This window comes from Mauremys mutica, chromosome 17, assembly GCF_020497125.1.
Source record: "Mauremys mutica isolate MM-2020 ecotype Southern chromosome 17, ASM2049712v1, whole genome shotgun sequence".
NCBI lineage: Eukaryota > Metazoa > Chordata > Testudines > Geoemydidae > Mauremys > Mauremys mutica.
Genome location: NC_059088.1, coordinates 11,913,969 through 12,053,598, shown reverse-complemented (window position 1 = coordinate 12,053,598; position 139,630 = coordinate 11,913,969). Strand labels below are relative to the sequence as shown.

At 55.3% G+C, this 139,630-nt stretch overlaps 3 protein-coding genes, 1 long non-coding RNA gene, 1 pseudogene and 3 gene segments (V, D, J or C); 3 read left to right on the top strand and 5 right to left on the bottom strand.

The window, feature by feature from the left end:
- Positions 1-31,943: 31,943 nt before the first annotated feature.
- On the bottom strand, positions 31,944-34,456 carry LOC123351447 (sulfotransferase 2B1-like). 3 transcript variants are annotated; one of them, XM_044990793.1, is made up of 5 exons: positions 34,321-34,456; positions 33,701-33,909; positions 33,318-33,444; positions 32,741-32,835; positions 31,944-32,293 (listed from the first exon to the last, which is right to left on the bottom strand). In XM_044990793.1, the coding sequence occupies exons 1-5, from the start codon at positions 34,454-34,456 to the stop codon at positions 31,979-31,981; spliced, it is 882 nt and encodes a 293-aa protein (XP_044846728.1). In that variant the 3' UTR covers positions 31,944-31,978. The 3 variants fall into 3 exon arrangements, with proteins under 3 accessions (XP_044846728.1, XP_044846729.1, XP_044846730.1); XM_044990794.1 differs by having other exon boundaries at positions 31,944-32,257; XM_044990795.1 differs by having other exon boundaries at positions 32,061-32,273.
- Positions 34,457-34,542: 86 nt separating this feature from the next.
- Positions 34,543-118,238, top strand: LOC123351453. Its single transcript, XR_006574029.1, has 3 exons — positions 34,543-34,570; positions 44,552-44,554; positions 118,087-118,238. It is a non-coding gene; the product is annotated as an uncharacterized LOC123351453 (long non-coding RNA).
- On the top strand, positions 60,448-65,544 carry LOC123351449 (sulfotransferase 2B1-like). The gene is made up of 7 exons (XM_044990797.1): positions 60,448-60,537; positions 62,830-62,972; positions 63,607-63,815; positions 64,080-64,206; positions 64,528-64,622; positions 64,810-64,990; positions 65,195-65,544. Exons 2-7 carry the CDS (start codon positions 62,837-62,839, stop codon positions 65,302-65,304), a joined length of 858 nt encoding a protein of 285 aa, XP_044846732.1. The 5' UTR covers positions 60,448-60,537; positions 62,830-62,836; the 3' UTR covers positions 65,305-65,544.
- Positions 72,295-76,499, bottom strand: LOC123351448 (annotated as a pseudogene).
- On the bottom strand, positions 80,005-118,083 carry LOC123351450 (sulfotransferase 2B1-like). Of its 3 annotated transcripts, none has more exons than XM_044990800.1 (5): positions 117,844-118,083; positions 117,016-117,224; positions 116,623-116,749; positions 116,108-116,202; positions 80,005-80,088 (listed from the first exon to the last, which is right to left on the bottom strand). In XM_044990800.1, the coding sequence occupies exons 1-5, from the start codon at positions 117,977-117,979 to the stop codon at positions 80,020-80,022; spliced, it is 636 nt and encodes a 211-aa protein (XP_044846735.1). In that variant the 5' UTR covers positions 117,980-118,083; the 3' UTR covers positions 80,005-80,019. The 3 variants fall into 3 exon arrangements, with proteins under 3 accessions (XP_044846735.1, XP_044846733.1, XP_044846734.1); XM_044990798.1 differs by lacking the exon at positions 80,005-80,088 and adding an exon at positions 115,309-115,597; XM_044990799.1 differs by lacking the exon at positions 80,005-80,088 and adding an exon at positions 115,408-115,613.
- On the bottom strand, positions 82,157-83,061 carry LOC123351451. The segment is given in 2 exon segments: positions 82,157-82,847; positions 82,942-83,061. Coding segments are annotated over 2 exon segments (423 nt in total).
- Positions 107,006-107,834, top strand: LOC123351452. The segment is given in 2 exon segments: positions 107,006-107,073; positions 107,167-107,834. Coding segments are annotated over 2 exon segments (423 nt in total).
- A 6,919-nt stretch (positions 118,239-125,157) lies between the features above and the next one.
- Positions 125,158-128,659, bottom strand: LOC123351994. The segment is given in 3 exon segments: positions 125,158-125,503; positions 125,598-125,620; positions 128,469-128,659. Coding segments are annotated over 3 exon segments (495 nt in total).
- Between the last annotated feature and the right edge of the window lie 10,971 nt (positions 128,660-139,630).

Here is a 139,630-nt window from a genome sequence, read left to right as displayed (position 1 = left end):
TAGGTCCTTCTCCTCCTCCGTTACTTCCAACTGGTGCGTCCCCAGCTTATAACTAAAATTCTTGTTAGTCATCCCTAAATGCATAACCTTACACTTCTCAGTATTGAATTTCATCCTGTTACTAATACTCCAGTTTACAAAGTCATCCAAATCTCCCTGGAGGATATCCCGTTCCTTTTCCGAATTGGCAATACCTCCCAACTTGGTGTCATCCGCAAACTTTATCAGCCCACTCCTACTTTTGGTTCCGAGGTCAGCGATAAATAGATTGAATAAAATCGGACCCAAAACCGAACCTTGAGGAACTCCACTGGTAACCCCCCTCCAACCCGACAGATCACCCTTCAATACGACCCTCTGCAGTCTCCCCTTTAACCAGCTCCTTATCCACTTCTGGATTTTCATTTCGATCCCATCTTTTTCAATTTAACCAGTAATTCCTCATGTGGTACCGTATCAAACGCCTTACTGAAATCAAGATATATTAGATCCACCGCATTTCTCTTGTCTAAAAAATCTGTTACTTTCTCATAACAATAAGGATTCTTTAAAATACAGCCAGCTGTCCTCGACTCCTTTCCCCGTCATGTTATTCTCCCAGGGGACCTTGCCCATCAGTTCCCTGAGGGAGTCCAAGTCTGCTTTTCTGAAGTCCAGGGTCTCTGTTCTACTGCTCTCCTTTCTTCCTTGTGTCAGGATCCTGAACTCGACCATCTCATGGTCACTGCCTCCCAGGTTCCCATCCACTATTGCTTCCTCTACTATTTCTTCCCTGTTTGTGAGCAGCAGGTCAAGAAGAGCTTTTCCCCTAGTTGGTTCCTCCAGCACTTGCACCAGGAAATTGTCCCCTACACTTTCCAGAAACTTCCTGGATTGTCTGTGCACTGCTGTATTGCTCTCCCAGCAGATATCGGGGTGATTAAAGTCACCCATTAGAACCAGGGCCTGTGATCTAGCAACTTCTGTTAGTTGCTGGAAGAAAGCCTCGTCCACCTCATCCCCCTGGTCCGGTGGTCTGTAGCAGACTCCCACCACGACATTACCCTTGTTGTTCATACTTCTAAATTTAATCCAGAGACTCTCAGGTTTTTCTGCAGTTTCATACTGGAGCTCTGAGCAGTCATACTGCTCTCTTACATACAATGCAACTCCCCCACCTTTTCTGCCCTGCCTATCCTTCCTGAACAGTTTATATCCATCCATGACAATACTCCAGTCATGTGAGTTATCCCACCAAGTCTCTGTTATTCCAATTACATCATAATTCCTTGACTGTGCCAGGACTGATCGTCCTGGTGTCCCAGTATGGGGCAGGAGCCCTCCCCTCTTGCACTCACCTACTTGTGCTTTCTCCCGATATCCCACTTCCCCACTTACCTCGGGGCTTTGGTCTCCTTCCCCCGGTGAACCTAGTTTAAAGCCCTCCTCACTAGGTTAGCCAGCCTGCTTGCAAAGATGCTCTTCCCTCTCTTCGTGAGGTGGAGCCCGTCTCTGCCTAGCAATCCTTCTTCTTGGAAGACCATCCCATGGTCAAAGAATCCAAACCCTTCTCTCCGACACCATCTGCGTAGCCATTCGTTGATTTCCACGATTCAACGGTCTCTACCCTGGCCTTTTCCTGCCACAGGGAGGATAGACGAGAACACCACTTGCTCCTCAAACTCCTTTATCCTTCTTCCCAGAGCCACGTAGTCTGCAGTGATCCGCTCAAGGTCATTCTTGGCAGTATCATTGGTGCCCACGTGGAGAAGCAGGAAGGGGTAGCGATCCGAGGGCTTGATGAGTCTCGGCAGTCTCTCCGTCACATCGTGAATCCTAGCCCCTGGCAAGCAGCACACCTCTCGGTTTTCCCGGTCAGGGCGGCAGATAGATGACTCAGTCCCCCTGAGGAGAGAGTCCCCGACCACCACCACCCTCCTCCTCCTCCTCCTCTTGGGACTGGTGGTCGTGGAACCCCCATCCCTAGGGGGCCTGCCCCGAGGGGAAGGGGAACCTGGCAGCACAGGGCCAGGCGGGGCACTGTGCATCTGGCTCATGCCCGTTGGTAAACAGTGCTCCTGCCATGCCAGGCCCCATTGCCTCTGGCTGGCCCCTCGCTCTGGGGACCGACCCCCCACGCCAGGCTCCATTGCCTCCATGGGGGCCCATAAATATGTTTGGCGCCAGGCCCACAAAACATCAATCCAGCCTGTGGTGCGGTGGTTCCCCGCTCCTGCCCCGAGGGGGTTAAAAAGCAGCCCTGGAGGGGGCTGCGGCTCTAAAAGTTGGGCTGATTGGGGAAGCAGCCGCAGCTGGGCCAGGCATCGATCAGGCCCCAGCTGGCCTGGATAAAAAGGCTGAGAGCCAGGAGCCCAAACAGTCTCCCTCTGCCTGTACAGGGAGCAGGGCCTGGCTGCAGGGAACTGGACACAGGGTACCTGACGGGAGCGGGGCTGGGGAAAGGCAGAGGAGCTGGGGAGCTCCAGCCTGCAAAGCCCCAGGCTGCGGCCTAGCATAAGGCCAACGGGCACTGGGGGTTGCAGAGGGCAGCCCAGGGGCAGGCCAAGGCAGCAGATCCAAACCCTCCTTGCCAGTGCTGAGTAGGCTGATACCCAGGGCGTGGGGGCTAGACAATGACTGGCAATGGCCCTATACTGAGCTGAGGTGGGGATAGTGGGTGGGGGTTTCCTGGGGAGGGGAGACCCTGAGAGAAAGGGGTTACAGCCAGGGGGCAGCACCCCAGCTAACAGGCCAACGGAGTCCACAGAGGGACATGGGGTCCAAGCAATAGTGGATCACCAGCCTGCAGAGGGCGCTCCAGGTTGGAAATTGAGCTAATTCCCTGAGAGACCAGCAGAAGGCGCCACAAGGGTGAGTCTGCACCCAGACCCAGCCCCGTTAGTCACGCGACTGCCCCCAATGCCCTGAGTGCCAACCCTGGGCTGAGTGATGTCATCGAGGGCTGAGGGGCGGGTGGGGACTCCATGACATCCTGGAACTTTATTGTGGGTTGGGACGTCTCAGCTCCACCCATTGACACCAGCGCAGAGCCCGGGCAGGGATTTCCCAGTGGCGGGTGGGTGGAAACAATCCACGAGCCGCTTTGGAAAGTCCCAGCGGTGCCACGTTCCCAGGCTCAGCGGCGTGGGGTTTATTCAGACGCTGGGTGAGCTCTGCCCCACAGCCCCGCCCGGACTCGGGATGGCTCCTTTCCATACCCCAGCCTCCATCTCTCTGCCTCAGTCCCGCCTCTTTGAACCAGGGGCTGTGATAGTTCCCCGGCCTCACCGTGGTGGGGTTGTGGGGATAGAGGCAATAACCGCTTGTGAAGGGGGGAGACGCCACGGCGAGGGACCCCACATCGGTTATAATGAAGTAATCACCTTCCGCTGCATTATTGCAATAAAGGTCCCGGTTTGCTGAAAGGCCCAGAGCCGCCCTGGTGTCAGTCAGGAGTAACTCGCAGACACTGAAAGCAGTTGCAGTGACTTTACACTAGCGGAGGGTTTGACCCCATGAGGAATTTGTTCCATCCACTGGGTGTGAGGCAAACCCCAATGAGGGCAGGGATGAACCCTATTGACTCTGACGGGCACTGGAGCAGTCCCGCAATGCGCTTGTCTCCTGTACACTGGCGAGGGCTGTCCTGTGAGTCTGACACCGCGACGGGCCCCTTACTGACATTCAGTGGGGTGTTCTGCTTGCCCAGCTCCCAGCACTAAAAGAGTGGGGAGAGGCCAATGCTCTGGGTCAGCCTCAGTCAGCCTCTGAGCGGGATGGACAGGGCGGGCAGGCTAATCAGGGAGTCAGGAGGCCGGGGGGGTCCCGTCCTCCCTGTGAGCTGGAGTTGCCTGGGTCAGACAGAGTGGGGTCGAGCTAAGGAGGGAGCAGGGTCCGAGCTGAGCTGGGGAGCAGAGCCGGGCTGGCCAGAGGGGCCAGGGAAGCCGCCCAGGGGAGCTGGAGGCAGAGCAGCAGCATCAGTGCTGAGGCCGAGTGGAGCTGGAGCTAGAACAGTGGAGCTGGGGCTGGAGCTGGAGCAGTCTGGAGCCGGGTGCGGTGAGCAACTGGGGCCAGCCAAGGGGGGACCCTGGGCAAAGGGCCCAGCGCAGAAAGACACCCGCCGCCAAGGGTCCTTGCAGGCCAGACTGGGAGGGGGTCTTACCGGGAAGAAGGGTCCCACCACCCAAAGCCCAGAGGTGTGTGGCCACCACCAGAGCAAGTGTCCCACCTGCAGCATCCCTGCAGCACAGCCAGGGCCTGAGAAGGAGGCCTGGGACCTACAAGGAACAGACTGTGAACTGCCCTGACGTTCCAGAGACACTGTTTGTGATGGTCCCTGCCACAGAGCGGGGTGACGTGTTTCCTTTAACCTTTCCCATTTCTCCTTATTCCTTTTTAAATTAATTGCTGATTAAATAACTTGTATTTGCTTTAAATTCTATGTAATGATCAGTGGGTCAGGGAGGTGCCCAGTGCAGAGAGAGCCCCCCGGAGTGGGGACACCCAGGCCCCTGTCCTAGGGGACCACAGCAGGGTTGAGGTTCGAGCCCCCAGGAATCCTGGGCCCAACCTTGTCGGGGTTACAAGGACTCTGCCAGACAGGAGATTATTATTGACGATTGATATTCACACTCCCATTCCCACTCATGCTCCACACCCTAATCATTTTGTTGCCCTTTTCTGATCCTTTCCAAATTCCAAGATATCTTTTTAGAGATGGGGCAGCCACATCTGTACACAATGTTCTAGATATGGGCGTCCCATGGATTTATATCGAGGCAACATGATATTTCTGTCTTATTATCTACCCCTTTCTTAATGATTCCCAACATCCTGTTCGCTTTTTTGATGCTGCTGCACGTTGAGTGGATGTTTTCAGAGAACTCTCCACAATGACTCCAAGATCTCTTTCCAGAGCGGTAACAACTAATTTAGACCCCATCATTTTCTATGTATAGTTGGGATTAGGTTTTCCAATGTGCATTTACCAGTGTCGAATTTCAGCTGACACTGCCTTGCCCAGTCTCCCAGTTTCGTGAGATCCCTTTGTAGCTTTTCCCGTCTGCCCGTTTTGCCACCTCACTGTTTCCCTCTTTTTTTGTGAACTCTTTGCTCTTCAGTGAAATCAAGGAAGAGGAATAATAATGAGAAGAAAAAGGGATTGTTGGTGCTAGACCCCTTCCCATAACTGATCTCATTTTCTCGTATAGACCTTTCACTTGTGAGCTCCCAGCGCGCGGACTGTCTGCATCAAACCGGCTGGCACTTTTGCCGGTAACCGCAACGGGAGGTTTTCGTCTCAACTCAGACCGGCTTCCCCACACTGTGAATCCCGCACAGTGTCCTCCGGCCTCAGGCCGGTCATTTGCAGATACAGCAGGGTTGTTGAGATTGTCTCTGGAGATGGTGAATCGCCCTCTGACTGCATCAGCATAGTGCGTACTACTCCCACTGCCACTGCTGATACGGGCGACCCACTCCAGTCCCTTCCCGGCGGCCTGACGGACCCAAACCATCCAGAAGTGACATGCCCAAGGTCGCCTAGTAATTCTCTGGCAGAGGTGATAGTAGAACCCAGTCCCCATGAGCCCAGTGGTTAACCACTACGGGAAAGCTTTCTGCAGCCAACTGCAGATGTCATTCATTCATTCATTCATGCCCGTCACCCCAATCGGGGTATGGGCCGCCAACCACAGATCTCCAGAGTCCTTTATCCTGGGCCATTCGCTCTAGCTGGTTCCAAGTATAGCCCATTTTTTTGCTATCAACCTGAAGGTCACGTCGCCAGGTGTTTCTTGGACGGCCTCTTTTCCGCTTGCCTTGGGGGTTCCACCACAGTGCCTGTCTGGTGATGTTAGTTGGCTGCTTGCGTAGTGTATGTCCTATCCAGGCCCACCTTCTCCTTCTGATTTCTTCTTCTGCTGGGAGTTGACGGGTCCTCTCCAAGAGGTGGATGTTGCTGATGGTGTCTGGCCAGCGGATCTGAAGAATCCTTCTGAGGCAGCTATTAATGAAGGTCTGGATCTTCCTGATGGTTGTTTTGGTTGTCCTCCAGGTTTCAGCTCCATACAGTAGGACTGATTTCACGTTGGAGTTGAACAGTCGAATTTTTATTGCCAAAGACAGCTCTCTGGAGCTCCAGATGTTCTTAAGCTGTAAGAAGGCTGCTCTTGCCTTACCAATCCTTACTTTGATGTCTGCGTCTGTGCCACCCTGCTGGTCAATGACGCTACCTAGGTAGGTGAAGGACTGCACTTCTCCCAGGGGGCTTCCATTCAGTGTGACTGGGTCATTGCTGATGGAGTTAATCCTAAGGATCTTGGTCTTGTCCTTGTGGATGTTGAGGCCAACCTGTGATGACGTGGCTGCCACTACGTTGGTCTTCTCTTGCATCTGCTGTTTACTGTGCGAAAGGAGTGCAAGGTCGTCGGCAAAGTCCAGGTCATCAAGCTGGGTCCACAACGTCCACTGGATTCCATTCCTATGCTCGTAAGTGGATGTCTTCATAATCCAATCGATGACGAGGAGAAAGAGAAATGGTGACAACAAACATCCTTGTCTGACTCCAGTTCGCACCTGGAAGCTGTTTGTGAGCTGCCCTCCATGGATCACTCTACAGTGTATACCGTCGTATGAGTTCTTGATCAGGTTGACCACCTTTGCTGGGATGCCATAGTGCCGAAGGAGCTTCCAGAGGGTCTCTCGATCTACGCTATCGAACGCTTTCTCATAGTCAACAAAGTTGATGTACAACGAGGAGTTCCACTCCATAGACTGCTCGACTATGATGCGGAGCATTGCTATCTGGTCCGTGCATGATCTGTTCTGCCTGAAACCTGCCTGTTCATCTCGTAGCTGTGGATCGACGGCATCTTTCATTCTCTCTAAGAGGACTCGGTTAAAGACCTTCCCTGGCACCGACAGGAGTGTGATTCCTCTATAGTTGGCACAGTTGCTGAGGTCTCCTTTCTTGGGGATTTTGATGAGGTATCCCTCTTTCCAGTCTGCCGGAATCACTTCTTCTTCCCATATCTTCTCAAAGAGGGGGTACAGCATTTCCACTGAAGCATCCAGGTCTGCTTTCAGGGCCTCTGCTGGGATGTCGTCAGGTCCAGCCGCCTTCCAGTTCTTCATCATGGTGATGGCTTTTCTGATCTCATCTCTGGTTGGTTTATCGCAATTGATTGGGAGGTCCTCGTTGGCTGGGTCGATGTCTGGTGGATTTGGTGGTGCTGGTCTGTTCAGGAGTTCCTCAAAGTGTCCGCCCATCTGTTCATCTGTTGTTCTATTCCTATTATAGACTTTCCCTGCTTGTCTTTAACGGGACGTTCTGGCTTGCTGAACTTTCCAGACAGTCGCTTGGTAGTATCATACAGCTGTTTCATGTTGCCGCTGTATGCTGCCTGCTCCGCTTCTGCTGCCAGTCCATCCACATAATCTCTCTTATCCTTCCTAAAATTCCTCTTCACTGCTCTGTGGGCTTCAGCGTACTCTTTTGAGCTTTGGCCTTTGCTGCTCTAGTCCTGCTGTTGTTGACTGCTGCCTTCTTCTTCTTTCTGTCTTCTATCTTAGTCAAGGTCTCTGCTGTGATCCACTCTTTCTGCTGGTGTTTCTTAATTCCAAGCACTTCCTGGCATACTGACCTAAGTGTCTCTCTCACTTTCTGCCATCTGTTGAGTACGCTGTCTTCCTCTTCCTCAGACCGATCCTGTAGTACTGAAAACTTATTCTTCAGTGTCAGTCCAAAACCTTCCTTGGTCATATGGTCCTTCAGAAGGCTGACGTTGTACTTCACTCTTCTGTCTGACGCATCTATCCAGTTCTTCTTCAGCTTCAGCTTCAATCTGGTCACCACTAAGTGATGGTCGGACGCCACGTCTGCTCCTCTTCTAACTCTAACGTCCTGCAAGGATCTTCTGAACTTCTTGCTAATGCAGACATGGTCGATCTGGTTTTCTGTCGTGCCTGCTGGCGATACCCAGGTACTCTTGTGGATCCGCTTGTGAGGAAAGATGCTACCTCCTGTGACCAGGTTGTTAAGTGCACACAGATCCACAAATCTCTCTCCATTCTCACTCATCTCTCCCAGAGCGTGGGTCCCCATGACTTGTTCGTATCCTGTGTTGTCAGGTCCAATTTTGGCATTAAAGTCTCCCATAAGTATGGTGATGTCTTTGTCTGGGAGAATCTCTAATATTTTCTGGAGTCTGTTGTAAAAGTAGTCTTTGTCCTCCTCTTCACTGTCATTAGTTGGAGCGTAGCACTGAACAACATTCATCTTAATCCTCTTCATTTTAGTTCTGAAGGATGCTGTGATGATCCTGGGACCATGTGCCTCCCAACCAATCAGTGCTCTCTGTGCCTGCTTGGACAACATGAAGCCTACTCCCTGTGTGTGGGGTGCGTCGCTCTCTTCATGTCCTGAATACAGCAACAGCTCTCCTGTCAACAGTCGTCTCTGTCCAGCTTGCGTCCATCTTGTCTCGCTAATGCCTAGTAGGGTCAAGTTGTTGCTCCTCATCTCTGCTGCAACCTGCGCCGTCTTTCCTGACTCGTACATGGTCCTCACGTTCCATGTGCCGATGGTAATCCTCCTGGTTGCAAGAAGGGTAATCGGCTTAGTGGCTTCCTCGCGGCTTTCACCACCCAGCGTCATGCGTCTTTGAGTTGAAGACCCTTCTTTTTCCAGGCTAAAAGTCTCTGTTATCTCTATTGTTGGCGTTTCTGTAGCAAGTTGATTTTTTACGGGGTGGAGTTGCTAGCCCCACGCCCAACCCTCCTCCTTTACCCTGACTTGGGACAGGCAGATGGCCCCAAAGGACCTCTCTGGTGGAGTTAACTGCAGATGTGGGACGCATTTAAAGTGTCGATAAAGGCAGGGGACCATCTCTCTACCCTGAATTCATTTTTCACTCCGTGCTGGGTAAAGTTCTGTTCTTGGTCACTCAGCAAAAATTGAGAATCATTATATTTTACTGCAGGAAGTGACTACATATTGACAGTAATGTTACTGGACGGAGAATTTGGCCCCTTTCTCTAGGTTCGATGCGTACAGTATAACGCACCATAAACCAGATTTGAATGGAAAGAAGAGCCTCCACGCAGGAGTTTTCATGGTTGAACTAACTCAGATTAAAATGCCCCCACTGGTCAAATAATGTATCTTTCTTGTATAGACAAGGCCTGAGAATCTGGGCCTCTGTTTTCTCTCTCTCCGCCCACAACCAGGACCCAATCCTAGTACAACAAATTACTACTGAGGCCCCTCTTTGCCTCACTGAACACCCCACCTTTCACCTGTCACCGGCGGCATTGCTATGTTGGCACAATTCTTTCATGCGAGAGCTCTTCTGAAAACACACCCACACCTGACACTTGTTCTCCCTGTCTGTCCTTGTTCATCTCTGGCAGGCACCGATCTCACGCTGATAAGAGCCACGGATTCTGCTTCCTCCTCTTAATGACTGACTGTTCCTAGTCTTAAAAACCCAATGAACTGTCAGTGGACAAACAATAGGAGCCTCTTTAGAGTCTGACCGGGCATCACCTCGGAACAGGGGCTTAGCTGTTTGCTGTTCAGAGACGGTGATATAACAAGGATATTCCACGTCAGCCAGAAAGGACATTTCTTCGCATGGGTCACTCACCCTAAAATACCTTGCTGTAGGAGGTTCTCAGGATCACTCCTCCTGAGTCCCCACTGTTCAGGGAGACGTCTCTCCAGATTCTAGCAGGCTGTGCAGCTCCTGGTACTCTAAGGCTTGAGGTACATGACTGAACCCCAAGTACCTGCCTTTTCAGTACTTACCGGTTATTCCCTGTGGATCTGTGTGGCACAGAGCTGGGTGGTGTCACCAAGTAGCCCAGAAAACCATGTAGGAATTCCCATACCGGATCGGATTATGATTATTATTTAACATCTGTATGATGGTAGTGACTAGGAGGCAGATGAGAACAGGACCCTGTTGTGTCAGGTGATACACACACAAATGGTGAGAGACAGTCCCAACTCCAGGTGTGATCATGGCCCTGTGGTGCCGCGTGCTGGTGGGGATGTTAGTGGAGGTACAACCACAAGTGGTTTGTAGCACGAGGACACGCTCTGGTGACATTAACATGGGCACAGAGAGATATTCCTTGGGAGGCGGAAGGATGAAGTAGGGGCCCTGGTACGGGAGGGGATAGATGTAGAGGGGCCTAATGAGGGAGCTGAGAGGAATCTGTTAGCTCCACTCCGAATGCCGCCTGGAGTCTCAAAACCCCTTTACAGGTCTCATGAAACAATTGAGCCTGGAATGATCTGGGCTAAATTGCTCTTTATTCCTCAAAGAGCAGAGTCACTTTGTGATGTTGCTTAGAGCCAACCATAATTGACTAAAGCAGTTTTGTGTGTGGACGGAAAGTGCGTTTCAAACGCTACTGTAGAGGGTTAAATGTTAGAGTGTAGAGCAGGAGTCGATCTGGAGAGACCCCTAAAGTAGTTCCGGTAGCATCTCACCTGAGATAACCTCATTGTTTCATTCGTATTTAACATCTGTATGTAAGCAGAGTCAGGATGAGCTCTACCCTGACATCTGGTGGTGAAGTATGGGGAGTGTGGAAAGGAATTTCAGGTGTTTGCATTGGCACACCCACCCCACCTATCATGGTGCACGGCAGCCTGGGATGGTTATTTTGACAGCTCTGGGATCCAGAATTTCTTTGTTATTGGGGGAGGAGCAATAAAGTGTTGTCACCCTGATTATGTGAATGAGGAACTATGAGACTGCATTAGGACAAAGATGTCTCACTATCCATTAAGTAGCACTTGCTAGACAAGGGACATGGGTGCCAGAACCCAGTGAATTGAGAGAGGTTGGGGACTGGTGTGTGTAATTGATGTTATGGGCCCCTTTTGAGGGCCTGGAACATCAATTGCACATCCTCCTCTCTCCACTGTTGAAGAGCAGAGCTAATTTTGAATCCTTTAGGAGTCCATCTAGAGGCTTGACCTGAATTCACGTTGGGCCAATGGTGCACCAGCACTGGGGCTCCCCTACTGTGAGCTGAAATCACTAAAGAGCTGGAATTGTTGAGCTGAGAGCACTGAGTACTGTGCTATCTAGTGGGGGAGCCTCAAGCTGTACTGCGGAGCAGAGCAGCTGGCAGAGCGGAGCGGAGCAGTTTGTGGAGCCACGGAGTGAGTGGAGCCGAGCAGTTTGTGGGGATGGCTGGAGCGGATAACGGGACGGCTGGTGGAGCAGAGCAGCTGGCGGAGCGGAGCGGAGCAGTTTGTGAGAATGGCTGGAGGAGCGGAGGCGGACTTGCTGGTGCAGAACCCCACGGACAGGCAGGGCAGTTGGCCCCAGACCACGTAAGGTGCCCCTTTCTACCCAGGCTGGGGGTGGGGACAGGGACCTCTGCAGATAGACTCTCGAACTCTGGGGCTGCACTGACCCGGGACAGAGACTTTTGGATTGTGGAACTTTTGGGACTGTGGGTGATCTTTGGGTTGCTGGACTCTAGGGACATTTGGGGTATTGGATATTGGAGTCTTGGGGTGATTTGGGGGTTGCTGGACTCAAGAGCCCAGGGAAAAGGAAACGGCCCAATTTCCTGGGGTGGGTCTTTGCTCACGGTTTGGTCTATGAACTCTAGTTGAGGTGTTTTCCCAATTTAATGCTTATTGTTTATCTCATGTAATTAAACCTTTTCTGCTACACCGAGACTCTGTGCTTGCGAGTGGGGAAGTATTGCCTCCTAGAGGCGCCTGGGGGTGGGGTGGTATGTAATTGTCCCAGGTCCCAGGGGGCTCGAGCTGGTTTTGCATTGTGTTATTGAAACGGAACCCCTGGATACCGAACCCGGCCCTTTTGCTGCCAACTCAGAGGGGCAGAAGGGTTACATTTTTGGGGGCTCGTCCGGGATCCCTGGGTCAGTACCCCTCGCAAGCACCTGTTAAGTGTTCCACTGTATTGGGAAACAATTGTGTTTATATTTTAAGGAAATTACTGTTTGTCTAATGGCTAATATGTTGGGTTTGTTGGGCCCCAGTCCTGCAGCCCCTAGCTCAGGGGCGGCAGCCTCAGCCAATGATTGGGCAAAAGCACTGGGGCATATATTGGAAAAGATTGTGTTGGCCTATGCTACGTCAAACTTTTGTCGTAAGTTAAGGTTATTTGCTGGGGAAGAGGAGTTTGAACCCTGGTTGCAGCATACCACTGAAATGCTGCGGGAGTGGGCCGTACCCGATGTAGAAAAGCAAAGATGTCTAATAGAGAGCCTTAGTGGCCCAGCATTAGATGTAATTCGCACCCTGAAGCTCATTGACCCTGGAGTCAGTGTGAAGGACTGCCTAGAGGCCCTTGATAATATCTTTGGGAGCGTAGAGGGCCCTGAAGACAGTTACTGTAAGTTCCTTAATTCCTGACAGCAAAGGGGTGAGAAAATTTCAGCCTATACACAGAGGCTGGAGAGACTGCTTCAGAGAGCTGTTATGAGGGGAGCAGTGACTGCTGAGCAGATGGATCAGACCAGACTGGCTCAAGTTGTAAGAGGGACTCAGTATCAGAACCCAATTCTACTTCATCTCCAACTAAGAGAATGGCAGGAACATCCCCCAAGTTACTCCCAGCTGATAAAGGAGGTCAAGGAAGAGGAAGAAAGACAGGCTGCCAGTGAGTGTTGGGAAGCCCAAACATTGGAACCAGCCAGCACAACACCACTGTAAATGGCCAGCATACTGATGGTGAGCACCACAGAGGAACTTGCCCAACAAATGCAGGTCCTGACCGAACGGATAGCTGAGCTGCAAAGCACCATTGACGGAGCTAAGGTTTCCAGGAATAAGGAGCCTCAGACTATGGCGATGGAGAAGTCAGTATCTAGAGCCACCGTCCCACCCCGGCGAAGGGGGAAAGGACAATTCTTTTGCTACCGGTGTGGTCGGGATGGGCACATTGCTGCTAACTGTCATAAGGAAGAGAACCCCTCCTTAGTGTATGGAAAGCTGAGGAGCAGTTGGGAGAGACCAGTAGCTGCCAGAAGGTCTGGGGACGGGGACCACCTAGGCCTCCAGGATTTGAAGATTCCCTCAGAAAAGACTGACCAGCTGGGATCCCCGCAGGACTGATAGGGCCGCGAGCAGAGGTCATGGTGAGGATTGAAGGGGCGGAGTGTAAAGCCATGCTTGACACTGGATCTCAAGTGACTATTATATTTCAGTCATTCTACCAACAGATGCTTAGGCACCTGCCTATACAGCCACTGACTGGCATTGGTCTGTGTTGCCTCAGCATGGATGAATACCCCTACCAAGGGTATGTCATAGTGCACCTGGAATTCCCAGAGGAGGTTGCTGGGGTAAGGGAAGAGGTAGACACAGCTGCCTTAATATGCCCTGACCCGAGAGGGACCTCAGATGTGTCTGTGCTGATAGGGACCAACTCCAGTCTCTTCAAGGTGCTTGCGGATTACTGCAGACGACGGGCTGGGGACCAGTACCTGAGTACCCTGTTGATCCATACGCTTTGTGCTGAAGCCTATAGGAAGATTTTGAGCGCTAAAAAAGAGACATCTGAGCTACCGATTGGGGCACTGAAGTACATGGGCACAACCCCCTTTGTAGTGCCTGCAAGGATGGAGCAGGAAGTGCTTGTCATGAGTACCAGGCTAAAAGGCAGTAAAGGGGCATTAGCAATGATAGAGCAGCCAGTTGAAGGAGAGCTCCCGGAAGGAGTGCTGGTCCCCAGTGGAGTCATAACCCTACCTGCTGAAGCCCAGGAAAAGGTGACTACTGATTGCTAATGAAACAAGTTGAGATGTTGTTGTGAAGCAAGGACAAAAGATAGCAGACCTCTTCGAGCCTGAATCAATTGTAAACCCCAGTGCGAGACTCAAGTTCCGACAATAGACCCAGCAAAGTTTGACTTTGGAGATTCACCCTTGTCCGAAGAGTGGAAAGATCACCTGAGGAGGAAACTTTGTGAAAGATCTAAGGTGTTCTCATTGCCTGAGTGGGATGTGGGATGTGCAAAGGAGTAGAGCACAACATCAGACTACATGACTCTCGACCTTTCCGAGAGAGATCTAGGAGGCTTGCTCTCTCCGAGATGAAAGATGTGCGACAACATCTTCAAGAGCTGGCTGCAAATGGCATCATTACAGAGTCCCACAGTTCATACGCCTCACCTATTTGTGGTCGTTCATAAGAAGAGTGGAAAAATCCGGATGTGTAGTGACTACCGCACCCTAAACAGGCGCACTACAGTTGATCAATACACCATGCCTCGAGTACAAGATGCCTTGGGCTGTTTGCTGGGTAGCCAGTGGTTCTCTGTGTTGGATCTTCGGAGTGGATACTAACCAGATCCCTCTGGGGGAAGAGGATACGGAGAAAACAGCCTTCATCTGCCCGTTAGGGTTCTACCAGTTCGAACGCATGCCGCAAGGATTTCTGGGGCCCTGCCACATTTCAACGATTTATGGAAAAAGTCGTGGGAAACAATGAGTTCCACAGACTAGTTGTTCCACAATTCACTAGGAAAGTCTCCATAGAGTAGCTCAGCTTAGGACAGGTCAAAGAACCAGGAGATGTGCCCCCAGAAGCCCTAGCGTCACACAGGGGTGAGTGCAGCATCAGTGTGGATATGACAGCGGGAAGGTGACTTTGCAGCGTGGCTGCTCTCACTGGAGAGGTGTAACTTGAATGACAATAACTCAAGTTAACCCTGCAGTGAAAATGCACCTCAAGGTCCCTCTAAGCCTAATAGCAAACATAAAAGTGCCTTAAACTCACAACCATTTTAAGGTTTTAGACAGGAAGCCTGGTCCAGTGGTCAGGGCCCTAACCCAGGAGGAGTTAAATTATTGCTCTGCTACGGAGCTCTTGTGTGACATTGGGCAAATCACAGAGACCCTCTGTTTGCCAGCTGCAAAATGAGGGTAGCAGCACTTCCCTACCTCCTGGGAAGGTCTTCAGGAGAAATACATTAATGCTTGTGACTTTCCCAGCTATTAGGGTAGCAGGGGCCACGTAAGTATTGAAGAAAGACAGAGCAGCGTAAAGTGAGTCGCTGAGCCAGTGCTACAGACTGTTGGGTGGATAATTGTTTCGCTTTAGCAGTGGTGGGTTTTAGTTCAGCTGAAACCGATTCCTGGTCAGTTTAGGATGGAGGTCCCCAATTTGTGGGACACGCCCACTGCTGGGGCACAAGCCAGCCCCCATGTGGGGTGGGGATATAGCGCCACTCAGCTCTGCTCCTAGTCCCGCCCTGACTACCAGCCATGCTCTCAGGGATCTGCTACTGGCCGCCGGGCCCACACCCGGGGTCCTGGCTGGCGGCTCCATGCCAGGGCCTCTGCTCTAAGTCCTGCATCTGGGGATCCACCCCTGCCCCCAGCTGTGACCCCAGCCTCGGCCACCTTACCCCATCCCCGTCCCCCTCCCCAAGCTGCGACCCCGCTCCCAGCTGGTGGGGGGGCATAGACAGGAGTAAGGAGGGTGCGAAGTAAAAAGTTTGGGGACCACTGATTTAGGATAACGCAACATAAACCTGATTTGAATGGAAAGAAGAGCCTCCACCCAGGGGTTTTCATGGTTGAATTAACTCAGATTAAAATCCCACCACTGGTCAAATAATGTATCTTTCTTGTATAGACAAGGCCTGAGAATCTGGGCCTCTGTTTTCTGTCTCTCCACCCACAACCAGGACCCAATGCTAGTAGAACAAAGAGCTACTGAGGCTCCTCTTTGCCTCACTGGACACCCCACCTTTCACCTGTCGCCGGCAGCATTGCTATGTTGGCACAACTCTCATGCAAGAGCTCTTCTGAAAACACATCCACACCTGACACCTGTTCACCCTGTGTGCCCTTGTTCATCTCTGTCAGTCACCGATCTCACGTTGATAAAAGCCATGGGTTCTGCTTCCTCCTCTTAATGACTGACTGTTCCCAGTCTTAAAAACCCAATGAACTGTCAGTGGACAAACAATAGGAGCCTCTTTAGAGTCTGACCTGGCGTCACCTCGGAACAAGGGCTTAGCTGTTTGCCGTTCAGAGACGGTGATATAACAAGGATATTCCACATCAGCCAGAAAGGACATTTCTTCACATAGGTCACTCACCCTAAAATACCTTGGTGTAGGAGGTTCTCAGGATCACTCCTGCTGAGTCCCCACTGTTCAGGGAGACGTCTCTCCAGAGTCTAGCAGGCTGTTCAGCTCCTGGTAATCTAGGGTTTGAGGTACACGACTGAACCCCAAGTACCTGCCTTTTCAGTACTTACCCTGTGGATCTGTGTGGCACAGAGCTGGGTGGTGTCACCAAGTAGCCCAGGAAACCATGTAGGAATTCCCATACCGGATCAGATTATGATTATTATTTAACATCTGTATGATGGTAGCGACTAGGAGGCAGATGAGATCAGGACCCTGTTGTGTCAGGTGATACACACACAAATGGTGAGAGACCGTCCCAGCCCCAGGTGTGATCACGGGCCTGTGGTGCCGCGTGCTGGTGGGGATGTTAGCGGAGGTACAACCACAAGTGGTTTGTAGCACAAGGACAAACGCTCTGGTGACATTAACATGGGCACAGAGAGATATTCCTTGGGAGCGGAAGGATGAAGTAGGGGCCCCTGGTTAACGGGAGGGGTATAGATGTAGAGGGGCTAGACGAGGGAGCTGAGAGGAGTCGTCTAGCTTCCCACTCCGAAATGCCGCCTGGAGTCCTCAAGGCCCCTTTTCACAGGTCTCATGATAACAGTTGGAGGCCTGGAATGATCTGGGCTAAATTGTTCTTTATTCTTCAAAGAGCAGAGTCACTTTGTGATGTTGCTTAGAGCCAACCATAACCGACTAAAGCAGTTTTGTGTGTGGACGGAAAGTGTGTTTCAAATGCTACTGTAGAGGTTTAAATGTTAGAGTGTAGAGCAGGAGTCGATCTGGAGAGACCCCAAAAGTCGTTCCGGTAGCATCTCACCTGAGATAACCTCATTGTTTCATTCGTCTTTAACATGTGTATAGTGATAGGTCGATGCCTTCTCTGTGCTAGGACCCTGTTGTGCCGGGTGCTCCCCAGAACACACAGTGAGAGAACAGTCCCTGCCCTACTGAAATTTGGGCCTTGTTGTGCCGAGCGCTGCCCAGACACACAGCGAGAGACAGTCCCTGCCCTACTGAGATTTGGGCCATGTTGTGCCGGGTGATCCCCAGACACACAGGGAGAGACAGTCCCTGCCCTACTGAGATTTGGGCCTTGTTGTGCCGGGCGCTGCCAGCACACACAGCGAGAGACAGTCCCTGCCCTACTGAGATTTGGGCCGTGTTGTGCCGGGAGCTGCCCAGACACACAGAGAGAGACGGTCCCTGCCCTACTGAGATTTGGGCCTTGTTGTGCCGGGTGTTGCCCAGACACACAGCGAGAGACAGTCCCTGCCCTACTGAGATTTGGGCCCTGTGGTGCCGGGTGCTCCCCAGACACACAGCGAGAGACAGTCCCTGCCCTACTGAGATTTGGGCCTTGTTGTGCCGGGTGTTGCCCAGACACACAGTGGAGAGACAGTCCCTGCCCTACTGAGATTTGGGCCTTGCTGTGGCTGGGCATTGTACAAACATAGGGGAACAGAGAGTCCCAAGGAGTTGACAGCTAGAAAACAAGACACACCAAAGTCGTATTTCCAGTACCTGCTACCTGGCTTTAACCCCTGCAGTTCTGGGCAAGAGCAGCCCCATCAGCCTGGGGTGCCCCAGTGCCGGCAGCTCAGCCCTGTGGTTGGCGGGATTAGATCCTGACCCACAGCCTAGGAGGAATCCCAATACAACAGCCCTGGGGGCTGCTGGACACCTGGGGCCAGAGCTGATGCCCCAAACCAGGACAGAGCTTCCCCCTGCCCCGGCAGGGCCCCACAGGGAGGGGCTGCTCACCCCTGTCGGGCTGCCCCCTTCCCAGGGGCGCACACACCTCCAGGGCTGGGAGCCTCCCTCCCAGCACCGGGTCCAGGGTTGCCAACAGCAAATCCCCCCCACCCCATAGCGCCCCCATGGGCATTACTGCTCCCAACCTCCTGTGATCGGACCCACAAGGACCGTGGGAGCCCAGACTGTCTGTGCTCTTTACTGCGGATGGGACCCAGGAGTCCTGACTCTCAGACCCCCACCCTCCTGACTCTAAACGAGGAGACACAACTTCCCTCCCAGACCTGGAAATACAACTTTGGTGTGTCTTGTTTTTCAGCTGTGAACTCCTTGGGACTCTCTGTTCCCCTGTGTTTGTACAACGCCCAGCACAGCAAAGCCCAAATCTCAGTAGGGCAGGGACTGTCTCTCACTGTATCTGGGCAACACCCGGCACAACAAGGCCCAAATCTCAGTAGGGCAGGGACTGTCCTCTCGCTGTATCTGGGCAGCGCCCGGCACAACAGGGTCCTAGCACAGACAAGGCATCGACCTATCACTGTACAGACGTTAAAGACGAATGAAACAATGAGGTTATCTCAGGTGAGCTGCCACCAGAACTACTTTTGGGGTCTCTCCAGATCGACTCCTGCTCTACACTGTAACATTTAACCCTCTACAGTAGCATTTGAAACGCACTTTTGTCCACACACAAAACTGCTTTAGTCCAATTGTGGTTGGCTCTAAGCAACATCACAAAGTGACTCTGCTCTTTGAAGAATAAAGAACAATTTAGCCCAGATCATTCCAGGCTCAATTGTTTCATAAGACCTGTAAAGGGGCCTTGAGACTCCAGGCGGCATTCGGAGTGGAGCTAACGACTTCCCTCTCAGCTCCCTCGTTAGCCCCTCTACATCTATCCCCTCCCGTACCAGGGCTTCTACTTCATCCTTCCGCCACCCAAGGAATATCTCTCTGTGCCCATGTTAATGTAACCAGACCATGTCCCTCATGCTACAAACCACTTGTGGTTGTACCTCCGCTAACATCCCCACCAGCACGCGGCACCACAGGCCCGTGATCACACCTGGGGCTGGGACTGTCTCTCACCATTTGTGTGTGTATCACCTGACACAACAGGGTCCTGATCTCATCTGCCTCCTAGTCGCTACCATCATACAGATGTTAAATAATAATCATAATCCGATCCAGTATGGGAATTCCTACATGGTTTCCTGGGCTACTTGGTGACACCACCCAGCTCTGTGCCACACAGATCCAGAGGGATTAACCAGGTAAGTACTGAAAAGGCAGGTACTTGGGGTTCAGTCGTGTACCTCAAGCCCGAGAGTATCAGCGTGAGATCGGGGCCTGCCAGAGATGAACGAGGGGCAGAGAGGGAGAACAGGTGTGGTGTGTGTTTTCAGAAGAGCTCTTGCATGGAAGAGTTTGTGCCAGTTTCCCATCGGTAAGAGAGGGGTAAGAGCCCTGCCCTTCCTTGCAGGGGCTCTGGAGGTTAAGGATATGAACGACTGGCAGATACTTCAGCTATGGGGGCCCATATTTTCACCTCTGGTAGCCACATCTCCAGTGGCGGGGAGGGGAGGAGAAGAAATGTTCATAACTTCAATGAGACAATAAAGTGGCAGGAGTTTGCAGGCTACAAAGTCTGGGCAATAATGGGAGGGTAAAGACAGACTTGTTGGTTCTAGTGGACAGAGCCAGTGGTACAAGATGCTGGGCCTGAGAGAGCAGGGTAAGATCAGACTCAGAGTCCCTTCAAGGGAACAGCCCGTGGGGCCTGGGAGAAATTGAGAGGCTGCAGGGCGAGGGATGGGATATTTGAATAGTTAGCAGAAACTCTGGCATGGGGATTGGGGAAGCATCATAAACATACAGCTCAGGGGAGCATGAAATCCCTCCTTTACTTGTAAAGGGTTAAGAAGCTCAAATAAACCTGGTTGGCACCTGTCCAAAAGCAGGGCCGGCTTCAGGCCAGTTCAACCGATTCCCCTGAATTGGGGCCCTGCACCTCAGGAGGGCCCCGCGCCCAAGCCCCAGTACGGCGTACGGGCAAGAGCCAGTGCACTGTACAGGGGTGGCCTGGCTTCCCCGGGGGCAATTTAAAGGGTCTGGGGTTCCCAGCAGGGGCTGGAGCCCCAGACCCTTTAAATTGTCACCAGATCCCCACTGCCGGAGCCCTGGGGTAGGGCTGCGGGGCTCAGGGGGCTATGCCCCGCCGCTTCCCCAGGGCTCCCGCGGCTATTTAAAGGGCCGGGGTGGTAGGAGCAGGGAAGCCCCAGGCCCTTTTAAATAGCCCCCAGAGCCCTGTGATAGTGGGAGGCTTCAGGGGCTATTTAAAGGGCTTGGGGCTCCAGCTGCCTTTGCTGCACCCATTTCCCGCACCAGCCTTGCACCCCCTGCCCTGCCCTGCCCACAGCCAGCCCCTGTCCTCCAGCAAGCCCTGCACCCCTGCCCGCAGCCAGCCCCTGCTGCACCCCGTGCCCTGCTTCCAGCCCCGCACAGCCTGCCCGCACCAGCCCTGCACCCCCTGCCCTGCCCACAGCCAGCCCCTGTCTCCAGCCAGCCCGGCACCCCCTGCCCACAGCCAGCCCCTGCTGCACCCCATGCCCTGCTTCCAGCCCCGCACTGCCAGCCTGCACCAGCCCTGCACCCCCTGCCCTCCCTGCAGCCAGCCCCTGACGCACCCCCTGCCCTGTCTCCAGCCAACCCCTGCCGCACCCCCCACGGCCCTGCCCGAAGCCAGCCAGCCCCAACACACCTCTGCGCGCACCAGCCCTGCACCCCCTGCCCTGCCCGCAGCCAGCTCGTCTCCAGCCAGCCCCACACCCCCCTGCCCGCAGCCAGCCCCTGCTGCACCCCCTGCCCACACCAGCCCCTGCCTGCAGCCAGCCCTGCACCTCCTGCCCGCAGCCAGCCTGTCACACCCCCTGCCCCTGCCCACACCAGCCCTGCACTCTTCTGTCTCCAGCCCTGCCAACCCCTGCTGCATCCCCCGCGGCCCTGCCTGAAGCCAGCCAGCCCACCCCACACACCCCTGTCTCCAGCCAGCCCCGCACCCTTGCCCTGCCTGCAGCCAGACCCTACCTCCAGCCAGCCCCTGCCCTGCCTCCAGCCAGCCCCATGTCCACTGGTGCCTGCAGTTCTCAGGGCAGTAACCCTGCACACCTGCTTCAATGAGGGGGGCAGGGAGCAGCTGGGACCCACCCATGTGCACACTCCAAGTGGTTCTTTTCCTTGAATCTTTGTCTAACTCACTTGGTGGTGGCAGCAGTACCCACCCAAGGATAAGGAAGGATTTGTGCCTTGGGGAAGTTTTTAACCTAAGCTGGTAGAAATAAGCTTAGGGGGTCTTTCAAGTACCCCAGAGTGGGGAGGGAACCCTGACATGGTGGCTGGGTCTCTGTGACTCTGCTCCCCAGCTCTGCTGCTTCTGCTTCCCTGGCCCCTCTGGCCGGCCCGGCTCTGCTCCCCAGCTCAGCTCGGGCCGCTGCTCCCTCCTTAGCTCGACCCCACTCTGTCTGACCCAGGCAACTCCAGCTCACAGGGAGGACGGGACCCCCCGGCCTCCTGACTCCCTGATCAGCCTGCCCGCCCTGCCCATCCCGCTCAGAGCTGACTGAGGCTGACCTGGAGCATTGGCCTCTCCCCATTATTTTAGTGCTGGGAGACGGGCAAGCAAAACACCCACTGAATGTCAGTAAGGGGACAACAGCCCCTCCCACTGGGGCGAGTCAATCAGATCCGGGCAGGAGGAGAGTGCGTCTCGTACAAGGCGGGGGCATGCAAATGAGGGAGACGGTGTCCTGTTTAAATCTTGTGCCTCTCTCTGCATCCAGAGACACGTTCGCAGCCTCCTGGGTCTGAGCAGTTACCAGCCAGTCGCCTGAGAACTTTCCACTCCAGCACCAGGAAAAATGAGATTTTTGCTCCTTTTAAGTTTCGTGGCAGCAGCTTTAGAAGGTATGTTCCTCCCTCTGGATAACTGAGAGTTAGAGGAATATTGCGTTATCGCTATTTCTATACTGATAGTAATGGCCTGTCTTTATTCTCAGGTGTCTGGTCCCATTTCAAGCTGGTGGAGTCCGGAGGGGGGTGAAAAGCCCCGGAGAGTCTCTTTTCCTCTCCTGCAAACCTCCGGGTTCCCCTTCCGCGATTCCTACATGAGCTGGCTCCGACAGGCTCCAGGAAAGGGACTAGAATGGGTCAGTTCTATAAACCCCGATGGGAGCGAAACACGCTACCATGATTCAGTGAAAGGCCGATTCACCATCTCCAGGGATAATTCCAAGAATGAGCTGTATCTGCGACTGTCCCACCTGGAACCCGAGAACTCCGCCGACTATTACTGTGAGAAAGGCAAAGTGACAGTCCATTTTTCCAGCAGCCACGTGGGGGCAGCTGTGACAGTCACCCCACTTCGGGCTTAGACAGGTGACCTGGCAACTGGGTGAATGTAACACAAACCTACCGTTTTGTGTTACATTCACCCTACGGTTACTCACATCTTCTTGTCAACTATTTGAAATGGCCATCCTGATGATCACTACAAAAGTTTTTTTTTTCTCCTTCTGATAATAGCTCACCCTGAATTGATTTATCTCATTAGAGTTGGTAAGGCAACCTCCATCTTTATATATCTCTCGCTACTGTATTTTCCACTGCTTGCATCTGATGAAGTGGGTTTCAGCCCACGATAGCTTATGCCCCATTGAATGTGTTTAGTCTCTAAGGTGCCACAAGGACTCCTCATTCTTTCTACCGTCAATGTCTCCCTTTCCTTCCCAGAGCCCCCCTGAGCCTGCGGTGTGCAAGTCCCTCCCTTTATGGGGGAACCCCAATCCGGAGTGAGTCCGGTTTTGCGTCACTCTCCCCCGCCTAGACCCGGCACGTTGGCTCTCCCGGGAGCCCGTCTCAGTGTCAGACTCACAGGACAGCCCCCACCAGTGTACAGGAGACAAGCCCATTGCGGACTGCTCCAGCGCCCGTCAGAGTCAATAGGGTTTATCCCCCTGCCCTCATTGGGGTTTGCCTCACACCCAATGGATGGAGCAAATTCCTCATGGCGCCAAACCCTCCGCTAGTGTAAAGTCACTGCAACTGCTTTCAGTGTCCGTGAGTTACTCCTGATTGACACCAGGGGGGCTCTGGGCCTTTCAGCAAACCGGGACCTTTATTGCAATAACGCAGCGGAAGGTGATTAGTTCATTATAACCGATGTGGGGCCCCTCGCCGTGGCGTCGCCCCCCTTCACAAGCGGTTATTGCCTCTATCCCCACAACCCCACCACGGTGAGGCCGGGGAACTATCACAGCCCCTGGTTCAAAGAGGCGGGACTGAGGCAGAGAGGTGGACCTGGGGTATGGAAAGGAGCCATTCCGAGTCCGGGCGGGGCTGTGGGGCAGAGCTCACCCAGCGCCCGAATAAACCCCACGCCGCTGAGCCTGGGAACGTGGCACCGCTGGGACTTTCCAAAGCGGCTCGTGGATTGTTTCCACCCACCCGCCATTGGGAAATCCCTGCCCGGGCTCTGCGCTGGTGTCAGTGGGTGGAGCTGAGACGTCCCAACCCACAATAAAGTTCCACGATGTCATGGAGTCCCCATGGAGATAAAAGTCTTCACTCAGCCCAGGGCTGGTACTCAAGGCATTGGGGGCAGTTGCGTGACTAACGGGGCTGGATGAACGTTTTGTTGCCCGGCGCAAACATCTTTGTGGGCCCCCATGGAGGCAATGGAGCCTGGCGTGCGGGGTCGGTCCCCAGAGCGAGGGGCCAGCCAGAGGCAATGGGGCCTGGCATGGCAGGGGCACTGTTTACAAACCAGCAGTTGCCAGACACACAATGCCCTGACTGGCCCTGTGCTGCCATGGTGCCCCTTCCCCTCGGGGGCAGGCCCATGCTGAGCCACAAACCCCTCCCCCGGCCAACACCGGAACACCCCCCTCCCCCGATTCCCTATGGCCAGAGCCCCCCTGGACCTGCTATGCCCAACACCTCCCCTCACCCACCCTACAAATGCACAGCACCCTGCACAACACCCCCCTCGCCCAGCACCCCCTGCCCACAGCCCCACCACCAGGGCCGTCCTTAGGCTTTGTGGGGCCCTACACAGTATTATTAAACTGGGGCCCCTATGTCTGAGTTGGGGCACAAGCCACCACCCCCTCCCGCGACACCCAACGCTGACACACACTGAGCTTCGTACGCAGCAGACGCTGCACCAGCCGGGGCTCGCAGCCCGGGCGGGAGGGACGAGGCACCAAAGGACACCGAGCCGCCCGGCCCGTCTCACGGCGGCTGAGAGTCACCACAGAGCCCCGTGTACCCTCTCCCTCATGCACAATGTGCCCGCCGGGCATTTCGGCTCTGGGAATACGGCTCCTGCCTACGAGATTGCAGCGCGCGCTGGGTGTGCGGGCGACAACCCGCCCTGACCTGCTGTCCCGGTGGTGGCCCAAATTTTCCAGTGCCCTAAGGACGGCCCTGCCCACTGCAACTGCCCAGCACCCCGCCCAGGAGCTCCATTCCCTAGTGCCCAACACACACAGATCTTCCCCGTCACCTCACAGCCCAGCACCCCCACAGATCCACTCCCCACCCCGGCCTCCTGGCCACACTCACCGGCCCTGCTGGGAGGTGACTGTCTGACGGGCTGAGCCGGCAGCGCAGCCAGGGCTAGTCCCGGGGCGGGGAATCGCTCCGGCCCCTCGGGAGTGTCGCGATCAGCCAGGCCAGGGCCTGCTCCGCCCGGGCTCCCTCAGGCCCTCTTCCCTGGAGGGGCCCAGCCAAGCCCCCCCACTGTCACCCCCCCACACACACCTGGCTGAGACTGGCCAGGCTTCTGCACCAGTCCCAGGCAGCTCAGCTCCGGGGGACAGGGACCATACCCGGAGCTGGAGGGGCTCTGGGGTCCAGCCAGGGGCAGAGAGGAGCAGGGGTGGGGCCAGGGGGTGGAGAGGAGCCCTCGGCCTGAGGAGGAAGTGGTGGGTGGGGGAGCCAGCGGGTCTTGGGCAGGGCAAGTGGAGCAGGCTGGGGCCACTTCTGAGCATGGGCCCGGCTCCATGGAGCCACTGTTGCCATTGTAAACCTGACCTGCCATCACCCTTGGGGGACCACTGCTGCACACAGGTGAGCCGCATAGGGGCCGGGGGGGGGAGCCGCAGGCTGAGAGAAAACCCTCCCTTGATTCCCTGCTCACCCTCAGCACGAGATCTCTTCCATAACGAACAGCCTGTGGAAAGTGTGGGGACAGGAATGACTCTCAGCCCCCCTACGGTGCTGGCTCTACCAAGAGCCCCGTGCCCAGTGTACAGCAGGGTCCAGGAAGAGTGATAATCCCCGTCCCTGCCCCTGTGGCTATTCACCATTTTGGGGTCTTGTGGCTCGTGTGCCGGGGGTCAGGCAGGCAGTGACAGGCGTGTGCGTCCTGGCTGTGTTTTTAAGCACTGAAACAGTGTTGTCTGCATTGCAAACAACGCTGCTTCTGTGAAATGTTGTGTTTAAGCCTCACAGAGATGACCTGGGGAGGCCAGATTCCTTATTGCAGCAGAACGGCTGCATTGAATTAGAAAGCAGGGAGGGATAGCTCAGTGGTTTGAGCATTGGCCTGCTAAACCCAGGGTTGTGAGTTCAATCCTTGGGGGGGGGCATCTGGGGATTGGTCTGGCTTTGAGCAGGGGATTGGACTAGATGATCTCCTGAGGTCCCTCCAACTCTAAAAATCTATGATGCTAAAGCAGCCAAGGACTTTCGCTGTGAGGTTATGATGCCCTCCGCCACTGAGATGATGGAGTGGTGGGACCACAAGAACAAGGATCTCAAACTGGGGTTGGGAACCCCTCAGGGGGTGGTGAGGTTATGTGGGGGGTCGTGAGCTGTCCGCCTCAACCTCAAACCTCGCTTTGCCTCCAGCATTTTATAATGGTGTTCAATATATTTAAAGGTGTTTTTCATTGCTAAGGGGGGTCACACTCAGGGGATTGCTGTGTGAACGGGGTCACCACTGAGAACGTTTGAGACCCACTGGAGAAGAGGGACTGAGAGGAGAACGCAGCACGCCAGGAAGAAGCCAGGGAGCGGCTCGTAACGGTGATGGGGCGCCAAGCGGACACGCTGCAATGATCCTCGCTCTTTCCAACCGAGCAGCTCCGCGCCCACCCTCCCCTGCAGCCGCTGTCGCAAATCTCTTTCCCATGCGCCCCTCTCACCCCCCGGCCAATACACTGTTATCGACCTCCTGGCTCCAGTCTCTACCCGCGGCATCCCACTCCTCCCCACTCACGGTCCAGCACTGGGGACTCTCACCCAGGCGCCAACGTCTTCCAGCGCCGGGGTGCTCGAACCCCCCGGCCCCACCCCGACTCCACCCCCATTCCAACCCCCTTCCCCAAATCCCTGCCCCAACTCTGCCCCCTCCCTGCCCCTATTGGGACGTCTCCCCAAATCCCTGCCCCGACCCTGCCTCTTCCCCCCGCCGCCCTCCCGGAGCTCGCTACAGCTGTTTGGCGACAGCACGCGCTGGGAGGCAGGCGGCGGAGCGGGGACACAGCGCTCGCAGGGGAGGAGGCAGAGGCGGAGGTGAGGCAGGGCGGGGAGCTTGGCTGCCGGTGGGTGCAGAGCACCCACTAATTTTTCCCCATGGGTTGCTCCAGCCCGGGAGCACCCACGGCGTCGGCGCCTGTGACTGCCACTACCCAGCGCACTCAAACACCCAGCCCAGCCTGCGGATTGCACCCGCTGCATCGTTCTCCAAAGGAGAAGGCTGGGTGCGATCCCGGGACATACACAAATCTGTAGCCGTCCCGGGACCCCTCCTCCTCTTGAGACCTTCCCTTCCCCAGTCCCCCTCCCTGCTGATGATTTCTTTCTTTTGACTCTCTCCTCCAGCTGTTGTCTTTTAATAACAGAACTGTGTTGGTCTGAAAGCAATCTTTATCCTATTAAGTGAAAGCAACCAGGGCCGCCGGGGGGGGGCAAGTGGGGCAATTTGCCCCGGGTCCTGCAGGGGCCCCCAGGAGAATGTCAGAGGCTCCCCCCCCGCCATCACCTTCCCCCCACCCCCCAGCTTCTCAGCGCCGGGCACCCCACGACCTCATCCCCCACCGCCCTGACCCCCAGCTCTGAGCCCAGCCCCTCTGGGTCGCGCACCCCCCCCGACCCCATCCCCCCCCTCCTAAAAATGAATATTTCCAGGGATTTTCTCCTTTCCCCGAGTAGAAATTATAAAAGCCGTGATCTTGGAAATATGACATTTGTTTTTTATGATAAATAATAATAGTGTGTAATAAGCATGTCAAAAAAACAAATGTTTAGGAGGGGTTCGCGAGACTTGACGTTTTAGTGAAAGGGGTTCACAGGTTGTTAATGTTTGGGACCCGCGGGTGTCCGCCGATGCCTTCTGCTGGGTGGAACACGTCAGCTCGGCTTCGTGCGTGTGTGTTCACTCGCACACTCAGCATTCAGAGTCCAGTGATCCGCGCACACGGACAGAAAGCTCAGCTGCCAATTTGGTTTCTTCACAGCTATTGCCTTGTGCCAGACGCATGCAGCCACCTCTGGCCAGGAACAGCCGCTTAGCAGCTGCACAGGGCTGATTCAGCCAATGCAGAAATACAGCCACTGCTCGGGGGGGGAGGACACCAGGTGTTGAACAGCTGCACATCACTGGCACACAGGGCTCGGTCACCAGTACTGGGGCGGAATGCAGTTGTCTCTGTGGTGGGACACGGATACCATGTCACAGCTGCAGAGCAAAGTTTACCCCGGTGCTTACCAAAATGCCCTGAGATTTTCCATGGGAACATAGAACAGAGAACTGGGTGGCTTTTTAAGGCCCCACGTGGTACTCGGTCAAGTATGTCCCCATTAAATCATTTGATCTGTTGTTTTTTTTTAATTCTCTCTTCGACAATTTCTGTTGCATTTTTCCTATTTTGAATCATTTTGTTCCTTCTCTTTAAGCAAAGAGAATAATTCCAAGGATTATTTTTGTATTAAAATAGCAACAGAGTCTGGGGCGGGGGGGCAAGGCGCCTGCCCGGACACAGCAAGAGACAATCCCTGCGCTAGGGGGCCCCACTGTGCTGGGTGCTGCACAACCAGGGTCAGTCTGGGTCCCGTGTTAAAGATGGGAAACTGAGGCACAGAGTGATGCAGGGGCTTGCTGAGGGCAACACAGCGGTTCTGTGGCACAGGCATGACTTGAACTCAGCTCTTCCGAGTCCTAGTTTAACCACAGGCCCAGCCTTGCTCGCTAGGGGACTGACTGGAACATGGATCTCCCCCGGGCCCTGCCCCAGTCTCCCCCGAACAGCTCTCTCTGGAGGCCCCCCCCCTGTGCTGGCCCCAGGGCAACCCTCACTGGGCCGCTTTTTAATTTTTTACACTCAGCTGCCTCGCCACCTACTGGCAAAAGATAGAAAAAGCGAGATTGTTTCTAAAACAAACGGAGTCTCTTCTTTCTTTCAACTGCAATAGCGAGACGAGGCTCGGAAGCCAGCGCCCCACTATGGGAGGAGACTGGGGACCAGGGATTAGAGCACGAGAGGCTGCAGGTCAGGACGCCTGGGTTCTCTTCCCAGCTCTGAGAGGGGAGTAGGATCCAGTGGCTGAGGTTGGGAGTCAGGATGCCTGGGTTCTCTTCCCCAGCTGTGGGAGGGGAGTAGGATCCAGTGGCTGAGGGTTGGGAGTCAGGACGCCTGGGTTCTCTTCCCAGCTGTGGGAGGGGAGTAGGATCCAGTGGCAGAGGGTTGGGAGTCAGGACGCCTGGGTTCTCTTCCCAGCTGTGGGAGGGGAGTAGGATCCAGTGGCTGAGGGTTAGGAGTCAGGACGCCTGGGTTCTCTTCCCAGCTGTGGGAGGGGAGTAGGATCCAGTGGCTGAGGGTTAGGAGTCAGGACGCCTGGGTTCTCTTCCCAGCTCTGAGAGGGGAGTAGGATCCAGTGGCTGAGGGTTGGGAGTCAGGACGCCTGGGTTCTCTTCCCAGCTGTGGGAGGGGCCGGGGAGTGGGATCCAGTGGCCGAGGGTTGGGAGTCAGGACGCCTGGGTTCTCTTCCCAGCTGTGGGAGGGGAGTAGGATCCAGTGGCTGAGGGTTGGGAGTCAGGACGCCTGGGTTCTCTTCCCAGCTGTGGGAGGGGCCGGGGAGTGGGATCCAGTGACTGAGGGTTGGGAGTCAGGACACCTGGGTTCTCTTCCCAGCTGTGGGAGGGGAGTAGGATCCAGTGGCTGAGGGTTAGGAGTCAGGACGCCTGGGTTCTCTTCCCAGCTGTGGGAGGGGAGTAGGATCCAGTGGCTGAGGGTTGGGAGTCAGGACGCCTGGGTTCTCTTCCCAGCTGTGGGAGGGGAGTAGGATCCAGTGGCTGAGGGTTGGGAGTCAGGACGCCTGGGTTCTCTTCCCAGCTGTGGGAGGGGAGTAGGATCCAGTGGCTGAGGGTTGGGAGTCAGGACGCCTGGGTTCTCTTCCCAGCTGTGGGAGGGGAGTAGGATCCAGTGGCTGAGGGTTGGGAGTCAGGACGCCTGGGTTCTCTTCCCAGCTGTGGGAGGGGAGCAGAGTCGAGGGGGTTAGCGCAGCAACTCGATGTTACTGAGCCCCAAGATTCCTGGGTTCTCGGCGCCTCGGCGTGTCCTTTGGCTTCTGCCGTCCCTCCAAGGCTGATGCTCAGGGGCCAGTCAGGCAAGCCCCGGCAGGAGGCAAATTCCATCCCTCGCTAATGCCACAAACCAGCAAATAATCCAGAGGGATTTAGACAGATTAACGAACCTCTACTGCTGAGGCTGGAGGAGAGCAGATGGCTTGACAGCTCCACGAGGAGGGGAGGCTCCACACCAGCACCCACCCCCACCATCAAACAACTGTCCTTTGCCATGATGCCTTCAGAAACCTTGCCAATGCGTGGGCAGCTGAGACCCTGCTCACCACGCCCATGTGCTCCCAGCGGTGGTCCTGGCCTGGAAGCTTTCGAGGGCAGGGGCTGCCTTTTGGGTGGTTATGCAGCATCTATGCAATAGGGCTCATGTGGGTAGGAGGCTCTAGTGGTTCAAGCAGTGGGGGCCTCGGCATCAGGATTCCTGGTTTTCTAGCCCCACATGAGGCTAGTATCTAGCGGATAACCTTGGGGGCTGGGAATCAGGACACCTGGGTTCTGTTCCGCAGCAGAGGGAGCGCTAGTGGTTACAATGGCAAGGCTGGGACGGAGCGGCACCGTTTGGGCTTTTTGAGTCAGTGGGTGCCCCCAGTGCTCCCCAGCACAGGAGCATGGCGCATAAGCTGAGCCGTTGGTCCGATCCAGGCTGGCAGGGAGGATACCAGGGCAGATGGGCCCATGGCTCTGAGCGGATGCATGGCCCACTCTTCTGCCTGGGTAGGTGGATGGGGAGACACCCCAATGCATGCTGACCCCCACAGCGCCCTCTGCAGGGGGAGCTGTGCCACTGATCCCTCACTTCAAAGGGCCGTGAAACTTTGACCTGAAGGGCTGAGGCCCAAATCCCCAGCGCCTTAACCGCCTGCCCCAGACCCGGCAGAGTTGTTGAAAAGCACATTTAGCACAGTGACCACCGACCCGCAGCTCGTCAGGTATAAATAGCCACGTTCATCACCCTGGGCGAACAGGAAACAATTGCTCCACAGAGATATCTGATTTCTTCTGTTTTCTTTTAAATGAGCAAACGTAGCGGCTGTTGGAAAGTATTAATATCGCATATTGCAAACAGGGAACCGTACTAGTTGATCAGAAGTACTGGGCTTAAGAGCCCAGGACAGAATCTTTAACACAGGGCCAGCATAGGGCAAAACTGTTACTGTTTATATATTGCTGGAAACCCCAGCTGAGATCAGGGCCCCGTTGTGCCAGGCGCTGCCCAGAGACAGGCCCTGCCCCAGCTGAGATCAGAGCCTCGTTGTGCCAGGCGCTGCCCAGACACACAGTGAGAGACCCTCTCCAAAGAGCTTACAATCTGTCTAGACAAAGGCAAAATTATTCTCATTTTAGAGAGGGGGAAACTAAGGCACAAATGAGGTGACTTGCCAACGTTTCTAGCAGAGCTGGGACTCAGACCCAGGCACAAGGCAATCTTCCTCTTGCCTCATACCTCATCTGGGATGAGACAGATCATCAGTCTCATTGGCCTCTCAGCTGAGAGCGACCACAAGGGGTCACTGGAGACAGCTGGCCTGGTGGCAAAGTGGGGATCAATTCCTGGCTCTACGACTCCCTGTGTGAGCCTGGCAAAACACAGCATCTCTTTTGGCCTCAATTTCCCCACCTAGAAAAGTGGGCTAGTATTGCCCCACCTCACAGGAGCCAGGATAAATTCAGGAAATGTTTTGATGATGCAGCCACAAAAATTGTAAATCATCTGCATGTTCAAAATTCAGCTTCAGACCGTCCAACCGCAGAAGGGACCATTCCATCATTTAGTCTGACCTCCTTGTAACCCAGACCAGTGAGTTCACCCTGGTCCCCCTGCACCGACTCCAATAACATCTCAAAAGGCATCCTGGCTTGATTGGAAGCCAGGGAGAGGAGCAACCAACACTTCCCCAGGCAGTTTGTCTCAATGGTTAATCACCCTCAGTGCCTTATTTCCAGCTGGAATTTGTCTGGCTTTAACGTCCAGCCACTGGTTCTTGTTATGCTGGGGGGTTTGCAGCCATATAAGTTGTTAGATCATCTTTGTTTCCAAAGGGATCTGAAAAGCAGGATGGGAACGAGAATCTGTTGGGAGCTGGTTTGGAAATCTGGCCTGGAAGATTTGAGCTGGGTGATTTGCTTGGAAAGGTAGCGAGGGCTGGGAGCTCTCCAGGGTAAATCTGTAACGGAGTTTGTACAGATGATTTTAACCCAGCAAAGGGAAAGAGACCCAGCCATTTAGGACAGGAAGTGAAGACAGCTTGATCCAGGAGGCACAGGGCCGGTGTATTGCGGGTACAGATGTGGCGGGCGCGAGGCCGTCAGTCCCAGGGGAAGGTCATGCCCAGACCCTGCATCCGCTCCCGGTAAATGGTGTCTAATCGCTGGCTCTGTGCCTCCGAGAGATGGTTCCTCCAGTCACCGCAGATCCCTGCAAACCGCAGGGAACATAGTCTAGGGTGCCCTTCACTCCCTACCCACAGCCCCTGCCCCCCAGCCCTGCCCCCGCAGCTCTGCTGGTGCCCCTCAGTCCCAGCTCGCAGCCCCCTGCTAGCCCAGGCCTGGACTCAGCTTTCCTCAGGAGCTCCCCATCCTGGTGGTCCATGTACTCGTCCCTCAGCTGGGAGAAGTTGGACATTTTGTTCCCCTTCATGCTCTGGAAGGAGGCGTTCTCCACCACCGCGGCCACTTGCTCCTCACTCAGCTCCTTCCCCAGGAAGTGGCAGATTCTCTGCACGCTGCCCCACGGGTCCTGGGGGAGACACCCGCTGCCATGAAGAGGGTGATTCTAGGGTGACAATTTTTATGGCCCACGTGTGCCTCGGTTCCCTCCCCCAGCAGGGTCCTGCTCCCCGCTGGGCGCTGAGGCAGAGACGTCTTCAAGGGCAGAGGGCCTTGGCCATGAGCCACGTTGGCCACCTGAGGTCAGACCCTGTTCCAGGCCAGGGGCAGAGGAATGCAAATGCCAGGAGGAGCCAACACCCGGGGCATGGACGCCGAGGCCTGGGGAGCTGGGGCTGGCAACACCCTAGAACACCACCTGGCTGGGGGCCTGGGGCGGGGCTACGTGTGGGGTGGCTCGGGGGCGGGGTTACGTGTGGGGCTGGCTCAGGGGGGCTACATGTGGGGTGGCTGGAGGGGCTCTGTGTGGGTGTCACCAGGGGGTGGGGTTATGTGTGGGCGTGACCCCAGGGGTGGAGTTATGTGGGTGTGGCCCAAGGGGGGGGCTCTCTACCTGCTGCAGCTCCTCGTAGGTGATGGAGAAGAAGTTCTCGTTGCCCTTCAGCCCCATCCAGCCGGTGACGTGGTCGAACCAGGAGCCGTAGGCCACTGTGCAGGGGAGAGCGGCACGGTGACCCCAGAGCTGGCACCACCCGGCCCCTCCACTCACTGTTTAATTTATAATTAAAGTGGTGCCGGGGATCAAACAATTTTTTTACATTCGTAACTGATGCAGCCAGCCCGGAGGTGCCGGGGCCCTGAACTGCCAGGCCCACCGGTGCCGGGGCTCTGAACTGCCAGGCCTGGAGGTGCCGGGGCTCTGAACTGCCAGGCCAGGAGGTGCCAGGGCCCTGGCACAACTTAAGCACTACCTCCACCTAAGTTCCCTCCATGGTGCGCAGCCGGAGGGCCGTGCAGCAGCCTATTAAGCTGTGCTGGGCCCTGGGCAAAGGGCAGCTCAGAGCTGGCTGGGGATGCACAAACTGGATCCCATCAGTGAGTGGCTGGGAGCCCAGGCATTGGGTGGGAGGAGGCTGCCTGCGTATCCCTAGCTGCAGCAGGGCCCCCAAGGACCCCGGGGTGCTGCTCACCGTTCCCGCTCAGGAAGTCCTCGAGGAAGGAGTCCAGTGAGCCAGGGTCCCTGAAGACGTGCAGCAGCTTGGAGAAGTGGTACAGCGAGACCAGGACGTCCTTGGGGCAGCGCAGGGTGTAGATGATCTGGCGGGAGTGGGGGGGGTCACTACCAATCAGGGGAGGGGGATGCCAAGTGAACCCAGCAATTAGCCACCCACTCCGGGCCATCACCCTCTCTGGAGGGAGAAGGATTCGCCGCACCCCGCTGCCTGCTCCTTCGCACGCCCACATTGCTGTAACTCACACCCAGCAGCAGCCCTGGATTCACCCCCTTCCCGACACACAGCCCTGTCGGTGCCCCTCAATCACGACCCGCAGCCCCTGCTCTCCCGCCTCTCACCTTGGCCTTGGAGCGCTGCAGGGACTTGGGGAAGAGCTGGACGGGGAGGTGGGAGCAGAGCAGCCGGGGCGGGGGGTATTTCAGGGCAGCCTCCAGCCCCACCTTGCTCTCCACCCAGGGCGCCCGCTCCCAGTTCAGCACGCTGCGCACCCAGCCGGGGTCCCCGCCACAACGGATCAGACTCAGAATCTCCAGCATCCAGTTAGTGCCTGGGGATGAAAGGGTTAATGGGCCTGAAACAACCCCTCAACCTGCTAGGTCCCCCTCTGCTCCCAGAGCCAGAGAGAGAACCCAGGAGTCCTGGCTTCCAGCCCCCATCAGCTGAGGTGCATTGACAGCACTAAAATCAGAAGCTCTCACTTTGCTGTGCCAGGGGTCTCCCGGCCCTGCCGGTGGCTCTGGAGAAAGCCTGTGATCAGAGTGTGTCTGCAGAGAGCCAGCCCAGCACCAGGTGGGCGAGTTGGGCCCCAGGGAGCAGCCTGCTTTGTCTCACTCTGGGCCGGAGGTGGGGTACCCAGAGTCTGGCGTCTAGGAAATCAGGTCATGTGACGGGTTTGGTGTTTCCATCTAATGTCCCTACACACACACACACACACACACACACACACACTCTCCCCTACTTGACTTGGGGTAGGTGATGTTGAAGACGTCGTCGTCCCGCACCTGGAATTCGTTCTCCACATAGCTCAACTTCTCAGGGGAATAATCCAGGCATTGGAACAGCACTCCCTTGTGGGTGAAGTATTCACGCGCCATGGCAGGGCTGGGACAGAGACAGACTCCCGGCGTCAGTGTTGGGTCCCTATGTGCTGCTCGGGGAGCTGTGCTGCAGGGAGCGGTGTGGGGGGTCCTCTCTCCTGAAAGTCAGGGGTCTTTTTTCCAGTCATCTGGGACCTCCCCCGATCGCCATGATTTTTCAAAGATAATGGCCAATGGCTCTGCAATCTCATCGGCCAACTCCTTTAGCACCCTCGGATGCAGCGCATCCGGCCCCATGGACTTGTGCTCGTCCAGCTTTTCTAAATAGTCCCGAACTACTTCTTTCTCCACAGAGAGCTGGTCACCTCCTCCCCATACCGTGCTGCAGAGTGCAGCTGTCTGGGAGCCAGGGCCGGCTCCAGACCCCAGCGCGCCAAGCACACGCTTGGGGCGGCGTCCCGCGGGGAGGGCGGCAGGCGGCTCCGGTGGACCTCCCGCAGATGTGCCTGCAGAGGGGCCGCTGGTCCCGCGACTTCGGTGGAGCATCCGCAGGCATGCCTGCGGGAGGTCCACCGGAGCCACGGGACTGGCGACCGGCAGAGCGCCCCCCGCAGCGCGCCGCCCTCCTTGGGGCGACAAAATTACTAGAGCCGCCCCTGCTGGGAGCTGACCTTGTCTGTGAAGACAGAGGCAAAAAAAGCATTGAGTACACTAGCTTTCTCCACATCCTCTGTCACTAGGTTCCCTCCCTCATTCAGCAAGGGACCCACACTTTCCTTGACTTTCTTCTTGTTGCTAACATACCTGAAGAAACCCTTCTTGTTACTCCTAACATCTCCGGCTAGCTGCAACTCCAAGTGTGATTTGGCCTTCCTAATTTCACTCCTGCATGCCTGAGCAATACTTTTATACTCCTCTCTGGTTATTTGTCCAATCTTCCACTTCTTGTAAGCTGTTTTTTTTGTGTTTAAGACGAGCAAGGATTTCACTGTTAAGCCAAGCTGGTCGCCTGCCATATTTACTTTTCTTCCTACACATCGGGATGGTTTGTTCCTGCAACCTCAATAGAATCATAGAATCATAGAATCATAGAATTCAAGATCAGAAGGGACCATTATGATCATCTAGTCTGACCTCCTGCAAGATGCAGGCCACATAAGCCGATCCACCCACTCCTGAAATAATTCTCTCCCTTGACTCTGCTGTTGAATGCTCCAAATCATGATTTAAAGACTTCAAGTAGCAGATAATCCACCAGCAAGCGACCCCTGCCCCATGCTTCGGAGGAAGGCGAAAAACCTCCAGGGCCACTGCCAATCTACCCTGGAGGAAAATTCCTTCCTGACCCCAAATATGGCGATCAGCTGAACCCCGAGCATGCGGGCAAGACTCTCCAGCCAGACCCTCTGGAAAAAGGCTAACAATATCCCAACATTGACCCTTTGTACTAATTACCAGTGTGGCACGTTATTGACCTATTGACTAAACTCGTTATCCTATCATCCCATCCCCTCCATAAACTTATCCAGCTTAATCTTAAAGTCATGGAGGTCCTTCGCCCCCACTGTTTCACTTGGTAGGCTGTTCCAGAATTGCACTCCTCTGATGGTTAGAAACCTTTGTCTAATTTCAAGCCTAAATTTCCTGACTGACAATTTATATCCGTTTGTCCTCGTGTCCACATTAGCCCTGAGCTGAAATAATTCCTCTTCTTCCCTGGTATTTATCCCTCTGATATATTTAAAGAGTGCAATCATATCTCCTCTTATCCTTCTTTTGGTTAAGGAAAACAAACCGAGCTCCTCAAGTCTCCTTTCATACGACAGGCTTTCCATTCCTCGGATCATTCTAGTGGCCCTTCTTTGTACCCGTTCCAGTTTGAATTCATCCTTCTTAAACATGGGAGACCAAAACTGCACACAATACTCCAAATGAGGTCTCACCAACGCCTTATATAATGGGACTAGCACCTCCTTATCTCTACTAGAAATACCTCGCCTAATGCATCCCAAGACCGCATTAGCTTTTTTAACAGCCACATCACATTGCCTACTCATAGTCATCCTACGATCAACCAGGACTCCTAGGTCCTTCTCCTCCTCCGTTACTTCCAACTGGTGCGTCCCCAGCTTATAACTAAAATTCTTGTTAGTCATCCCTAAATGCATAACCTTACACTTCTCAGTATTGAATTTCATCCTGTTACTAATACTCCAGTTTACAAAGTCATCCAAATCTCCCTGGAGGATATCCCGTTCCTTTTCCGAATTGGCAATACCTCCCAACTTGGTGTCATCCGCAAACTTTATCAGCCCACTCCTACTTTTGGTTCCGAGGTCAGCGATAAATAGATTGAATAAAATCGGACCCAAAACCGAACCTTGAGGAACTCCACTGGTAACCCCCCTCCAACCCGACAGATCACCCTTCAATACGACCCTCTGCAGTCTCCCCTTTAACCAGCTCCTTATCCACTTCTGGATTTTCATTTCGATCCCCATCTTTTTCAATTTAACCAGTAATTCCTCATGTGGTACCGTATCAAACGCCTTACTGAAATCAAGATATATTAGATCCACCGCATTTCTCTTGTCTAAAAAATCTGTTACTTTCTCATAACAATAAGGATTCTTTAAAATACAGCCAGCTGTCCTCGACTCCTTTCCCCGTCATGTTATTCTCCCAGGGGACCTTGCCCATCAGTTCCCTGAGGGAGTCCAAGTCTGCTTTTCTGAAGTCCAGGGTCTCTGTTCTACTGCTCTCCTTTCTTCCTTGTGTCAGGATCCTGAACTCGACCATCTCATGGTCACTGCCTCCCAGGTTCCCATCCACTATTGCTTCCTCTACTATTTCTTCCCTGTTTGTGAGCAGCAGGTCAAGAAGAGCTTTTCCCCTAGTTGGTTCCTCCAGCACTTGCACCAGGAAATTGTCCCCTACACTTTCCAGAAACTTCCTGGATTGTCTGTGCACTGCTGTATTGCTCTCCCAGCAGATATCGGGGTGATTAAAGTCACCCATTAGAACCAGGGCCTGTGATCTAGCAACTTCTGTTAGTTGCTGGAAGAAAGCCTCGTCCACCTCATCCCCCTGGTCCGGTGGTCTGTAGCAGACTCCCACCACGACATTACCCTTGTTGTTCATACTTCTAAATTTAATCCAGAGACTCTCAGGTTTTTCTGCAGTTTCATACTGGAGCTCTGAGCAGTCATACTGCTCTCTTACATACAATGCAACTCCCCCACCTTTTCTGCCCTGCCTATCCTTCCTGAACAGTTTATATCCATCCATGACAATACTCCAGTCATGTGAGTTATCCCACCAAGTCTCTGTTATTCCAATTACATCATAATTCCTTGACTGTGCCAGGACTGATCGTCCTGGTGTCCCAGTATGGGGCAGGAGCCCTCCCCTCTTGCACTCACCTACTTGTGCTTTCTCCCGATATCCCACTTCCCCACTTACCTCGGGGCTTTGGTCTCCTTCCCCCGGTGAACCTAGTTTAAAGCCCTCCTCACTAGGTTAGCCAGCCTGCTTGCAAAGATGCTCTTCCCTCTCTTCGTGAGGTGGAGCCCGTCTCTGCCTAGCAATCCTTCTTCTTGGAAGACCATCCCATGGTCAAAGAATCCAAACCCTTCTCTCCGACACCATCTGCGTAGCCATTCGTTGATTTCCACGATTCAACGGTCTCTACCCTGGCCTTTTCCTGCCACAGGGAGGATAGACGAGAACACCACTTGCTCCTCAAACTCCTTTATCCTTCTTCCCAGAGCCACGTAGTCTGCAGTGATCCGCTCAAGGTCATTCTTGGCAGTATCATTGGTGCCCACGTGGAGAAGCAGGAAGGGGTAGCGATCCGAGGGCTTGATGAGTCTCGGCAGTCTCTCCGTCACATCGTGAATCCTAGCCCCTGGCAAGCAGCACACCTCTCGGTTTTCCCGGTCAGGGCGGCAGATAGATGACTCAGTCCCCCTGAGGAGAGAGTCCCCGACCACCACCACCCTCCTCCTCCTCCTCTTGGGACTGGTGGTCGTGGAACCCCCATCCCTAGGGGGCCTGCCCCGAGGGGAAGGGGAACCTGGCAGCACAGGGCCAGGCGGGGCACTGTGCATCTGGCTCATGCCCGTTGGTAAACAGTGCTCCTGCCATGCCAGGCCCCATTGCCTCTGGCTGGCCCCTCGCTCTGGGGACCGACCCCCCACGCCAGGCTCCATTGCCTCCATGGGGGCCCATAAATATGTTTGGCGCCAGGCCCACAAAACATCAATCCAGCCTGTGGTGCGGTGGTTCCCCGCTCCTGCCCCGAGGGGGTTAAAAAGCAGCCCTGGAGGGGGCTGCGGCTCTAAAAGTTGGGCTGATTGGGGAAGCAGCCGCAGCTGGGCCAGGCATCGATCAGGCCCCAGCTGGCCTGGATAAAAAGGCTGAGAGCCAGGAGCCCAAACAGTCTCCCTCTGCCTGTACAGGGAGCAGGGCCTGGCTGCAGGGAACTGGACACAGGGTACCTGACGGGAGCGGGGCTGGGGAAAGGCAGAGGAGCTGGGGAGCTCCAGCCTGCAAAGCCCCAGGCTGCGGCCTAGCATAAGGCCAACGGGCACTGGGGGTTGCAGAGGGCAGCCCAGGGGCAGGCCAAGGCAGCAGATCCAAACCCTCCTTGCCAGTGCTGAGTAGGCTGATACCCAGGGCGTGGGGGCTAGACAATGACTGGCAATGGCCCTATACTGAGCTGAGGTGGGGATAGTGGGTGGGGGTTTCCTGGGGAGGGGAGACCCTGAGAGAAAGGGGTTACAGCCAGGGGGCAGCACCCCAGCTAACAGGCCAACGGAGTCCACAGAGGGACATGGGGTCCAAGCAATAGTGGATCACCAGCCTGCAGAGGGCGCTCCAGGTTGGAAATTGAGCTAATTCCCTGAGAGACCAGCAGAAGGCGCCACAAGGGTGAGTCTGCACCCAGACCCAGCCCCGTTAGTCACGCGACTGCCCCCAATGCCCTGAGTGCCAACCCTGGGCTGAGTGATGTCATCGAGGGCTGAGGGGCGGGTGGGGACTCCATGACATCCTGGAACTTTATTGTGGGTTGGGACGTCTCAGCTCCACCCATTGACACCAGCGCAGAGCCCGGGCAGGGATTTCCCAGTGGCGGGTGGGTGGAAACAATCCACGAGCCGCTTTGGAAAGTCCCAGCGGTGCCACGTTCCCAGGCTCAGCGGCGTGGGGTTTATTCAGACGCTGGGTGAGCTCTGCCCCACAGCCCCGCCCGGACTCGGGATGGCTCCTTTCCATACCCCAGCCTCCATCTCTCTGCCTCAGTCCCGCCTCTTTGAACCAGGGGCTGTGATAGTTCCCCGGCCTCACCGTGGTGGGGTTGTGGGGATAGAGGCAATAACCGCTTGTGAAGGGGGGAGACGCCACGGCGAGGGACCCCACATCGGTTATAATGAAGTAATCACCTTCCGCTGCATTATTGCAATAAAGGTCCCGGTTTGCTGAAAGGCCCAGAGCCGCCCTGGTGTCAGTCAGGAGTAACTCGCAGACACTGAAAGCAGTTGCAGTGACTTTACACTAGCGGAGGGTTTGACCCCATGAGGAATTTGTTCCATCCACTGGGTGTGAGGCAAACCCCAATGAGGGCAGGGGATGAACCCTATTGACTCTGACGGGCACTGGAGCAGTCCCGCAATGCGCTTGTCTCCTGTACACTGGCGAGGGCTGTCCTGTGAGTCTGACACCGCGACGGGCCCCTTACTGACATTCAGTGGGGTGTTCTGCTTGCCCAGCTCCCAGCACTAAAAGAGTGGGGAGAGGCCAATGCTCTGGGTCAGCCTCAGTCAGCCTCTGAGCGGGATGGACAGGGCGGGCAGGCTAATCAGGGAGTCAGGAGGCCGGGGGGGTCCCGTCCTCCCTGTGAGCTGGAGTTGCCTGGGTCAGACAGAGTGGGGTCGAGCTAAGGAGGGAGCAGGGTCCGAGCTGAGCTGGGGAGCAGAGCCGGGCTGGCCAGAGGGGCCAGGGAAGCCGCCCAGGGGAGCTGGAGGCAGAGCAGCAGCATCAGTGCTGAGGCCGAGTGGAGCTGGAGCTAGAACAGTGGAGCTGGGGCTGGAGCTGGAGCAGTCTGGAGCCGGGTGCGGTGAGCAACTGGGGCCAGCCAAGGGGGGACCCTGGGCAAAGGGCCCAGCGCAGAAAGACACCCGCCGCCAAGGGTCCTTGCAGGCCAGACTGGGAGGGGGTCTTACCGGGAAGAAGGGTCCCACCACCCAAAGCCCAGAGGTGTGTGGCCACCACCAGAGCAAGTGTCCCACCTGCAGCATCCCTGCAGCACAGCCAGGGCCTGAGAAGGAGGCCTGGGACCTACAAGGAACAGACTGTGAACTGCCCTGACGTTCCAGAGACACTGTTTGTGATGGTCCCTGCCACAGAGCGGGGTGACGTGTTTCCTTTAACCTTTCCCATTTCTCCTTATTCCTTTTTAAATTAATTGCTGATTAAATAACTTGTATTTGCTTTAAATTCTATGTAATGATCAGTGGGTCAGGGAGGTGCCCAGTGCAGAGAGAGCCCCCCGGAGTGGGGACACCCAGGCCCCTGTCCTAGGGGACCACAGCAGGGTTGAGGTTCGAGCCCCCAGGAATCCTGGGCCCAACCTTGTCGGGGTTACAAGGACTCTGCCAGACAGGAGATTATTATTGACGATTGATATTCACACTCCCATTCCCACTCATGCTCCACACCCTAATCATTTTGTTGCCCTTTTCTGATCCTTTCCAAATTCCAAGATATCTTTTTAGAGATGGGGCAGCCACATCTGTACACAATGTTCTAGATATGGGCGTCCCATGGATTTATATCGAGGCAACATGATATTTCTGTCTTATTATCTACCCCTTTCTTAATGATTCCCAACATCCTGTTCGCTTTTTTGATGCTGCTGCACGTTGAGTGGATGTTTTCAGAGAACTCTCCACAATGACTCCAAGATCTCTTTCCAGAGCGGTAACAACTAATTTAGACCCCATCATTTTCTATGTATAGTTGGGATTAGGTTTTCCAATGTGCATTTACCAGTGTCGAATTTCAGCTGACACTGCCTTGCCCAGTCTCCCAGTTTCGTGAGATCCCTTTGTAGCTTTTCCCGTCTGCCCGTTTTGCCACCTCACTGTTTCCCTCTTTTTTTGTGAACTCTTTGCTCTTCAGTGAAATCAAGGAAGAGGAATAATAATGAGAAGAAAAAGGGATTGTTGGTGCTAGACCCCTTCCCATAACTGATCTCATTTTCTCGTATAGACCTTTCACTTGTGAGCTCCCAGCGCGCGGACTGTCTGCATCAAACCGGCTGGCACTTTTGCCGGTAACCGCAACGGGAGGTTTTCGTCTCAACTCAGACCGGCTTCCCCACACTGTGAATCCCGCACAGTGTCCTCCGGCCTCAGGCCGGTCATTTGCAGATACAGCAGGGTTGTTGAGATTGTCTCTGGAGATGGTGAATCGCCCTCTGACTGCATCAGCATAGTGCGTACTACTCCCACTGCCACTGCTGATACGGGCGACCCACTCCAGTCCCTTCCCGGCGGCCTGACGGACCCAAACCATCCAGAAGTGACATGCCCAAGGTCGCCTAGTAATTCTCTGGCAGAGGTGATAGTAGAACCCAGTCCCCATGAGCCCAGTGGTTAACCACTACGGGAAAGCTTTCTGCAGCCAACTGCAGATGTCATTCATTCATTCATTCATGCCCGTCACCCCAATCGGGGTATGGGCCGCCAACCACAGATCTCCAGAGTCCTTTATCCTGGGCCATTCGCTCTAGCTGGTTCCAAGTATAGCCCATTTTTTTGCTATCAACCTGAAGGTCACGTCGCCAGGTGTTTCTTGGACGGCCTCTTTTCCGCTTGCCTTGGGGGTTCCACCACAGTGCCTGTCTGGTGATGTTAGTTGGCTGCTTGCGTAGTGTATGTCCTATCCAGGCCCACCTTCTCCTTCTGATTTCTTCTTCTGCTGGGAGTTGACGGGTCCTCTCCAAGAGGTGGATGTTGCTGATGGTGTCTGGCCAGCGGATCTGAAGAATCCTTCTGAGGCAGCTATTAATGAAGGTCTGGATCTTCCTGATGGTTGTTTTGGTTGTCCTCCAGGTTTCAGCTCCATACAGTAGGACTGATTTCACGTTGGAGTTGAACAGTCGAATTTTTATTGCCAAAGACAGCTCTCTGGAGCTCCAGATGTTCTTAAGCTGTAAGAAGGCTGCTCTTGCCTTACCAATCCTTACTTTGATGTCTGCGTCTGTGCCACCCTGCTGGTCAATGACGCTACCTAGGTAGGTGAAGGACTGCACTTCTCCCAGGGGGCTTCCATTCAGTGTGACTGGGTCATTGCTGATGGAGTTAATCCTAAGGATCTTGGTCTTGTCCTTGTGGATGTTGAGGCCAACCTGTGATGACGTGGCTGCCACTACGTTGGTCTTCTCTTGCATCTGCTGTTTACTGTGCGAAAGGAGTGCAAGGTCGTCGGCAAAGTCCAGGTCATCAAGCTGGGTCCACAACGTCCACTGGATTCCATTCCTATGCTCGTAAGTGGATGTCTTCATAATCCAATCGATGACGAGGAGAAAGAGAAATGGTGACAACAAACATCCTTGTCTGACTCCAGTTCGCACCTGGAAGCTGTTTGTGAGCTGCCCTCCATGGATCACTCTACAGTGTATACCGTCGTATGAGTTCTTGATCAGGTTGACCACCTTTGCTGGGATGCCATAGTGCCGAAGGAGCTTCCAGAGGGTCTCTCGATCTACGCTATCGAACGCTTTCTCATAGTCAACAAAGTTGATGTACAACGAGGAGTTCCACTCCATAGACTGCTCGACTATGATGCGGAGCATTGCTATCTGGTCCGTGCATGATCTGTTCTGCCTGAAACCTGCCTGTTCATCTCGTAGCTGTGGATCGACGGCATCTTTCATTCTCTCTAAGAGGACTCGGTTAAAGACCTTCCCTGGCACCGACAGGAGTGTGATTCCTCTATAGTTGGCACAGTTGCTGAGGTCTCCTTTCTTGGGGATTTTGATGAGGTATCCCTCTTTCCAGTCTGCCGGAATCACTTCTTCTTCCCATATCTTCTCAAAGAGGGGGTACAGCATTTCCACTGAAGCATCCAGGTCTGCTTTCAGGGCCTCTGCTGGGATGTCGTCAGGTCCAGCCGCCTTCCAGTTCTTCATCATGGTGATGGCTTTTCTGATCTCATCTCTGGTTGGTTTATCGCAATTGATTGGGAGGTCCTCGTTGGCTGGGTCGATGTCTGGTGGATTTGGTGGTGCTGGTCTGTTCAGGAGTTCCTCAAAGTGTCCGCCCATCTGTTCATCTGTTGTTCTATTCCTATTATAGACTTTCCCTGCTTGTCTTTAACGGGACGTTCTGGCTTGCTGAACTTTCCAGACAGTCGCTTGGTAGTATCATACAGCTGTTTCATGTTGCCGCTGTATGCTGCCTGCTCCGCTTCTGCTGCCAGTCCATCCACATAATCTCTCTTATCCTTCCTAAAATTCCTCTTCACTGCTCTGTGGGCTTCAGCGTACTCTTTTTGAGCTTTGGCCTTTGCTGCTCTAGTCCTGCTGTTGTTGACTGCTGCCTTCTTCTTCTTTCTGTCTTCTATCTTAGTCAAGGTCTCTGCTGTGATCCACTCTTTCTGCTGGTGTTTCTTAATTCCAAGCACTTCCTGGCATACTGACCTAAGTGTCTCTCTCACTTTCTGCCATCTGTTGAGTACGCTGTCTTCCTCTTCCTCAGACCGATCCTGTAGTACTGAAAACTTATTCTTCAGTGTCAGTCCAAAACCTTCCTTGGTCATATGGTCCTTCAGAAGGCTGACGTTGTACTTCACTCTTCTGTCTGACGCATCTATCCAGTTCTTCTTCAGCTTCAGCTTCAATCTGGTCACCACTAAGTGATGGTCGGACGCCACGTCTGCTCCTCTTCTAACTCTAACGTCCTGCAAGGATCTTCTGAACTTCTTGCTAATGCAGACATGGTCGATCTGGTTTTCTGTCGTGCCTGCTGGCGATACCCAGGTACTCTTGTGGATCCGCTTGTGAGGAAAGATGCTACCTCCTGTGACCAGGTTGTTAAGTGCACACAGATCCACAAATCTCTCTCCATTCTCACTCATCTCTCCCAGAGCGTGGGTCCCCATGACTTGTTCGTATCCTGTGTTGTCAGGTCCAATTTTGGCATTAAAGTCTCCCATAAGTATGGTGATGTCTTTGTCTGGGAGAATCTCTAATATTTTCTGGAGTCTGTTGTAAAAGTAGTCTTTGTCCTCCTCTTCACTGTCATTAGTTGGAGCGTAGCACTGAACAACATTCATCTTAATCCTCTTCATTTTAGTTCTGAAGGATGCTGTGATGATCCTGGGACCATGTGCCTCCCAACCAATCAGTGCTCTCTGTGCCTGCTTGGACAACATGAAGCCTACTCCCTGTGTGTGGGGTGCGTCGCTCTCTTCATGTCCTGAATACAGCAACAGCTCTCCTGTCAACAGTCGTCTCTGTCCAGCTTGCGTCCATCTTGTCTCGCTAATGCCTAGTAGGGTCAGGTTGTTGCTCCTCATCTCTGCTGCAACCTGCACCGTCTTTCCTGACTCGTACATGGTCCTCACGTTCCATGTGCCGATGGTAATCCTCCTGGTTGCAAGAAGGGTAATCGGCTTAGTGGCTTCCTCGCGGCTTTCACCACCCAGCGTCATGCGTCTTCGAGTTGAAGACCCTTCTTTTTCCAGGCTAAAAGTCTCTGTTATCTCTATTGTTGGCGTTTCTGTAGCAAGTTGATTTTTTACGGGGTGGAGTTGCTAGCCCCACGCCCAACCCTCCTCCTTTACCCTGACTTGGGACAGGCAGATGGCCCCAAAGGACCTCTCTGGTGGAGTTAACTGCAGATGTGGGACGCATTTAAAGTGTCGATAAAGGCAGGGGACCATCTCTCTACCCTGAATTCATTTTTCACTCCGTGCTGGGTAAAGTTCTGTTCTTGGTCACTCAGCAAAAATTGAGAATCATTATATTTTACTGCAGGAAGTGACTACATATTGACAGTAATGTTACTGGACGGAGAATTTGGCCCCTTTCTCTAGGTTCGATGCGTACAGTATAACGCACCATAAACCAGATTTGAATGGAAAGAAGAGCCTCCACGCAGGAGTTTTCATGGTTGAACTAACTCAGATTAAAATGCCCCCACTGGTCAAATAATGTATCTTTCTTGTATAGACAAGGCCTGAGAATCTGGGCCTCTGTTTTCTCTCTCTCCGCCCACAACCAGGACCCAATCCTAGTACAACAAATTACTACTGAGGCCCCTCTTTGCCTCACTGAACACCCCACCTTTCACCTGTCACCGGCGGCATTGCTATGTTGGCACAATTCTTTCATGCGAGAGCTCTTCTGAAAACACACCCACACCTGACACTTGTTCTCCCTGTCTGTCCTTGTTCATCTCTGGCAGGCACCGATCTCACGCTGATAAGAGCCACGGATTCTGCTTCCTCCTCTTAATGACTGACTGTTCCTAGTCTTAAAAACCCAATGAACTGTCAGTGGACAAACAATAGGAGCCTCTTTAGAGTCTGACCGGGCATCACCTCGGAACAGGGGCTTAGCTGTTTGCTGTTCAGAGACGGTGATATAACAAGGATATTCCACGTCAGCCAGAAAGGACATTTCTTCGCATGGGTCACTCACCCTAAAATACCTTGCTGTAGGAGGTTCTCAGGATCACTCCTCCTGAGTCCCCACTGTTCAGGGAGACGTCTCTCCAGATTCTAGCAGGCTGTGCAGCTCCTGGTACTCTAAGGCTTGAGGTACATGACTGAACCCCAAGTACCTGCCTTTTCAGTACTTACCGGTTATTCCCTGTGGATCTGTGTGGCACAGAGCTGGGTGGTGTCACCAAGTAGCCCAGAAAACCATGTAGGAATTCCCATACCGGATCGGATTATGATTATTATTTAACATCTGTATGATGGTAGTGACTAGGAGGCAGATGAGAACAGGACCCTGTTGTGTCAGGTGATACACACACAAATGGTGAGAGACAGTCCCAACTCCAGGTGTGATCATGGCCCTGTGGTGCCGCGTGCTGGTGGGGATGTTAGTGGAGGTACAACCACAAGTGGTTTGTAGCACGAGGACACGCTCTGGTGACATTAACATGGGCACAGAGAGATATTCCTTGGGAGGCGGAAGGATGAAGTAGGGGCCCTGGTACGGGAGGGGATAGATGTAGAGGGGCCTAATGAGGGAGCTGAGAGGAATCTGTTAGCTCCACTCCGAATGCCGCCTGGAGTCTCAAAACCCCTTTACAGGTCTCATGAAACAATTGAGCCTGGAATGATCTGGGCTAAATTGCTCTTTATTCCTCAAAGAGCAGAGTCACTTTGTGATGTTGCTTAGAGCCAACCATAATTGACTAAAGCAGTTTTGTGTGTGGACGGAAAGTGCGTTTCAAACGCTACTGTAGAGGGTTAAATGTTAGAGTGTAGAGCAGGAGTCGATCTGGAGAGACCCCTAAAGTAGTTCCGGTAGCATCTCACCTGAGATAACCTCATTGTTTCATTCGTATTTAACATCTGTATGTAAGCAGAGTCAGGATGAGCTCTACCCTGACATCTGGTGGTGAAGTATGGGGAGTGTGGAAAGGAATTTCAGGTGTTTGCATTGGCACACCCACCCCACCTATCATGGTGCACGGCAGCCTGGGATGGTTATTTTGACAGCTCTGGGATCCAGAATTTCTTTGTTATTGGGGGAGGAGCAATAAAGTGTTGTCACCCTGATTATGTGAATGAGGAACTATGAGACTGCATTAGGACAAAGATGTCTCACTATCCATTAAGTAGCACTTGCTAGACAAGGGACATGGGTGCCAGAACCCAGTGAATTGAGAGAGGTTGGGGACTGGTGTGTGTAATTGATGTTATGGGCCCCTTTTGAGGGCCTGGAACATCAATTGCACATCCTCCTCTCTCCACTGTTGAAGAGCAGAGCTAATTTTGAATCCTTTAGGAGTCCATCTAGAGGCTGCTGACCTGAATTCACGTTGGGCCAATGGTGCACCAGCACTGGGGCTCCCCTACTGTGAGCTGAAATCACTAAAGAGCTGGAATTGTTGAGCTGAGAGCACTGAGTACTGTGCTATCTAGTGGGGGAGCCTCAAGCTGTACTGCGGAGCAGAGCAGCTGGCAGAGCGGAGCGGAGCAGTTTGTGGAGCCACGGAGTGAGTGGAGCCGAGCAGTTTGTGGGGATGGCTGGAGCGGATAACGGGACGGCTGGTGGAGCAGAGCAGCTGGCGGAGAGGAGCGGAGCGGAGCAGTTTGTGAGAATGGCTGGAGGAGCGGAGCGGACTTGCTGGTGCAGAACCCCACGGACAGGCAGGGCAGTTGGCCCCAGACCACGTAAGGTGCCCCTTTCTACCCAGGCTGGGGGTGGGGACAGGGACCTCTGCAGATAGACTCTCGAACTCTGGGGCTGCACTGACCCGGGACAGAGACTTTTGGATTGTGGAACTTTTGGGACTGTGGGTGATCTTTGGGTTGCTGGACTCTAGGGACATTTGGGGTATTGGATATTGGAGTCTTGGGTGATTTGGGGGTTGCTGGACTCAAGAGCCCAGGGAAAAGGAAACGGCCCAATTTCCTGGGGTGGGTCTTTGCTCACGGTTTGGTCTATGAACTCTAGTTGAGGTGTTTTCCCAATTTAATGCTTATTGTTTATCTCATGTAATTAAACCTTTTCTGCTACACCGAGACTCTGTGCTTGCGAGTGGGGAAGTATTGCCTCCTAGAGGCGCCTGGGGGTGGGGTGGTATGTAATTGTCCCAGGTCCCAGGGGGCTCGAGCTGGTTTTGCATTGTGTTATTGAAACGGAACCCCTGGATACCGAACCCGGCCCTTTTGCTGCCAACTCAGAGGGGCAGAAGGGTTACATTTTTGGGGGCTCGTCCGGGATCCCTGGGTCAGTACCCCTCGCAAGCACCTGTTAAGTGTTCCACTGTATTGGGAAACAATTGTGTTTATATTTTAAGGAAATTACTGTTTGTCTAATGGCTAATATGTTGGGTTTGTTGGGCCCCAGTCCTGCAGCCCCTAGCTCAGGGGCGGCAGACTCAGCCAATGATTGGGCAAAAGCACTGGGGCATATATTGGAAAAGATTGTGTTGGCCTATGCTACGTCAAACTTTTGTCGTAAGTTAAGGTTATTTGCTGGGGAAGAGGAGTTTGAACCCTGGTTGCAGCATACCACTGAAATGCTGCGGGAGTGGGCCGTACCTGATGTAGAAAAGCAAAGATGTCTAATAGAGAGCCTTAGTGGCCCAGCATTAGATGTAATTCGCACCCTGAAGCTCATTGACCCTGGAGTCAGTGTGAAGGACTGCCTAGAGGCCCTTGATAATATCTTTGGGAGCGTAGAGGGCCCTGAAGACAGTTACTGTAAGTTCCTTAATTCCTGACAGCAAAGGGGTGAGAAAATTTCAGCCTATACACAGAGGCTGGAGAGACTGCTTCAGAGAGCTGTTATGAGGGGAGCAGTGACTGCTGAGCAGATGGATCAGACCAGACTGGCTCAAGTTGTAAGAGGGACTCAGTATCAGAACCCAATTCTACTTCATCTCCAACTAAGAGAATGGCAGGAACATCCCCCAAGTTACTCCCAGCTGATAAAGGAGGTCAAGGAAGAGGAAGAAAGACAGGCTGCCAGTGAGTGTTGGGAAGCCCAAACATTGGAACCAGCCAGCACAACACCACTGTAAATGGCCAGCATACTGATGGTGAGCACCACAGAGGAACTTGCCCAACAAATGCAGGTCCTGACCGAACGGATAGCTGAGCTGCAAAGCACCATTGACGGAGCTAAGGTTTCCAGGAATAAGGAGCCTCAGACTATGGCGATGGAGAAGTCAGTATCTAGAGCCACCGTCCCACCCCGGCGAAGGGGGAAAGGACAATTCTTTTGCTACCGGTGTGGTCGGGATGGGCACATTGCTGCTAACTGTCATAAGGAAGAGAACCCCTCCTTAGTGTATGGAAAGCTGAGGAGCAGTTGGGAGAGACCCAGTAGCTGCCAGAAGGTCTGGGGACGGGGACCACCTAGGCCTCCAGGATTTGAAGATTCCCTCAGAAAAGACTGACCAGCTGGGATCCCCGCAGGACTGATAGGGCCGCGAGCAGAGGTCATGGTGAGGATTGAAGGGGCGGAGTGTAAAGCCATGCTTGACACTGGATCTCAAGTGACTATTATATTTCAGTCATTCTACCAACAGATGCTTAGGCACCTGCCTATACAGCCACTGACTGGCATTGGTCTGTGTTGCCTCAGCATGGATGAATACCCCTACCAAGGGTATGTCATAGTGCACCTGGAATTCCCAGAGGAGGTTGCTGGGGTAAGGGAAGAGGTAGACACAGCTGCCTTAATATGCCCTGACCCGAGAGGGACCTCAGATGTGTCTGTGCTGATAGGGACCAACTCCAGTCTCTTCAAGGTGCTTGCGGATTACTGCAGACGACGGGCTGGGGACCAGTACCTGAGTACCCTGTTGATCCATACGCTTTGTGCTGAAGCCTATAGGAAGATTTTGAGCGCTAAAAAAGAGACATCTGAGCTACCGATTGGGGCACTGAAGTACATGGGCACAACCCCCTTTGTAGTGCCTGCAAGGATGGAGCAGGAAGTGCTTGTCATGAGTACCAGGCTAAAAGGCAGTAAAGGGGCATTAGCAATGATAGAGCAGCCAGTTGAAGGAGAGCTCCCGGAAGGAGTGCTGGTCCCCAGTGGAGTCATAACCCTACCTGCTGAAGCCCAGGAAAAGGTGACTACTGATTGCTAATGAAACAAGTTGAGATGTTGTTGTGAAGCAAGGACAAAAGATAGCAGACCTCTTCGAGCCTGAATCAATTGTAAAACCCCAGTGCGAGACTCAAGTTCCGACAATAGACCCAGCAAAGTTTGACTTTGGAGATTCACCCTTGTCCGAAGAGTGGAAAGATCACCTGAGGAGGAAACTTTGTGAAAGATCTAAGGTGTTCTCATTGCCTGAGTGGGATGTGGGATGTGCAAAGGAGTAGAGCACAACATCAGACTACATGACTCTCGACCTTTCCGAGAGAGATCTAGGAGGCTTGCTCTCTCCGAGATGAAAGATGTGCGACAACATCTTCAAGAGCTGGCTGCAAATGGCATCATTACAGAGTCCCACAGTTCATACGCCTCACCTATTGTGGTCGTTCGTAAGAAGAGTGGAAAAATCCGGATGTGTATTGACTACCGCACCCTAAACAGGCGCACTACAGTTGATCAATACACCATGCCTCGAGTACAAGATGCCTTGGGCTGTTTGCTGGGTAGCCAGTGGTTCTCTGTGTTGGATCTTCGGAGTGGATACTACCAGATCCCTCTGGGGGAAGAGGATACGGAGAAAACAGCCTTCATCTGCCCGTTAGGGTTCTACCAGTTCGAACGCATGCCGCAAGGGATTTCTGGGGCCCTGCCACATTTCAACGATTTATGGAAAAAGTCGTGGGAAACAATGAGTTCCACAGACTAGTTGTTCCACAATTCACTAGGAAAGTCTCCATAGAGTAGCTCAGCTTAGGACAGGTCAAAGAACCAGGAGATGTGCCCCCAGAAGCCCTAGCGTCACACAGGGGTGAGTGCAGCATCAGTGTGGATATGACAGCGGGAAGGTGACTTTGCAGCGTGGCTGCTCTCACTGGAGAGGTGTAACTTGAATGACAATAACTCAAGTTAACCCTGCAGTGAAAATGCACCTCAAGGTCCCTCTAAGCCTAATAGCAACATAAAAGTGCCTTAAACTCACAACCATTTTAAGGTTTTAGACAGGAAGCCTGGTCCAGTGGTCAGGGCCCTAACCCAGGAGGAGTTAAATTATTGCTCTGCTACGGAGCTCTTGTGTGACATTGGGCAAATCACAGAGACCCTCTGTTTGCCAGCTGCAAAATGAGGGTAGCAGCACTTCCCTACCTCCTGGGAAGGTCTTCAGGAGAAATACATTAATGCTTGTGACTTTCCCAGCTATTAGGGTAGCAGGGGCCACGTAAGTATTGAAGAAAGACAGAGCAGCGTAAAGTGAGTCGGCTGAGCCAGTGCTACAGACTGTTGGGTGGATAATTGTTTCGCTTTAGCAGTGGTGGGTTTTAGTTCAGCTGAAACCGATTCCTGGTCAGTTTAGGACAGAGGTCCCCAATTTGTGGGACACGCCCACTGCTGGGGCACAGGCCAGCCCCCATGTGGGGTGGGGATATAGCGCCACTCAGCTCTGCTCCTAGTCCCGCCCTGACTACCAGCCACGCACTCAGGGATCTGCTACTAGCCGCCGGGCCCACACCCGGGGTCCTGGCTGGCGGCTCCATGCCAGGGCCTCTGCTCTAAGTCCTGCATCTGGGGATCCACCCCTGCCCCCAGCTGTGACCCCAGCCTCGGACACCTTACCCCATCCCCGTCCCCCTCCCCAAGCTGCGACCCCGCTCCCAGCTGGTGGGGGGCATAGACAGGAGTAAGGAGCGGGGGTGAGGTAAAAAGTTTGGGGACCACTGATTTAGGATAACGCAACATAAACCTGATTTGAATGGAAAGAAGAGCCTCCACACAGGGGTTTTCATGGTTGAATTAACTCAGATTAAAATCCCACCACTGGTCAAATAATGTATCTTTCTTGTATAGACAAGGCCTGAGAATCTGGGCCTCTGTTTTCTGTCTCTCCACCCACAACCAGGACCCAATGCTAGTAGAACAAAGAGCTACTGAGGCTCCTCTTTGCCTCACTGGACACCCCACCTTTCACCTGTCGCCGGCAGCATTGCTATGTTGGCACAACTCTCATGCAAGAGCTCTTCTGAAAACACATCCACACCTGACACCTGTTCACCCTGTGTGCCCTTGTTCATCTCTGTCAGTCACCGATCTCACGTTGATAAAAGCCATGGGTTCTGCTTCCTCCTCTTAATGACTGACTGTTCCCAGTCTTAAAAACCCAATGAACTGTCAGTGGACAAACAATAGGAGCCTCTTTAGAGTCTGACCTGGCGTCACCTCGGAACAAGGGCTTAGCTGTTTGCCGTTCAGAGATGGTGATATAACAAGGATATTCCACATCAGCCAGAAAGGACATTTCTTCACATAGGTCACTCACCCTAAAATACCTTGGTGTAGGAGGTTCTCAGGATCACTCCTGCTGAGTCCCCACTGTTGAGGGAGACGTCTCTCCAGAGTCTAGCAGGCTGTTCAGCTCCTGGTAATCTAGGGTTTGAGATACACGACTGAACCCCAAGTACCTGCCTTTTCAGTACTTACCCTGTGGATCTGTGTGGCACAGAGCTGGGTGGTGTCACCAAGTAGCCAAGGAAACCATGTAGGAATTCCCATACCGGATCAGATTATGATTATTATTTAACATCTGTATGATGGTAGCGACTAGGAGGCAGATGAGATCAGGACCCTGTTGTGTCAGGTGATACACACACAAATGGTGAGAGACAGTCGCAGCCCCAGGTGTGATCACGGGCCTGTGGTGCCGCGTGCTGGTGGGGATGTTAGCGGAGGTACAACCACAAGTGGTTTGTAGCATGAGGACATGGTCTGGTTACCGTATTTATCGGCGTATAACACGCACTTTTTTCCCCTGAAAATAGGGGGCAAATGATGTGTGCGTGTTATACGCCGATATAACCTTGGGAGCTATGACAGTAACCTCCAATAGGGTCCCCGGGTCCCCGCCCGACCCTCACCGGCCTCCCTGGCCGCGTCCTCCCCCCCCCCCGCGTTCCCGGCCCCGCGTTCCCGGCCCTGCCCGGCCCCCCCCCCGGCCCCGGGTCCCCGCCCGACCCTCAGCGGCCTCCCTGGCCGCGTCCTCCCCCCCCCCCGTGTTCCCGGCTCCGCGTTCGCGGCCCTGCCCGGCCCCCCCCCCAGCCCCGGGTCCCCGCCCGACCCTCAGCGGCCTCCCTGGCCGCGTCCTCCCCCCCCCCCGCGTTCCCGGCCCCGCGTTCGCGGCCCTGCCCGGCCCGTCCCCGGGTCCCGACTCCCCGCCCGACCCTCCCTGGCCGCGTCGTCCCCCCCCCCGCGTTCCCGGCCCTGCCCGGCCCCGGGTCCCCGCCCGACCCTCATCGGCCTCCCTGGCCGCGTCCCCACCCCCCCCCCCGCGTTCCCGGCCGCGACCCGGCCCGGCCACCCGCCCCCCCGGGTCCCCGCCCGACCCTCCCTGGCCGCATCCCCCCCCCCGCGGCCCTGCCTGGCCCCCCCCCGTCCCCGGGTCCCCCCCCGACCCTCCCTGGCCGCGTCCCCCCCCCGCGTTCCCGGCCCCGCGTTCGCGGCCCTGCCCCCCCCCCCGTCCCGGTCCCCGCCCGACCCTCACCGGCTGCGGCACGGCCCCGCGTCCCCGAACCCCCCCACCCCCTCCCCGGCCGCCCGGCTCCGGCCGCACCCCCCCCCCGGCCCTGCCGTGCCCCCACCTACCGGGATGCTCGGCTCTGGACACGGCCCCCCACCTCCAGCCCGGCCTGGCCCCGTGGCTCCAGCCGCCCCTGCTGTTTTGCCAGGAGGCCGGGCTCCGGCAGCGCGTGGCGGCGGCCCCGGCTGCCCGGCTCCAGCTCTGGCCGCAGCCCTCCCTGGCTCCACCCGGCCAGCCACCTGGCTCCGGCCGCTGGGCTCCCGCTGCATCCTCCGGCCGCGTGACTCCTGTCCTGGCCCGGCCACGTCCAGGCAGCGCGGTAAGGGGGCAGGGAGGGGGTGTTGGAGAGAGGGTAGGGGAGTTCAAAGTCCTTTATTTGAAATTTAAGTTTTTGTCCTGAAATTTCCCCCTTAAAATGAAGGTGCGTGTTATACGCCTGTGCGTGTTATACGCCGATAAATACGGTACATTAACATGGGCAGAGAGAGATATTCCTTGGGAGGCGGAAGGATGAAGTAGGGGCCCTGGTACGGGAGGGTATAGATGTAGAGGGGCTAACGAGGGAGCTGAGAGGAGTCGTTAGCTCCACTCCGAATGCCGCCTGGAGTCTCAAGGCCCCTTTACAGGTCTCATGAAACAATTGAGCCTGGAATGATCTGGGCTAAATTGTTCTTTATTCCTCAAAGAGCAGAGTCACTTTGTGATGTTGCTTAGAGCCAACCATAATTGACTAAAGCAGTTTTGTGTGTGGACGGAAAGTGCATTTCAAACGCTACTGTAGAGGGTTAAATGTTACAGTGTAGAGCAGGAGTCGATTTGGAGAGACCCCAAAAGTCGTTCCGGTAGCATCTGACCTGAGATAAACTCATTGTTTCATTCGTCTTTAACATCTGTATAGTGATAGGTCGATGCCTTGTGTGTGCTAGGACCCTGTTGTGCTGGGCGCTGCCCAGATACAGCGAGAGACAGTCCCTGCCCTACTGAGATTTGGGCCTTGTTGTGCCAGGCGCTGCCCAGACACACAGCGAGAGACAGTCCCTGCCCTACTGAGATTTGGGCCTTGCTGTGCTGGGCGTTGTACAAACATAGGGGAACAGAGAGTCCCAAGGAGTTTACAGCTAGAAAACAAGACACACCAAAGTTGTATTTCCAGTACCTGCTACCTGGCTTTAACCCCTGCAGTTCTGGGCAAGAGCAGCCCCATCAGCCTGGGGTGCCCCAGTGCCGGCAGCTCAGCCCTGTGGTTGGCGGGATTAGATCCTGACCCGCAGCCTGGGAGGAACCAGGGCACAGCCCGGGGGGTGGGGTGGGGCTGAGACAAAGCCCTGCCTGGGGTGGAGTAGACCCTGACCCAATACACAGCCCTGGGGGCTGCTGGACACCTGGCGCCAGAGCTGATGCCCCAAATCAGGACAGAGCTTCCCCCTGCCCCGGCAGGGCCCCACAGGGACGGGCTGCTCACCCCTGCCAGGCTGCCCCCTTCCCAGGGGCGCACACACCTCCAGGGGCTGGGAGCCTCCCTCCCAGCACCGAGTCCAGGGTTGCCAACAGCAAATCCCCCCCACCCCATAGTGCCCCCATGGGCAGCACTGCTCCCACCTCCTGTGATCGCCTGCCCCAGCAATGGGTCCCGGGGGGCTGGGAAGGGACCAGGGCTCCCCTTGCATCTATGCGGGGCCCCAGGCTGAGCCCCCTGCAGTGTATGGAGGGGCACAGTGCAGCGAGCCCCAGGCTGGCTGGCACACAGCCTGCTCGGCCGGTCGGGGCATTGGTCAGAGGAGTGGACGTGGGCTGGGAGCCCCATAGCAGGGATGGGGGAGGGCAGGGGGAACAGCTTGGCTTAGAGAGGTGAATGTGCACATAGAGCAGGGCCCATCCCCTCCAGCAGGGACACACCCCCCCACACACCCTCCTGCACCCCTGCTACACAAATTCTCACAGATCCCCCCCCCCGCACCCCTTAATCTGTTGCTAATCCCCAGCCCTGCCCAGCGGGTGACACCGGCGTGTTGTGGCTCAGGTGGCAGAGCCCAAGCTGTAATTTTGCACCCGGCTGCTCCCTGCACAATCCGCTGGGGGTGGGGGCTGCCTGTACATAGCGTATTGCAGTAGCTTCTCTCCCCCACGCCTTGGGGGCGAGTCGCTCCTGTTGTATAAAGAACAGGAGTGCTTGTGGCATCCGAAGAAGTGAGCTGCAGCTCACGAAAGCTCATGCTAAAATAAATTTGTTAGTCTTTAAGGTGCCACAAGTACTCCTGTTCTTTTTGCGGATACAGACTAACACGGCTGCTACTCTGAATCCTGTTGTATATGTTTGCACAGTGATCGCTGCAATGAGAAATAAACACCGTCTTGATTAGAGACACGTCTGGTACTCTGTACCCCCCCCCCCCTCCAGAGCACATTGGGTTGGGAGATCACCAACCAGGGCTGCTTGGGCGGGGGGCAAGTGAGGCAATTTGCCCCAGGCTCTGGGCCCCACAGGGGCCCCCACGAGAGTTTTTCGGGGCCCCTGGAGCGGGGTCCTTCACTCACTCCGGGAGCCCCGGAAAACTCTCGCAGGCCCCGGGCCCCGGAGCTTCTTCTGCTCTGGGTCTTCGGTGGCAATTCGGCAGCGGGGGGTCCTTCCGCCCTGGGACCCGCCGCCGAAGTGCCCCGAAGACCCACGGTGCAGGGTCCTTCTGCCCCGGGACCCGCTGCCGAAGTGCCGGGTCTTCGATGGCAATTTGGCGGCGGGGAAGACCCCAGGCCCCCTGAATCCTCTGGGCGGCCCTGTCACCAACCCTGGCAGCGAAGGCCTTGGCTGCCAGGGTGCCCAGGGGTTCGTCGCTGTGGCCTGGGGACGGAGGCGGGCAGCTGTCCCAAGTTCCCACCTGCCAGGCAGCCGGGCGCTGAGACAGCTTTGCCATGGCACCGACCGTCCTGCACTTTGCTCAGCCCATGTCCTCGGCTCTGCTGTAATACAGGGCTAGCCTGGCTCACCTCGTCTGCCTTTATAGAGTGGAAGGCCAGCAGGGCCCGATGGGATCAGCTAGTGCGACCCCCCGGCCTCACGCAGGCCACAGAACCGTCCCACAATCATTCCTAGAGCCGTGGTTAGAAAACCACCACCCCGTCTGGACTGAATTCCCCCTGCAGACTCCCCCACTGACCAGATCAAAGGTTAAGCACTCTCTGTGAAGGTCTGTTGCTCTGGATCTGCTCTGTATGAAGCCAGCCAGGACTCTGAGGTGGCGACTCCCTTCAGGGGATGCTACCCAGGGCAAAAAGTCTCACAATCACAGACTATCGGGGTTGGAAGGGACCTCAGGAGGTATCTAGTCCAACCTGCTGCTCAAAGCAGGACCAATCCCCAGACAGATTTTTACCCCAGTTCCCTAAATGGCCCCCTCATGGATTGAACTCACAACCCTGGGTTTAGCAGGTCAATGCTCCCCTCCCCGGCTTTGGCCTTCCTGGTCTGACCTTGGAGCATCCAGCATCCCTGTACACTTCCCCTTGGCAGGTCCACCTGGACGGGACCCCTGGGGAAGCCAGAGGGCCCTGCACCCCCACTCCGCAGCCAGCTGTGACTCCCAGCCAGCGTAAAACAGAAGGTTTATTACTTGACAGGAACACAGTGTAGGACAGAACTTGTTAGCACAGGAATCAGTGACTTTCAGCAAAGTCCATTTTGGGGGGGACCCTGGGCTGGGTGCCCTGGACTCCCCCCCGTGAGTCCCCAACAACAAACTGCCCAGCTTCCAGGGACCCAGCCTCCGACACACCCTTCTCTGGCAAAGTGTCACCTGGTCACATCCCCCTCCTGGGTCTCAGGTTACGAAAGGCATCAGCCATCGCTTATGTGCAGGCAGCTGGAGCCTCTTCATGTGTCCTGAGGGCTTCAGCAAAAGTCAGGCCCCCTTATTCCCACCGTCTAGGCACTGATGCAATACATGGGGAAACTGAGGCACACACAGTATTCATACAAAACAGTAAGACTCACAGGCTCACATACAACATAACAAGGGAAAGCCCCCACTTTGTCACACTTTCACCCAGGCTGGGGGAGGGACGCTGGGTGAGCTTGGCCGAGTTATGGCTGTGCCCCGTGCCTCAGTTTCCCTACCCATGACAAGAAGTGCTCTGGACAAGCTCCGTGTGCGGCTTAGGCCCTGGGCATGGCAGTGCCTGGGCCGCCAGCTTCCATGGTCATTAAAATCGCAGAACAAACCCTGACACCCAACCCACAAGCCGTGCGCCTCTCCCAGCTCACTGCTGCCCAGCCCCTCCCCACCCTGGCCCTGCTCCTGACACAAGGCTGAGGTGAAATGAGGCACCCGGCATCCCCCATGCACCTCTTTCCATCATTACACACCTGGGGGGAGCCCCCAGGCAGCCCCCCAACACCACACCAGCAGCCATGTGGCCACCTGCACCCTTCCGCACCTCCCACAGTCCTGCTTGGCAGAACCGTAACCCTTCAGCACCTGCTCTCCAGTTGCATGGGTGTCATCTCAGCTTGTTGTCAGGGAGTTGTATCATTCTTTGGCCTCTTACTCACGCTGTGTGGTGCTCACCTGGGGCAGGGTCATCCTCGCTCTCCAGGCGTTCTATGCAGCAGCCCCATTGCAGAGAGGGGGCCATTGAGAGACGGAGGTGAAGGAACGTGCACAAACTCACAAGGAGGCTTGAGCAGAGGTCAGGCTAGAACCCAGGCGTCCTGGCTCCCAGCCCCACACTCTAAGCCCTAAATCCTGGGTCCCACTCCTGGGCTCTCTGGGCTGCACGGTGCTGCCCCTGCCTCTATAACTCCATGTGTCCATCCTGTACAGCGCAGAGCACATCGGGCCAATGCTGGGCTGGGATCCAGGCAGCGGTGCTGGAACAATTTGTATCGTGGAGGTGCTGAGAGCCATTGAACTAAACTGTGAACCCTGGATATGATGGAAACCACTTCAAGCCGCGGGGGTGGGACGGGGACTGGGAGGGAACGGCGCCCGCAGCTGCACCCCTGCACTGCTAGCTCCAGCACCTATGGATCCAGGGCAGAGTTAAGGGGATTTCAGGCAGCACCTTCACTCTGCATTGCCAGGAGAGTCAGTTCTCAGCCCTGTGACTGTGTCTCAGCTCAGCTTGACCCTTGACCTGGGGATTCACAGGGCTCTGGGGGCGATGCCCAGTCTAGTACTTGGCGTAGGAGCCGTTTCCCCAGCACAGGGAACCCAGAGGGTCTGATTCCACCCAGCCAAGTGGGAGCTGGGGTGGGTCTGGCCCTGCCTTAACCCTTTGAGTTCTCAGGACAGCCTTTGGGGGGTGCGGGGGGGGGGTTCCTCAGTCCTGGGGATGGATGGGCCCAGCCATGGGCAGAAGAGTGGAGGTGGGGGCAGAGAGGGTGAGCTAAGAGTCGGGGTGACGAGCGGGAGATCGACTCCAGTGACTCCAATGGAGTTACTCCTGATTTACACCAGGGCACTAACCTGCCAAGGCGCGGAGAACACACCTGTTGCACCAACTGTTCTAAGCTGCACCTGTCTTTGTTTTTGAACATAGGAAGCGGGAGGGCAGCTGGAATCTGGGTAGGGAGAAGGGGGCTGGGCTGTGATTAGGGGGCTGAGAGCAGGGCAGGGAGGAGGAGGGGCCTGAGCTGTGATTTTGGGGCTGGAAGCAGGGGGAGCGGTGGAGGGGATTGTGAGCTGGGACAGGGAGGAGGGGCCTGGGACATGGTTGTAGGTCTCAGAGCAGCAGGAGGGGGCTGGGAGCCGGGGAAGGAGCTTGGCCATGGATGAGGGGCTGGGAGCCAGGGGAGGGGGTCTGAGCTGGGATGGGGCACCACCAAATCCTGGCGTTATTTCCTGGGTTAAGAAAATCCTACTAAACAGAGACCTCCCGATTCCACCCCCAGTGCAGCCCCCCAGCCTGCCCCAAGCCCACGCTGCCCCTTCCCCGGCCCCTGCCTAGCTCCCCTTCCCCCGCCTTTTCTGCCCCCCCTCCCCTCCTGGGCAGTGGAACTACCACACACCTGGGGGCCAGGAGGTGGAGGGTGTGAGGAGGGGGAAGAAAGCAACAGAAATCCTGGGGGCCGAGAGTGCGGTGCGGGAGGACAGAGCTGTAGCAGGTTGGGCACCGAAGGGTTAATGCTGGTGCCAGGGTGGGGAGGCAGGAGGCTGGGCCGGAGCCTGGGACAGAGGCAACCCAGACCGGACCTGTGGGAGCTGGGGTGAGTACCTGGGAATTCCCAGCCCAGAGCCCCCTGCTCCCCCGAGGAGATCCTGGCCCCTTCCCAGCATCCAGAGTCACTGCCCAAGCTGGGGGCAAATCCAGAGCCACCCCAAGGGGCTGCGGTGGGGGGAGCTCTAGTGAGTGCAATGGGATCACTCCTGATTTACACTGGGGCAGCGAGAGGGGAACTGGCCCCGTGACTGCAATGGGATCACTCCTGATTTACACCGGCTGTAGCAGGCAGTGACCTCGCTGCGGCCCTGAAAGGGTTAAAGCCAGCCCTTGGCGAGGGCTGGGGCTGAGAGCCAAGAACCGGCCAATTGGGGGAAGCCGCCACAGCTGGGGCCACGCCCAATTAGGAGACAACTGGCCCTATAAAAGGGCTGTGAGGCAGGACGTGGGTCAGTTTCACTCTAGCTCTTAGGAGAGAAGGACCTAGCACGGCACGGCACGGCACGGCACGGCACATCCCATCCCCAGGCTGAGGCCTTGCTAAGGCCCAAACAGGTACTGGGGTTGCAGAGGTGCAGCCTGGGGTTAGGCAGAGGCAGCTGGTCCACCCCCCAGCAGTGATGAGTGGTTCACAGCCTGCCGTCTGCCCCAGTGAGCAGGGTTGGCTGGTGACTGGCCGTAGCCACTGAGGCAAGGTGGGGCTAGAGGGTTGGGGGTTCCCCTGGGAGGGGAGACCCAGAGTGGGGGCACTGCAGGGGCCTGAGGTACAGGTGGGACATGGGGCCTGAGGCAGGTGAGCCACCAGCCTGCAGTGGGTGTTCGGGGCTGAAACGGAGCTAATTCCCAGGATCACCAGCGAGTGGTGCTGCTGTGCTGACCCGGCGAGTCTCAGCTCCCTACACCAGGGCAGCAAGAGGGGGATTGGCCTGTGACCGCAGTGGGGTTGGGTGGGGGCAGAAGGATCCATTCAAATCTGCACGTCGGAGCCTAGCGGGGTGGAGGAAGGGGGGAAAGTGGACTCTGGGCTGGGTGTGAAGCACGGGGAGAAGCAGCTTTCTAACGACTCGAAACCCAGCAGGCGGGTTCAGTCCCTGAGGAGCAGGAAGCCTGGTGGCCAGTCGGGGGGACTAGCTGACTAAGGGGGGGTGGGGGGCTTGGAACAAACTGATAGATTGACGTGCCCCCGGCCTGGCCCAGCGGGTCCCCCGGGAGCTGGGAAGGAAGGAGCCCAGCTGGGAACTAGCAGCACTGCAGAATGAGAGGGCCGGGCGCTAAGACAGCAAATTGCTTAGTTCGGCTCCAGGTGCGCCCTCACCGGGAACACTGCGCGCAGTGCTGGCCGCCCCGTCTCCCAGCGGGTACAGGGGGTTGCAAACGGGGCAGAAAAATGCTGAGGGGGGTGGCAGAGCTTCCGTGGGAGGGGAGATTCTAGCCTGGGACGGCTCCGCTTGGAGGAGAGGCGGCTGCGCGGGGGTGACGGGCGTCTCTGACTCCTGCCTGGGGTGGAGACCGTGACTAGGGACACGTAACGCAAGGACCAGGGGTTGCCCGACAAAGCTAAGGAATCCCCCCCCCTTCACCCGGCCCACCGCCAACCTGTGCCCCTCCCTGGCTGGGCTGTGGTAACCGGTTCAAGGGCGCGTGAGGTGAGCGCCTGAACGACAGGACCTTTGCTGGCCACTAGCCAGGGTGGGCAGGATGTAGCCCCAGGCTCTGGGGGTCCCTACACCTCTCACCAGCAGAAGCCGGCAGGATCAGCCCGTGACTGCAGCTCGGGGAGCGTTGTCAGACAGGATCCCAGGCTGGATGGACCCTGGGCTGACCCGGCAGGGCCCTTCTCAAATCCCCTCCCAGCTCCTGTCCCATCCACAAGGGTCCCTAGCCTGACCCTTTCCCCGCCCAAGGGTGTGTTCCCCCAGGATGCCCCAGCTCTGATCCAGCCCCAGGGCAGGGCCTGGCTGGCCCGATGGGATGGGGAATGGGACACAGAGGGTGCAGCCAGCTGGGATCTGGTCCCAGGGCAGGGCCTGGCAGGCTCAGGCAGAGGCAGTGCAGGGATCAGCTGTATCCCTAGGGTGGAGACATCTGCAAACCCACAACAGGCACCAATCAGTGCCCCCCGGGGAGATGCTGAATGGGCCATGGAGCCTGAACTCCCAGTTCCCCATGGAGGGGCTGATGTGGAGCAGGGATGGGGGGTGACTCAGGTGGGCTAATGATGTGCTACAATGAAAGCAACCCCTCCATGGGGGGGAATGACAGGATCTGCTCCACACCTGCCCCCTCCACTCCCACACCAGACCCCGGGCACCTGACCCAGCTGGGAAGGGGCACAGGGACCTGCCTGGGACAGGGAGCCGCCCCAGATGACAGACCCTGGGGGGGATTAAAGGCACCATCTCTCCCCGGGTCCAAAGGTCACTGCTGGCCAGGGCGCGCCCAACAGGGCCTCCAAAGGCTGAATGGCACCAGCCCTGCCTGGGTCCAAGCCTAGCTGGGGAGGATGCGGGGAGAGCAGAGTGCCTGGGCCTATTACATAGCCCAAGAGCGGGCTCCCACCACAGGCCCGGGGCTGTTCTCCCAGCCGCAGCCACCAGCACAGGCCCTAGAGTCATTCTGGGAACATGCCAAGGAATCAGCTCAACCAGTGCTGAGATGCAGCTGGCTCTGGGGCGGGACAGCCAAGTAACACCCTCACCCTGGAATATGGTGCCCCCTGCTGAGCCTCCGCCCCCGTCCCTGCACCACAGCGCCCCTACTGAGCCCCCCGCCCTGCCCCCTGCAGCAGTGTCCCCTAGTATCACACAGGGGATAGCACTGACGCTGGGAGGTCTGTCTCTGTCCCAGCCTTGCCATGGCACGTGAGTACATCACCTACAAGGGGATGCTGTTCCCACGCCTGGATTACGCCCTTGAGCAACTGAGCTACCTAGAGAACGAATTCCAGGTGCGGGATGATGACGTCTTCAACATCACCTACCCCAAGTCAGGTACGGGGTGTGTGTGTGTGTGTGTGAGACACGACCAGATTTCCTAGATGTCAGAGCCTCGGCTCACATGGCCCCAGCCCAGAGGGAGACAAAGCAGGCTGCTCCCTGGGGGTCCAACTCGCCCACCTGGTGCTAGGCCGGCTCTCTGCAGATGTGCTCTGATCACAGGCTTCCCCCAGAGCCGCTGGCAGCGCCATGAGACCCCTGACACAGAGCGGGTTTTAAGGCCCGGCTTGACAAAGCCCTGGCTGGGATGATTTAGTTGGAAATTGGTCCTGCTTTGAGCAGGGGGTTGGACTAGATACCTCCTGAGGTCCCTTCCAACCCTGATAGTCTGTGATTGTGAGACTTTTTGCCCTGGGTAGCGTCCCCTGAAGGGAGTTGCCACCTCAGAGTCACCTAGAGTGATATTCTATGAAAACAAGAGTTGATTTTAGCATCTCAGTAAATGTGGTGTGGGGGCTGGGAACCAGACTGCTGGGTCTGATCCCCAGATCTGGGAAGGGGAGTCTGGTGGGTTAAAGCAGAAGGTCTGGGAGCCAGGACTCCTGGGTTCTCTCCCTGGCTCTGGGAGCAGAGGGGGACCTAGCAGGTTGAGGGGTTGTTTCAGGCCCATTAACCCTTTCATCCCCAGGCACTAACTGGATGCTGGAGATTCTGAGTCTGATCCGTTGTGGCGGGGACCCCGGCTGGGTGCGCAGCGTGCTGAACTGGGAGCGGGCGCCCTGGGTGGAGAGCAAGGTGGGGCTGGAGGCTGCCCTGAAATACCCCCCGCCCCGGCTGCTCTGCTCCCACCTCCCCGTCCAGCTCTTCCCCAAGTCCCTGCAGCGCTCCAAGGCCAAGGTGAGAGACGGGAGAGCAGGGGCTGCGGGTCGGGATTGAGGGGCACCGACAGGGCTGTGTGTCAGGAGGGGGGTGAATCCAGGGCTGCTGCTGGGTGTGAGTTACAGCAATGTGGGCGTGCGAAGGAGCAGGCAGTGGGGTGCGGCGACTCCTTCTCCCTCCAGAGAGGGTGGGGAGGTGACGGCCCAGGGTGGGTGGCTAATTGCTGGGTTCACTTGGCATCCCCCTCCCCTGATTGGTAGTGACCCCCCCCACTCCCGCCAGATCATCTACACCCTGCGCTGCCCCAAGGACATCCTGGTCTCGCTGTACCACTTCTCCAAGCTGGTGCGCGTCTTCAAGGACCCTGGCTCACTGGACTCCTTCCTCGAGGACTTCCTGAGTGGGAACGGTGAGCAGCACTCGGGGGAGGGGGCACTCTGGAGCCGGACGCCTGGGTTCCAAGCAAGTCACAAGTGCTTCGAGTTTGTGCATCCCCAGCCAGCTCTGAGCAGCCCTTTGCCCAGGGCCTGGCACAGCTCAGAGCCCCCCTCCCCAAACAGCTGCAGCACAACCAGGGGTCTGCAAACACTGCTGACTTCCAGCCCCGCCTCTCCTCCCAGTGCCAGGATAGAACCCAGGTGTCCCAGGCCCCTGCAGTCCCCAGCAGACCAGGGTGGAGGGGCCGGGTGGTGCCAGCTCTGGGGTCACTGTGCCGCTCTCCCCTGCACAGTGCCCTTTGGCTCCTGGTTCGACCACGTCACCGGCTGGATGGGGCTGAAGGGCAACGAGAACTTCTTCTCCATCACCTACGAGGAGCTGCAGCAGGTAGGGATAATCCCGCCCCCTGGGGGCCGCGCTCACACTTAACCCCGCCCCAGGCAGCCGACGTAGCTTGTGGCCAGGGCCCTCAGAGGTACCAGTTTGTCTGGACCCAGTGGGGAGCAGAACCTGCTGGGTGGGGAAACTGAGGAACCCCCGATCCCACCCTTCACGGCAGTGAGTGTCTCCCCAGGACCCGTGGGGCAGCGTGCGGAGAATCTGCCACTTCCTGGGGAAGGAGCTGAGTGAGGAGCAAGTGGCCGCGGTGGTGGAGAACGCCTCCTTCCAGAGCATGAAGGGGAACAAAATGTCCAACTTCTCCCAGCTGAGGGACGAGTACATGGACCACCAGAAGGGGGAGCTCCTGAGGAAAGGTGGGTCCAGGCCTGGGCTAGCAGGGGGCTGTAAGTTGGGGCTGAGGGGCACCAGCAGAGCTGCATGAGGCAGGGCCAGGAAAGTAGGGGGCTTTAGGTCAGGCATGAGGGGTGTGGGTAGAGCTTGCAGGGGCAGGGCTGGGGGGCAGGGGCTGTGGGTAGGGAGTGAGGGGCACCCTAGACCATATCCCCTGTGGTTTGCAGGGATCTGCGGTGACTGGAGGAACCACCTCTCAGAGGCACAGAGCCAACAATTCGACACTGTTTACCAGGAGCGGATGCAGGGTCTGGGCATGACGTTTCCCTGGGACTGATGGCTTCGCGCCCGCCACATCTGCACTCACAATACACCGGCCCTGTGCCACCCACATGCTGCTGCTCTTACTGTGCCCTGGGAGATACCCTGTCATAGCTATAAAGAGAAAAGGTAACAGCCCTCCTGTGTACAATACTATAAAATCCCGACTGGCCAGAGACACCAAAATCCTTTTACCTGTAAAGGGTTAAGAAGCTCAGGTCACCTGGCTGACACTTGACCCAAAGGACCAATAAGGAGACAAGATACTTTCAAATCTTGGTGGGGGGAAGGCTTTGTGTGCTTTGTTTTGGGGGTTGTTCACTCTTGGGACTAAGAGGGACCAGACATCAATCCAGGCTCTCCAAATCTTTGTGAACCAGTCTCTCATATTTCAGACTTGTAAGTAACAGCCAGGCCAGGCGTGTTAGTTTTATCTTTGTTTTCTCAACTTGTAAATGTTCCTTTTGCTAAAGAGTTTACCTGTGTTTGCTGTAACTTTGAACCTAAGGCTACAGGGGGTTCCTCTGGGCTCTATGAATCTGATTACCCTGTAAAGTTATTTTCCATCCTGATTTTACAGAGATTTTTACCTTTCTTTCTTTAATTAAAAGCCTTCTTTTTTAAGAACCTGATTGATTTTTTTTTTCTTGTTTTAAGATCCAAGGGTTTGGATCGGTGTTCCACAGGGAATTGGTGGAGGAGTCTCTCAAGGCTACCCAGGGAAGGGTTATAGTATTGGGGAGGGAGATATTCTGTGAGGGAGGTAGACAGAGTTTCCCAAATGACTGATTAACAATTTGGATGGTGGCAGCAACCAGATCTAAGCTGGTAATTAAGCTTAGGGCTTATCATGCTGGTCCCCACATCTGTACCCTAGAGTTCAGGGGAGGGAAAGGAACCTTGACATGGTGTCAGAGCGGTGGGATCATTTTAAACCAAAAGTCATAAGATTTTTTTTTGTTCTTCTTTTTAGCTGCTTAGAAAGCAGAGCTGAAGGCAGAGGTGTTAAGTTTTTTAACAAGGGTCTTTGTTAAGAGAAGGTTTCAAGCTGTGAGCAAGCAGCTGGCAAAAGGAATTTACAAGCTGAATTGTGGGGCTTTGGGGGTTTTTTTTCTCTACCTCTCTGATATAGTGAGTTTTAACTAAGCAGCCCTGAGCTGGGTGCATCCCAGTTTCAGTGAACTGCAGAGGGGGTGTGACCCAGCAAAAGAAAGCAGGAAAATAAGTACCAGTGATGCCACTAATAAACTAGAGCTGGCCAGACTGGAAGCCACAGAGCAAGAAAATGAACACAAGACTGATGGAGAGGGAGAAGGCTGCCCACAGGAGAGCTATGGAGCAGAAGGAAAGAGATGAAGCATGAACTAGAGTTAGTAAGGGCTAGGCAGGATCTACCAGACAACCCTAGCAACCCCTCTCCAGGTACCACTTCCCATCCCAGAAAATTCCTCACCTACAAGGCAGGTGATGATACCGAGGCCTTCTTAGAAAACTTCGAAAGGGCCTGCCTTGGGTACAGCATCTCTACAGAGCAGTACATGTGAGCTGAGGCCGCAGCTCAGTGGACTGTTAGTAGAGGTGGTGGCTGAAATGCCTAAGGAACACATGAACAGTTATGAACTTTTTAAAAACAAGGCCAGAATCAGAATGGGTCTAACACCCGAGCATGCCCCTCGGTGGTTCAGAGCCCTAAAGTGGAAACCTGATGAAGCATTTTCCCGGCACGCCTACCACATTGGGATGCCTGGGTATCAGGAGCAAGCGTTAAATCTCCAGAAGAGCTGTCTTTCCTAATAAAAATGGAGCAGTTCCTAGAGGGTTTTCCTGAGGAAATAGAAAGGTACATCCTAGATGGGAAGCCCAAAACTGTAACTGAGGCAGGGGAGATTGGAGCCAAATGGGTGGAGGTGGCAGAAAAGAAGAAAAACTAGTAGTAGTTGGGGCAAATACCAGAAGAGGCAACCCGAAACAAAACCCTATCACCAGGGGCAACCCAAGGCCCCACCTCCATCCCAAGGAAAACCCCAGACACCTTATTGCCCCACCACACCCATCTCCAGCAACCCACCTCACCAGGGCTGGTGCAAGGATGTTTCACGCCCTAGGCGAAACTTCTACCTTGCACCGCCTCTGCCCTGAGGCGCCCCCCCATGGCTGCTCCCCCATCTGCCCTGAGACGTCTCCTCCCCTGCGGCAGCTCCCCACCCTGAGGCACCCACCTCACCCCTGCTCTGAGCACGAGCACGCCCTCGCTGCTTCACTTCTCCCGCCTCCCAGGCTTATGGCGCCTAAGCTGATTGGCGCCGCAAGCCTGGGAGGCGGGAGAAGTGAAGCAGCCACGGTGTGCTGGGGAGGAGGCGGGGTAGGGGTGAGCTGGGGCAGGGAGGTCCCCTGGTGCCACCTCCTTCCCCCCCATTACTTGCTGCAGGCGTCCCTCCCCGCACTCCCCTGCCCCAGTTCCCTCTGCCTAAATGCCGGCGGCGACAGGGGCGGCCGAAGATCCGGCCACCGCGGTTGCTGCCCTAGGTGACCGCCTAGTTCACTTAAATGGTTGCACCAGCCCTGCACCTTGCCCCAGTGACCAGTCAGCTGGGCGATGTTTTAAATGTAATGAGCTGGGGCGTGTGAAGGCCAACTGCCCCAAGAACCCCAACCGACTGCAGTTCATTACACCAGAATCACACCCAAGGTCCTCAGGCCCAGATGCCTTCCAGGTACCCTCAGAGCGAAGGGAAACTGAGTGTGGGCGGGAAGAAGATTATCATGTGGAGGGACACTGGAGCACAAGTGTGAGCTATCCACCAATCCCTAGTGTACCCCAAATTCATCAACACAGAAGCCCTGGTGACAATTCAACCCTTCATGTCAAACTCTTTAAACTTGCCTACAGCCAAGTTGCCTGTCCAGTACAAGGGCTGGTTTGGAATGGGGACTTTTGCCATCTATGACGATCATCCCATTCCCATGCTGCTGGGGAAAGATTTGGCCAGCCATGTGAAGCTAGCCAAGAGGGTGGGAAGGGTCACCTGCAGCCAGGCTAAGCAAGCCTTCACACCTATCTCTGTTCCCGAGCCTTCCACCAGGGCCCCGTCTGTGTTACCAGAGACCCAGACAGGTGGTGGAACTGGATCCCCTGCCAATGGCTGCAACAGCCATAGTGGAGCCAATCCCAGAGACCAGCCAAAGCCAGTCCCGGAACTGGCAAAGCAACCAGCACCAGAACCGTTGCCAGCACTGAGTCCAGCGCTTGCAAACCCGTTTACAACTCCAACGCCAGAGGTCACCAGTGAGCCTGAACTGGCAGAAGCAGCAGATAACCCTACCCAAGAGGCTCAGCTAGAGCCTGAAATACCACCTAGTGCACCAGCGGAGAGCGGTTCACAGTCAACAGAAACAACCTCATCACCTGCATCGCTTCAAGAGAGACCAAGCCCAAGTCCACAGTCCAAGGAGGAACCGATGTCTCCAGCATCAAGGGAACAGTTCCAGGCTGAGCAGGAAGCAGGTGACAGCCTTCAGAAAGCTTGGGCGGCGGCACGGAGCACCCCACCGCCTCAGCTCTTCTAACCGATCCCGGTTTGTTGTAGAACAAGAACTTTTACACAAGGAGACTCTTTCTGGTGGACACCAGGAAGACTGGCGTCCTCAAAGACAGTTAGTAGCTCCAGCCAGGGGTGAAAGTAACTTACAGGATTTACCGGTACTGCCGGAGTCCTGAGGGGGCGTGGCCTCAAGCGGAAGGGGCGTGGCCTCTCAAGATTTAAAGGCCCTGGGGCACTGGCAGTGGCTGGGAGCCCCAGGGCCTTTAAATCAACCAGGGGCTCCCAGCTGAAGAGGTGTCTGGGAGCCCCCCCGGGGTTCAGGGGCAAATTAAAGGGTCTGGGGCTCCAGCCACCACGGGGAACCCCGAGCTTTGCCGGGCTGGGGCTGGGATTTAAAGGGCCCGGGGCCCAGCCACTGAGGGGAGCCTCGAGCCCTTTAAATCCTGGCCCCAGCCCAGCTGCCGGAGCTGCGGCCGGGATTTAAAGGGCTCTGGGCTGCCCGCAGCGGCAGGAAGCTCTGAGCCCTTTAAATCCCCACCGTGGAAACCAGTGTGGTCCGGCACGGTGTACTGGCTCTTGCTGGTACGCTGTACCATACCGTACCATACCGGCTTACTTTCACCTCTGGTTCCAGCTAAGTACCAGGTAAAGCTCGTGAGCTTAGCCCATGATCATCCCAGTGGCCATTCTGGGGTGAACCGAACCAAAGACTGTTTGGGGGAAGTCTTTCCACTGGGAGGGAACGGGCAAAGACGTTTCTAATTATGTCTGGTCTTGTGAGATTTGCCAACGAGTGGGAAAACCCCAAGACCAGGTCAAAGCCCCTCTCCAGCCACTCCCCATAATTTGAGGTCCCATTTCAGCGAGTAGCTGTGGATATTCTAGGTCCTTTCCCAAAGAAGACCCCCAGAGGAAAGCAGTACATACTGACTTTCATGGATTTTGTTACCCGATGGCTGGAAGCAGTAGCTCTAAGCAACACCAGGGCTAAAAGTGTGTGCCAGGCACTAACAGACATTTTTGGCAGGGTAGGTTGGCCCTCCGACATCCTTATGGATTCGGAAACTAATTTCTTGGCAGGGACCGTGAAAAATCTCTGGGAAGCTCATGGGGGTGAACCACATGGTGGCCATCCCTTACCACCATCAAACAAATGGCCTGGTGGAGAGATTTAATGGAACTTTGGGGGCCATGATTCGTAAATGAACACGCCAATGATTGGGACCTAGTGTTGCAGCAGTTGCTTTTTGCCTACAGGGCTGTACCACATCCCAGTTTAGGGTTTTCACCATTCGAATTTGTGTATGGCCGCGAGGTTAAGGGGCCATTACAGTTGGTGAAGCAGCAATGGGAGGGTTCTACGCCTTCTCCAGGGACTAACATTCTGGACTTTGTAAGCAACCTACAAAACACCCTCCGACACTCTTTAGCCCTTGCTCGAGAAAATCTAACAGAGGTTCAGGAAGAGCAGAAGGCCTGGTATGATAAACATTCTAGAGAACGGTCCTTCAAAGTAGGAAACAAAGTCATGGTCTTAAAGGCACTCCAGGCCCATAAAATGGAAGCGTCGTGGGAAGGGCCATTCACAGTCCAGGAGCGCCTAGGAGCTGTTAACTATCTCATAGCATTCCCCACCTGCAAAATAAAGCCTAAGGTATACTATGTTAATTCTCTTAAGCCCGTATTCCAGAGAATTAAAGGTTTTCCAGTTTACAGCCCAGGGAGGAGATGACGCTGAGTGGCCTGAAGGTGTCTACTATGAAGGAAAGAGTGACGGTGGCATGGAAGAGGTGAACCTCTCCCCGACCCTTGAACGTCTGCAGCGACAGCAGATCAAGGAGCTGTGCACTAGCTTTGTGCCAGTGTTCTCAGCCATCCCAGAACGGACCGAACGGGCGTACCACTCCATTGACACATGTAATGCTCACCCAATTAGAACCCCACCCTACCGGGTGTCTCCTCACGCCCAAGCTGCTATAGAACGGGAGATCCAGGACATGCTACAGATGGGTATAATCCGCCCCTCTAGCAGTGTATGGGCATCTCCAGTGGTTCTAGTTCCCAAACCAGATGGGGAAATACGCTTTTGCGTGAACTACCATAAGCTAAATGCTGTAACTCATCCTGACAACTATCCAATGCCACGCACATATGAGCTATTGGAGAAACTGGGACATGCCCAATTCATCTCTACCTTAGACTTAACCAAGGGGTACTGGCAGGTACCGCTAGATGAACCCACCAAGGAAAGGTCAGCCTTCATCATCCATGCAGGGGTGTATGAATTTAATGTGCTTCCTTTCGGGCTGGGAAATGCACCTGCCACCTTCCAAAGACTTGTAGATGGTCTCCTAGCGGGATTGGGAGAATCTGCAGTTGTACACCACAGTTGTACAGATGTACAGTTGTACACCACAAACTGCTCAGCTCCACTCTGCTGTGCTCACTGCTCCAGCTGTCCTGCAAACTGCTCTGCCAGCCACTTAGCGATAGATCTTCAGGCTCCCCCACTAGTTAACACAGCCCTCAGTGATCTCAGCTCAGTAAGCTTAGCTCTTTTAGTGATTGCAGCTCTAAGTGATTTCAGCCTGTAGTAGGAGAGCCCCAGTGCTGGTGCACCATTGGCCCAAAGTAAATTCAGCTCAGCAGCCTCTAGCTAGACTCCTAATAGAATCAAAATTAGCTCTGCTATTCAACTATGAAGAGAGAAAAGGAGGTACAATTGGTATGCCAGTGCCCTCAGAAGGGGCCCATACCATCAGATACACACACCTGTCCACACCCTCTCTCAATTCACTGGGTTTTGGCTCCCATGTCTCTTGTCTAGCGAGTGCTACTTAATTGATGGTGAGACCCTCTGTCATAAAGCAGTTTCATAGCTCCTCATTCACATAATCAGGGTGACAACACTTTATTCCTCCTGCCCCAATAACAGAGAAATTGGGGATCCCACATTTTGGGCTGCCGTGGGCTATGCTAGGCGGGGTGGGTGTGCCTATGCAAACACCATCAGCCCCTGAAATTCTTTTCCACACTCGCCATAATTCATCACCAGATGTCAGGGTAGAGCTCATCCTGACTCTGCTTACATATATAATTGTGATATTGCATATAAAGCAGGGCGTGTGAGGCATCAGGGGAAAGGTCATGATCTGCTGAAAGTCATTTTTCTATCCATAGATGTGTATCATTAATGCATGTGAAGTTATGAGAATTGTGTCGTATGGTACGACAGCATCCTGGCCCCTGGGGGTATTGCAGGGATCTACCTGGGAACTGGGTCACCCGCAATCACAACCTTTGGAATGGGGGCGGGTGGTATGGGGGGAGAGAGAGAGAGAGAGAGTGTGTGTGTGTGTGTGCGTGTGTGCATGTGTTTGTTCCTGCTGCTCACTGCTGGATGGGATCATGTTCTGTTCATGGCAAACCCAGAGAAGTTAGATTAAAAAACCAAATCCTCTTGCTGGAAGGTTGCCACATCACCTGATTTTATTTCTTCGAATCCAGAGCCCTCACGCACAGGAACCCAAACCCGAGAGAGACAGAGCAGGCGGCTCCCTGCACAGAGGCCCATCTCCCGCGTCATGCTCCAGGCTGACTCTGTGCAGACTTTCACACTGCCCTGCAGAGCCCCCTGTTTGCAAGCAGGGCCAGGAAAACGCTGCAATGGACAGATTTTAAATACACCTCAGCTGAGCCCTGCCATGCGTGCGCTCACTGACCTCTGCCGGACACATGCCCCAGCCCAGCTCTGCCTATTGCTGATGCTGTAGTGAGGCTGCCCCAGGGGGCATCTCCCAGGGCACAGTAAGAGCAGCAGCACGTGGGTGGCACAGGGCCGGTGTATTGCAGGTACAGATGTGGCGGGCGCGAGCCCGTCAGTCCCAGGGGAAGGTCATGCCCAGACCCTGCATCCGCTCCAGGTAAACGGTGTCAAATCGCTGGCTCTGTGCCTCCGAGAGATGGTTCCTCCAGTCACCGCAGATCCCTGCAAGCCACAGGGGGTATGGTCTAGGGTGCCCCTCACTCCCAACCCACAGCCCCTGCCCCCCAGCCCTGCCCCCGCAAGCTCTGCTGGTGCCCCTCACTCCCAACCCACAGCCCCCGCCCCCCAGCCCTGCCCCCGCAAGCTCTGCCCATGCCCCTCCCAACCCACAGCCCCTGCCCCCCAGCCCTGCCCCCGCAAACTCTGCTGGTGCCCCTCACTCCCAACCCCCAGCCCCTGCCCCCCAGCCCTGCCCCCGCAAGCTCTGCCCATGCCCCTCCCAACCCACAGCCCCTGCCCCCCATCCCTGCCCCCGCAAACTCTGCTGGTGCCCCTCACTCCCAACCCATAGCCCCTGCCCCCCAGCCCTGCCCCCACAAGCTCTGCCCATGCCCCTCACTCACAGCCCCTGCCCCCCAGCCCTGCCCCCGCAAACTCTGCTGGTGCCCCTCACTCCCAACCCACAGCCCCTGCCCCCCAGCCCTGCCCCCGCAAGCTCTGCCCATGCCCCTCCCAACCCACAGCCCCTGCCCCCCAGCCCTGCCCCCGCAAGCTCTGCCCATGCCCCTCACTCCCAACCCACAGCCCCCGCCCCCCTGCCCTGCCCCCGCAAGCTCTGCCCATGCCCCTCACTCCCAACCCACAGCCCCCGCCCCCCAGCCCTGCCCCCGCAAGCTCTGCCCATGCCCCTCCCAACCCACAGCCCCGGCCCCCCAGCCCTGCCCCCGCAAGCTCTGCCCATGCCCCTCACTCCCAACCCACAGCTCCTGCCCCCCAGCCCTGCCCCCGCAGCTCTGCTGGTGCCCCTCAGTCCCAGCTCGCAGCCCCCTGCTAGCCCAGGCCTGGACTCACCTTTCCTCAGGAACTCCCCCTTCTGGTGGTCCATGTACTTGTCCGACAGCTGCGAGTAGTTGGACATTTTGTTCCCCTTCATGCTCTGGAAGGAGGCGTTCTCCACCACCGCGGCCACTTGCTCCTCACTCAGCTCCTTCCCCAGGAAGTGGCAGATTCTCCGCACGCTGCCCCGCGGGTCCTGGGGGAGACACCCGCTGCCGTGAAGAGGGTGAGTCTAGGGTGACAATTTTATGGCCCACGTGTGCCTCAGTTCCCTCCCCCAGCAGAGTCCTGCTCCCCACTGGGGACTGAGGCAGAGACGTCTTCAAGGGCAGAGGGCCTTGGCCATGAGCCACGTTGGCCACCTGAGGTCAGACCCTGTTCCAGGGCAGGGGCAGAGGAATGCAAAAGCCAGGAGGAGCCAACACCCAGGACATGGGCGCCGAGGCCTGGGGAGCTGGGGCTGGCAACACCCTAGAACACCACCTGGCTGGGGGGTTACGTGTGGAGATGGCTCAGGGGAGGGGTTACATGTGGGGGTGGCTCAGGGGAGGGGTTACGTGTGGGGTGGCTGGAGGACCTATGTGAGGGTGTCACCAGGGGGTGGGGTTATGTGGGTGTGGCCCAAGGGGGGCGTTCTCTACCTGCTGCAGCTCCTCGTAGGTGATGGAGAAGAAGTTCTCGTTGCCCTTCAGCCCCATCCAGCCGGTGACGTGGTCGAACCAGGAGCCGTAGGCCACTGTGCAGGGGAGAGCGGCACAGTGACCCCAGAGCTGGCACCACCCGGCCCCTCCACCCGCTGTTTAATTTATAAGTAAAGTGGTGCTGGGGCTTAAGCAATTTTTTTACATTCATAACTGATGCAGCCAGCCCGGAGGTGCCAGGGCCCTGAACTGCCAGGCCCACCGGTGCCAGGGCCCTGAACTGCCAGGCCCACCAGTGCCGGGGCTCTGAACTAGCAGGCCCGGAGGTGCCAGGGCCCTGGCACAACTTAAGCACTACCTCCACCTAAGTTCCCTCCATGGTGCGCGGCCGGATGGCCGTGCAGCAGCCTATTAAGCCCTGGGCAGAGTAGCTCAGAGCTGGCTGGGGATGCACAAACTGGATCCCATCAGTGAGCGGCTGGGAGCCCAGGCATCGGGTGGGAGGAGGCTGCCTGCGTATCCCTAGCTGCAGCAGGGCCCCCGAGGACCCCGGGGTGCTGCTCACCGTTCCCGCTCAGGAAGTCCTCGAGGAAGGAGTCCAGTGAGCCAAGGTCCTTGAAGAGGCGGAGCAGCTTGGAGAAGTGGTACAGCGAGACCAGGACGTCCTTGGGGCAGCGCAGGGTGTAGATGATCTGGGGAGAATGGGGGGGTCACTACCAATCAGGGGAGGGGGATGCCAAGTGAACCCAGCAATTAGCCACTCACCCCGGGCCGTCACCTCCCCACCCTCTCTGGAGGGAGAAGGAGTCGCCGCACCCCGCTGCCTGCTCCTTCGCACGCCCACATTGCTGTAACTCACACCCAGCAGCAGCCCTGGATTCACCCCCCTCCCGACACACAGCCCTGTCGGTGCCCCTCAATCCCGACCCGCAGCCCCTGCTCTCCCGCCTCTCACCTTGGCCTTGGAGCGCTGCAGGGACTTGGGGAAGAGCTGGACGGGGAGGTGGGAGCAGAGCAGCCGGGCAGGGGGTATTTCAGGGCAGCCTCCAGCCCCAGGTGGTTCTCCACCCAGGGCGCCCGCTCCCAGTTCAGCACGCTGCGCACCCAGCCGGGGTCCCCGCCACAACGGATCAGACTCAGAATCTCCAGCATCCAGTTAGTGCCTGGGGGTGAAAGGGTTAATGGGCCTGAAACAACCCCTCAACCTGCTAGGTCCCCCTCTGCTCCCAGAGCCAGGGAGAGAACCTGGCCCCCAGCCCCTGAGGTGCATTCATAGAATATCAGGGTTGGAAGGGACCTCAGGGGGTATCTAGTCCAACCCCCTGCTCAAAGCAGGACCAATCCCCAGGCAGATTTTTACCTCAGTTCCCTAAATGGCCCCCTCAAGGATTGAACTCACAACCCTGGGTTTAGCAGGCCAATGCTCAAACCACTGAGCTATCCCTCCCCCCCAAAGCTAAAATCAGAAGCTCTCACTTTGCTGTGCCAGGGGTCTCCTGGCCCTGCCGGTGGCTCTGGGGGAAGCCTGTGATCAGAGTGGGTCTGCAGAGAGCCAGCCCAGCACCAGGTGGGCGAGTTGGGCCCCAGGGAGCAGCCTGCTTTGTCTCACTCTGGGCGGGAAGGGGGGTACCCGGAGTCTGGCGTCTAGGAAATCAGGTCATGTGACGGGTTTGGTGTTTCCATCTAATGTCCCTGTGTGTGTCAGGAGCCCCCTACACACACACACACACACACCCGCTCTCCCCTACCTGACCTGGGGTAGGTGATGTTGAAGACGTCGTCGTCCCGCACCTGGAATTCGTTCTCCACGTAGCTCAGCTTCTCGGGGGAATAATCCAGGCGTGGGAACAGCACTCCCTTGTGGGTGAAGTATTCACGCGCCATGGCAGGGCTGGGACAGAGACAGACTCCCGGCGTCAGTGTGGGTCCCTGTGCGCTACTCGGGGAGCTGTGCTGCAGGGAGCGGTGTGGGAGGTCCTCTCTCCTGAAAGTCAGGGGTCTCCAGCGCCTCAGCCTGGCAATGGGAGGCTCAATCTGCAGGGAGCAGGGTGAGGCTGTTACTTGGCTCTCCCACCCCAGAGCCAGCTGCACCTTGGCACCAGTCGAGCTGATTCCTTGGCGCGCTCCTGGAACAACTCAAGGGCCTGCGCTGGTGTCTGCAGCTGGGAGAACAGTCCCGTGCCTGGGGTGGGAGCCCTCTGTGGGGTTGTGTAACACGACAGGCCCTCTGCTCCCCCCTCCCCCCTCAGTAACTCTTGGACTCGGGCCGAGCCAGCACCACTCAGCCTTTGGAGGCCCTGCCAGGCACAGCGACCCTTGGACCTGGGAGGAGCCGGTGCCTTTAACCCCCCAGGGCCCTGCACTGTCGCAGCAGCTCATGACGCTGGGCTGCCTGTTCCTGGCAGGTCCCTGCACCCCTTCCCCACTGTGCCCAGGGTCTTGTGTGGGAGTGGAGGGGGCAGGGGTGTGGCAGATCCTGCCCCCCCCCCGCCGGGAGGGGTCACTGATCTATGTGCTTTCATGGCAAAGAGGGGTGGTTCCTAGGCTTGGAGGTGGAGATCTCCCTGTGGTGAAGGGAACTGTCCGTGGTCTCTAGGCAGGGAGAGACTGGGAACGTGGGCACCGTCCCAGGGCATAGGGAGAGAGCGTGTGTAGGTCTGTGTGTGGGATTGTGTGTACGTGTCTCCACAGGAGTTACTGGGGCCACTCCCCTTCTTGCACCCCTGTGTGTCTTACCCCACCCTCCCTGCCCCCACAGCCACTCCACTGCCCATGGCTGGGCCCATCCATCCCCCCTCTCCCCAGGGCTGAGAGCTGCCCATCTGAAGGCTGTGCTGAGAACTCAAAGGGTTAAAGCAGGGCCAGACCCACTTCAGCTCCCGCTCGGCTGGGTGGAATCAGACCCTCTGGGTTCCCTGTGCTGGGGAAACGGTTCCTACACCAAGTACTAGACTGGGCATCACCCCCAGAACCTCGTGAATCCCCAGGTCAAGGGTCAAGCTGAGCTGGGACCCAGTCACGGGGCTGAGCACTGACTCCCCTGGCAATGCAGAGTGAAGGTGCTGCCTGAAATCCCCTTAACTCTGCCCCGGACCCATAGGTGCTGGCACTAGCAGTACAGGGGGGTGCGGCTTGAAGTGGTTTCCATTATATCCAGGGTTTACAGTGGCTCTCAGCTCCCCTATACACATTGTTCCAGCCCCGCTGCCTGGATCGCAGCCCAGCCTTGGCCTGATGTGGTCTGGGCTGTGCAGGATGGACACACGGAGTTATAGACTCAGGGGCAGCACAGTGCAGCCCAGAAAACCCAGGAGGGGACCCAGGACTCCTGGGTTCTAGCTGCAGCTCTGGGAGGGGCTGTTAGAGGGCTTCCCCTTCACCCCCTCCCTCGGTTCCTGTCGCGCAGACAGAAAGCAGAAGGCCAGAAGTCTGAAGTGCAGGCAAATGCCACGGTTACTGGGGTTAGTTCCCAGCTCTGACAGCGCCTGTGTCCCCGCTCCCCATTTCCCACCTCCTCCTTCTTAGTAGGCCCAAATATACCTGCAAGGCACGGCCCTAGTCCCACCCCTTACAGCCTATGGTCATGTTCCGTTTCGGAGGGTCGTGAGTTGGGGTCTTCGTCCCACCCCTGTGGTGCCCCCTGGGAGGGGCAAGGAGTTGAGGCAGCCTTCAAGTGTGGGCTTGTCTATTACCCTCCCCCCATGCCCAGTAACACTTTAACTGCTCTTATCTAGTCCCATTATACTCACAAACCCAGCGGGTTTAGGCAAAAGCTGCAGTTACAGCGTCTGTCTTTGTTCACACGTATTAGTAGAACTGTAGATCCAAAACCCACCAAGCAAGCCGAACTCAAAGTCCTATCTCAGGCGGAACTACAGGCCTGGATCCTACATTGACACTAATACTCCTAACGCGCCACCTCTTTTATTTCTGGGACCCACCTTCCCAGGTGTCCCGGGAAAAGCATCGGCCGTATGGCGGCACATTTCCTGATAGCGCCAGGTATCAAGATGCCATGTGTCAGTGCTCCATCTGCCCACTGCTCCCTGGGTGCCCTGCACCTTCCCTCGTGCCGACCTACTGCAAGTATTTTCCAATCAGTGTGTCAGACTCCTCATAGTGATGGGTCCGAGCAGGTTGGGTTTGGGTCATCTGTTATGCTTTGAGTGGAGGGCCTCCTACGTTACACATACAACTCATTATTGGGGGAGGGATAGCTCAGTGGTTTGAGCATTGTCCTGCTAAACCCAGGGTTGTGAGTTCAATCCTTGAGGGGGCACTTAGGGAATCTGGGGCAAAATCAGTACTTGGTCCTGCTAGCGAAGGCAGGGGGCTGGGCTTGATGAGCTTTCAAGGTCCCTTCCAGTTCTAGGAGATAGGATATCTCCATTTCATTTCAGTACTGGGAGGGAAGTTGTGTCTCCTCCTTAGAGTCGGGACTCCTGGGTCCCATCCACAGCTCGGGGAGGGGATTTGGGTCTGCAGGGTTCGAGCAGGGGAAGTGGGTAGAAAGGATTTGGTTCCCAGCGCTGCCATTGCCTGACGTTCGGACAAGTCAGCTTCCTTTCCCACCGCACACAGGCATGAAGACTGAGCTAACGGCTGCCTACAATGTGCTCCAAGTGCCACCAAAGACAGGGGAACAGAAGAGCAAACCACCCTCACTATTCAACTGCATTATGTGTGGCCCACTGTATGAGAAAGCAAAACCGCCAGCCCGACACACCACTGCAGGATAAAGCAACCTCGCTCTGAGCACTGAACATGGACCCACTGTCATCGTGGCTTCCTGCTGGAGAGACAGTCTGGGCTCCCACAGTCCTTGTGGCTGCTGCTCAGTAGTTTCATCGGGTGCTCCTGACTCCCACCAGCCCCCCACAACCACTAGACCCCTTTCCCCTCAGAGTTCCAGGGTAGAACCCAGGAGTCCTGACTCCCCGGCCCTCAGCTCATCTGGTCCAGCTCTTGTCTTTGAACTGCTCTGTGGGCTGGGCTTTGAGCCTCACGTCCCCTCACATGGGCGAGGGAAGCTGCAGGATCAGACTCTGGAACACTGGAATTTGTTCCCTTCTAGCCACGAGGTGGCCACCCCATCTGAAGCACAAGGGCTGCTGCTCAGACCGACCATCCCCAACACAGAGCCACTGCCAATTATTTCAAATGAGAGCGTCACGGGGAGAAAATCCCTTTATTGGCAAAAGAAAATCTGTGAGGCTGTTAGATGTCGACACTGAGCCTAGAATATCAGCAGGGACACGAATGCTACAGACCAGCATTTTAGTGGCACGATAGCAAAGCATCCTGAGCAAGCTTTGCTGCCCATGGTCTGATCCAGTTCCCACTGATAGCGGTGGGAAGACGCCCGTCGGCTCAGGCCTGTGGTCAAGTGCCCCAAGCGCTGCAGGCCCAGCCATTCCTTGTGAAAAATATTGGTCATGAATTTCGATCCCTTTTTGTGTAGTGATCCCCCTCCCCCAGCACGTGCCATCAGCAGGGATTGAACCTAGCACCTTACTTTAAGCACAGAGGTTAAGGAGCAGCTAAGTGCATTAGCAGTAGTAGGCTGTCATCTTCTTGTACAGTTCAGTTACTATAGGGGGACACCACACACTTAGGAAGCTCGTTATCTGGAGCTAGCATATAGTTCGTGAATGGATCCCATCTCCCCGTGAACATTTCTCCCCTATTCAGCCGGCTCTCCTGCCAAGTGCACAGCATTTTGGTAGTTACATGCATTTTCCCTGCAGCCCATGAACTCCTGGCCCATGGAAAGGAAGACGATGGGAGTGAGGCAGCTGTGAAAATAGAGGAGGCCATCGGCAAAGAGGATGCCCATGTCCAGGGATTTTTTCATCACTGAATGTAGTGCATCACCTGAGACCCGCAGGAAGTAGAAGACGTGATATGGCAGCCAGCCGAGGTAAAAGATCAGGATCCTACATACATTTCACAAAGATGCTGATGACTCCTGGCACTCAGCAGACACCTTCCCTGCCATCCTTTGGTGAATTGTTCTGCATATACTTCACCCAGGGGATCCCTGTAAAACTCTCCCCCCTCACCCTGTGGCTTCTGCCAGGTGGCACAAAGAGGTTTCTGTGTCACGTGTCACATGAGACTTTGGGAAGTCCTGGGCCAAATCTCATTCAGTGGCACCTGCGTTGTGTGACCCTAGTGCCCCCGTTACCCCCCACGAACATGCCTCTGCTTCTCCCTCAGCGCCGCCTCTCCCTGAGCCATCCCAGTGAATCCCGTCGTGTTCCTTTCCACAACCCTTAGTCACCAGGGCCGGGTTTACAATGGCACCAGTGGCTCCATGGAGCCGGGCCCATGCTCAGAGGGGCCCCAGCCTGCTCCACTTGCCCTGCACCCCGAGACCCCGCTGGCTCCCCGCACCCACCACTTGCTCCTCAGGCTGAGGGCTCCTCTCCACCCCCTGGCCCCGCTCCCTGCTCCTCTCTGCCCCCTGTCTGGACCCCAGAGCCCCTCCGGCTCCGGGTATGGCCTGTCTCCCCGGGAGGGAGTGGTGGCTGTGCCCCAACTCAGACATAGGAGGCCCAGTTTAATAATACTGTGCAGGGCCCCATAAATCCTAAGGACGGCCCTGGTGGTGGGGCTGTGGGCAGGGGGGTGCTGGGCGAGGGGGGTGTTGTGCAGAGTGCTGTGCATTTGTGGGGGAGGGGAGGTCACAGAGAGTTTGTCGGGGCTCTGGCCATAGGGAATCGGGGAGGGGGGTGTTCCGGTGTTGGCCGGGGGGGCTGCGTGGCACAGCATGGGCCTGCCCCCGAGGGGAAGGGGAACCTGGCAGCACAGGGCCAGGTGGGGCCCTGAGCATCTGGCAACTGCCTCCATCGGGGCCACAAATCTGTTTGGCGCCGGGCCCACAAAACGTTCATCCGGCCCCGTTAGTCACGCGACTGCCCCCAGTGCCCCGAGTGCCAGCCCTGGGCTGAGTGATGTCACCGAGGGCTGAGGGGCGGGTCTTTTATCTCCATGGGGACTCCAGGACATCGTGGAACTTTATCGTGGGTTGGGACGTCTCAGCTCCACCCATTGACACCAGCGCAGAGCCCGGGCAGGGATTTCCCAATGGCGGGTGGGTGGAAACAATCCACGAGCCGCGTTGGAAAGTCCCAGCGGTGCCACGTTCCCAGGCTCAGCGGCGTGGGGTTTATTCGGGCGCGGGGTGAGCTCTGCCCCTCAGCCCCGCCCGGACGCGGAATGGCTCCTCCATACCGCAGCCTCCATCTATCTGCCTCAGTCCCGCCTCTTTGAACCAGGGGCTGTGAAAGTTCCCCAGCCTCACCATGGGGGGGTTGTGGGGATAGAGGCAATAACCGCTTGTGAAGGGGGGCGACGCCACGGCGAGGGGCCCCACATCGTTATAATGAACTAATCACCTTCCGCTGCGTTATTGCAATAAAGGTCCCGGTTTGCTGAAAGGCCCAGAGCCGCCCTGGTGTCAGTCAGGAGTAACTCGTGGACACTGAAAGCAGTTCCAGTGACTTTGCACTAGCGGAGGGTTTGGCGCCATGAGGAATTTGTTCCATCCATTGGGTGTGAGGCAAACCCCAATGAGGGCAGGGGGATGAACCCTATTGACTCTGACGGGCACTGGAGCAGTCCCGCAATGCGCTTGTCTCCTGTACACTGGCGGGGGCTGTCCTGTGAGTCTGACACTGAGACGGGCCCCGGGAGAGCCAACGTGCCGGGTCTCGGCGGGGAGAGTGACGCAAAACCGGACTCACTCCGGATTGGGGTTCCCCCATAAAGGGAGGGACCTGCGCACCGCAGGTTCAGGGGGGCTCTGGGAAGGAAAGGGAGACACTGACGGCAGAAAGAACGAGGCGTCCTTGTGGCACCTTAGAGACTAACACATTTAATGGGGCATAAGCTTTCGTGGGCTAAAACCCACTTCATCAGATGCACGCAGTGGAAAATACAGTAGCGAGCGATATATATGCAGAGAACAAGAGAAGATGGAGGTTGCCTTACCAACTCTAATGAGATAAATCAATTCAGGTGAGCTATTATCAGTAGGAGAAAAAAAAACTTTTGTAGTGATCCTCAGGATGTGCCATTTCAAACAGTTGACAAGAAGATGTGAGTAACCGTAGGGTGAATGTAACACAAACGGTAGGTTTGTGTTACATTCACCCAGTTGCCAGGTCTCCTGTCTAAGCCCGAAGCGGGGTGACTGTCACTGCTGCCCCCACGTGGCTGCTGGGAGAAGGGGGTGTCGCTGTGCCTTTCTCACAGTAATAGATGGCGGTGTCCTCGGGTTCCAGGTGGGACAGTCGCAGATACAGCTCATTCTCGTAATTATCCCTGGAGATGGTGAATCGGCCTTTCACTGAATCACGGTAGCGTGTCTGGCTCCCGTCGGGGTTTATAGAACTGACCCATTCTAGTCCCTTTCCTGGAGCCTGTCGGAGCCAGCTCATGTAGGAATCGCTGAGGACGAACCCGGAGATTTTGCAGGTGAGGAAAACAGACTCTCCGGGGCTTTTCACCCCCCCTCCGGACTCCACCAGCTTGACCTGGGACCGGACACCTGAGAATAAAGACAGGCCATTACTATCGGTATAGAAATAGCGATAACACAATGTTCCTCTAACTCTGCCAGTTATTCAGAGGGAGGAACGTACCTTCTAAAGCTGCTGCCACGAAACTTAAAAGGAGCAAAAATCTCATTTTTTCTGGTGCTGAAGCGGAAGGTTCTCAGGCGACTGGCTGGGAACTGCTCAGACCCAGGAGGCTGCGAATCGGGTCTCCGGGTGCAGCCTGGGCAGAGAGAGGCACAGATTTAAACAGGACACCGTCTCCCTCATTTGCATGTCCCCGCCTTGTACGAGACGCACTCTCCTCCTGCCCGGGATCTGATTGACTCGCCCCAGTGGGAGGGGGCTGTTGTCCCCTTACTGACATTCAGTGGGGTGTTTTGCTTGGCCAGCTCCCAGCACTAAAAGAATGGGGAGAGGCCAATGCTCCAGGTCAGCCTCAGTCAGCCTCTGAGCGGGATGGGTGGGGCGGGCAGGCTGATCAGGGAGTCAGGAGGCCGGGGGGTTCCGTCCTCCCTGTGAGCTGGAGTTGCCTGGGTCAGACAGAGTGGGGTCGAGCTAAGGAGGGAGCAGGGGCCCGAGCTGAGCTGGGGAGCAGAGCCTGGCCGGCCAGAGGGGCCAGGGAAGCAGAAGCAGCAGAGCTGGGAGCAGAGTCACAGAGACCCAGCCACCATGTCAGGGTTCCCTCCCCACTCTGAACTCGGGGGTACAGATGTGGGGACCTCCATGAAAGACCCCCTAAGCTTATTTCTACCAGCTTAGGTTAAAAACTTCCCCAAGGCACAAATCCTTCCTTGTCCTTGGGTGGGTACTGCTGCCACCACCAAGTGAGTTAGACAAAGATTCAAGGGAAAGGACCACTTGGAGTGTGCACATGGGTGGGGCCCAGCTGCTCCCTGCCCCCCTCATTGAAGCAGGTGTGCAGGGTTACTGCCCTGGGAACTGCAGGGCTCCAGTGGCCATGGGGCTGGCTGGAGGCAGGGCAGGGGCTGGCTGGAGGTAGGGTCTGGCTGCAGGCAGGGCAAGGGGTGCAGGGCTGGTGCGGGCAATGGGTGCAGCAAAGGCAGCTGGAGCCCCGGCCCTTTAAATAGCCCCTTAGCCTCCCACTATCCCAGGGCTCTGGGGGCTATTTAAAGGGCCCGGGGCTCCCCTGCTTCTACCACCCTGGCCCTTTAAATTGCCCCCCGGGGAAGCCAGGCCACCCCGGTACAGTGCACCGGCTCTTGGCCGTACGCCGTACCGGGGCTTGGGCGCGGGGCCCTCTTAGGTGCAGGGCCCGATTCAGGGGAATCGGTTGAGTCGGCCTAAAGCCGGCCCTGCTTTTGGACAGGTGCCAACCAGGTTATTTGAGCTTCTTAACCCTTTACAGGTAAAGGAGGGATTTCATGCTCCCCTGAGCTGTATGTTTATGACACTTCCCCAGTCCCCAGGCCCACAGTTTCTGCTAACTAATCAAATATCCCAGCCCTCGCCCTGCAGCCGCTCAATTTCTCCCGGGCCCTACGAGCTGTTCCCTTGAAGGGACAATGAGTCCGATCTTACCCTGCTCTCTCAAGCCCAGCATCTTGCACCACTGGCTCTGTCCAGTAGAACCAACAAGTCTGTCTTCACCCTCCCATTATTCCCCAGACTTTGTAGCCGGCAACTCCTGCCACTTTATTGTCTCGTTGAAGTCATGAACATTTCTTCTTTCCCTCTGCGAAAGGCCTGCCCCCCAGCCCCCGCCACTGGAGATGTGTCTACCATAGGTGAAGATATGGGCCCCCATAGCTGAAATATCTGCCAGTCGTTCATATCCTTAACCTCCAAAACCCCTGCAAGGAAGGGCAGGGCTCTTACCCCTCTCTTACCGATGGGAAACTGTGGCACAACGCTTTCATGAAAACACACCCACACCTGTTCTCCCTGTCTGTCCTTGTTCATCTCTGTCAGGCACCGATCTCACGCTGATAAGAGCCATGGGTTCTGCTTCCTCCTCTTAGTGACTGACTGTCTTAAAAACCCAATGAACTGTCCAGTGGACAAACAATAGGAGCCTGTTCAGAGTGTGACCAGCATCACCTCAGAACAAGAGCTTTAGCCGTTTGCCATTCAAAGATGGTGATATAACAAGGATAGTCCACGTCAGCCAGAAAGGACATTTCTTCGCATAGGTCACTCACCCTAAAATACCTTGCTGTAGGAGGTTCTCAGGATCACTCCTGCTGATTCCCCGCTGTTCAGGGAGACGTCTCTCCAGAGTCTAGCAGGCTGTGTAGCTCAGAGCTGGGTGGTGTCACCAAGGAACCTAGAGAAACCATGTAGGAATTCCCATACCGGGTCAGATTATGATTATTATTTATCATCTGTATTATGGTCGTGTCCCGGGGATCCTTTGGGCTGGGACAGCCGCTGGAGAGGGAAGATTTCCCATGGCGCTGGGAGGGATTTGGGATGGAAGGCCCTTTCCCTTCCCAGCAGTGACCGGCTACATTGAAATGATCCGTGACACTAGGAACGTGATCTGAGCAAGCCTGGCTCGTGCTTTTTAACAGGCCTGGGGGCCGCCTGTGGGTGCAGGTGGGAGACTCTGTGGGGTGAAGGCTGAGGGCAGAGTAAAGGTTTTGTAGTGGAGCCTCCCTGAGATTAGCGTGCCGAGAGCGGCCTGCCTGGGACTCTTTCTTTAGGGGAGAGTCGAGGGAGGATTCAGGGAGCACTGAAGGGAGATTATTATTGACGATTGATATTCACACTCCCATTCCCATTCACGCTCCACTTCCCATTTCTGCTAGAACTGTAAAGTAAGTGGGATAGCGAGAGGCCTTATGGTCTGTGTTTGTACCGTGCCTCGGACAATGGGCTCCTAGACCATGACTGGAGACCCTAAGCGCTAGGACCACAACCTCCAACTACTCCACCACCACTAATAAGTAACAATAATAATCAGTCATTGTAATAATAAGGAAGAAGAAGAAGAAGTAATAAATGGTAGACAGTAACTTTCTCCTTTTTATGCTGGAATTTCTGTTGTGTCCTGAAGGCTTCAAAATCCCATTCCCATCATGGAACACTGAGGGGCAACATCCCTATATCTATGACCTTTCACACCGACTCTCATGTTGCCTTTGCCGTCACAATTCGGAGTCACTCCTTTTGCCAGGAATATTCCCACACCCCTTCACACGTGTCCTTACTAAGTGACCCTGGGGCCAACTGACAGTCTCCACTGGGTTATTTTTCAAATCAGAAAGAGCTGCCGCAATCCATTAGTTTCCTTTCGAAATCCCGGCACGGACACTATGGAGCGATGGGCAACAAGAGGCAACATTGCCTGGGAATGAGAGACTTTATGGGTACGTCTTCACTACCCGCCGTATCGGCGAGTAGCAATCGATTTCTCGGGGATCAATATATCATGTCTCATCTAGACGCGATATATCGATCCCCGAACGCACTCCTGTCGACTCCGTAACTCCACCAACCCTAACGGCGGTAGCGGAGTCGACATGGGGACATCGATCCCGCGCCATGAGGACGGTAGGTAAATCGATATAAGATACTTCGACTTCAGCTACGTTATTCACGTAGCTGAAGTTGCGTATCTTATATCGATTTTCCCCCGTAGTGTAGACCTGCCTTATGCCTGGCCTGGTGACCCTTCCCATTCCTGCGCCCAGTGGGGTCTTGTTTATGGAGCTGCAGCCCCTCCGCAGCCCATGGGATAAGGGGGAATCCGCAGCTGGGGTTTCTGTATGATCATTTATAGGTTTCGGTTCACTGTGCGCCTTGCGCAGTAATCCCGGGCGGTGTCCTCGGGCTTCAGGCTGTTCATTCGCAAATAAACCGTGTTGTTGGGATTATCCCTGGAGATGGTGAATCGCCCTTTGACAGAATCAGCGTAGTACGTATGTAAGCCTTCTGCCCGTCAGAGCTGGCAGCAACAAGGGCCGGGTGCAGTATCCAGGGGTTCTGTTTCAATAACGCAATGAAAACCCGGCTTCAGCCCCCACCCAGTGACCCGGGACAATTCTAGGAGGCAACACTTCCCCTCTCGCAAGCACAGAGTCTGAGTGTAACAAAAGCCTTTTAATAAAGGAGGGAAACAATGTGGCATCACGTTGGGGAAACACCACAACCAGGATTCATAACACAAACCATGAGCAAAGACCCACCCCAAGTGAATGTGGCAGTGTCCTTTTCCCCTCAGGGTCTTAAGTCCAGCAACCCAACCGTCACCCCTCCCACGGCTTCTGGCCTTGGTCAGTGCAGCCCCAGAGTTCAGAAATTCCTCTGTGGAGTTTATCTCCCAGCCTGGGTGGAAGTGAGGGAGGTCTGGGGGGCTTCTTACATGCTCCACTGCCTGGGTTGATGGCCGAATGCCACGTCTCTCCGTGGGGTTCTGCTGCAACCTTCACCACCAGCTGCACCTCTCCGCCAGCCGCCCTGCTATCCGCTCCGCTCCGCTGTCCACCAGCCACCCTGCTCTCTGCTCTGTTCTCCGTTCCTCTCTGCCAGCCGCCCTGCTATCTGCTCCGCTGTCCGCCAGCCACCTTGCTATCCGTTCCGCTCCCCTCTCCGCCAGTCGCCCTGCTATCTGCTCTGCTCTCCTCCAGCCGCCCTGCTATCCACTCCGCTCCGCTGTCCACCAGCCGCCCTGCTCTCTGCTCTGCTCTCCACTAGCCGTGGACGGAGGAGGCCTAGTACTTGCTGTTGCCTGTTCCCCTCGTCGTGATACAGCACCAGCCACTCCCCTCTCCCAGCTCCTGTCTGATCCAGCCCAGCCAGGTGCTGCTACGATGCTGGAGATATTTACGAGCAGGTTAAATAAATGTCTATCCAGGATGGTCTAGACAGTAGTTGGTCCTGCCATGAGGACAGGGGACTGGACTTGAGGACCTCTCGAGGTCCCTTCCAGTCCTAGAATCTATGAACGGGATCCGACAGGATCCCAGGAAGGGGCTGGAGTCACATCCCTCCAGGCGCAAGGGCTGAGCTACCGTCTGTTGAAGGGAATGTAAAGACCCACTATTGGCTTTAGCGGACGGTGGGTCAGGCCCGTAGAGAGAACAGTATCCGGCTGGTGTACAGGCAGCAGCATGTGGAAACCTGTGTTTGTACTGAGGGCAGAGGTGTTTGGGACCCGATGCCTCCTTTCAAGAGAACGTTAGAACTATTGTTGCGTTTGGTTAGTTTTCAAAGGAAGCTGAGAGCATTTGTACCTATTTCCCAACAAACTGCGATAGGATTTTGACACCCGGCACTTTTCGGCCCCTTTGAAATCCAAGTCCTCGTTGTGACACCTTGACCGATCGATTCCCCAAAGCTCCCTCTTCTGCGCTGCGCATTTTTACTCTGCTGTCAGATAAATTCCACATTCAGACATGTGACTATTCAAGACACTCCAGTTTTTATGGACACGTGATCATAGCTGGAGCTACAGCTCTGATACCTGCTGACAGGTATTTTTTCACTGTCTCTAGATCCCGGTCCTGTGCCTCGTGCTGGATTGTTTGGGGGAGTGCTGCCCCCAACCGGCACACAAGAGAAGCACAATTCTGCAGCTTGAGTTTTTCTGTTAGCAGTATCTGGATTCCCCTCACCGTCTACACTGGCAAGGGCCGGCTTCAGGAAGTGCGGGGCCCAATTCAGACATTTTCGGCGGGGCCCCGGCAGGGATGACTAAAAAAAAAAAATGCAAAAAAAAGCCTTTCATTTCTTAGCAACCGGGTCCCTATAAAAAGTTCTGATTTAAGGGATGTGCCACAGTGTGTATGTTTTGTACCAATAGGGTTACCGTATGTCTATTTACAATTTTAAAAATTCCTATCAGACGGCGATTTAAGAACCAAAAAGCCTGACATGTCCAGGAAAATACGGCTGTATGTTACCCCGACCTAAAGTTCTTTTTTTAAAAGATGGGCCTGAACTAGAAATGAGCTTCACACGTGTGGGTCCCCATCCCCCCCGCCTCCGGGGGTGTGCTAGGGTGACCAGATGTCCTGATTTTATAGGGACAGTCCCGATTTTTGGGTCTTTTTCTTATAAAGGATCTCCCGACCCCCTGTCTGGTCACCTTAGTGGTGTGCACATGTGTGGGTCCCAGCTGCTCCCTGCCCCCCTCATTGAAGCAGGTGTGCAGGGTTACTGCCCTGGGAACTGCAGGGCACCAGTGGACATAGGGCTGGCTGGAGGCAGGGCAGGGGCTGACTGGAGGTAGGGTCTGGCGCAGGCAGGGCAAGGGGTGCAGGGCTGGCTGGAGACAGGGGGTGTGTGGGGTGGGCTGGCTGGCTTCAGGCAGGGCCGCAGGGGGGTGCGGCAGGAGTTGGCAGAGCTGGAGGCAGAGGAGTGCGGGACTGGCTGGCTTCAGGCAGGGGGGTGCAGCGGGGTTGTCTAGAGACAGGGCGGGGGGTGCAGGGCTGATACGGGCAGGGCAGGGCAGGGGGTGCGGCAGGGGCTGGCTGGAGACAGGCTGGCTGTGAGCAGGGGGTGTGGGGCTGGCTGCAGATAGGGGCTGGTGCAGGCAGGGCGGGGGGTGCAGCAGGGGCTGACTGCAGGCAGGGGGTGTGGGGCTGGCTGCAGATAGGGGCTGGTGCAGGCAGGGCGGGGGGTGCAGCAGGGGCTGGCTGCAGTCAGGGGGTGCAGGTACAGGGGGTACAGACCATCCTCTACCAGGGTAGTATGGTGCGTGCCCCCTCCTCCACTGGGGTAGCAGCAGCAGCAGCCCGGGGCTCGGGGGCTATTTAAAGGGCCCGGGGCTCCCCTGCTTCCACCACCCCAGCCCTGTAAATAGCCGCGGGAGCCCTGGGGAAACAGCGGGGCTCCGGCGGCTATTTAAAGGGCCAGGGCGGTAGAAGCAGCAGGAGCCTCAGACTTTTTAAATAGCCCCCGAGCCCCGCAGCCCTACCCCAGGGCTCCAGCAGTGAGGCTCTGGTGGCAATTTAAAGGGCCTGGGGCTCCAGGAGAAGCCAGGCCACCCGGTACAGCGCACCGGCTCTTGCCCGTGCGCCGTACTGGGGCTTGGGCGCGGGGCCCTCTTAGGGGCGGGGCCCGATTCAGGGGAATTGTTTGAATTGGCCTAAAGCCGGCCCTGGTCTGAGCAGTAAAGCAGCTCTGAGCGCTGTAACTCCCGAGGTGCAGACGCTGCCAAGCCCCTTCGTGCGCAGAACTGCGCCGTTGCAGCAGCACTCGGACGAGAGGCGTAGAGCTTCCTGCGCTGGGGCTACAGCACCGCGGTGCCAGTGTAGACACCATGGCGATTCCAGCGCTGTGATTGGCCTCCGGGAGGTGTCCCACAATGCCTGTTCTCGCCTCTCTGGTCACCGGTTTGAACTCTACTGCCCTGCCCTCGGGTGACCAGCCCTGTGCATTCCTTTGCAAATTTGAAAGTCCCCGTTCGCTCGGTGACGCATGCAGAGGTCTCAGCGCATCTTTCCAGGTGGCCCTGCCTGCTCCATGGACCAGCCGATCCCCAGCTTGGAGCAAAGCCGAGCTGCTGGACCTCGTCGGCATTTGGGGAGAGGAGGAAGTGCAGTCCCAGCTGCGCTCCAGCCGTAGGAATTATGATCCCTACGGACAGATTTCATGATGCATGAGAGAAAGGGGCCATGGCCGGGACACACTGCAGTGCAGGGTCAAAGTGAAGGAGCTGCAGAACACCTACCACAAGGCGCGGGAGGCAAACGCTGCTCCGGTGCTGCACCCACGAGCTGCAGGTTCTACGAAGAGCTGGACGCGATACTCGGTGGTGACCCCATCTCCACTGTGAAGGGCCCTGTGGATACTTCATTGGCTTGTGTGCCAGTCGAGAGTGGACTGAGCCAGGAGGAGGAAATCTTGGGTGAAGAGGGGGACCCAGAGGCAGAGGATGACTCGGAGGCCAGAGATGCAGGCCGCCAGGAGCTCTTTTCTATCCCGGAGAAGCCTAGCCGGTCACAACAGTCAGATTTTGGTGAAGCACAAAGAGGAGAGGAGGCCTCTGGTAAGTGGGGCTGATTTTGGGAATTGCTGAAGCGAGTTGTTGGGGGCAGGAGGGTTGCAGAAAGCAGGCTTTGTCTCCCACCTCATGCCTGTTCTGAGCGGTGGAACAGACTGCTGATAAGTATCAGAGGAGTCGTGTTCGTCTGGATCTGTAAAAGCAGCAAAGAGTCCTGTGGCACCTTATAGACCAACAGACGTTTTGCAGCATGAGCTTTCGTGGGTGAATCCCCGCTTCGTCGAATCCGTCTCTTCTTGAAGAAGGCCTGGGTGGTGGCGTGCAGCGGCTGCAGGATCCGAGGGACGGGTTTGCCTGGGTGCAGGAAGAAGTCGAAGCCGAAGCAGTCGGTGGGGTCACAGGATGGCTGCAGGGATGGCCAGGTGAATGGGAACGGCAGGGTAAAGTCCTCGGTCAGCACCCAGATGGCGAAGTCATCATCCTTGCCAAATTCCTTGTAGGCCCTCTGGATGCTGTGGAAATGCTCCTCCCACTTCTTGGTGTCTCCATCATAGATGTCTGGGAAGGACCCCGGCAGGGTCTGGACCAGCCCCGAGGGCGAGGACACTGTGCCATCCGTCAGGCTGTAGATGAGCCCTGGGTTGTGGCTTGGCAGAGCTGTCTGCTTGAAGATGGGCGGTGGGGGGAGCAGGAATTCTTGCTGGCCGCTCCCTCCGCTTCCTCTTTTGGGCTTGGAGGTGATGGCTGAGGCAGGAGCTGCTGGGTTCCCTCCATTGCCTGCACAGGTACAACCAAAACAATAAGGTGAGAGTCCCAGGGAGGGGAACGAGGGAACAGGCAGTGTTGTGTGGTGGGGAGACCAACATGGGAGCAGCAAAGGGAGTGGAGGGGCAGTGATGGGGGTGAGAGGCAGAGCGACAGCAGAAGGGATGGAGGATGGGATGGTGGGTCGGGAGGCAGAGAAGGTCTTGACTGACTTGAACATGGGCATGGTCCACCTCCATTGAGACTGGGAGAGCCATCTGGCCTGCGTGTTATTCTACCATGCCCTCTTCTTAGTCAGCTCCAGAAACGACTGGTTCCTTCCCACGCCCCATCCCCCGTTTTTACATTCAGTACCTTGGCTCTGAGGTGAGTAACTGAACTGCCCTGGGGCTGAGGAAGCCATTACTCACATGGCAAAGCAGAACCTCCAGAGAGTTGTTTATTACAATCGCCTGGGAAACGACAGGGGCTCTGGGGTGACATCAGACAGGAGAAAGGAGAGGGGAGGTGATAGCTTAGATGACACGTTACAGGATAAGGGTTGCTGCACCACTAGAATGTAGAACTTGGTTACATACCCCTCTTTCTTGCACTTCCTCAGCTGAGCTCTTTGCGGAAGCAACGGGCTTTTCACAGAGTGAAACCTCAGGGCTGTTTTCTGTAAAACCCTGAACATAGGTGTTAACAACTGTTAAGCTTCAGAGAGAGAGAGAGTCCAGTGCAATCTCTTATAAACTAACACAACACCCTGCAAATAGTATCTGGAATACTTCTGAATAATTTTTAAACACAAGCTATTTGGTACTAAATCTAGCCCTTTTACAGCCTCTCCGCTTTGGTGCTGTTGCATATATTTAAATACAAGCTTTCACATAGCCGTTACACGTTAGCACACACAGAGCAAACCTGCTGCTCGCCGATCTTCTTTCTGAGATGAGGTCTCAGTCTCCATAACACGTAGCATGTGTCACCATCACCGCTTGAAAAGAACGGCAGCATCTTGAGTCTTTCCCAAACGCTTCCTTGTCAGGAAACCAAAGTCTAGGGTTCCTTACATTCCAGCCCTTGGATTAATAACAAGGAGGGAGATGGTCCCCAAATTGGACTGGTTGGCTTCTAACTTTCCATGTTCTGTGAGATCCAATAGGTACCTCTGCAGTACTCTCTACAGATGTGGTGGTGGGAAGTTTCCCTGGTTTGTGTCCCTTCCAGTTGATCTTCATGAAGTTGACTCCTCTTGTTTGGGTCAAATTCCTCTGACTGAGGATTGAGTTCTGACTGCAGACGTTTCCTTTCTACGGCTCGGGTCATTTGAGGCCAATAAAACTGACCTCTAACGAACTCTAGTGTTCTTTCTGTTCCCACGTGGTGCATATCTTCTCATGGATTCCTTCTAATGCTGCCTCAATGAGTGTAGGGAATCACTAGCTATCCCAAATCTTCCCTTTTCTGAATCTTTCTGTACAAAACTCCATTGGACACAAAAAACTTTGGCCTTTCTCGTACGTCTAGACAGGTCTTATATTTCTCCTTCACTTCCTCACCCTGACTGGGCCTAGGGCCAGACTCCAGGAAGTGAATCACGTGTCCTATATGCCTATCTTGTCACTGCAAAACTTTCCAGTCAATGGGAATAGAATCTTGGGCATTTGTCCTTCCAAGGTATGGTCTCGGTGTTTGAAACTTGTGGTATGCTGAGTCTTCTCCAGGATTGTCCTCCTGAGACCCAGTTTGTACTCTGTGCATCTACATGGTTGCTTTGCTGGCTGTCCTTGTCACACAAATCCTCCAGCAGGCAGCTTTGCTGTTGGTGCACCAAACTGGGGTGAGGTGAGTTCTCAGTCTTGTACTAAATGATCTTGCTGTCCACAGTAGACACACATCCATCCTTTTGTCTGTCTTAGTACTGCTGACTTACCAGTTCCCTCAGGCTTCTCAGGGGTTAAAATGTCCTGAATTGGCTGGAGCAGACCTTGGCCTAGTATCTGCTACTGAGCCAGCTGCGGCTGCAGAGGTTTCTCTTTCCAGTCTATCTCAGAATTCCTCTCACCGGTTCCGCCTTTTCATCCCAGCACTCTTTCTCCATAGATCTCCCTGGAAGCAAGAGCTCTTCGTAGGGAATGTTTCTCTGTTGACCCTATGGATCCTGAGCACGATTTGTGCAACAGCCTAATTCGAACTAGTCTTGTATATCCCAGTCCAGTTCTGTATCTTCTGTGTCAATCCTCAAGAGATTCTTGGACTAATGAATGTAATCTAGCGAGTTAGAGCAGTGAGACTGTAAACCAGGACACCTGTGTTCTATTCCCAGTGGTGGGGGAAGGTGGAGCCTAGTGGTTAATAGATTCACAGCTTTTTAAGGACAGAAAGGACCATTAGGATCATCTAGTCTGGCCTCGTGCATAACACGGGCCAAAGAGCCTCACCCATCATTTCTGCATCGAGCCCATAAGTTATAGACCAATCAGAAATGATCTTTTAAAAAGCTGCACAGTCTTCAGTCGGGGGAGAGTTGTGGGGCTGGGAGTCAGGACGCCTGGGTCCTATTCTCAGTGCCTCGCAGGGTGTAGAATCTAGTAGGTTAAAGCAGGAACTCCTGGGTTCTACTCCCAACTGGGGGAGGCAGGAGTGCGCACAAGGAGGAGTAAGCAGGGGCACTCCCTCCCCCCCCCCCAATAATCGTCAGGGGCACAGAACTCGTCCAGCCCTGGGGCTGTGCTTGGAGGGAGGGAAGAGTGAGCTCCTGCCGGGGCCTGGGCAGGTGTGATTGCAAAAAAAGGGGTCAAAGGTAAATTTCTGCGCAGTCCCCTGCTGGGAGGGAAGTGAGGTCTAGTGGGTTGGAGCAGGGGGCCTGGGAGACAGGACTCCTGGGTTTTTTCCCTGACCCTGGGAGGGATACAGTGTTTAGTGGTTACAGCAGGGGCTCAGCATTGCACACAACAGAGGAAATGTGAGCGTTAAGGAATCTTTAGAAGCCCACAATCGCAGGACAGCTGCCTGTCTGTCACACTCAGGAGAGACCATCAAAACCAATCCCTTCGCACCTTTCAGTCACGAACGCCCCTTCCTTCCCTTTAAGAAACCCACAAAAGAAGAGCTTCCTGCCCCGGGCAGAGTCAGTCTGTGCGGACTGCAGCGACTGTGTCAGGGACCTGGCCCTGGACAGAGATTAACCCTTAGAAGCCACATCCCACCAACACGCAGGTAAGAAAGTACCAAACCCCTCAACCCTGCCTCAGGACATCGGAGGCTGGATCAGTACTGGGAATAGGCCCCGTCCCCTGGTGGTCTATAGGGAGCTGGCTGATTACGTGTTGCTGACTCGTCTTATGGTAACAGGAGCCAGAGACACATGAAATGTTTTCTGAACAGTATTTGGTCAGTGGGCAATTTCTGTAGTTGCCACAGTGACATTATGAGGCCATGAATGGGAGAGTGGGGACAGCAAGGCAATGGGGAACAGGAGGGCACGCGGGGCTTGGGGATTGGAAATGGGAAGGGAGACAGGGTTGGGTGTTGGAGACCAGGTGGAGAGATGGGAGGCAGTCCAGGGGCAGCCAGAGGGCAGGTGGGGTCAGGCTAGAGGGAACAGGAGGGGAGGCAGGGTCTGGTGAGGGGGAACGGGAGGGGAGGTGGGACCGGGTAAAGGGAAACGGGAGGGTAGATGGAGGCTTGGAGGGTGGGGACGGTGGTGGCTGGGCGATGGGGAATGAGATGTCAGGTATCAAGTGAATGGGAATGAAAGTGGAGATGGGAGGGGAGGCGTTTTCACCTGGAAATGGCCAATGGGCAGGGAGGTGCCTATGAGACAGTCTCTCTTAAACTGTGGCTCATTCTGTGAAAAAGATTGAGAAGCCCTGATGAAATCCACAGGATTGGGGTTTATTTTAGCAAACTTGAGTTTAAAATGTTGCTGCCAATTGCTCTGAAAATGTGAACCTCTCGGAGCGCTGCCTGGTCCTGGGATGCAGAGGGGAGTTTATATATTTCCTCCGTAGCTTGTGAGACGCTTAGAAATCCTGTAGCCACTTGCCTTCATTAGGATGGTATGGATGAAGATATATTGTGGAATGATTTTAGAACATATTAGCTAGTTGAACTGGACAGGAACCAAATATTTCATTTCTCAGGATTATTAAAAAGAATTCCAGTCTCAACTGAAACACAAAAACATTCAATATTTCCCATGAAAGAAAATTCTAAATTCTTTTTTTGATTTAGGTGATTTGAAATCTTTTGTTTCAACTTTTTAAAATGTCAACATTTTATATGCAAAATAATGAATTTCATTTTTAAATAAAAAATTAAAATACTCCATTCTGAAAATGTTGAAATGCTTCACTTTGCTTTGTTTTTCAAAAGGAAATTTTATCAAAATCAGCAGGTTTTTTTCTAGATATTTCGATTTCAACTAAAACACTATTTGTCCTTGAAAAATCATTTTAATGAAAAATGTCCACGTTTGATTAGCTAATCAATGCGCATTCTAATAAATGTATTTGCAGACTCTAGCTTTTACATAGGTCCTAGGGATGCTGCTGCACTCTCTGGGGCTTGAAGTGGTTTCCATCATAAACAGGGTTATAGTTTGGTGCAATGGCTGTCAGCACCCCCACTATACAAATTGTTCCAGTGGGCCTGACCTTTTATCCTCATCAAGATAAGCTTCCAGAGACATGACATTTGTTCTTTGTTTGGTCAGTACAAGATCTGCACCGCCTGAACCCACACCTAGATGGCAGCACTTATTCATAATCCCGTTCTCCTGGACATGACTCACATAATCTTCATGGTGGCCTATAGCCTGGCCTTCCTCTTGGGCATGGTGGGAAATGGCTGGATCATCCTCATCACTGGCTTCCAGGTGAAGAAGACAGTCACTCCTATGTGGTTCCTTAACATGGCCATTGCTAACTTCATCTTCACCTCCTTCCTACCCTTCAGAGTTATCTACACAACCTTGGGTTTTCGTTGGTTCTTGGGCACCGTGATGTATAAGTTGACCATTATTGTCACCTCGCTCAACATGTTCACTAGGGTTTTCCTCCTCACTGTCATCAATGCCGACCACTGCATCTGCATGGCCTGCCCTGTGTGGTCCCGGAACCACAGGTCGCCCCGCCTGGCTTCTTTGGTTATTCTGGCCATATGGATCCTATCCCTTGCATTGAGCTTGCAGTACTGTGATCTCTGGGATTCCATGAGCTCATCTTCAGAGTGGAACATCACCTCTGGCAATCTGACAAGTGTCCAAGAGAACCTTTTGCTGAGAAAACGAAGGATGATGGCCCATGTTGCTATCCACTTCCTGGTTGGGTTCCTGGTCCCATTAGCCTTGATCATCACCTTCTAAATTCTTCTAGCTGCCAAACTGAGAACAAGCCATCTCACTCAGTCCAGGAAGCCCCTCAATGTCCACCTTGCCTTGATCCTGATCTTCTACCTCTGCTGGCTCCCATATCACGTCTTTTACTTCCTGCGGGTCTCAGGTGATGCACTACATTCAGTGATGGAAAAATCCCTGGACATAGGCATCCTCTTTGCCGATGGCCTGCTCTATTTGCACAGCTGCCTCACTCCCATCGTCTTCCTTTCCATGGGCCAGGAGTTCATGGGCTGCAGGGAAAATGCATGTAACTACCAAAATGCTGTGCACTTGGCAGGAGAGCCGGCTGAATAGGGGAGAAATGTTCACGGGGAGATGGAATCCATTCACGAACTATATGCTAGCTCCAGATAATGAGCTTCCTAAGTGTGTTGTGTCCCCCTATAGTAACTGAACTGTACAAGAAGATGACAGCCTACTACTGCTAATGCACTTAGCTGCTCCTTAACCTCTGTGCTTAAAGTGTGGTGCTGAAGTTTCTAGGTTTAATTCCTGCTGATGGCACATGCTGGGGGAGGGGGATCACTACACAAAAAGGGATCGACATTCATGACCAATATTTTTCACAAGGAATGGCTGGGCCTGCAGCGCTTGGGGCACTTGACCACAGGCCTGAGCCAACGGGCATCTTCCCACCGCTATCAGTGGGGACTGGATCAGATCTTGCTCAGGATGCTTTGCTATCGTGCCACTAAAATGCTGGTCTGTAGCATTCTCTGGTGTTCGCGTCCCTGCTGATATTCTAGGCTCAGTGTCGACATCTAACAGCCTCACAGAACAGCTGGGGTGATTTTCTTTTGCCAATAAAGGGATTTTCTCCCCGTGACGCTCTCATTTGAAATAAGTGGCAGTGGCTCTGTGTTGGGGATGGTCGGTCTTAGCAGCAGCCTTGTGCTTCAGATGGGGTGGCCACCTGGTGGCTAGAAGGGAACAAATTCCAGTGTTCCAGAGTCTGATCCTGCAGCTTCCCTCGCCCATGTGAGGGGACATGAGGCTCAAAGCCCAGCCCACAGAGCAGTTCAAAGACAGGAGCTGGACCAGATGAGCTGAGGGCCGGGGAGTCAGGACTCCTGGGTTCTACCCTGGAACTCTGAGGGGAAAGGGGTCTAGTGGTTGTGGGGAGCTGGTGGGAGTCAGGAGCACCCGATGAAACTAGTGAGCAGCAGCCACAAGGACCATGGGAGCCCAGACTGTCTCTCCAGCAGGCAGCCGCGGTGACACTGGGTCCATGTTCAGTGCTCAGAGTGAGGTTGCTTTATCCTGCAGTGGTGGGTACAGCTGGCGGTTTTGCTTTCTCATACAGTGGGCCACACATAATGCAGTTGAATAGTGAGGGTGGTTTGCTCTTCCGTTCCCCTGTTTTTGGTGGCACTTGGAGCACATTATAGGCAGCCGTTAGCTCAGTCTTCATGCCTGTGTGCGGTGGGAAAGGAAGCTGACTTGTCCGAACGCCAGACAATGGCAGCGATGGGAACCAAATCCTCTCTGCCCACTTCCCCTGCTCGAACCCTGCAGACCCAAATCCCCTCCCCGAGCTGTGGATGGGACCCAGGAGTCCTGACTCTCAGCCCCCCGCCCTCCCGACTCTAAACGAGGAGACACAACTTCCCTCCCAGACCTGGAAATACAACTTTGGTGTGTCTTGTTTATTTAGCTGTGAACTCCTTGGGACTCTCTGTTCCTCTATGTTTATACAACGCCCAGCACAGCAAGGCCCAAATCTCAGTGACGGCAGGGACTGTCTCTCGCTGTATCTGGGCAGCGCCCGGCACAACAGGGTCCTAGCACACACAAGGCATCGACCTATCACTATACAGATGTTAACTACGAATGAAACAATGAGGTTATCTCAGGTGAGCTGCCACCTGAACTACTTTTGGGGTCTCTCCAGATTGACTCCTGCTCTACACTGTAACATTTAACCCTCTACAGTAGCGTTTGAAACGCACTTTCCATCCACACACAAAACTGCTTTAGTCAATTATGGTTGGCTCTAAGCAACATCACAAAGTGACTCTGCTCTTTGATGAATAAAGAACAATTTAGCCCAGATCATTCCAGGCTCAATTGTTTCATGAGACCTGTAACGGGGCCTTGAGACTCCAGGCGGCATTCGGAGTGGAGCTAACGACTCCTCTCAGCTGCCTCGTTAGCCCCTCTACATCTATCCCCTCCCGTACCAGGGCTCCTACTTCATCCTTCCGCCTCCCAAGGAATATCTCTCTGTGCCCATGTTAATGTAACCAGACCATGTCCTCATGCTACAAACCACTTGTGGTTGTACCTCCGCTAACATCCCCACCAGCACGCGGCACCACAGGGCCGTGATCACACCTGGGGCTGCGACGGTCTCTCACCATTTGTGTGTGTATCACCTGACACAACAGGGTCCTGATCTCATCTGCCTCCTAGTCGCTACCATCATACAGATGTTAAATAATAACCATAATCCGATCCGGTATGGGAATTCCTACATGGTTTCCTGGGCTACTTGGTGACACCACCCAGCTCTGTGCCACACAGATCCACAGGGATTAACCAGGTAAGTACTGAAAAGGCCGGTACTTGGGGTTCAGTCGTGTACCTCAAACCCTAGATTACCAGGAGCTGAACAGCTGCTAGACTCTGGAGAGACGTCTCCCTGAACAGTGGGGACTCAGCAGGAGTGATCCTGAGAACCTCCTACACCAAGGTATTTTAGGGTGAGTGACCTATGCGAAGAAATGTCCTTTCTGGCTGACGTGGACGATACTTGTTATATCATCATCTCTGAATAACTAACAGCTAAAGTTCTTGTTCGGAGGTGGTGCCCGATCAGACTCTAAAGAGGCTCCTATTGTTTATCGATTGCACAATTCACTGGGTTTTTAAGACTGGGAACAGTCAGTCATTAAGAGGAGGAAGCAGAACCATGGCTCTTATCAGCGTGAGACCGGTGCCTGCCGGAGATGAACAAGGACAGACAGGGAGAACAGGTGTGGGTGTGTTTTCAGAAGAGCTCCTGCATGAAAGCGTTGTGCCACAGTTTCCCATCTGTAAGAGAGGGGTAAGAGCCCTGCCCTTCCTTGCAGGGGTTTTGGAGGTTAAGGATATGAACGACTGGCAGATACTTCAGCTATGGGGGCCCATATTTTCACCTATTGTTGCCGGCTCAAAGAGCCTGAGGCGGAGCAACAGCAGGGGTTCGTTGCCCGGTGTGCGTCGCACTAATTATCACACCAGGGTGGAGAAGCAAAACCAGGTTTATTTGAGCCCAAATAAGGTGCCAGGGAGAAAAAGCATTCTCAGATCCTGCACAACCGCGCGCAGGTGGGGTCCCAGCATTTATACCCCCCTTGTTTGTGTAAGCCTTTTGTTCGGTTTTCCCCCTCACCCCTTCCTTCCCCGCAGCAGTTACTTTAAACATTACATTTCAGCGTGTTAGAAAAGTTCCCATTCGCAAGCTTATCTCTGGCCTTCACAGCACAGGCACATGTAGACTTTTCTTCCCCCTCTCCCCCTGCTCCCCGCCGCTCCTGCATCTGCAAGCTGAGACAGCTGACAGTTACACATTTTGCTTGCTGTCTCTGAGGGCTTGGCTACACTTACAAATTTGCAGCGCTGCAGCAGGGTGTGAAAACACACCCTCTGCAGCGCTGCAAATTGCGGCGCTGCAAAGCCCCAGTGTAGTCAAAGCCCCAGCGCTGGGAGCCGCGCTCCCAGCGCTGTCCATTATTCCCCACAGGGAAGTGGAGTACGGACAGCGCTGGGAGAGTTTTCTCCCAGCGCTGGTGCTTTGATTACACTTAGCGCTTCAAAGCGCTGCCGCGGCAGCGCTTTGAAATGCAAGTGTAGCCAAAGCCTTAGCATCGTAGGCTGGTTAAAGTTCACAGCATGTAAGAAGTTTGGTTCACTTCAGGCCCAAAGTCACAACTTTGGTTTACTCAGGCCTAGTGGCACCAACAATTCGGTAGATACATCTCCAGTGGCGGGGGCTGGGGGGCAGGCCTTTCGCAGAGGGAAGGAAGAAATGTTCATGACTTCAACGAGACAATAAAGTGGCAGGAGTTGCAGGCTACAAAGTCTGGGGAATAATGGGAGGGTGAAGACAGACTTGTTGGTTCTACTGGACAGAGCCAGTGGTGCAAGATGCTGGGCTTGAGAGAGCAGGGTAAGATCAGACTCATTGTCCCTTCAAGGGAACAGCCCGTAGGGCCTGGGAGAAATTGAGAGGCTGCAGGGCGAGGGCTGGGATATTTGATTAGTTAGCAGAAACTGTGGGCCTGGGGACTGGGGAAGTGTCATAAACATACAGCTCAGGGGAGCATGAAATCCCTCCTTTACCTTGTTGTGTATTTGGTTGTCATTGGTTTTTGTTCCTATGGCAACTGAGTTAGATTATTAGGGGATAGCCCAGCCGGTTTCGGCCGGTTGGGTGAGCTCTCTGTCTGTAAATAAAATGGTGGTTTTGTTAGCTGTCTGCTGTCTGGCCTCAAGTGATTTCTTCCTAAACCGGCTGCCCCCAAGGATATAACAAGTGGCGACGATGGATGGGATTCCAGTGCTGCTCCAGTAACAGAAGGAAGTAGAAGTCAAGGTAAAGAACAAACAAACAAAAATACTGCTTGTTTGCACTGACTGTGAAAGTGAAACTAAAATCATGGCTACTCTGACCAGGCCACTGGAACCGTTTGATGAGAATATAGAGCAGTGGCATGTGTATACTGAGCGTTTTGAGCCTTTTTTTATTGCAAATGACATTACAGAAGCGAAGAAGGTGCCAATTTTCTTAAGTGTTGTAGGGGCTAAAACCTACTCCCTGATACTCAGCTTACTACACCCTGTTAAGCCTAAGACTAAATCTTACAGTGACATTGTGGAAATCCTGGGGTCCCATTTTTCCCCAAAACCACTGGTAATTGCTGAAAGATACAGGTTCCACAAAAGAGACCAAAGGGAAGATGAAACAGTTGTACAATTTGTAGCCATTTTTAAAAAGCTAGCAGAACACTGTGAATTTAAAGAGATGTTAAATGATGCCCTGCGTGACAGGTTAATGTGTGGCCTGTACAGTGAAGCTATACGGAAGCGCCTACTGACAGAGGCTCAGCTTACCTTACAGAAGGCTGTTGATATTGCTGTCTCCATGGAACTGGCTACAAGGGAGGCGCAATACATCGGTGCATCCCCTAGGGTGCAAAAAGTGTCACAAGAACCGACCCACAAAACGGTGCAGAGTCAAGAATGTTACCGCTGCGGTAAGCCAGGACACCAGGCATCAGAATGCTGGTGTAAGGATCTGGTGTATCGACACTGTGGCAAAAAGGGACACATTGAGTGTGCCTGTAAACAAAAGAAAAAGAGGCCTGTGGTCTGGCCGACAAAAAGAGGAACCCTGCATACCCTAGAGCAGACCCAGGATGATCAAGGTGACACCTCATCGCAAGAGGAAGTGCCACTGCATGTTTTGTCTTTGGCAATGGGCTCACATGAATACTGGGTAACCCCGTTATTGGATGGCAAACCTATATGCATGGAACTGGACACCGATGCAGCCATCTCGCTGGTCTCAGAGACTGTGTATAAAGAAAAGCTACAGCATCTTCCGCTTAAGGCAACAAAAACTGTTCTGAAGACGTATTCGGGAGAAGCTGTGCCCATGTTGGGCACTATTGATGTTAAGGTGGAGCTCAATGGACAGGCGGCTAAATTACCACTGTTTGTGGTGAGAGGTAACTACCCAACCTTAATGGGTAGGTCTTGGCTTGGGAAGATTCAACTGAACTGGGCAGAAGTGCACCGGATGACTAAAGAAGAAACCAGTCTAACCCCTATACTAAGGAAACATGCTGCTGTTTTTGGAGATGATTTGGGAAGTATGAAGGGAATCACTGTGACATTGAACATTAAACCTGACAGTCCACCAAAATATCTGAAAGCCCGAACTGTGCCATATGCCATCAGGCCAAAAGTTGAAGCAGACCTGGAGCACCTGGTCACCAATGGAGTCCTAATACCAGTTACCCATAGTTCATGGGCCACTCCTATCGTTCCAATCGTGAAGAAAGATGGCTCTCTCCGGATTTGCGGTGATTTTAAAGTCACTGTCAACCCAGTGTTGTGTGCAGAGCAATACCCGCTTCCCCGCATCAATGACCTCTTCGCAGGCCTGGCTGGGGGACAAAAGTTCAGTAAGATTGATCTGAGTCAAGCATATTTACAGATGCACGTCGATGAAAAGTCCCAAGAGCTGTTGACTATTGTGACTCATAAGGGGCTTTATCGATACTGTCGCCTACCCTTCGGAATAACATCTGCTCCCGCCCTGTTCCAGAGGGCTATGGACCAGATCTTGTGTGGCTTGTCAGGAGTTCAGTGCTATCTGGATGATATCCTGGTCACTGGAAGAAATGAAGAGGATCACTTAAAGAATTTAGAGGCTACCCTACAAAGACTGGAAGAGTATGGCCTACGAGTTCGCAAAGACAAGTGTGAATTCTTCAAGCCCTCTGTTGAATATTTGGGACACATCATTGATTCTGCAGGTCTTCATAAGGCCCCTGCAAAAGTTAAAGCTATTGTGGAGGCTCCCCCACCTCGAAATGTAAGCCAGCTGCGCTCGTTTCTAGGACTACTGAACTATTATGGAAAGTTCATCTCACAGTTAGCCACACTGCTAAAACCACTTCATGAGCTCCTTGGGCAGAACAAGGCCTGGAAGTGGACTGAAACCTGTGATGTTGCATTTAACAAAGCTAAGGATGCATTGATAAATTCTGAAGTTCTAACGCACTTTGATCCATCCTTACCACTGCAATTGGCCTGCGATGCCTCCCCTTATAGAGTGGGAGCAGTCGTGTCACATATTATGCTTTCAGGAGAAGAGAGACCTATTGCTTTTGCTTCACGCACTCTAAGCAAAGCAGAAACTAACTATGCACAAATCGAACGTGAGGCATTAGGAATTGTTTTTGGAATTCGGAAGTTTCATCAGTACCTGTTTGGGCGAAAGTTTACTCTTCTCACAGACCATCGACCTCTGACATCAATTTTTGGACCCTACACAGGCATTCCCCCATTAGCTGCTAGTCGTATGCAACGTTGGGCATTGTTACTTTCAGCACACACATATGAAATCAAATATCGGAAATCCACTCTGCACGGCAATGCAGATGGCCTCTCAAGGTTGCCTTTGCCGGTCAAACACCAAGATAGTGCCCAAAAGGAAATCTTCTACTTTGAACAGGTAGAGAATGCACCCATCACTGCTACTCAGATAAAGAAGGCAACCTGCATTGACCCAGTATTGTCCCAAGTTATGGACCTAGTGATGCATGGAAAAACTCGACAAACCTCTCCGGTCTCATCCGACCTTGTTCCCTACATGTCCAGGCAGACGGAGTTATCGGTCCAATCTGGTTGTTTGTTGTGGGGGAGACGTGTCATTATTCCACCACCACTGAGATCACAGATGTTAGAACAGCTACATTCCGGTCACTGTGGAATAGAGCACATGAAGGAAATTGCACGAAGCTATTTTTGGTGGCCTGCATTGGACAGTGCTATTGAAGAGAAGGCAAAAGCTTGTATGTCATGTCAGGGTGTGAGGAATGCACCCCAGTGGGCACCCCTACACCCATGGGACTGGCCTGAAAACCCGTGGCAATGTAGTCACATTGACTTTGCTGGCCCCCTTGAAGGAAGCATGTTCTTGGTGGCAGTAGATGCCCATTCTAAATGGCCAGAAGTCTCTATAATGCAGTCCACTACTGCAGAGAGTACTATTCAAAAGTGTCTGGATACCTTTTTACTTTCCTACAGAAACACACCTCATACTACGACCCACGCATCTCCGGCCTTTCTAATGATGGGACGACAGCTGCGCACTTGCTTTGATCTGCTGAAACCTTCTGAACCCCGACAAATTGTGCAACATCAGCAGCAAAATCAAGTTATCAGACGAGCACCGAGAGCAAAAGAGCGAACTTTTAGCCCGGGACAGCCAGTTTTGGCTCGGAATTATACTTCCAGAGCTAAATGGGTCCCTGCCACAATCATCACTCAAACGGGACCTGTTTCCTACACCGTCCGGACTGCAGAGAATCTTACCTGGCGGCGACATGTAGATCAGCTGTTGCCAGGTCATGCCAGTCTTCAGGACCCATCTGCAGTTGAGGGGTCTGACTTCACCACTTCTGGTGAGACACCGAATCACAAATCACCTGTTTCTGACTGTTCTCCTCCATTACTGCCGGCGGCTGAGATACCCCTTTGCCCAGCACGAGCTGATACCACCTCCTCACCTGTTCGTGCTGCGGAACCAGAGCCCATGGTACTTTCGGGTGCAACACCACCAGAAGTTCGCCGTAATCCACCTAGAGACAGAAGGCCTCCTCATCGGCTGGATCTTTAGCTAGGGCAAACCCACGGTTATGGGACAAAATAATCCCCAGGGTTTAGCCGGGAATGGAGGCAGTCTACCCTCCTTCTCCAGTCTAGTGTGTGTTTTATTTAGGGGATGTTCTTATTAGGGGGGAGGAATATGTTGTGTATTTGGTTGTCATGGTTTTTGTTCCTCTGGCAACTGAGTTAGATTATTAGGGGACAGCCCAGCCGGTTTCGGCCGGTTGGGTGAGCTCTGTGTCTGTAAATAATATGGTGGTTTTGTTAGCTGTCTGCTGTCTGGCCTCAAGTGATTTCTTCCTAACCGGCTGCCCCCCCCCAAGGATATAACATACCTGTAAAGGGTTAAGAAGCTCAAATAACCTGGTTGGCACCTGTCCAAAAGCAGGGCCTATTTAAAGGGCCGGGGCTCCAGCTGCCTTTGCTGCACCCATTGCCCGCACCAGCCCTGCACCCCCTGCCCTGCCCACAGCCAGCCCCTGTCTCCAGCAAGCCCTGCACCCCTGCCCGCAGCCAGCCCCTGCTGCACCCCATGCCCTGCTTCCAGCCCCGCACCGCCTGCCCGCACCAGCCCTGCTGCACCCCCTGTCCTGCCCACAGCCAGCCCCTGCCGCACCTCCTGCCCTGTCTCCAGCCAACCCCTGCCATACCCCCCACGGCCCTGCCCGAAGCCAGCCAGCACCAACACACCTCTGTGCACACCAGCCCTGCACCCCCTGCCCTGCCCGCACCAGCCCTGCACTCTTCTGTCTCCAGTCCTGCCAAGCTCTGCCGCACCCCCTGCAGCCCTGCCTGAAGCCAGCCAGCCCACCCCACACACCCCTGTCTCCAGCCAGCCCCGCACCCCTTGCCATGCCTGCAGCCAGACCCTGCCTCCAGCCAGACCCTGCCCTGCCTCCAGCCAGCCCCATGGCCACTGGTGCCTGCAGTTCTCAGGGCAGTAACCCTGCACACCTGCTTCAATGAGGGGGGCAGGGAGCAGCTGGGCCCCACCCATGTGCACACTCCAAGTGGTCCTTTTCCTTGAATCTTTGTCTAACTCACTTGGTGGTGGCAGCAGTACCCACCCAAGGACAAGGAAGGATTTGTGCCTTGGGGAAGTTTTTAACCTAAGCTGGTAGAAATAAGCTTAGGGGGTCTTTCATGCGGGTCCCCACATCTGTACCCCAGAGTTCAGAGTGAACCCTGACATGGTGGCTGGGTCTCTGTGACTCTGCTCCCAGCTCTGCTGCTTCTGCTTTCCTGGCCCCTCTGGCTGGCCCGGCTCTGCTCCCCAGCTCAGCTCGGGCCCTGCTCCCTCCTTAGCTCGACCCCACTCTGTCTGACCCAGGCAACTCCAGCTCACAGGGAGGACGGGACCCCCCGGCCTCCTGACTCCCTGATCAGCCTGCCCACCCCACCCATCCAGCTCAGAGGCTGACTGAGGCTGACCTGGAGCATTGGCCTCTCCCCATTCTTTTAGTGCTGGGAGCTGGCCAAGCAAAACACCCACTGAATGTCAGTAAGGGGACAACAGCCTCTCCCACTGGGGCGAGTCAATCAGATCCCGGGCAGGAGGAGAGTGCGTCTCGTACAAGGCGGGGGCATGCAAATGAGGGAGACGGTGTCCTGTTTAAATCTGTGCCTCTCTCTGCCCAGGCTGCACCCGGAGACCCGATTCGCAGCCTCCTGGGTCTGAGCAGTTCCCAGCCAGTCGCCTGAGAACTTTCCACTCCAGCACCAGGAAAAATGAGAATTTTGCTCCTTTTAAGTTTTGTGGTAGCAGCTTTAGAAGGTACGTTCCTCCCTCTGAATAACTGCAGAGTTAGAGGAATATTGTGTTATCGCTATTTCTATACCGATAGTAATGGCCTGTCTTTATTCTCAGGTGTCCGGTCCCAGGTCAAGCTGGTGGAGTCCGGAGGCGGGGTGAAAAGCCCTGGAGAGTCTGTTTTCCTCACCTGCAAAATCTCCGGGTTCATCTTCAGCGATTCCTACATGAGCTGGCTCCGACAGGCTCCAGGAAAGGGACTAGAATGGGTCAGTTCTATAAACCCCGACGGGAGCCAGACACGCTACCGTGATTCAGTGAAAGGGCGATTCACCATCTCCAGGGATAATTCCAAGAATGAGCTGTATCTGCAAATGTCCAACCTGGAACTCGAGGACTCCGCCGACTATTACTGTGAGATAGGCACAGTGACACCCCCTTCTCCCAGCAGCCACGTGGGGGCAGCAGTGACAGTCACCCCACTTCAGGCTTAGACAAGAGACCTGGCAAATGGGTGAATGTAACACAAACCTACCGTTTGTGTTACATTCCCCCTACGGTTACTCACATCTTCTTGTCAACTATTTGAAATGGCACATCCTGATGATCACTACAAAAGTTTTTTTTTCTCCTGCTGATAATAGCTCACCTGAATTGATTTATCTCATTAGAGTTGGTAAGGCAACCTCCATCTTCTCTTGTTCTCTGCATATATATATATCTCTCGCTACTGTATTTTCCACTGCATGCATCTGATGAAGTGGGTTTTAGCCCACGAAAGCTTATGCCCCATTAAATGTGTTAGTCTCTAAGGTGCCACAAGGACTCCTCATTCTTTCTACCGTCGATGTCTCCCTTTCCTTCCCAGAGCCCCCCTGAGCCTGCGGTGCGCAGGTCCCTCGCTTCATCGGGGAACCCCAATCCGGAGTGAGTCCGGTTTTGCGTCACTCTCCCCTCCGAGACCTGGCACGTTGGCTCTCCCGGGGCCCGTCTCAGTGTCAGACTCACAGGACAGCCCCCGCCAGTGTACAGGAGACAAGCCCATTGCAGGACTGCTCCAGCGCCCGTCAGAGTCAATAGGGTTTATCCCCCCCTGCCCTCATTGGGGTTTGCGTCACACCCAATGGATGGAGCAAATTCCTCATGGCGCCAGACCCTCCGCTAGTGTAAAGTGACTGCAACTGCTTTCAGTGTCCGCGAGTTACTCCTGACTGACCCCAGGGGGGCTCTGGGCCTTTCAGCAAACCGGGACCTTTATTGCAATAACGCAGCGGAAGGTGATTAGTTCATTATAACCGATGTGGGGCCCCTCGCCGTGGCGACTCCCCCCTTCACAAGCGGTTATTGCCTCTATCCCCACAACCCCACCACGGTGAGGCCAGGGAATTATCACAGCCCCTGGTTCAAAGAGGCGGGACTGAGGCAGAGAGATGGAGGCTGGGGTATGGAAAGGAGCCATTCCGAGTCCGGGCGGGGTTGAGCTCACCCCGCGCCCGAATAAGCCCCACGCCGCTGAGCCTGGGAACGTGGCACCACTGGGACTTTCCAAAGCAGCTCGTGGATTGTTTCCACCCACCAGCCATTGGGAAATCCCTGCCCGGGCTCTGCGCTGGTGTCAGTGGGTGGAGCTGAGACGTCCCAACCCACAATAAAGTTCCACGATGTCATGGAGTCCCCATGGAGATAAAAGACCCGCCCCTCAGCCCTCGGTGACATCACTCAGCCCAGGGCTGGTACTCAGGGCATTGGGGGCAGTTGCGTGACTAACGGGGCTGGATGAACGTTTTGTGGGCCCGGCGCCAAACATCTTTGTGGGCCCCCATGGAGGCAATGGAGCCTGGCGTGCGGGGTTGGTCCCCAGAGCGAGGGGCCAGCCAGAGGCAATGGGGCCTGGCATGGCAGGGGCACTGTTTACAAACCAGCAGTTGCCAGACACACAGTGCCCTGACTGGCCCTGTGCTGCCATGGTGCCCCTTCCCCTCGGGGGCAGGCCCATGCTGAGCCACAAACCCCTCCCCCGGCCAACACCGGAACACCCCCCTCCCCCGATTCCCTATGGCCAGAGCCCCCCTGGACCTGCTATGCCCAACACCTCCCCTCACCCACCCTACAAATGCACAGCACCCTGCACAACACCCCCCTCGCCCAGCACCCCCTGCCCACAGCCCCACCACCAGGGCCGTCCTTAGGCTTTGTGGGGCCCTACACAGTATTATTAAACTGGGGCCCCTATGTCTGAGTTGGGGCACAGCCACCACCCCCGCCCATGGACCCCCAGAATCCCCCCCCCCCAATGCTGACACACACTGAGCTTCGTACGCAGCAGACGCTGCACCAGCCGGGGCTCGCAGCCCGGGCGGGAGGGACGAGGCACCAAAGGACACCGAGCCGCCCGGCCCGTCTCACGGCAGCTGAGAGTCACCACAGAGCCCCGGGTACCCTCTCCCTGACGCACAATGCGCCCGCCGGTGCATTCGGCCCTGGGAATACGGCCCCTGCCTAAGGAGACTGCAGCGCGCGCTGGGTGTGCGGGAGCCGACCCGCCCTGACCTGCTGTCCCAGTGGTGGCCCAAATTTTCCAGTGCCCTAAGGACGGCCCTGCCCACTGCAACTGCCCAGCACCCCACCCAGGAGCTCCATTCCCTAGTGCCCAACACACACGGATCTTCCCCGTCACCTCACAGCCCAGCACCCCCACAGACCCACTCCCCACCCCGGCCTCCTGGCCGCACTCACCGGCCCTGCTGGGAGGTGACTGTCTGACGGGCTGAGCCGGCAGCGCAGCCAGGGCTAGTCCCGGGGCGGGGAATCGCTCCGGCCCCTCGGGAGTGCCGCGATCAGCCAGGCCAGGGCCTGCTCCGCCCGGGCTCCCTCAGGCCCCTCTTCCCTGGAGGGGCCCAGCCAAGCCCCCCCACCGTCACCCCCCCACACACACCTGGCTGAGACTGGCCAGGCTTCTGCACCAGTCCCAGGCAGCTCAGCTCTGGGGAGACAGGCCATACCCGGAGCCGGAGGGGCTCTGGGGTCCAGCCAGGGGGAGAGAGGAGCAGGGGGTGGAGAGGAGCCCTCGGACGGAGGAGGAAGTGGTGGGTGTGGGGAGCCAGGGGGTCTTGGGGCGCAGGGCAAGTGGAGCAGGCTGGGGCCCCTCTGAGCATGGGCCCGGCTCCATGGAGCCACTGGGGCCATTGTCAACCTGACCCTGCCATCACCCTTGGGGGACCACTGCTGCACACAGGTGAGCCGCATAGGGGCCGGGGGGGGGAGCCGCAGGCTGAGAGAAAACCCTCCCTTGATTCCCTGCTCACCCTCAGCAGCGAGATCTCTTCCATAACGAACACAGCCTGTGGAAAGTGTGGGGACAGGAATGACTCTCAGCCCCCCTACGGTGCTGGCTCTCCCAAGAGCCCCGTGCCCAGTGTACAGCAGGGTCCAGGAAGAGTGATGTCCCCGTCCCTGCCCCTGTGGCTATTCACCGTTTTGGGGTCTTGTGGCTCGTGTGCCGGGGGTCCGGCAGGCAGTGACAGGCGTGTGCGTCCTGGCTGTGTTTTAAAGCACTGAATCAGTGTTGTCTGCATTGCAAACAACGCTGCTTCTGTGAAATGTTGTGTTTAAGCCTCACAGAGATGACCTGGGGAGGCCAGATTCCTTATTGGCAGCAGAACGGCTGCATAGAATTAGAAAGCAGGGAGGGATAGCTCAGTGGTTTGAGCATTGGCCTGCTAAACCCAGGGTTGTGAGTTCCATTCTTGGGGGGGGGCATCTGGGGATTGGTCTGGCTTTGAGCAGGGGATTGGACTAGATGATCTTCTGAGGTCCCCTCCAACTCTAAAAATCTATGATGCTAAAGTAGCCAAGGACTTTCGCTGTGAGGTTATGATGCCCTCCGCCACTGAGATGAAGGAGTGGTGGAACCACAAGAACAAGGGATCTCAAACTGGGGTTGGGAACCCCTCAGGGGGTGGTGAGGTTATGTGGGGGGTCATGAGCTGTCAGCCTAAACCTCACTTTGCCTCCAGCATTTTATAACGGTGTTCAATATATTTAAAGGTGTTTTCATTGCTAAGGGGGGTCGCACTCAGGGGCTTGCTGTGTGAACGGGGTCACCAGTGCGAACGTTTGAGACCCACTGGAGAAGAGGGACTGAGAGGAGAACGCAGCACGCCAGGAAGAAGCCAGGGAGCGGCTCGTAACGGTGATGGGGCGCCAAGCGGACACGCTGCAGGGGATCCTCGCTCTTCCAACCGAGCAGCTCCGCGCCCACCCTCCCCTGCAGCCGCTGTCGCAAATCTCTTTCCCACGCGCCCCTCTCACCCCCCGGCCAATACACTGTTATCGACCTCCTGGCTCCAGTCTCTACCCGCGGCATCCCACTCCTCCCCCCTCACGGTCCAGCACTGGGGACTCCCACCCCAGGCGCCAACGTCTTCCAGCGCCAATGGGTGCTCGAACCCCCCGGCCCCACCCCGACTCCACCCCCATTCCAACCCCTTCCCCAAATCCCTGCCCCAACTCCGCCCCCTCCCTGCCCCTATTGGACGTCTCCCCAAATCCCTGCCCCAACCCTGCCTCTTCCCCACCCCCTCCCTCCCGGAGCTCGCTACAGCTGTTTGGCGACAGCACGTGCTGGGAGGCAGGCGGCGGAGCGGGGACACAGCGCTCGCAGGGGAGGAGGCAGAGGCGGAGGTGAGGCAGGGCGGGGAGCTTGGCTGCCGGTGGGTGCAGAGCACCCACTAATTTTTCCCCATGGGTGCTCCAGCCCGGGAGCACCCACGGAGTCGGCACCTGTGACTGCCACTACCCAGTGCACTCAACACCCAGTCAGCTGCAGTTTGCCCCCACTGCATTGTTCTCCAAAGGAGAAGGCTGGGCGCGATCCCGGGACATACACAAATCTGTAGCCGTCCCGGGACCCCTCCTCCTCTTGAGACCTTCCCTTCCCCTGTTCCTGCTGATGATTTTTTTCTTTTTACTCTCTCCTCCAGCTGTTGTCTTTTAATAACAGAATTGTGCTGGTCTGAAAGCAATCTTTATCCTATTAAGTGAAAGCAACCAGGGGCTTCCGGGGAGGGGGGGGGCAAGTGAGGCAATTTGCCCCGGGTCCTGCAGGGGCCCCCACAAGAATGTCAGAGGATCCCCCCATCTGCCATTACCTTCCCCCACCCCCCAGCTTCTCAGCGCCTGGCACCCCACGACCTCATCCCCCACCACCCTGACCCCCAGCTCTGAGCCCAGCCCCTCTGAGTCGCGCACCCCCCCGACCCCATCCCCCCCTCCTAAAAATGAATATTTCCAGGGATTTTCTCCTTTCCCCGAGTAGAAATTATAAAAGCCGTGATCTTGGAAATATGACATTTGTTTTTTATGATAAATAATAATAATAGTGTGTAATAAGCATGTCATAAAAACAAATGTTTAGGAGGGGGTTCGCGAGACTTGACGTTTTAGTGAAAGGGGTTCACAGGTTGTTAATGTTTGGGACCCGCGGGTGTCCGCCGATGCCTTCTGCTGGGTGGAACACGTCAGCTCGGCTTCGTGCGTAAGCGTGTTCACTCGCACACTCAGCATTCAGAGTCCAGTGATCCGCGCACACGGACAGAAAGCTCAGCTGCCAATTTGGTTTCTTCACAGCTATTGCCTTGCGCCAGACACATGCAGCCACCTCTGGCCAGGAACAGCCGCTTAGCAGCTGCACAGGGCTGATTCAGCCAATGCAGAAATACAGCCACTGCTCGGGGGGAGACACCTGGTGTTGAACAGCTGCACATCACAGTTGGGGAGGAATGCAGTTGTCTCTGGGGTGGGACACGGATACCATGTCACAGCTGCAGAGCAAAGTTTACCCCGGTGCTTACCAAAATGCCCTGAGATTTTCCATGTGAACATAGAACAGAGAACTGGGTGGCTTTTTAAGGCCCCACGTGGTACTCGGTCAAGTATGTCCCCATTAAACCGTTCGATCTGTTGTTTTTTTTTAATTCTCTCTTTGACAATTTCTGTTGCATTTTTCCTATTTTGAATCATTTTGTTCCTTCTCTTTAAGCAAAGAGAATAATTCCAAGGATTATTTTTGTATTAAAATAGCAACAGAGTCTGGGGCGGGGGGCAGGCGCTGCCCGGACACAGCAAGAGACAATCCCTGCGCTAGGGGGCCCCACTGTGCTGGGTGCTGCACAACCAGGGTCAGTCTGTGTCCCGTGTTAAAGATGGGAAACTGAGGCACAGAGTGATGCAGGGGCTTGCTGAGGGCAACACAGCGGTTCTGTGGCACAGGCATGACTTGAACTCAGCTCTTCCGAGTCCTCGTTTAACCACAGGCCCAGCCTTGCTCGCTAGGGGACTGACTGGAACATGGATCTCCTCCGGGCCCTGCCCCAGTCTCCCCAGAACAGCTCTCTCTGGAAGCCCCCCCACCCCCACCCTCTGTGCTGGCCCCAGGGCAACCCTCACTGGGCCGCTTTTATTTTTTACACTCAGCTGCCTCGCCACCTAGTGGCAAAAGGTAGAAAAAGCGAGATTGTTTCTAAAACAAACGGAGTCTCTTCTTTCTTTCAACTGCAATAGCGAGAGGAGGCTCGGAAGCCAGGCCCCACTATGGGAGGAGACTGGGGACCAGGGATTAGAGCACGGGAGGCTGCAGGTCAGGACGCCTGGGTTCTCTTCCCAGCTCTGAGAGGGGAGTAGGATCCAGTGGCTGAGGGTTGGGAGTCAGGACGCCTGGGTTCTCTTCCCAGCTGTGGGAGGGGACGGGGAGTGGGATCCAGTGGCTGAGGGCTGGGAGTCAGGACGCCTGGGTTCTCTTCCCAGCTGTGGGAGGGGAGCAGAGTCTAGGGGGTTAGCGCAGCAACTCGTTACTGAGCCCCAAGATTCCTGGGTTCTCGGCGCCTCGGCGTGTCCTTTGGCTTCTGCCTGCCCTCCAAGGCTGATGCTCAGGGGCCAGTCAGGCAAGCCCCGGCAGGAGGCAATTCCACCCCTCGCTAATGCCACAAACCAGCAAATAATACAGAGGGATTTAGACAGATTAACGAACAACCTCTGCTGCCGAGGCTGGAGGAGAGCAGCTGGCTTGACAGCTCCACGAGAAGGGGAGGCTCCACACCAGCATCCACCCCCACCGTCAAACAACTGTCCTTTGCCATGATGCCTTCAGAAACCTTGCCAATGCGTGGGCAGCTGAGACCCTGCTCACCACGCCCATGTGCTCCCAGTGGTGGTCCTGGCCTGGAAGCTTTCGAGGGCAGGGGCTGCCTTTTGGGTGGTTATGCAGCATCTATGCAATGGGGCTCGTGTGGGTAGGAGGCTCTAGTGGTTCAAGCAGCGGGGACCTCGGAGTCAAGATTCCTGGGTTCTAGCCCCACGTGAGGCTAATATCTAGCGGACAACCTTGGGGGCTGGGAATCAGGACGCCTGGGTTCTGTTCGGCAGCAGAGGGAGCGCTAGTGGTTACAATGGCAAGGCTGGGACGGAGCGGCACCGTTTGGGCTTTTTGAGTCAGTGGGTGCCCCCAGTGCTCCCCAGCACAGGAGCATGGCGCATAAGCTGAGCTGTTGGTCCGATCCAGGCTGGCAGGGAGGATACCAGGGCAGATGGGCCCATGGCTCTGAGCGGATGCATGGCCCACTCTTCTGCCTGGGTAGGTGGATGGGGAGACACCCCAATGCATGCTGACCCCCACAGCGCCCTCTGCAGGGGGAGCTGTGCCCCTGATCCCTCACTTCAAAGGGCCGTGAAACTTTCACCTGAAGGGCTGAGGCCCCGATCCCCAGCGCCTTAACCGCCTGCCCCAGACCCGGCAGAGTTGTTGAAAAGCACATTTAGCACAGTGACCACCGACCCGCAGCTCGTCAGGTATAAATAGCCACGTTCATCACCCTGGGCGAACAGGAAACAAGTGCTACACAGAGATATTTGATTTCTTCTGTTTTCTTTTAAATGAGCAAACGTAGCGGCTGTTGGAAAGTATTAATATCGCATATTGCAAACAGGGAACCGTACTAGTTGATCAGAAGTACTGGGCTTAAGAGCCCAGGACAGAATCTTTAACACAGGGCCAGCATAGGGCAAAACTGTTACTGTTTACATATTGCTGGAAACCCCAGCTGAGATCAGGGCCCTGTTGTGCCAGGCGCTGCCCAGAGACAGGCCCTGCCCCAGCTGAGATCAGAGCCTCGTTGTGCCAGGCACTGCCCAGACACACAGTGAGAGACCCTCTCCAAAGAGCTTACAATCTGTCTAGACAAAGGCGAACATAGTCTAGGGTGCCCCTCACTCCCTACCCACAGCCCCTGCCCCCCAGCCCTGCCCCCGCAGCTCTGCTGGTGCCCCTCAGTCCCAGCTCGCAGCCCCCTGCTAGCCCAGGCCTGGACTCAGCTTTCCTCAGGAGCTCCCCATCCTGGTGGTCCATGTACTCGTCCCTCAGCTGGGAGAAGTTGGACATTTTGTTCCCCTTCATGCTCTGGAAGGAGGCGTTCTCCACCACCGCGGCCACTTGCTCCTCACTCAGCTCCTTCCCCAGGAAGTGGCAGATTCTCCGCACGCTGCCCCGCGGGTCCTGGGGGAGACACCCGCTGCCGTGAAGAGGGTGATTTTAGGGTGACAATTTTATGGCCCACGTGTGCCTCAGTTCCCTCCCCCCGCAGGGTCCTGCTCCCCACTGGGGGCTGAGGCAGAGACGCCTTCAAGGGCAGAGGGCCTTGGCCATGAGCCATGTTGGCCACCTGAGGTCAGACCCTGTTCCAGGCCAGGGGTAGAGGAATGCAAAAGCCAGGAGGAGCCAACACCCAGGACATGGGCGCCGAGGCCTGGGGAGCTGGGGCTGGCAACACCCTAGAACACCACCTGGCTGGGGGCCTGGGGCGGGGCTACATGTGGGGTGGCTCAGGGGCGGGGTTACGTGTGGGGGTGGCTCAGGGGAGGGGTTACATGTGGGGATGCCTTTGGGGCGGGGTTACGTGTGGGGGTGGCTCGGGGGGGCTATGTGTGGGGTGGCTGGAGGGGCTATGTGAGGGTGTCACCAGGGGGTGGAGTTATGTGGGTGTGGCCCAAGGGGGGGTTTATCTACCTGCTGCAGCTCCTCGTAGGTGATGGAGAAGAAGTTCTCGTTGCCCTTCAGCCCCATCCAGCCGGTGACGTGGTCGAACCAGGAGCCGTAGGCCACTGTGCAGGGGAGAGCGGCACGGTGACCCCAGAGCTGGCACCACCCGGCCCCTCCACCCGCTGTTTAATTTATAATTAAAGTGGTGCCGGGGCTCAAGCAATTTTTTTACATTCATAACTGATGCAGCCAGCCCGGAGGTGCCGGGGCCCTGAACTGCCAGGCCCGGAGGTGCCAGGGCCCTGGCACAACTTAAGCACTACCTCCACCTAAGTTCCCTCCATGGTGCGCAGCCGGATGGCCGTGCAGCAGCCTATTAAGCTGTGCTGGGCCCTGGGCAAAGGGCAGCTCAGAGCTGGCTGGGGATGCACAAACTGGATCCCATCAGTGAGTGGCTGGGAGCCCAGGCATTGGCTGGGAGGAGGGTGCCTGCGTATCCCTAGCTGCAGCAGGGCCCCCGAGGACCCCGGGGTGCTGCTCACCGTTCCCGCTCAGGAAGTCCTCGAGGAAGGAGTCCAGTGAGCCAAGGTCCTTGAAGAGGCGGAGCAGCTTGGAGAAGTGGTACAGCGAGACCAGGACGTCCTTGGGGCAGCGCAGGGTGTAGATGATCTGGGGGGAGGAGACGGGGGGTCACTACCAATCAGGGGAGGGGGATGCCAAGTGAACCCAGCAATTAGCCACTCATCCTGGGCCGTCACCTCCCCACCCTCTCTGGAGGGAGAAGGAGTCGCCGCACCCCGCTGCCTGCTCCTTCGCACGCCCACATTGCTGTAACTCACACCCAGCAGCAGCGCTGGATTCACCCCCCTCCCGACACACAGCCCTGTCAGTGCCCCTCAATCCCGACCCGCAGCCCCTGCTCTCCCGCCTCTCACCTTGGCCTTGGAGCGCTGCAGGGACTTGGGGAAGAGCTGGACGGGGAGGTGGGAGCAGAGCAGCCGGGGCGGGGGGTATTTCAGGGCAGCCTCCAGCCCCAGGTGGTTCTCCACCCAGGGCGCCCGCTCCCAGTTCAGCACGCTGTGCACCCAGCCGGGGTCCCCGCCACAACGGATCAGACTCAGAATCTCCAGCATCCAGTTAGTGCCTGGGGGTGAAAGGGTTAATGGGCCTGAAACAACCCCTCAACCTGCTAGGTCCCCCTCTGCTCCCAGAGCCAGGCAGAGAACCTGGCCCCCAGCCCCCGAGGTGCATTCATAGAACCATAGAAGATCAGGGTTGGAAGGGACCTCAGGGGGTATCTAGTCCAACCCCCTGCTCAAAGCAGGACCAATCTCCAGACAGATTTTTACCTCAGTTCCCTAAATGGCCCCCTCAAGGATTGAACTCACAACCCTGGGTTTAGCAGGCCAATGCTCAAACCACTGAGCTGTCCCTCCCCCCCAAAGCTAAAATCAGAAGCTCTCACTTTGCTGTGCCAGGGGTCTCCTGGCCCTGCCGGTGGCTCTGGAGAAAGCCTGTGATCAGAGTGGGTCTGCAGAGAGCCAGCCCAGCACCAGGTGGGCGAGTTGGGCCCCAGGGAGCAGCCTGCTTTGTCTCACCCTGGGCGGGAAGGGGGGTACCCGGAGTCTGGCGTCTAGGAAATCAGGTCATGTGACGGGTTTGGTGTTTCCATCTAATGTCCCTGTGTGTGTCAGGAGCCCCCTACACACACACACACACACACACACACACACACACACACACACACACACGCTCTCCCCTACCTGACTTGGGGTAGGTGATGTTGAAGACGTCGTCGTCCTGCACCTGGAATTCATCCTCCACGTAGCTCAGCTTCTCGGGGGAATAATCCAGGCGTGGGAACAGCACTCCCTTGTGGGTGAAGTATTCACGCGCCATGGCAGGGCTGGGACAGAGACAGACTCCCGGCGTCAGTGTGGGTCCCTATGCGCTACTCGGGGAGCTGTGCTGCAGGGAGCGGTGTGGGGGGTCCTCTCTCCTGAAAGTCCAGCGCCTCAGCCTGGCAATGGGAGGCTCAATCTGCAGGGAGCAGGGTGAGGCTGTTACTTGGCTCTCCCACCCCAGAGCCAGCTGCACCTTGGCGCCAGTCGAGCTGATTCCTTGGCGCGCTCCCGGAACAACTCAAGGGCCTGCGCTGGTGTCTGTAGCTGGGAGAACAGTCCCGTGCCTGGGGTGGGAGCCCTCTGTGGGGTTGTGTAACACGACCAGGCCCTCTGCTCTCCCCTCCCCCCTCAGTAACTCTTGGACCCGGGCCGAGCCAGCGCCACTCAGCCTTTGGAGGCCCTGCCAGGCACAGCGACCCTTGGACCTGGGAGGAGCCGGTGCCTTTAACCCCCCAGGGCCCTGCACTGTCGCAGCAGCTCATGACGCTGGGCTGCCTGTTCCTGGCAGGTCCCTGCACCCCTTCCCCACTGTGCCCAGGGTCTTGTGTGGGAGTGGAGGGGGCAGGGGTGCGGCAGATCCTGCCCCCCCACACACACTGCCGGGAGGGGTCACTGATCTATGTGCTTTCATGGCAAAGGGGGGTGGTTACTAGGCTTGGAGGTGGAGATCTCCCTGCGGTGAAGGGAACTGTCCGTGGTCTCTAGGCAGGGAGAGACTGGGAATGTGGGCACCGTCCCAGGGCATAGGGAGAGAGCGTGTGTAGGTCTGTGTGTGGGATTGTGTGTACGTGTCTCCTCAGGAGTTACTGGGGCCACCCCCCTTCTTGCACCCCTGGGTGTCTTACCCCACCCTCCCTGCCCCCACAGCCATTCCACTGCCCATGGCTGGGCCCATCCATCCCCCCTCTCCCCAGGGCTGAGAGCTGCCCATCTGAAGGCTGTGCTGAGAACTCAAAGGGTTAAAGCAGGGCCAGACCCACTCCAGCTCCCGCTCGGCTGGGTGGAATCAGACCCTCTGGGTTCCCTGTGCTGGGGAAACGGCTCCTACACCAAGTACTAGACTGGGCATCACCCCCAGAACCTCGTGAATCCCCAGGTCAAGGGTCAAGCTGAGCTGGGACCCAGTCACGGGGCTGAGCACTGACTCCCCTGGCAATGCAGAGTGAAGGTGCTGCCTGAAATCCCCTTAACTCTGCCCTGGACCCATAGGTGCTGGCACTAGCAGTACGGGGGGGTGCGGCTTGAAGTGGTTTCCATTATATCCAGGGTTTACAGTGGCTCTCAGCTCCCCTATACACATTGTTCCAGCACCGCTGCCTGGATCGCAGCCCAGCCTTGGCCTGATGTGGTCTGGGCTGTGCAGGATGGACACACGGAGTTATAGACTCAGGGGCAGCACAGTGCAGCCCAGAGAACCCAGGAGGGGACCCAGGACTCTTGGGTTCTAGCTGCAGCTCTAGGAGGGGCTGTTAGAGGGCTTCCCCTTCACCCCCTCCCTCAGTTCCTGTCGCGCAGACAGAAAGCAGAAGACCAGAAGTCTGAAGTGCAGGCAAATGCCACGGTTATTGGGGTAGTTCCCAGCTCTGACAGCGCCTGTGTCCCCGCTCCCCATCCCTAGTCCCCATTTCCCACCTCCTCCTTCTTAGTAGGCCCAAATATACCTGCAAGGCACGGCCCTACTCCCACCCCTTACAGCCTATGGTCATGTTCCGTTTCGGAGGGTCGTGAGTTGGGGTCTTCGTCCCACCCCTGTGGTACCCCCTGGGAGGGGCAAGGAGTTGAGGCAGCCTTCAAGTGTGGGCTTGTCTATTACCCTCCCCCCATGCCCAGTAACACTTTAACTGCTCTTATCTAGTCCCATTATACTCACAAACCCAGCGGGTTTAGGCAAAAGCTACAGTTACAGTGTCTGTCTTTGTTCACACGTATTAGTAGAACTGTAGATCCAAAACCCACCAAGCAAGCCGAACTCAAAGTCCTATCTCAGGCGAAACTACAGGCCTGGATCCTACATTGACACTAATACTCCTAACACGCCACCTCTTTTATTTCTGGGACCCACCTTCCCAGGTGTCCCGGGAAAAGCATCGGCCGTATGGCGGCACATTTCCTGATAGCGCCAGGTATCAAGATGCCATGTTTCAGTGCTCCATCTGCCCCACTGCCCCCTGGGTGCCCTGCACCTTCCCTCGTACCGACCTACTGCAAGTATTTTCCAATCTGTGTGTCAGACTCCTCATAGTGATGGGCCCGAGCAGGTTGGGTTTGGGTCATCTGTTATGCTTTGAGTGGAGGGCCTCTTACATTAAACATGCAACTCATTATTGGGGGATAGATAACTCAGTGGTTTGAGCATTGTCCTGCTAAACCCAGGGTTGTGAGTTCAATCCTTGAGGGGGCACTTAGGGAATCTGGGGCAAAATCAGTACTTGGTCCTGCTAGCGCAGGGGTCCCCAACCCCCGGTCCGCGGCCCGGTACCGGGCCGCGGCCTCTTAGAAACTGGGCCGCGAACCGACCCAGTGGACCTCCCGCAGGCGTGCCTGCGGGAGGTCTACCCGAGCCGCGGGACGAGCGCTCCCTCCGCAGTCATGCCTGCGGGAGGTCCGCTGCTCCCAGCGCTCCGGTGGACCTCCCGCAGGCATGACTGCGGATGGTTCGCTGGTCGCGTGGCTCAGCTGGACCGCCCGCAGGCACGCCTGCGGGAGGCCCACCGGCTCTGGTTGAGCTGCCGCAGGCGTGCCTGCGGGCGGTCCAGCTGAGCCGCGGGACGAGCGCTCCCGACCGGTCCCTGGTCCTGAAAAGGTTGGGGACCCCTGTGCTAGCGAAGGCAGGGGGCTGGGCTCGATGACCTTTCAAGGTCCCTTCCAGTTCTAGGAGATAGGATATCTCCATTTCATTTCATTTCAGTACTGGGAGGGAAGTTGTGTCTCCTCCTTAGAGTTGGGGGGAGGGCAGGAGGCTGAGAGTCAGGACTCCTGGGTTCCATCCGCAGCTCGAGGAGGGATTTGGGTCTGCAGGGTTCGAGCAGGGGAAGAGGGTAGAAAGGATTTGGTTCCCAGCACTGCCATTGCCTGGCGTTCGGACAAGTCAACTTCCTTTCCCACCACACATAGGCATGAAGACTGAGCTAATGGCTGCCTACAATGTGCTCCAAGTGCCACCAAAGACAGGGGAACAGAAGAGCAAACCACCCTCACTATTCAACTGCATTATGTGTGGCCCACTGTATGAGAAAGTAAAACCACCAGCCGTACCCACCACTGCAGGATAAAGCAACCTCGCTCTGAGCACTGAACATGGACCCAGTGTCACCGCGGCTGCCTGCTGGAGAGAGTAAAGAGCACAGACAGTCTGGGCTCCATGGTCCTTGTGGCTGCTGCTCAGTAGTTTCATCGGGTGCTCCTGACTCCCACCAGCCCCCCACAACCACTAGATCCCTTTCCCCTCAGAGTTGTGGGGTAGAACCCAGGAGTCCTGACTCCCCAGCCCTCTGCTCATCTGGTTCAGCTCTTGTCTTTGAACTGCTCTGTGGGCTGGGCTTTGAGCCTCACGTCCCCTCACATGGGTGAGGGAAGCTGCAGGATCAGACTCTGGAACACTGGAATTTGTTCCCTTCTAGCCACCAGGTGGCCACCCCATCTGAAGCACAAGGGCTGCTGCTCAGACCGACCATCCCCAACACAGAGCCACTGCCAATTATTTCAAATGAGAGCGTCACGGGGAGAAAATCCCTTTATTGGCAAAAGAAAATCTGTGAGGCTGTTAGATGTCGACACTGAGCCTAGAATATCAGCAGGGACGCGAACACCAGAGAATGCTACAGACCAGCATTTTAGTCCTGGGCCAAATCTCATTCAGTGGGACCTGCGTTGTGTGACCCTAGTGCCCCCGTTGACCCCCACGAACATGCCTCTGCTTCTCCCTCAGCGCCGCCTCTCCCTGAGCCATCCCAGTGAATCCCGTCGTGTTCCTTTCCACAACCCTTAGTCACCAGGGCCGGGTTGACAATGGCCCCAGTGGCTCCATGGAGCCGGGCTCATGCTCAGAGGTGCCCCAGCCTGCTCCAGCACTGCACCCCGAGACCCCGCTGGCTCCCCCCACCCACCACTTCCTCCTCAGGCCGAGGGCTCCTCTCCACCCCCTGGCCCCGCTCCCTGCTCCTCTCTGCCCCTGGCTGGACCCCAGAGCCCCTCTGGCTCCGGGTATGGCCTGTCTCCCCGGAGCTGAGCTGCCTGGGACTGGTGCAGAAGCCTGGCCAGTCTCAGCCAGGTGTGTGTGTGTGGGGGAGCTTGGCTGGGTCCCTCCAGGGAAGAGGGGCCTGAGGGAGCCCGGGCGGAGCAGGCCCTGGCCTGGCTGATCGCGGCACTCCCGAGGGGCCGGAGCGATTCCCCGCCCCGGGACTAGCCCTGGCTGCGCTGCCGGCTCAGCCCGTCGGACACAGTCACCTCCCAGCAGGGCTGGTGAGTGCGGCCTGGAGGTGGGGGTGGGGAGTGGGTCTGTGGGGGTGCTGGGCTGTGAGGTGAGGGGGAAGATCTGTGTGTGTTGGGCTCTAGGGAATGGAGCTTCTGTGCGGGGTGCTGGGCAGTTGCGATGGGCAGAGCGTACTTAGGGAGGCGCATTGTGCGTGAGGAAGAGGGTCCACGGGGCTCTGTGGTGAACTGGGACTCTCCGTCGCCGTGAGGGAGGCGGGGTGGCTCAGTGTCCTTTGGTGGCTCCTCTCTCCCCCAGTGGGCTGCAAGCCCAGGCTGCGGCAGCGTCTGCTGCGTACGAAGCTCAGTGTGTGTCAGCGTTGGGGGGGGCTCTTCTGGGGGTGGTGGCTGTGCCCCAACGTGGGCATAGGGGCACCAGATTAATATTACTGTGCAGGGCCCCATAAATCCTAAGGGCAGCCCTGGTGGTGGGGCTGTGGGCAGGGGGGTGCTGGGCGAGGGGAGTGTTGTGCAAGGTGCTGTGCATTTGTAGGGGGGGTGAGGGGAGGTGCTGGGCATAGCAGGTCCGGGGGGGCTCTGGCCATAGGGAATTGGGGGGGGGTTCTGGTGTTGGTGGAGGGGGGCTGTGTGGCTCAGCATGGGCCTGTCCCCGAGGGGAAGGGGAACCTGGCAGCACAGGGCCGGGCAGGGCACTGTGCATCTGGCAACTGCCTGTTGGTAAACAGTGCCCCTGCCATGCCAGGCCCCATTGCCTCTGGCTGGCCCCTCGCTCTGGGGACCGACCCCCAGTACCAGGCTCCATTGCCTCCATGGGGGCCCACAAATATGTTTGATGCCAGGCCCACAAAACATCAATCCAGCCTGTGGTGCGGTGGTTCCCCGCTCCTGCCCTGAGGGGGTTAAAAAGCAGCCCTGGAGGGGGCTGCGGCTCTAAAAGTTGGGCTGATTGGGGAAGCAGCCGCAGCAGGGCCAGGCACCGATCAGGCCCCAGCTGGCCTGGATAAAAGGGCTGGTAGCCAGGAGCCCAGACAGCCTCCTTCTGCCTGTAGAGGGAGCAGGGCCTGGCTGCAGTGGAGCAGGGCTGGGGAAAGGCTGAGGAGCTGGGGGGCTCCAGCCTGGAAAGCCCCAGGCTGAGGCCTAGCATTGGGCTAACAGGTACTGGAGGTTGCAGGGGGGCAGCCCAGGGGTAGACCAAGGCAGCAGGTCCAAACCCCCCTTGCCAGTGCTGAGTAGGCTGATACCCAGGGCGTGGGGGCTAGATGATGACTGGCAATAGCCCTATACTGAGCTGAGGTGGGGATAGTGGGTGGGGGTTTTCCTGGGGAGGGGAGACCCTGAAAGAAAGGGGTTACTACCAGGGGGCAGCACCCCAGCTAACAGGCCACCGGAGTCCACAGAGGGACATGAGGTCCAAGCAATAGTGGATCACCAGCCTGCAGAGGGTGCTCCAGGTTGGAAATTGAGCTAATTCCCTGAGAGACCAGCAGGAGGCGCCACAGGGGTGAGTCTGCACCCGGACCCAACCCCGTTAGTCACGCGACTACCCCCAATGCCCTGAGTACCAGCCCTGGGCTAAGTGAAGACTTTTATCTCCATGGGGACTCCATGACATCGTGGAACTTTATTGTGGGTTGGGACGTCTCAGCTCCACCCATTGACACCAGCGCAGAGCCCGGGCAGTGATTTCCCAATGGCGGGTGGGTGGAAACAATCCACGAGCCGCTTTGGAAAGTCCCAGCGGTGCCACGTTCCCAGGCTCAGCGGCGTGGAGTTTATTCAGGCGCTGGGTGAGCTCTGCCCCTCAGCCCCGCCCGGACGCGGGATGGTTCCTCCATACCCCAGCCTCCATCTCTCTGCCTCAGTCCCGCCTCTCTGAACCAGGGGCTGTGATAGATCCCCGGCCTCACCGTGGTGGGGTTGTGGGGATAGAGGCAATAACCGCTTGTGAAGGGGGGAGACGCCACGGCGAGGGGCCCCACATCAGTTATAATGAACTAATCACCTTCCGCTGCGTTATTGCAATAAAGGTCCCGGTTTGCTGAAAGGCCCAGAGCCGCCCTGGTGTCAGTCAGGAGTAACTCGCGGACACTGAAAGCAGTTGCAGTGACTTTACACTAGCGGAGGGTTTGGCGCCATGAGGAATTTGCTCCATCCATTGGGTGTGAGGCAAACCCAAATGAGGGCAGGGGGATAAACCCTATTGACTCTGACGGGCGCTGGAGCAGTCCCGCAATGGGCTTGTCTCCTGTACACTGGCGGGGGCTGTCCTGTGAGTCTGACACCGCGACGGGCCCCGGGAGAGCCAACCTGCCAGGTCTCGGAGGGGAGAGTGACGCAAAACCATACTCACTCCGGATTGGGGTTCCCCCATAAAGGGAGGGACCTGCGCACCGCAGGCTCAGGGGGGCTCTGGGAAGGAAAGGGAGACACTGACGGTAGAAAGAACGAGGAGTCCTTGTGGCACCTTAGAGACTAACACATTTAATTGGGCATAAGCTTTCGTGGGCTGAAACCCACTTCAACAGATGCATGCAGTGGAAAATACAGTAAGGAGATATATATAGAGAGAGAGAATGTGAAAGGATGGGGTGGGGGCACAATTCAATTAAGGTGAGCTATTATCAGCAGGAGAAAAAAACTTTTGTCATGATCATCAGGATGGCCCATTTCAAACAGTTAACAAGAAGATGTGAGTAACAGTAAGGTATTACATTTGAGTTATGTTCACAAAGTTGCCGGGTCTCCTGTCTAAGCCCGAAGCGGGGTGTCTGTCACTGCTGCCCCCTCGCAGTTGCCGGGAGAAGGGGTTATACTGTGTCTATCGCACAGGAATAGTCAGCAACGTCCTCGGATTGCAGGTCGGATATTTGCAGATACATCTTATTCTTGGAATTAGCCTTGGAGATGGTGAATCGGCCTTTCACTGAATCACTGACTGATTCTAGTCTGTTTCCGGGATCCTGTTGGAGCCAGCTCATGTAGTAATTGATTTCGGGGAACCCAGAGGCTTTGCAGGTGATGGTGACAGAGTCTGCGGGGCTTTTCACAACCCTTCCAGACTCCACCAGCTGGCCCTGGGACCGGACACCTGAGAATAAAGACAGGCCATTACTATCAGTATAGAAATAGCGATAACACAATATTCCTCTAACTCTGCCAGTTATTCAGAGGGAGGAACGTACCTTCTAAAGCTGCTACCACAAAACTTAAAAGGAGCAAAAATCTAATTTTTCCTGGTGCTGGAGCGGAAAGTTCTCAGGCGACTGGCTGGGAACTGCTCAGACCCAGGAGGCTGCGAATCGGGTCTCCGGGTGCAGCCTGGGCAGAGAAAGGCACAGATTTAAACAGGAAACCGTCTCCCTCATTTGCATGTCCCCGCCTTGTACAAGACGCATTCTCCTCCTGCCAGGGATCTGATTGACTCGCCCCAGTGGGAGGGGGCTGTTGTCCCCTTACTGACATTCAGTGGGTGTTTTGCTTGGCCAGCTCCCAGCACTAAAAGAATGGGGAGAGGCCATTGCTCCAAGTCAGCCTCAGTCAGCCTCTGAGCGGGATGGGCAGGGCGGGCAGGCTGATCAGGGAGTCAGGAGGCCGGGGGGGTCCCGTCCTCCCTGTGAGCTGGAGTTGCCTGGGTCAGACAGAGTGGGGTCGAGCTAAGGAGGGAGCAGGGTCCGAGCTGAGCTGGGGAGCAGAGCCGGGCCGGCCAGAGGGGCCAGGGAAGCCGCCTAGGGGGGCTGGAGGCAGAGCAGCAGCATCAGTGCTGAGGCCGAGTGGAGCTGGAGCTAGAACAGTGGAGCTGGGGCTGGAGCTGGAGCAGTCTGGAGCCGGGTGCGGTGAGCAACTGGGGCCAGCCAAGGGGGGACCCTGGGCAAAGGGCCCAGCGCAGAAAGACACCCCCAGCCAAGGGTCCTTGCAGGCCAGACGGGGAGGGGGTCTTACCGGGAAGAAGGGTCCCACCACCCAAAGCCTGGAGGTGTGTGGGCACCGCCAGAGCAAGTGTCCCACCCGCAGCATCCCTGCAGCACAGCCAGGGCCTGAGAAGGAGGCCTGGGACCTACGAGGAACAGATTGTGAACTGCCCTGACGTTCCAGAGACACTGTGATGTTCCCTGCCACAGAGCGGGGTGACGTGTTTTCCTTTAACCTTTTTGTCATTTCTCCTTATTCCCTTTTAAATTAATTGCTGATTAAATAATTTTGATTTGCTTTAAACTGTATGTAATGATCAGTGGGTCAGGGAGGTGCCCAGTGCAGAGAGAGCCCCCCGGAGTGGGGACACCCAGGCCCCTGTCCTAGGTGACCACAGCAGGGTTGGGGGTCGAGCCCCCCAGGAACCCTGGGCCCAGCCTTGTCGGAGTTACAAGGTCTCTGCCAGACAGGAGAGTGGAAGGGGAGCCCTCCAGAGCAGGGGGGCCTCTGGGTAAAGGAAGTGGGAGCGAGGACTCAGATCCTTCCGCTTGCCCATTTCACCAGGGGGGTGCAGAAGCCAGGAAAGTTCCCCACAATAGCGGGATCGTTCCCCCGCTTAGACCAGGGCTCCAGAGGCAGGAGTCAGATTGTCCCGTCCTGTTTGTCTGTGCAGCGCCGGGCAAGGGTGCTGGGGTCCTCCTGACACTTTTGGACCCCTGGGAGGAAGGAACAGCTCCCTGCAGTGACTGTATTTCCTCACACAGGAACTGAGGGCCCGGTTATTGTTGGGTGATATGGGGGTGGGGGAAGAACTCAGATCTGGATCCCCGTCCCATGGGCAAAGGGCCGTGCAACGTACTGTCAGTGGGGTCAGTGTTTGGGGAGGGGTCGGGCTCCGGGATCCTTTGGGATGGGACAGCCGCTGGAGAGGGAAGATTTCCCATGGCGCTGGGAGGGATTTGGGACGGAAGGCCCTTTCCCTTCCCAGCAGGGACCAGCTACATTGAAATGATCCATGACACTAGGAACGTGATCTGAGCAAGTCTGTCTTCTGCTTTTTAACAGGCCTGGGGGCCGCCTGTGAGTGCAGGTGGGAGACGCTGTGGGGGGAAGGCTGAGGAGAGTAAAGGTTTTGAAGTGGAGCCTCCCTGAGATTAGCGTGCCGAGAGCGGCGTGCCTGGGACTCTTTCTCTGGGGGAGAGTCGAGGGAGGATTCAGGGAGCACTGAAGGGAGATTATTATTGACGATTGTTATTCACACTCCCATTCCCACTCATGCTCCACTCCCCACTTATGCTATAACTGTAAATTGAGGGTATGTCTACATTACTCCCAGGATAACACTTCCTTATTTACTTTCTCCACACCCGTCATGATTTTACAGACCTCCGTCATATCCACCTTTAGTCATCTCTTTTCCAAGCTGAAAAGTCCCAATATTATTAATGTCTCCTTATAAGGAAGCCGTTCCACACCCTAATCATTGTGTTGCCCTTTTCTGATCCTTTCCAAATTCCAAGATATCTTTTTAGAGATGTGGCGGCCACATCTGTACACAATGTTCAAGATGTGGGCGTCCCATGGATTTATATAGAGGCAACATGATATTTTCTGTCTGATTATCTACCCCTTTCTTAATGATTCCCAACATCCTGTTCGCTTTTTTGATGCCGCTGCACATTGAGTGGATGTTTTCAGAGAACTCTCCACAATGGCTCCAAGATCTCTTTCCAGAGTGGTAACAACTAATTTAGACCCCATCATTTTCTATGTATAGTTGGGATTAGGTTTTCCAATGTGCATTTACCAGCGTCGAATTTCAGCTGACACTGCCTTGCCCAGTCTCCCAGTTTCGTGAGATCCCTTTGTCGCTCTTCCCGTTTCCCCTTTTTGCCACCTCACTGTTTCCCTCTTTTTCTGTCAACTCTTTGCTCTTCAGTGAAATCAAGGAAGAGGAATAATAATGAGAAGAAAAAGGGGTTGTGGGTGCTAGACCCCTTTCCATAACTGATCTCATTTTCTCATATAGACCTTTCACTTGTGAGCTCCCAGCGCGCAGACTGTGAGCATGAAACAGGCTGGGCACTTTCGCCAGTAACCGCAACGGGAGGTTTTCGTCTCAGCTCAGACCAGCTTCCCCACACTGTGAATCCTGCACAGTGTCCTCCGGCCTCAGGCCGGTCATTTGCAGATACAGCAGGTTCTTGGGATTGTCTCTGGAGATGGTAAATCGCCCTCTGACTGCATCATCGTAGTGTGTGCTACTCCCACTGCCGCTGCTGATACGGGCGACCCACTCCAGTCCCTTCCCGACGGCCTGACGGACCCAATCCATCCAGAAGTGACATGCCCAAAATTGCCTAGTAATTCTCAGGTAGAAGTGATAATAGAAACCAGTCCCCATGAGCGTAGTGCTTACCCACTACGGGAAAGCTTTCTGCAGACATTTAAAGCAGCGGTCCCCAACCTTTTTGGCACCAGGGACCAGTTTCATAGAAAAAAAAATTTCCGCGGACCTGCCCCCTATCTGACCCCCACCCACTGCCCGCCCCTCTGACTGCCCGCCCCCCTCAGAATCCCCGACCCATCCTGCTCCTTGTCCCCTCACCATCCCCCAGAGACCCCCACCACCCTGGGACCCCACCCCTGCTCCCAGTCCCCTGACTGCCCCAACCCCTATCCCCCCCCTGCTGAGTCCTGACAGACCCCCCAGAACACCCACAATCCAACCCCCCCCATTCCCTGTCCCCTGACCGCTCCCCCAACCTCTGCCCCCTCCCTGTGCCCTGACTGTCCCCAGGACTCCCTGCCCCTTAGCCAACCCCCCTGACCCCAGCCTCTTACCCCCGGCTCCCTGCTCACCCGGAGCCTCAGTGCCTCGCCCGACAGCTGCAGCGTGTCTCCGGCGGGGCCTGAGCTCCGTCCCTCTCAGAGCCGCATGGTGAGGGGGCGGGGCTGGGAGCTCCACGCCGAGCGGAGGCAGCTGAGCTCAGCCCGGAGCTCCCAGACCTGCCCCCTCACCACGCGGCTCTGAGGGGGCGGGGCTCAGGGGCCCCGCTGGAGACACGCCGCTTGATGTGCTAGGGGTCGGTTCGCGGCCCGGTTCCTAACAGGCCACGGACCGGGGGTTGGAGACCCCTGATTTAAAGTGTCTATAAAGGCAGGAGACCATCTCTCTACATTGAATTCATTTTTCACTCCGTGCTGGGTAAAGTTCTGTACTCGGTCACTCAGCACAAATTGAGAATCATTATATTTACTGCTGGGAAGTGACTACATATTGACAGCAATGTTACTGCGAGGAGAATTTGGCCGCTTCTCTTTAGGTTTGATGCGTACAGTAATTGTATGTATAATGGAACATAAACCTGATTTGAATGGAAAGAAGAACCTCCACTCAGGGGTTTTCATGGTTGAACTGACTCGCATTAAAATCCCACTAATGGTCAAATAATGTATCTTTCTTGTATAGACAAGTTCTGAGAATCTGGGCCTCTGTTTTCTCTCTCTCCACCCACAACCAGGACCCAATGCTAGTAGAACAAAGAGCTACTGAGGCTCCTCTTTGCCTCACTGGACACCCCACCTTTCACCTGTCGCCGGCGACATTGCTATGTTGGCACAACTCTCATGCAAGAGCTCTTCTGAAAACACATCCACACCTGACACCTGTTCTCCCTGTCTGTCCTTGTTCATCTCTGGCAGGCACCGATCTCACACTGATAAGAGCCATGGGTTCTGCCTCCTCCTCTTAATGACGGACTGTTCCCAGTCTTAAACACCCAATGAACTGTCCAGTGGACAAACAATAGGAGCCTGTTCAGAGTGTGACCAGCATCACCTCAGAACAAGAGCTTTAGCCATTTGCCGCTCAGAGACGATGATATAACAAGGATAGTCCACGTCAGCCAGAAAGGACATTTCTTCACGTGGGTCACTCACCCTAAAATACCTTGCTAGAGGAGACTAGTGCTTAACCACTACGGGAAAGCTTTCTACAGCCAGCTGCAGATGTGAGAACATTTAAAGTGTCGATAAAGGCACTCTCTATACTGAATTCATTTTTCAATTCCATACTGGGTAAAGTTCTGTTCTCGGTCATTCAACCAGGGCCGCCCAGAGGATTCAGGAGGTCTGGGGTCTTCAGCCTCAGGGGGCCCCCGCCACCAAATTGCGACCAAAGAGCCAGCACTTTGGCGGCAGGTCCCGGGCCGGAAGGACCCCCCGCGACGGGTCTTTGGAGAACTTCGGCGACGGGTCCCGGAGTGGAAGAACCCCCCGCTGCCGAATTGCTGCCGAAGACTCAGAGAGGAAGAAGCTCCGGGGGCCCGGACCCCGCAAGAGTATTCCAGGAGCCCCGGAGCAATTGAAGGACCCCGCTCCGGGGTGCCAAAAAACTCTCGTGGGGGCCTGGGGCAAATTGCCCCATCTACCCTGCCCTCCCGTCTGGGTGGCCCTGCACTCAGCACAAATTGAGAATTGTTATATTTACTACAGGGAACTGACAGCATATTGACAGCAATGTTACTGCGAGGAGAATTTTGCCCCTTCACTTTAGGTTCGATGCGTACAGTAATTTCGCACCATAAACCTGATTTGAATGGAAAGAAGAGCCTCCACTCACGGGTTTTCATGGTCGAACTAACTCGCACTAAAGTCCCTCCAAATAGGTCAATTGGTGTATTTTTCTTGGCTAGACAAGGCCTGACAATCTGGGCCTCTGTTTTCTCTCTCTCCACCCACAACCAGGACCAAATCTGAGTACAATAAAGAGCTACTGAGGCCCCTCTTTGCCTCAGTGGACACCCCATCTTTCACCTGTCACCGGCGGCATTGCTGTGTTGGCACAACTCTTTCATGCGAGAGCTCTTCTGAAAACACACCCACACCTGACAGTCCTTGTTCACCTCTGTCAGGCACCGGTCTCACGCTGATAAGAGCCATGGGTTCTGCTTCCTCCTCTTAGCGACTGACTGTTCCCAGTCTTAAAAACCCAGTGAACTGTCCAGTGGACAAACAATAGGAGCCTATGTAGAGTCTGACCTGGTATCATCTCGGAACAAGGGCTTAGCTGTTTGCCATTCAGAGACGGTGATATATCAAGGATAGTCCACATCAGCCAGAAAGGACATTTCTTCGTATGGTCACTCACCCTAAAATACCTTGCTGTAGGAGGTTCTCAGGATCACTCCTGCTGATTCCCCACTGTTCAGGGAGACGTCTCTCCAGAGTCTAGCAGGTTGTGCAGTTCCTGGTACTATCGGGCTTGAGGTACACGACTGAACCCCAAGTACCTGCCTTTTCAGTACTTACAGAGCTGGTTGGTGTCACCAAGTAGCCCAGGAAACCATGTAGGAATTCCCATACCAGATCGGATTATGATTATTATTTAACATCTGTATGATGGTAGCGACTAGGAGGCAGATGAGATCAGGACCCTGTTGTGTCAGGTGATACACACACAAATGGTGACAGACAGTCCCAGCCCCAGGTGTGATCACGGCCCTGTGGTGCCGCATGCTGGTGGGGATGGTAGCGGAGGTACAACCACAAGTGGTTTGTAGCATGAGGAGACGCTCTGGTGACATTAACATGGGCACAGAGAGATATTCCTTGGGAGGCTGGAAGGATGAAGTAAAGGCCCTGGTACGGGAGGGGACAGATGTAGAGGGCTAACGAGGGAGCTGAGAGGAGTCGTTAGCTCCACTCCGAATGCCGCCTGGAGTCTCAAGGCCCTTTTACAGATCTCATGAAACAATTGAGCCTGGAATGATCTGGGCTAAATTGTTCTTTATTCCTCAAAGAGCAGAGTCACTCTGTGATGTTCCTTAGAGCCAACCATAACTGACTAAAGCAGTTTTGTGTGTGGATGGAAAGTGCGTTTCAAACGCTACTGTAGAGGGTTAAATGTTACAGTGTAGAGCAGGAGTCGATCTGGAGAGATCCCAAAAGTCGTTCCGGTAGCAGCTTACCTGAGATAACCTCATTGTTTCATTCGTACTTAACATCTGTATGTAAGCAGAGTCAGGATGAGCTCTACCCTGACATCTGGTGGTGAAGTATGGGGAGTGTGGAAAGGAATTTCAGGTATTTGCATTGGCACACCCACTCCACCTAGCATAATTCACGGCAGCCTGGATTGGTTATTTTGACAGCTCTGGGATCCCCAATTTCTTTGTTATTGGGGCAGGAGGAATAAAGTGATGTCACCTTGATTATGTGAATGAGAAACTATGAGACTGTGTTAGGAAAAAGATGTCTCACTATCCATCAAGTAGCACTTGCTAGATAAGGGACATAGGTGCCAAAGCCCAGCGAATGGAGAGAGGTTAGGGACTGGTGTGTGTATCTGGTGGTAGGGGCCCTGGTATCTTAGAATGGGGCAGCAACTGAGGTGGGTCTCCATGATCCCTATGGGAGTAATGAGAAAGGGAGGAGCTGGCGTGGAACCACTGGGGGCTAAATGGGGTGGATGGAATGGTGTAAAATGGACACACAGTCAGTTAAGTGTTTGTCCAGGGAACATATTTGGATGGGTCCCTCCTCAAGGGCCATGGAGGAGTAGAATTAAGGGCCTGTTGCAAATGAGGCTATGGGGGGGGTATATATGGCGAATGCGGTGTTTTGCTGGGAATGTAAATACTCCCTTTCTCTGGGAATATCTGGTGTCCAAGATCTGAACAAGAGCCCAGGAACACTGCAGAGGCAGCTCGCTGCGGCTGCCAGAAACTGGCCACATTTAAACTACATTCCCTAGAACTGTGTGAAAAGGATGTGAATCCTGTCGGAGGAGCAGCTGCAGTGTCCCTGGTGGTGGCCTGGATCTTGGACTGTATTACAATGGTCAGGGCTCACAATCTTACTGTGGATTAGCCTGGCTATTGGCCTCTTTATTAAGTGTCCTACGCGCAGACATCATCCAACAGTCCAGGGACACCTCCACCAAACACATCACCGGCCACCAACAGTACCCTGAGCCGGAGCCACATCCTGCATCGACTACGAGAAAGGGACTGAGAGACTTTGTCCATTGGACCATATGAACTGGAACCATAAACTCACTGAGCTCTCACCAAATGAGGTTTCTGGCCAGTGGGGGGACAATGGGCTGTGAAGAGACAACCCCGGTGAGCTGACCAGCTGGTTCCAGCTGGAGGGGAACAAAGGACAGAAGAGAGAGGGCCCCAGTGACCTGTTTACCTGGGATGGAGGACAAAGGATGGCGGGGAGCTGTTGAGGGAGGGGATATCGGCTGCCTAGCTGGAAAGCTCAGGGTCTCTGGGCTGGAGAGAGGGAGCAGGAGAGACTGGGATGTGCTGTGCTGAGGGAGGCCAGGCCTGAGGCCCTGAGAGTTTCCTGTGCTGGCTTCAACGCTCAATAAACCCTCCTGTGTTACGCTGGCTGAGAGTCACTCCGGGCTAGAGATTGGGGGGGCATTATTCCCTCTGGGAGTGGAGGCCCTGGGGGTCCAGAGCGAGGGGACTCCCTGAGGGGGCCCACGGTGTGAGACAGACGTGCTGAGGCTCAGAGAGGGGCGGCTCCAAGAGATGGAGGGGCCTGACCCCCAAGAGAGAGTGCACCCCCAGGAAGGGCTGTTGCACTGAAGGGGGTTTCCCCCAGGGCCATACGGGGCCAAGACAGCACAAGTCCTGTGAATCCCTGACAGGGCCCCAGCAACCATGACCCAGGGGGTGGGGAACAGCATTGGGGAAGCGGGAGTGAGCTACTCAGGGGCATCTGGATACAAGGACCAGCCGTGCCCCACGAGCCCCCCAATACACCTCAAGTGGAACCTCCCTCCCACCATGGGGGCCATGGCCCAAGGGATGCAAAAGGCTCTGGCAGCAGCTGCTCAACTTGGGGTTCGCAATGGAGCAAACACCTGCCATTTCCCACCTCGAGCAGGATAGAACCCAGGAGTCCTGACTCCCAGGCCCTGCCCCCCTTAACCACTAGACCCCACCCCTCCCAGAGCCAGAGATCGAACCCAGGTATCCTGGTTCCCATCCCTCTGCTCTAATCCACCTGATCCTGTTCTCCCATCATCCCCTGTTCCATTTTGATCTGGGCCCACCTCCACGTGCAGACACTAAAGGGTTAAGCAGCTGGCGAGCTCTGTGGCACACAGGGCTGCTGCCCCATTTACTCAGCTAATCCCAGCTGGGATCCTCCTGCCTGAGTGGGGAGGAGCCTCTGGCCCAGGCCCAGCCCATCTCCCAGCACCTACAAGAGGAGGTGTGGCAGGGGCACAGGTGGCTGTAAGCACTAAACCCCACCCCCCTCCCAGAGCTGGGGAGAGAACCCAGGAGTCCTACCGCCCACCCCCCTGTTCTAACCACTAGACCCCACTCCCCTCCCAGAGCTGGGGAGAGAACCCAGGAGTCCTGCTGCCCACCCCCCTGTTCTAAGCACTAGACCCCACTCCCCTCCCAGAGCCAGGCAAGAGCCCTGCTGTGTGCGATAGTCTCCTGTAGTAAGGGCATGTGCTGCTGCCATGGGAGGCCATTGGGTGATGCCGTGGGGGCGGGTGGGGGCGGTGCAGCCCATGTGGCCACATCGCCCTCTGCCTCGGGCCCTGGACTTGGGACAAGGACAGGCAGGGTGGGAACGACACCCCTCCGCCCTGACGGCCAATATTGACCTGGCAGAGGAGTGAGCCAGCCAGCCATTGGCCAGGCAGGGCCAGCCCCTCCAGTCACACCGTGTGGGCAAACAGGAGGAATCCAGCCTGGGCTGGGTGCAGAGACGGGTGGCCGGAGGCCTGGGGAGCTGGGCTGGGTGAGCCCCTGTTGGGACTGGCAGCCGGGAACGTAGAGGCGGGTGAACCAGGCAGGGACGAGCCATCAGGGCTTTGCTCAGAAAACTGCTGGCGAGACCCTGCCCACCTGGGGCTGCTCCTCTCTACAGCCCCCGCCGGCTCCCTCGGCTCCAGCACCTCCAGGGCGCCCCCCCCAACATCCCGCCTCCCCTCAAGAGTCAATCAGAGGTATTTATGGTATAAGTCGTGGCCAGGTTGTGGGCTAAAATGTTTTGTTTCATTCCCGTGACCTGTCCATGACATTTACTAAAAATGCCCATGATTAAATTGTAGCCTTACTAATAAATTATGTACAGGGCTAGCATTGGAGGGGGGGGTCTGTGACATTCTGTACCTTGGAGGAGCGCCCTGTAACCCCCATATTCCTCATTTTTATATGTAACCCTTCTGCCCCTCTGAGTTGGCAGCAACAAGGGCCGGGTTCAGTATCCAGGGGTTCCGTTTCAATAACACAACACAAAACCGGCTCGAGCCCCCACTCAGTTACCTGGGACAATTACATACCACCCCCCCGGGCGCCTCTAGGAGGCAATACTTCCCCTCTCGCAAGCACGGAGTCTGAATGTAGCAAAATCCTTTTAATAAAGGAGGGAAACAATGTGGCATTACGTTGGAGAAAACACCACAAACAGGATTCATAAGACAAAACATGAGCAAAAGACCCACCTCCAAGTACATTTGGCACTGTCCTTTCCCCCTCAGGGTCTTAAGTCCAAATCACCCCAAAGTCCAACAACCCCAAAAGTCTCTGTCCCTGGTCAGTGCCACCCCAGAGTTCAAAAGTTCATCTGCAGAATTTTACACCTGCAGCCTGGGTGGAAATGGGGGGGGAATGCAGGATATAAAGGGGCACCTTATGTGGGCCAAGGCCGACTGCCTCACCTCTCCATGGAGATCTGCTGCAGCCTTCACCACGAATAGCTCTGCTCCGCTCCTCCAGCCGTCCCCACAAACTGCTCCGCTCTGCTTCACTCGCTGTTCCCTGGGCCACTCCAACCGTCCCACACGCTGCTCCGCTCCACCAGCTGCTCCACTCCACCAGCCATCCCATGAACTACTCCCATTGTCCCCACAAACTGCTCAGCTCCACTCTGCTGTGCTCACTGCTCCAACTGTCCTGCAAACTGCTCTGCCAGCCACTTAGTGATAGATCTTCAGGCTCCCCCACTAGTTAACACAGCCCTCAGTGATCTCAGCTCAGTAAGTTTAACTCTTGTGGAAGCCAGTAAATAATTAACAAGGTTTTGAAGAGATCTTAATGAATGTTAGTTAGCATGAGTTAGGCTAACTGTGACCCTGGTGACGTGAGGAAGCAAGATAATGTAAGACAGAGTGAATTGTGTGAAAGTTATTACGACCTTGCAATATGCAGTCTTGCAGTCTTGTTTTTCTAGTGAGAGAGCAGAAAAGCTTATGTATAAACAAAATGTATTTGTTGCTTTTTACTGTCTCCATGATTGCTAGAAATTGTCCGTAACAAAGGTATAAAGGCTTGATGTAATTGTTTACCAGTTGAGAGACCTGTCCAGGACCCTGTGTCCTATGGCACTCTCTCCCTCCATGGTAATTACTGGAGAAATAATAAAGTATTTAATCTTGCTGCACCCAAACAAAAAGCGAGAACTAAGTTTTTCTTCGACAATTTGGGGGCTCGTCCGGGATGGCAACGCCCACGGACCCACAGACGGCTACTACGGATCGTTCCCCTTCGAACCCCATGGCGCCACATGAGAGGTATGAGACCTTTTGAAATCTCTATTGGGGTATCGGAGGAGGACTGTCCCTGAGGACGTCTGTCTCTCTGTTGGGCTCACACCATCTGAACTTATTGACTGTGCAGCAGGATCAGATGCAAAGTGGTATTGGGGAGAGGCCCCAATAAGGTTAGTTTATAGCAGTACTGGGAACTGCTGAGTTGGCCAAGGTAAATGCATAGGTAAATGCATAAGGTAATGCATAGGTAATGCATTAGAATGCACCGGTGCTGAGGGGTTTTTACCTCCTCAAGAGGGGTTGTCATACCGCCTCATGGTATTGGTCCGGACCAGGTAAAGATGCATCGTGGTTAAAAAAAAAAAAAAAAAAAATTTAAAAAGAGATAAAAAGGTTAAAAAAGGGTTAAAAAAAAGAAAAAGGAAGAAAAAGAGGCCTTGGTGTGTGTGTGTGTACACCAGTGTGAGTGGCTGTTACCGGGCTAGCCCGGTAACTAGTGGATCTTTAGGAGATCCGGCCCACGGTGGGCTGACTCAGCCTGGCATAGTCCGGCGAGGAAGCTGCCTGGGTCTAGGAGTGTGTGAACCCATCTTCCCTCCCCTTTCCTTGTGAGTCTCTCCTGTGTGAGTGGAAAATGGGTAAGGGACTGTCTAAATATTCCACCTCACCCCCTAAGGGTACCCCAGCATATTACATGTACGTACATTATGGTCCTAAAACCTGCAGGTATTTAGCGAATTGGAATCTTCACACGCATGAAAATCCATCTAAATAATGCCCATTAGAAGGTACCTTCAATCTAGATAAGATCATATATCTCAGTGGAGCTTTTAATCACAAAGAAAAACCTCTGACACAGTGTGAGCAATTTGTCTAGGAACGGGTTAATTTGAAATTCGGCTTAGCCCTGAGATAAAGGAGAAGTTGTTTTGTGTTCAAGGTCATGAATCAGTGCGGACTATGCTAAGTGCAAAGAAAACTGCTTTCAGGCCCAGCTGCTTGTGGAAAATAGAAACTGAGGCAAACCAAAGGCAGTACAAGTTACAGAATTGGAATTATATTTGCAAAGCTTAACTTCCCAGTGAGACATGTGTGAGTATTAAAGTGGTTTAAGGCTTGGGGCATTCATGTTTTTCCTGTGTGAGGTGGGAGCATTCCCAATACTCTCCATTGTTGTTTTATTATTTTTAATGAAGCTTTAAAATTTGATTATATGCTCTGTCAGTCTGATCACCTGACATGAGGGATAAATTAGTAACAGGAATTTGTCACAGTTTGGTGAGCACTTAATAATGGGGGAGCCCTGCAGAATTTACACCATCTATCTGTTTTACCCTTGTTATTTTGTGTTTGCTTTGTTTGGTATTGTTGGTATTATATGATAAGGATTGTATGGTTAAAGGTGAGCTCTAATAGAATAAGGAAACACTATTTGGTTTTGGTGCACTATTTAGCTTTGGCTCTGTTTTGTTTGACCGGTTACTGTTGTTTTTCTGCTCTGTTCATTTGGGCGTTAGGTGTGTGAGCGGAACTGAATTTCTCGTTCGTAATTCCTCAGGGTGGAAGCCATGTGTGCGATGAAGCTCTGAGGTTGTCCGGAGATTTTACTGTCCCGCCCCCCTGTACAATGTAATAGAAGTGGAAAAATCTGGCTTAGACTGTAATTTTCTTTGCTCTCTGTGTAATTTTCTTTTCTGTTTAAGTGTCAGCAGACAAATGGGTGGGTCTCTGGGTAGACCCCCAAAGGGGTTTGGATTATGTGTTAAGTAAATGGCCATGTATTTTTGCCCAGGTGGCAAGCCTTACTAGGGAGGACTCGGGTAGTCTTGTGAGTAGAAATGTTTTGGGGACAAGACCAGAAGGGTGAGGGCTAGTTGTGAAGCCCACCCTCCTAGCTAAACTGGTAGTGCCTAGGATAGGGACGATTCAGCGAGAAAAGCAGGATCGGGCCCAGGCGGGCAGGCAACGGACAGGGAGAGAATACAGGTTGGAAACTTTTGAATTTCAAATACTCAGAAGGACATTTGGACTGGTGATTTGAATTGGTAAAGTGGCTAAGAAATTATTAGATTGCAATCACTTGGCTATGTTTTGTTAAATCAGTTGAAGAATGTATACAGTGCTATGTACTGAAAATTTTATTAGGCTCTAAAGGCACTATAAGTGGTGCTGTTTCTTTCCAGTGTTTCTAAGCAGGAGTTAAAAATAAAAAATAAAAAAATAAAAAGCAAGCCAGAAAGCATCTGTGTTACTGCAAATTAACTGACTGATAAGGTAGAGGCCGCTGAAACCAGGGCTGTCTGAGAAACACATACGAGAAATATGGGGTAATTCCTCTATTTTGCCTGAAATCAACAAGAGTATTTGTATGTTTTAAGTAATGATTGACTGCCCAGAAGGGGTAGACCTGTTTTGTCTTTCAGATAATCAAAGAAAACTAATGCCACCTGCACAGCATTCACCGTACCATGATTTACTGGCACAGTAAAAATTATGTTGTGTGTTCTATGTTCTGTCTTGTGGTGTTTGTCTTGTGGCCAGAATTGTTGTGTTTAATATTTTCATGGGATGGTCAGATTTGGAATCAAACAGAAGTATTGGATTGAAATGCAGATACTTGTTTTGTTCAACTTAGAATACAAAGTGTTTGGTTACATCAGAAAAATGTGATATACTAAAGTCTAATACATTTTCTTAAGTAAGAGAAAGAAACTACATTGGCCAAATCGTTTAATTTAGAGTGGTTATTAAAATTTGCATACTGCCAGTCTTTGG

Bases quoted from the DNA above. Each gene is read 5' to 3' on its own strand.
- LOC123351447 (XM_044990793.1), bottom strand. From the start codon at position 34,456: ATGGCGCGTGAATACTTCACCCACAAGGGAGTGCTGTTCCAATGCCTG. The intron at 33,910-34,320 runs GTAGGGGAGAGT...TTTCATCCCCAG, and splicing joins CATCACCTACCCCAAGTCAA to GCACTAACTGGATGCTGGAG. The intron at 32,294-32,740 runs GTAGAGAGCCCC...TTGTCACCCTAG, and splicing joins CCTACGAGGAGCTGCAGCAG to AATCACCCTCTTCATGGCAG.
- LOC123351449 (XM_044990797.1), top strand. From the start codon at position 62,837: ATGGCACGTGAGTACATCACCTACAAGGGGATGCTGTTCCCACGCCTG. The intron at 64,623-64,809 runs GTAGGGATAATC...GTGTCTCCCCAG, and splicing joins CCTACGAGGAGCTGCAGCAG to GACCCGTGGGGCAGCGTGCG. The intron at 64,991-65,194 runs GTGGGTCCAGGC...TGTGGTTTGCAG, and splicing joins GGGGGAGCTCCTGAGGAAAG to GGATCTGCGGTGACTGGAGG.
- LOC123351450 (XM_044990798.1), bottom strand. From the start codon at position 117,979: ATGGCGCGTGAATACTTCACCCACAAGGGAGTGCTGTTCCCACGCCTG. The intron at 116,750-117,015 runs GTGAGAGGCGGG...TCCTCCCCCCAG, and splicing joins TGCAGCGCTCCAAGGCCAAG to ATCATCTACACCCTGCGCTG. The intron at 116,203-116,622 runs GTGAGCAGCACC...TCCCCTGCACAG, and splicing joins GGACTTCCTGAGCGGGAACG to TGGCCTACGGCTCCTGGTTC.